The following is a 124,462-nucleotide window of genomic DNA, read 5'->3' on the forward strand; positions in this document are numbered from 1 at the left end:
CTGCTCTCATTTTCAGGCTCCTTAACGTGTTTTTCTTCGTAAATTGATAGATTTTGTGTTGATGGCTTTGTTGTTCTGATTCTGTAAAGCTCAGGAGCCAATCAGATTCCAGACTAAACAGGAAGGAGGTGGGTTCCTGCAGGGACTTGAAGCTGAAGCCAACAGAAATAACAAAAACTAAAATACAGGTCAAGCTAATGCTTTTTTTAAAAGACAAAATAGTTGTTTTTGTGTTTTAATAAATGGAATAGCATGTAGGATTGACCTACATTACAAAGTAGTGGTGTAGTCCCTGTAGATCAGAATGCAGACTAACTTATGAGAACAACTCTGGATCATGGTGGAACACAAAGCCACCTTTGTCTGTGTTTGTTCTTATTTAGAGACACATTTCACAGTTACTTCATGAAGTCTCTGCAGACTACAGGTTTGTTTTTCAAGGTAGTTAAAGCAAGTCACAGCAGGGTGTTAACGGACCAAAAAAAAAAATCTTGACCTTTCTTTTACAAACCCACTGCTGCGTTCAGTGACGCTAGCAGCTCTTGGCTGCTGAGATTTTCCAAAGTGCTTTTTCCAGCTAAAGCACAAAAACTGTTTATTTTTATTTTTTGTTTCAGTTATGCAACGTGAGATTTTTATTAGTTATTAATAAAGGTGAGGTGACGGAAGAACCATTTTTTGAATTTGGAAATACTTAGCATGCACTGACAAAATCTCTGGAAAATGTTAATCTGCGTTTATAAGAAGCAGGCAGTGGAGTCCCTTCCTGTGACGGCTTCACAGCTTGGCCAAAAGACAGCAAATCAAGTTTTTGAATGATGTTGTGTTTGCCACTTCATAAACTCTCATGAAATCCAAAAAGGTTTGACATTTGTGCTGATGGAGGTTGTGGATGCAGCTGCACAGCAAACAGGGAGAACAGACTTTTTTTGTTTGTTTTTTTGTTATTATAAGTTTTAGCTCCAGAAATAACTTTTTCTTTAAGACCCCCAACTTTATTGTACTCTCAAAACTAAACAAACTTAAATAAAACCAAATTTAAACATATAATGAAACTTTTTCTACCTGTACACACTGCTAACAAATTAAAAGTTTCACGGTAGGCTCTGACACAATCTTCCCCACGTCGATCATCCTTTGATGTATTTTCAAAAGCATTCCCGGTGGTCTTTTGATTAGGATAATGTCGTTTTTAACCCAAATCAAAGAACCAATGGTGTTTTCTAGGACATAGTTTCTGCGGAGCGGCAGTAGCTCATTAGAAGTTCACCTCTGAGTTGTGGCAGGACTGTTGGAAATCCCGCCCCCCCTTCTCCTCCCCATTGTTGAGAGCTCTCTGTTTACGCACTTACCCCACAGCCCCTCCCAACCCCAAACCTTACATTACCGCTGGAACAAAAATGGGGAGCCACGTCGGAGCTATCCAGCTGTCCAGTTTGGAGCCAGATACCAGCTCAGACAATGAAAACAAAGACGTCCATGGATCTAGTCGACTGTAAGTAGATGCATCAGGATGGAGTGGAGCAGGGGCTTGTGGCCCGCCCCACAATTGCTCCTATTCAAAACAATTCAAATAAAGAAACACTCAGAAATGTAATTTTAAGCTTAATTTTCTATCTATATGTCCTCCATCATCAGAAAAATGCCACAAGATTCTTGTTGCTGGTTTAAACCTCTGCATTTCCAGAAGGTCTCCGGTTTTCCTTTGAACCCTTCATGAAATAAATCAAATTATCACAAAGTAAAATTCAAACAGTTTGAAGCCTAATTTATGAGCTGCTGAGCTCGGACACATTTATAGATATGGACTCTATAAATGTGTGTGGAGGGGGAGGCGCAGTAGTTAATGTGGATTCTACCGTGAAATGATGCAATAAATCAAAGTGTGATCTGGAAATGTTTCTCAGGCCAGAACACATCGTAAAGTTTACTTTGTGTTACGAAACAAAGGCGGATTCTGATGGAGAAGTGACATAAAATGCAACTTTATTTAGGAATGTTGTGGGACTTTAATTTTTCCAGCATTTTGCCCCAACATAATAAAATCATTAGCATTCCGGTCATAAGCTGAATTCTTCCCCTACCCCTATGGCTTCTCCCTGCCCCTACATTTAGCCCTCCAAACAGAGAGTTATGAAACATAATGTCTTTTAATTTGGATGACACTACCCCTCGATGACGTCATGAATAGTCACCGGTGAGCTTTGTTGGCGCATATTGCTGCTAGCGCTCAGAAAAGAAATAATATCGGTTTTATAATTTTAAAAGGTTATGCTAAAACAAAAAGTCATTCCGTCCATAACATGTAAACATCTGTGCTTCAGGATCACCCTCCTGGTGGAGGAATACCCAGTCCTGAGATCCTACAACTTCCCCTTAAAAAAAAAAGCGTGGACACCACTACAGCTCCAAATGCCCCTACAATTGGGATGGTTGGGAGAAGCTGGAAGGGTGGGGGAAAAATTCGGATTCAGCCACTTTGTCACACAGGTTGTTTGCCTTGTTCAAGAATAGGAAGACTCCATGGCAGTGGTCTCCAAACTCTTACAGGCCACACACCAGTTTAACGTCAGACAATATTTTAAAGGACTGGCCTTTAAAAAGGCTGAAGTGGGCCTCAAATTTCTTTTTAATTTTGCCTCAAGTTTACCTTAACTTTTGAGGGTAAAGTTTTTCTCCATCCTCTGTAACATATCTACAACAACTTAAAACTTTATTTGTACTCTAGATTTTGTGTAAGTACCATTAAAATGGGTTGCAGCAGCCATCAGCCTCATTCGACTTTCAAGGTGCGATAGATAAATTAAAATGAGAAAAACAAAACGGGTCACTGACACTAATATTTTCTAAATATACTAATAAAGATTAATCCACTGTTTGATCAACTTCATTAGCAGCATCCTAGTAACATTAGACAGCCGATGGCTGATTATAATAAATTATTATTATGGTGATTGGGAACAAGTTTTGTAATAAACCCATATTTGGAGTAAAGACTCCTGGTTTTTGTCTGATAAATGCGGATTACTTTCACTTTGGCTCTTCTTCCGTTTACTCACCGACTCTTTTCTGTGAAAAGAAACTTTGCAAATACATTTTTTTTTGTTTACTCCTCCAGTTTGTATAGAAAGTAGTGGATGTATTTTCAACATGTGACCAAGTGACTTGACATGCGCGAAGAATGAGGTTGGTGTGGTAGAGAGAATTCTGTTTTCCAAAATAAAACTTCCTTCAGACTCCGATGTGAAAATAAAGCAGAAAAAAATGTATTTTGCGTATTTTCTTCCCTCTGCAGCCTAGTACCAACTGTCTGGGCTATATGGAAACCCCTTTATAGGTCAACAAGACATTCATTTTCTTCCTTACAAATATAGACCCATTCATTCATGAAGTTTAAGATATTTACATGTACCTAATTGAACGTAAACGCATACATCTTGGCAGGATAATCAGACCTCTACTAGTAATCAGATATTTTCAAATTGACCACGGAAATGCGATTTTTGAAGATCCTTGTTTAACCATTCTTTGATTTCTTTTAGAGAACGTACATTATGAAAAGGGTTCAACTTCAGCAGGTCTGTTCCTGGAAAATGTGGCGCCGTCAGTCATAGCATTGCTAAACTAGAAGCTAAAAGGTTTGCAAAGTGGGAAACATGTTGCTGCCGTTCTCAGTTTGTGCTCAGCAAGGAGGGAGCAGTGGTTGACTTGGATGCCATGAACTCTGGGAAATATCTGCTTTTATGGGAGAAATGTTACCTGTGGTGCATTAGCAAACTGTCCGGGGTGTACTCCGCCTTTGCCCTACAGAAGCTGGATAGGCTCCAGCAACAATGTGTCCCCAAATGGGAATAAAGTAGGTCTAGAAAATGGATGGATGGAGGCAGAAGTCTGCCTGTTTTAATCTGATTTCCCAAAGGACGATGGTTGTTAGCATGAGTGTGTTTGAAGTCTGATAACTAGAGAAATCAAACGTCTGGATTTTCGGGTTGGATGTTGGTGAAGTTCTCCTGAAAGTGAACTGAGGGATTTCCGATAGGCCGCAAAACAAGATGGATGTATAGTGGTGAGCTCTGATAGGCCTCCCAGTGACAAATTCAAAGCTAAAAGACATTTTCAAAACAAGTATTTCAGGTTGCAATGTGTTAAGGAGCAGCCAAAACGCAACAAAACTGCGAAAACAGGACTAATTACTAAAAGAAAGAAGCTAGCCCCGACCAACAGGTCCTGCTTCAAGCACCAACCTCACTCCTGAAAGAGCTGAAGGACTTCAAACAAGACAAAACCAGAGCTCGACAAATTTAAAAATGAAGTCAAGAAGATTTTGAAAGACTAGAGAAGATTTTCTTCAAAACCTGCAAAATCAAAATATGCGTAGGCACAAACATGGATGACTGCTCTGGAGATGAAAGGAACGCTGTTGACTGTGGTAAAGGAAAACATGAAAACGAGCAAGAAATTGTAGATTTGGAAAGTTGCCCCAGAAGAAACCTCATTTTTGGATAGACCAGAGTTCAGACGAGCTTTCACACTTGCCAAATTATCTAATAAAGAAAATCCAGGATGGAAAAATCCTCACAGTGAGACATCTCCTTCACATGCGTTAGTGGAAGAAGTGGATTTTATTTTTTTTTTAAATACGAGGGACAAACAGCTATCGAAAGTTCCCACAAATCCCATTCAGATAAACTTCTGTAAACGGAAATATAAGTGCACAAAGATTGATTTGCTTCCTGTTTCAAGGACAACAAGAACAATTGTGACGTCAGATTTTCTGGACTTTTCCCCCCAGCATTTTGTAGAATGACTCCAGTAAGGGGCCCACTCTTTCTTACTCACATGTGCCTGACTAACACCAGCCATGTTTGTGCTTTTATAGCTGCTGTAACTGCGTCTGTAAGTAAACCCTTTTGAGGGCTGCCTGACGCGCGTCATCAGCAGCGCTGCTGATGAAAACGGTGGCAGTGCTCTGCTTTTTCTCCCTGTTTCGTCTGAAGGGAGCCATTCGTCAGCCTTAAAGAGACACGCCGCCTTCCAGAAGCTATAAATAGACAAGACGGCTGTTTGATTCTGGAGAAAGCTGCCTACAGAGCAGTTGAATCCAGCCCAGAGGGTGAAAGAAAAAAAAAATCCCCCTCTCCCTGCTCATTTCCTCCCCACCCTCCACTCAGCAGAAAGTCATGCTCTGTGACAAACCCCATTCAAAGCGTATTTTTAGTGTCTTAATGCTACAGTCTCTTATTTATGCACAGTAGAAGTATGTAAATGTGTGGAATAAATGTCCATCCTATTTATTTTCACACAAAGTTGGTCAAAGTGACACAAAACCAAAGCGTCTGTCACATATTTGACCTCTGAGTCTGAATCACCAACTAGATTTAACACATGGCTAGAGCAGCAGTTTTGGTGATATTGTTTATCCAGGCAGATGATCGCGCCATGGAGACAACTCTTCTTTTAGGACAGAAACTTAAATGGAGGAAAAGTCACATTTTTAAGAATCGTAAAGAAGGTGAAGCCAAATCTTTACAAATTGTTGATTATTTGTGTAAAATGTAAAACGAAACTATTGCTTGGTTTGTTAATATCAATCAATAGACTTTCAAGTCTAGGTTTTTTAAGCATAACCTTAAAGACCCGCCTAGATGAAAATTGTGTTGTTGTTCTTTTGGTGTTAACATGTTGTTGAGGCATTTTCTGATAATGGAGGACAAAATGAAGATTAAAATGACATTTCTGAGTATTTCTTTGTTCCAACTGTTGTGAATCCGGAGCAGACAAGTTGTATTTGTGACGTAGAAACTACGCTGGGGGGGGCTTCAATTATGTTTTTCAATCTTTTTTGAGCCAAGTTACCATTTTTCCTTGATTAAAAAATTTTAAGGCACACAACAATTAATGTCACAAAAAAATAAAACTGTAGTCATTCTTATCAAAGCGTTTTGAATGAGAGTCAAACATAAAGGAAAAGGTCTCTTGGGATCTTTTAGTTTTTTACCAACTCAGTGTGGACACTGAGCAAATTTTCGTGTCTATATTAAATGTCTTTTAGACCAATTCGGTTAAATAGAATAATTTCTTGTGGCACATCTGATGATCTTTCACGGCACACGGGTTAAAAAGCACTGCTTTAACATCTGAAAGATATGCTGTGATTATGAATGTTTGGGTGCAAATTTAATGCAATTACAGTAAAACTGATACTTTACATATTACTGAATTCTTTTATCAGGCTTTAAAGGATCTATATCATGCTTTAAGGCTGCATGGTGGCACAGTGGTTTAGCGCTCTTGCCTCACAGCAAGAAGGCCCCAAGAAGGTTCAAGTCCCGGCTGGGGGACCTGAAACAGAACATCAATGGGGGGCCTTTCTGTGTGGAGTTTGCATGTTCTCCCCGTGCATGCGTGGGTTTTCTACAGGGACTTCCTCCGACATTCCAAAAACATGCTTCAGTGGTGACTCTAAATTTTCCAAAGGTGTGAATGTGAGTGTGAATGGGTGTGTGATTGAGGCCCTACGACAGACTGGCGACCTGTCCAGGGTGTTCCCTGCCTTCGGCCACAAGTGTCTGGGATAGGCTCCAGCAGCCCAGTGACCACGAAAGGGATAAAACAGATTAGAAAATGAATGAATATCATGCTTTTCTTAAACCAGTCAGATATGTATGATCATATAATATCTTTGGCACACTAAAGAACAAATTTTCATGAAATATTAGTTATTTTCGCATCTAATTTACATACCCGAAAGTAAGACTACTCGATTCCTGGGGCGCCGCCTTTGGCTCCTTGTGGGTGCCGCCCATTTTATGACGTCAACCTTGAGCTGACCTAGGCAGCGTGTCGCCCACAAAAACAAACAGCATCCAAGCTTTTCCATTGATGGATGTGCTTATTGTGAATGTAAAAGGAAACTAACTGCCAAACACTGCTCGCTCTGTGGAGACAGTGGGTGTGGGTGTTAACCTGGAGGCAGTGCTTGCAGCACAGACTCTTCCTGGAAAGGGGTCTTCCTCATTTTGTAATGTCACAATGGGAGAACCCACTCACTCAGAGAGCAGCTTTTAGAGGAATACTCAGAAATGCGTGAATGGATCTACATACTGCTTTTGGGTATTTTATAGTGAGGAATTAACATTACAATACACTTAAACGCTCAAAAAGTTGATTTTGGGTGATATGGACCCTTTAAAATGAACATTAAATATATCAGTGCAAATCAGATTGAAGGTTGTGAATGACATCATCTCTGAAGTGGCCCAAAGAAGGTCAGTCAGTGTGGAATTTGCCCCTTGGCTCAGCTTGAGTTCACTGTGTGCAAAGTGTCGTAGGAGAATTTCAACACTTTTTGGGTTTAGAAAACATTGAAATACACTAAAACTGCAAAAGAATTGGGTATTTGTTTGTTTGTTTTTGATAGTTGAAGGTGCACAGTTGGACAGAAGGTGTCAGGATGTGTCAGTATGTTTTATGCACTCAAGTAAAATGTGTGATTTGTGCCAATTGAGACACAAATCATGTTGTGTTTGTCTTTCATCACTGTGAGGTGCAGGTTTGGAGGTCAGAGACGTGTGTGTGTGTGGCATCAGCAGAATACAGACTACAGAATTCCCTTGTTTATTCCAGGGGTTACGTTCTAAATACAACCCAAAATATGGGTGAAGTCCACAAAATAGGATCACAGAGGTTTTAAGGCTGTAAAATATGGAGAATAATATGGAGAGAAATTAGACTCAGTCGGATTTGTGCGTGCGTAATACTTGATTTGTGCGTAATTAGGATTTGTGTATGCATAGTCTTGCTTTGTGCGTGCATAAATTAGGATTTGTGCATAGTAAAACTACTCACTAAACACTTTGTAGTTTATACACTTGTCTCCCTCCCCTTTAAACTCTCAAAGTTCAAACCTTCATAGAAAAATAAGTCCAGTATTATAGAATGAAAACAAAGATCTGTTAACCATTCAAGATTTATGTAGGTGTGTCAAACTTAATGCATTCTGTACAGGAGACGGCACATAGGGGGTTGATTGACAATAATAATAATAATAATAAATTTATTTGTATAGCGCTTTAAATGGCACACAAAGACGCTTTACAACACATGAGCAAAAACAGTTAATAAGAACAGAGCTAATATAATAAAATAATTAATAAAAACATAGAAGACAGATTTAAAGATTAAAAGCTATTTTAAATAGATGAGTTTTAAGTGATTTTTTAAAAACTGGGAGGTCAGTGCAGTCTCTGAGATGTTGGGGCAGAGTGTTCCATAGGGTTGGAGCAGCAATGGAGAAGGCCCTGTCTCCCCAATTTCGACGCTTGGTCCGACAGGGGAGAGACAGAAGGTTAGCATCGGACGAGCGCAGAGAGCGGGAAGGGGTGTGACACTGGAGGAGATCGGTGAGGTATGGTGGGGCCAGGTTATGAAGGGCTTTGAAAGTGATGAGGAGAACTTTGAATTTGATACGCTGATCGATGGGGAACCAGTGAAGGTTCTGAAGGACGGGGGTGATGTGTTCACGGGAGCGGGTGTGTGTGAGCAGACGGGCAGCAGAGTTCTGAATGTATTGCATCTTATTTATTATTCTGGAGGGTGTACCAAGGAGTATGCTATTACAATAATCTAATCGGGAGGTAATAAAAGCATGAATGAGGGTTTCAGCAGCAGCAAAGGAGAGGGATGGACGGAGGCGGGCAATATTTTTCAGGTGGAAACAGGCGGACCGAGTGATTTGATTAACATGTTGTTCAAGTGATAGATTTGTGTCAAAGAGAAACCCAAGGTTGCGGATGACTGGTGACGAAGAAAGCGTGGCGTTATTGAAATTTAACTGAAAATTTTGTATGGATTTTGTGATGGTTTTGGGGCCAATTATGATTATGTCGGTCTTATCACAGTTGAGTTTGAGGAAATTGTGCTCAAGCCATGTTTTGATGTCTGTTAGACAGCGGGTGAGTGTGAAATAAGTGGTGGAGCTGATGGATTTGGTGGAGATGTATAGTTGTATGTCATCAGCATAACAGTGAAAATTTAAGCCATGTTGTCGGATGATGTCACCAAGGGGAATGAGGTAAAGGATGAAGAGGAGTGGGCCAAGCACTGAGCCTTGGGGAACACCTTGCAACAGAGGAGCTGTGGAGGATGAGCAATTGTTTCCCTTGATAAACTGTTGACGGTTTGTGAGGTAGGACTGAAGCCAGGATAGAGCAGAGCCGGTGATGTTGAGACCGTTCTTGAGACGGGAGAGCAGGATGGAGTGACTGATGGTGTCAAATGCTGCAGTGAGGTCCAGGAGAATGAGGATGGAGAGCTGTCCAGAGTCGGAGGAGAGGAGGATGTCATTTGAGACTTTGAGCAGAGCTGTTTCAGTGCTGTGTTGTTTCCGAAAACTAGATTGAAAGGGTTCAAACAGATTATTTGAGTTTAGGTGTGATTTGAGCTGGGAGGCAACCACTCGCTCAAGTATTTTGGACAGAAATGGCAGGTTGGAGATGGGACGGAAATTTTCAATATTGTCAGGGTCAAGGCCAGGTTTTTTCAGGATGGGGGTTATAGCTGCCAGTTTGAGAGACTGGGGCACAGTACCAGAGGACAGTGAAGAGTTAATTATTGTTGTGATGAGTGGAGAGATGATAGGACAGCAACCTTTTACAAGGGTGGAGGGAATGGGGTCCAGAGTGCAGGTGGAGGCTTTGATAGCTATCAGCTGCTTGCCGATTTCCACAGAGGAGACTGGAGAAAATTCAGAGAGCTGCAGACTGGAGGAAGGGGCTAAAGTTTCTGGAGGGGGGTCTGGATTAGGAGTGAGGGAGCTGTAGATTGTGTCGATTTTGGATTGGAAGTGGGACAGGAAGGAGTTGCACTTTGCCACGGTGAAAGATGTAGAGGAGTTATCATTAGGCTTCAGGATTTTGTTTATGGTGGAAAACAAAGTTTTTGGATTATTGGAGTTGGTATGAATGATGTTGGAAAAATAGGATGACCGGGCAGTATTGAGGGCATTCTTGTACTGGTGAGTGAAATCCATGTACATCTGGAGATGTACAGTTAGTCCTGTTTTGTGATGCAGTCTCTCAAGCTGTCGTTTGCGGGATTTCATGGTGCGGAGTTCAGTGGTGTACCAGGGTGCTGTGTGGGTGAAGGAAACATTTTTCGTTTTAGTGGGAGCCAACTGGTCAAGACAGGAGGAGAGGGTGCTGTTGTAGAAGTTTACATGTTAGGTAGGATTGTTAGACTGGGGAGGAGGAGAGACGGACAATTTAGCAGCAAGGGAGGCTGACAGTACATCAGGAGAGACAGATTTGAGGTTACGAAAGGTTATTTTACGCTTGATTATAGGTGCAGGGAGAGAAAATTCAATGTCCAGGCTTATGGCTAGGTGATCGGATATATGAAGATTTTGACTGGAAAGATTGTAAACCGAGATGCCAGCTGTGCAGATGAGATCCAAAATGTGACCATGAATGTGAGTGGGGAAATCGACATGTTGAATGATGTTAAAACACTGCAGTAAATCCAAGAAATCTGAGGCAGGTTTAGATTGTGAGTCATCAATATGAAAATTGAAGTCACCAATAAGGAGGATGGATGGTGATATGGCAGAGAGTTGGGTCAGAAAATCAGTCAGATCAGAGAGGAAAGTGGCGTTTGGTTTGGGAGGTCGATAGATTACAGCGGTGACAAGGGGGGTGGGGCCAGGTAGTTTAAAGACTGTATGTTCAAAGGAGTCTGTTTTTGGCATGGAGATGGCAGTGATTTTAATGTCCTTTTTATAAATGACAGCGGTACCCCCACCACGGCCATCCGTGCGGGCATTTTCAATGTAGGTGTATCCTGAAGGAGTGGCTTGGTTGAGGCAGAAGTAATCCAGAGGTTTATGCCAGGTTTCAGTTAAACAGAGAAAATCAAGTTTTTTGTCCGTGATAAGTTCATTTAAGATGAGAGCCTTTTTGTTGAGGGAGCGGGTGTTGAGAAGACAGAGTTTAACAGAACGCTGCTTTGTGATTGGCTGAGAGTGACGAGGGAGGGGACGCAGATTGGCAAGATTCCTATGCCTTTTGTTGTGATGACGTAGAGGGGAAATCTGTGGACGGCGACATGACCAGAGAGATGGGATACTATTCGGGGATGCCAAACTGTAGGAAAATGAACGTCCAGACCCGCGGTGTTGAAGACGGCGATGTGAAACAGTTTCATGAGAAGGCGGGCGGCAGTTGTTCAAACAGAGAGCAGAGGTGGAGTATTGCTGCAGAAACATGCTCTTCTGGCAGACCGGAGCTAGCACCGGGCTAACGCTAGCGGGTGTATTTACAAGTCCGTGTAAAATCCAGATAGTCTGTGGAGAAGTTGTCCAGATGAAGAGCAGTGAGACAGCAGGTAAAATCCCCGGCATATAATGCATAGCAGCCGTAAAGTCCAAGAGGATCCGTAGAGAGATGACGAGGACGCCGCACCGGCGAAGTTAACTCACTGAAGTTAGTTAGAAGCTGGCTAACTGGCCAGGCACGGATGTATTGCCCTGGGCTGTGAAACACTGGAATGGATTAATCCCAGGAAAACACAATCACACGGGTTGAGACGTGCTGATGGTTTCAGTGAGGGAGTGTCCCGATGATGAGGGAGACAACAGCAGGAGGACGCCAGGTGAGCCGAGCTGAGATGCAGATGGATGTTCCGAGCTTAGACAAAACTATGAAACTGAAGTCTTAATTTTCCACAAGTAGGCTGCCAGAGAGCAGTAGAGAAACACAGATCCAGCAAAAGTCCAGTAAGAACAGTTAAATCCAGATCAGGAGCGGAGCGGCAGCCAGTGTGTGCCAGCATCCGCCATCTTCAGGCAAGATGGTTAACAGGGTGTAGAATGCTCTACGCTCTGAGCACCAGCCCATCCCAATCCATGAAAACCAGCAGGTTCTCACATTGTGACATACACAAGTGAGGAACAGCCCCTTCCAGGAAGAGTCTGTGCTGCCAGGACTGAGTTAGCGGTGATCGGCTAAACGCTTTCATTTTACGTCTTCTTCTTTCTCTTTGGGCTTTTCCCATCAGGGGTCGCCACAGCGAATCATCCTTTTCCACCTCACTCATGGACATCTTCTACCCTAACATTAGCCAACTTCATGTCCTCTGTTAAGACATCCATATATCTCCTCTTTGGCCGTCCTCTTGCCCTCCGGCCAGGCAGCTCCATCTCCAACATCCTTCTACCAATATATCCACTATCCCTCCTCTGAACATGTCCAAACCATCTCAGTCTGGCTTCTCTGACTTTGTCGCTAACACAGGCAACATGAGCCGTCCCTCTGATGTACTCGTTCCTTATCCTGTCTAACCTGGTCACTCCTAAGGAGAACCTCAACATCTTCATCTCTGCTACCTCCATCTCAGCCTCTTGTCTCTGTCTCACTGCTACCGTCTCTAACCCATAGAGCAGAGCTGGTCTCACCACTGTCTTGTACACCTTTCCTTTGAGTCTTGCTGGCACTCTTCTGTCACACAACACTCCTGACACTTTCCTCCAACCGCTCCAACCTGCCTGCACTCGCCTCTTCACCTCTTTTCCACACTCCCCATCACACTGAACTGTTGACCCCAAGTACTTAAACTCCTGCACCTTCTTCACCTCAGCCCCCTGTAACCTAAGGCTTCTACCTTGATCCCTCTCGTTCAGACACATGTATTCTGTCTTACTACGACTGACCTTCATGCCTCTTCTTTCCAGAGCAAACCTCCACCTCTCTAGCTGTTCCTCCACCTGCTCTCTACTCTCACTGCAAATTACAATGTCATCCGCAAACATCATTGTCCAGGGAGATTCCTGTCTTACCTCGTCTGTCAGCCTGTCCATCAGCATAGCAAACAAAAAAGGACTCAAAGCTGATCCTTGGTGTAGTCCCACCTCCACCTTGAACTCCTCTGTCTGACCTACAGCACATCTCACCACCGTCATACTTCTCTCATACATGTCCTGAACTACTCTGACATACTTCTCTGCCACTCCAGACGACCTCATACAGTACCACAGCTCCTCCCTCGGCACCCTGTCATACGCCTTCTCTAAATCTACGAACACACAATGCAGCTCCTTCTGACCTTCTCTGTACTTTTCCATCAACATTCTCAAAGCAAAAATGGCATCAGTGGTGCTCTTACGGGGCATGAAACCATACTGCTGCTCACAGATCTCCACCTTCTTCCTAAGCCTGGCTTCCACTACTCTTTCCCACAGCTTCATTGTGTGGCTCATCAACTTTATTCCTCTATAGTTTACGTATTTGCACAATTTGCACATCCATCTTTGCAAAAGTTTGGATGTTGTTTGATTTCTTGGGCGAAACACAGACATGCTGCCAAGGTCGACTCTAGGTTGACGTCATGAAGGCGAAAGGTGGAGAATCAGGAAAGGAGTTGTAGGAAAATGAACTGAAAAAAAAAATTCATATTTCGTAGAAAAATCGTTCTTTGGTGTGCCAAAGGTAATATATGTGCATAAACTGTATGTGGATATAGTTTACTCTGAAAGGCTGAAGAAGAGCATGACATAGGCACTTTAACTTTTTGTTCCGCTGAAAATACTAAAGGCTAATGATTGCTACCTCTATTCTTTTTATCACAACCCACGAGCAGATTAGAAGCCAGTATTTTGAGTTTTGAGATCTTGACTGGATATGACATCACTGAAAGTTTGCCAACTTGGCACAAACAAGCAGCCGTTGCCCCTGTAACCCCTGTCCTATCCTTTGCACTTTAATGTTGGGAGTTGGGTCATCTAGACCCACTAGACAGTGCTCTGAACCTTTTTTCTTCAATGATTTGTGAACCTCACTGGTGTCCATGGATTACATGAAATCCTCTTCCCCATTATCCACCTTTGTCATGCTAGGGATTACACGTCAATGTAAGGGTGGGGTCATCTAAGATAGCACAAGGGTTAATGCAGAAGACCCATTTGTGCTGTCCTCCTTAAAATGGCTTTTCCTTTATGGTGCAACATTTTGTTCCACTTGTAATCCTGGAGTGCATCTCTCTGCTCGCTATCATCAAGTGTTCAGTCATCAAGAGCTGACGACACACAGCAGCTTTGACCATAAGACTGAAGTCTGGAGTAGCTGTGAACAGCAACATGTAAAGGTTCTCGGTTATTCAGGTCAACTTAGTTCTGTTCTTCAGGCAGACAAACCTTTGAACTCCAGTTTCAGGCAGACAAACCTTTGAACTCCAGAAGAACAGAATCCTCGGAAACACAAGCCCGCACGCAGCTTTGTCTATTAATTACGGCTGTTTTCCACCTCACATGTGACACGCCACACATTCAGTCTCAGAAGTCCCACTTAGGTTCTCAACGGGGGGAGGGTTGCTCCTGCATGAATTGAAAAATGGGAAGTGGGGATGGATTGAAGACAGATTTTCCCTTTATGGTGCAATAACAGTTTCAGAAGAATCTACAGAGGAACTCACAGTTGGAATGTTGTAAAGGGTTAGTTCACCTCAAATTCCCCTAAACTTCACATCAATACTTTGTAATGTAACCCTGGTTGTCAATGACAGCGGTCAAAGGTTTCCTGTTGGTCCTCATCGAGTTCCCACTCAATGTAGTAGCTATTTTGGTCCATTCCTCCATGCAGATCTCCTCTAGAGCTGTGATGTTTTGGGACTATCGCTGGAAAATATAACTCTCCACAGATCCTTTATTGGATTGAGGTCCACAGACTGGTTATCGACCACTTTAGAACCTTGAATTGCTTCTTATGTAGCCACTCCTTTGTTGCCCGGGTGATGTGTTTGGAATTCTTGACCTGCAGGAAGATCCAGACACCTTTCATCCTTGATGTTCTCACTGATGGAAGAAGGTCAAAATCTCACCATTTAGTAGAATGCCCCCATTCAGCCTTTCCCTAATACGGATCAGCCCTCTTTGGAAAGCAGGCCCAAAGCATGATGCTTCCACCCCCATATTTAACAGAGGGTTTGGTGTTCTAGGAATGTATTTCAGCATTCTTCTTCCTCTAAACACGACACAACAGTGACATTTGTACCAAAGAGTTCCATTTTGGCCTCATCTGACCACATGACATTTTCCCAATCCTCCTCTTGATAATCCACATGGTTTCTGGCAAACTTTAGATGGGCCTGGTGGAGGGCCCCAGGTGGAGGGAGATTGTCAGTGATCTTGTAACAATTGCCCAAACAGTTGATGTATTCTCACCAATCTCTGTGCTTATTGTGGATTCATCCATCCCAGTCTTGTTCAAGTCTACAATCTTGCACTGGTGCCCTTCGACAGCTCTATGATCTTGGATGAGAGTTTCAATAAAGAACCTTTATTCCATCCTAACATAAATTATTCAATTAGTTTATCTTTTAAGGTAAAGACAGAGGTCAATCTGGAATTGTGGGATTTTATCCCTGAGCCTTTTCTTCTTGTGACCTGAATAGGTAAACATTGAAACTTCAAGCAAAGTTATAAAAAAACAAACAGAGCTGGAAATAGATGAGTTCTTCAGACCAGAGTCACACCATTAGAAAAACTCCACTTTAAGATGGAAAAATAAAAATTACCTTTGCCAACGGTACACCTAATAAAATAACAGTATGTGATGATGTCACATAAAGTTAATTTTAGTCCCATTATCTGTTGCACACCTTGATGTGTGAAATTTGTGCTCCACATCCCATCCCCTGGGGGAACGGTGAGCTGCAGACACAGGTACCATTTGGTGGCTTAACCCCCCAATCCAACCCCTTAATGCTGAGTGTCAAGCAGGGAGGCATTGGGTCCCATTTTTACAGTCTTTGGTATGACTCGGCCTGGATTTGAACTCATGACCTTCCAGTCACAGGGCGGACACTCTACCACATCCTGATGTCTGTTACTAACACGTGAGTTTAGTGAAGAACTGATAAAGCCTGAAGATCCCACTGACCTGCCCCCCAACACCCAATTATACCCACAAGCATTTTGTGACAAATCCTCTTTTCTAGGACTGATGATAAACAGTTGAATTGCATCATTTTACGCCAAAAATAACTCCTCCAGCAGCCTGCCCACATCTTAGGCTTTTTCTTTTTTTTCTCACTTGTTGTGGAATAAAATTGCAGCTTACAATGAAACAAGCCTGTTCTACCACAATGACCAATTGCATCACCCAAGTCAGCCAGAAACGGGCAATTTTACTGAAGAAATGCAACCCGCATGTTTGAATCCTTTGACCTCAGGGGAGGCAGGACATGACTCAACACAAGAACAAAATCTACTCAGTCCAAAAACACATGAACTCCAAAGCCTGCTTACAGTGCCCTCTAGAGGCTATGGTGGGCTTTGCATTCTTTTTTTTCCTCCTAACAAATGGAAGAGATGTATTTTCTAACTTATTTGTTAATCCAAAATAATGAATAAAAATGGAGCTTTAATATTAATGGATTTGATCTGGTGAAATCTCACATTTGCACACTTGTGTATTTGTTTAATTTTTTCTGTGTATCTAAATACACAACTTACATAAGAATGGAATATTGCCAGTTGCCTGAGTGCTTTTCCTATTTGGTCTGAATTTTAACAAAATATGTCAAAGTTCCCTTTGATATTACTAATAATTATTAGTTTGATATTTATTATCCCAAAAGCTAAGTCAATAATAAAGACATCCCCAAAACTGTTGGTATTTCCACCGTTTGCTGCAGTGACACCTAGACAGCGACTCCTCATGCACCTCACTAAACTAATGATGTTGTTCTGAGTCAGTGTGTCCCACTCTTCCACAAGTGCTACTCGCAGTTCTGCCGGGTCACGTGGCAGTTCAGGTACGATCATCCAGTCTCTGATTCAGCTGGTCCTAGACGTGCTCGCTGGTGTTCAGGTCAGGGGTCATTGCTGGCCATAACATATGAGGCACTCCCACTTCCTGACGTCCAGCTGTGATATATATATTTTTTTTTTTTAATAAACATATGTTTGTTAAAGATTTTTTGTAGCTTTTATAATTCTGACCCAATGTGGTGGAGCATTATCACCCATGAGGAGATAGTTGGGAGTGTTCTGGTGGAATTGGGGGTTGATGATGGGTGCTGTGAAGTCTGTGAGGTAAGAACATGCCGTGACTGGGTCATCTACAACAACCAAATCAGTTTTGCTCTGACTGGTGATGCCTGCCCAGACTGTTGCACCTCCTCCACCAAAGCAAACCCTGGAAACCATGTTGATTTCTCCAGCAACACTAACGACCACCATTTCTGTGCATGGCGACCCAACACCTATCAGTTAACAGGATGGTAGACCATCTCTGCATTATTCCAGTCACTTGTGTCCACTGCAAACATTCATGGCAGTGTTTTGGTGTCAGTGGAGTCGCCTGCAGCGGTTGTCTGGCGTTCAAGTCAATGCAGAAGAGTCTGTGGAGAAGGGCTTGTGTGAAAACCCTAGTACCCCTCAGATCTGTGAAATGGGCCTCCAGCTGTCTGGTGTTTGAGAAACAATGTCTGAGGTCAGAGGTCCTTAGGGACTGGTCATGGTTGCGATCCTTCACTGTCAGGGCTTCACCCCTGGGTCTGTCACAAACTCTTATGGTAGTTGTGTGTCTTGATGCAAGTCTGCTGATGACACTTTAAGACACACAAAGTTCACCTGCAACATCTGACCTACCACCAGCCTGAAGGTGCACTCGTCCGTGAAGTAGCGCCGTGTCTTCATGTATGTTTGAAAGATGTACTTGGAATAACTTACTGCCAAAATCAACTTCTCCAAACTCACAGAATGTTGAAATTGATGCCACATTGAAAAGGGTTTTTCGGCTTTGGCCCCAATGAGCAAAACACCCTGAACACAGTGAGACCATTGTGTGGAAAACACTAAATGAGGTGTGTTTATCACCTCAATATAATGACCTCCCAATCCCGGAAAATCTGTGAAGTGAAACAAACACTGTGTTCACGACATCCACTGAGTTTTTCCCAACATCCCCAACTTATCGTGAGTTGTGTAAGTTCTTTATTTGCATGGTTTCAAAAATGTGTCACAAGGGGGGTTGGGGGGCTCTGAAGCCCCCTGGAGGAAGATTCTGAACACTACAGGATTCTGAGAAGCTAAAGACCAAACTTCTCTGTGAATTATTCGCAAATGAATAAACTTCCCGGGGGGGATGTTGATCATATCATTCAAAGTTAAAGCCATGTGGGTACAGAGGGGGAGCTGCACCTCCCCACTCCCCTGTCGCCTCCTTCCTGTGGGAGGGCGCTCTCTGCTCACTTCTCGTGTGCCGCGCGGGTCTGATGATCGAAGCGTGAGCTCTCCCCCAGTTCTCCCAGTTCACCTCCCCCGCGCCGACAGCACCTCCCACCCGCGTCCCAGCAGACATGGACTTCTCCATTCGAGCAGCAAACGTGGAGGACTGCAAGGACATCGCGCGGATGATCGTGGTGAGCAGACACGTGCGCACGTGCCGGGTCGCTCGTTACGTCACGAGAGCTCAGGACGAAGATGCCAGTGATGCCGAATGATTGCAAGATTAGCGACGTTTGATTGATGCTGATAAAAGTACAGAGCTGCATGGTATGTGTTGGTGACGTCACTGTTGTGTCTCCTCTCAGGAATTAGCAGATTATGAGAAGGTGACTGATCATGTGAAGATCACCCAGAGAGGTACTGTACTGTTTGTTTATCTGGGAGATTTTCTATAAATTTAAAATAAGATAAATAAGACGAATCATCCTCCAAACGGGCTAATTATGCAGTAGACTACAATTAACAAGGTTTTTGAAATACTTCAGTTTTTCTGCCTCTTGTCAATGAACTTGGAACTATATATATATCCATAAACTTTTCGGGGGGCCACGGTTTAATTGATTTCAAGTCGTTTTATTTTATTTATTTGTGTTAATTGAAGTTCCGGCTCATAGAGTCCACAAAGACAGGATAACAGAAGGTTAGAAACTGTGGAGAAATCTGTTCAAATTCTGCAGGTATAGAATGTTTTCAACTGAGTTTCACCAATGAATCGTCTACTAAACTCAAAGCAGCTGCACAGGTTCCTCAGATGATATTAAAGTGGTTCAGTTTGGGTCAATCGTCTCAGGTCGGTTCAATATGGGGAAGACTTTAGGCTTGATAACTACCCAGAAGACCATCATTGATCCCCTGCATTGTCTGGGTAAGCCACTAAAAGTTCAGGCTGGCTGATAACAGAGCGCTGTATCCAAGCACCTAATCTGTGGTCGTTGAGCTGCCAGAGACGGTCCTGGCTACTGTCGGGCTAAAGCGGGGTACACCCTGTACAGATAGCCAGTCTGTATGGCACACCGTCACACACCCATACACACACACAGTCACACTTAAGGACAATTCAGAGAAACAATCTATGAAGCATGTGTTTGTCCTGTGGGAGGAAGCCGGAGAGCCTGGAAAAACCCACACATGCATGGAGAGAACATGCAAACTCCACACAGAAAGGTTCCAGCTGGGATTTGAACCGGGGCCTGGTCACTGTGTGGCGAAAGCACTAATGACCGTCAGCTTCAGCGGATTATCAAAAGGAAAAGATTCAAGAACCACCACATTCAGACGCTTTCGGGAGATGGGCTCCAACTGTCGGGTTCCTCGGGTCAAGTCACTTCTGGGCCTGGACCAAGGGAGGAAACGTCTCAACTGGGCCAAAGAGTAGAAGACTGGAGAGGACTGGACTGAATCATGGTCCAAAGGTTTGGAGGAAAACAGGTAAGGAGCATAACCCAAAGCTACTGGAGGTCCAGAGTGAAATCTCCACAGACAGTCATGATTTGGGGTGCGATGTCCAGCACTGGTTTTGGTAACCTCTGCTTTCTTCAATCTAAAAACACTGTTACAGTATATCAGCTGGAACCATGCATTATATAAAAGGGAAAAACAAATACATATTTGAAATCATTTAAACAGCGGCCCGTGCATCTTTGTTCTATGATAGTTTTAAAGCGGTCAGTTTGATTTTATCAAAGAAACCAGATCTACAGCTGAGGGTTCAGTGTTCTAAATGGGATGCTTACAATGATTTTTCATGAAATCCTCGACCTGCGCGTTAGTAAGACTGATCACTTTCTGCTTGAAGGACCTTCTCTTAGGGTCAACAGGGATACAACAAACTGACTTGTGACCAATGACTGTATAAGAGAACTGGACCGAGTGAGTGTGACACCACCCATAGAAAATGGTTACGGAAGTCAGTTCAGTCACTTTTTTTCTTGTGTGTGCAAAATGAACATTGCCGTGTTGGAGCCTAAAATAACCAGTAAGCAGTGAATAATCAGCATTGAGTCACCGTTTCTACACTTGAAAGCCAGCTACACAATCAAACATTTCACTCTTTTCATGTGAGACCTCCTACCTCTATTGAGGCTTCTGATTGGTCAGTTTACAATCTGAATAACTTGCACTAAAGCAAAGCTATCATGAAAAAAATAGGATTATCAAGAACACAAGGGGGAGGGGTCCCTGAGTCCAGTTCTCTGATAAAGTCAATGGTTGTGGCTCATAAGCAGTACATGTATTGTTGCCAATATAAAAAATTAGCCAGTTTGGCTGTGAAATGAGCTATAAAGTGGGCGTTCATGTTGGCTTTGATTGGCTGTTTGAGTCTTTAAAACCTAAGAAAACTAAACTGATAGAAGCTAAATCAAAATGTAGCTGTTCATCTTCCTGTTTGCCTCCTTAAACCCATCTGATAGTATCCAACAACTCTTCGTTTCATCATTCTCAGATTTGGAACAAGATGGTTTCTCCAAGAACCCCTTTTTTCACGGGATCATTGCTGAGGTGCCGGAACAACTCAGAACCAAAGACGGTGAGTCTCGGAATCCATCGCAGCCGGAAAAAAAGTTCTCCAGAAGTTAATGCAGGATGTGAGCATGACATGCAGGAAACGATCTTGGTCATCAGAAGAGCTTTACCAACAGCCTTAAATAATTGAAACATCCTTTTCGTTTGGACTGGGATGTCAGGTGGACACGCTCCTTAAATACATAAGTCCACTTAGCTTCAATTCTAGCCCGACTAAAAGTGCAGAACTCCCATCACATCCGTTATCAAAATGGCCTCAATGTAAAGTTCAAATATAGTAATGTTTTTTCTGTTAGTGGGAAACATTTATTTTTATTAGCAGCTAATTTCCTCACATTGCATGGATGCTGTGATGCATCATGCAGGCTGCTGATGTTGCCTTTCACTGCACACAGTTGCATAACAAGGTCAGCGCTCTGCCTGCCTGCATGGTAATGAGATCATTAACACACGCTCTGCTGCCCAGAACAGCATTTCTCTTCTGGTGCAATGACCCCCCCCCCCCCCCACACACACACACACACTCAAAGACAGTCACGCCCTTTTTCCATTCCCAAATTTAGAACCAACCATAACCACGTTAAGTGGTGCACTCCCTCAACTGGTTTAGCGATGGCGCAACCTCTCAAGTCAACTTTAAAAACGTATTAAACAGCCCCAGAGTTTTAGCCCCAATGTTTACATTCTTTTGAAAACCGTGACTCGTCAGTAATTTACACAATTAACAGAATTCCAGAGGATTTTGAAGTGAAGAAAAGCAGCTTTGTGCTAATATGCAACACTTTATGCCTAAGGCCCAGTTTATACTTTACCTGGATTAAATTATGCATTAGACAGTAAAGAATACATTAAACACAGTTTTTGATTTGTGAAACCTTTATATGATTTATGAAAATTACAAATAGGATGATTTTATGTAGTTGATCAATTTAAAAGCCCTCTGGTTTTTCATTAGGACCTGGTCTTAGTGGTGTTGGTGCTAAAAATGTAATAAAACCATCCTATTTCCCATTTTCACAAATCAGACACTGTGTTTAATGTATTCTTTACTATCTAAGTCATAATGAATCCAGGTTTGAGCAGTCCAGGTCTTGTGGTTCTTGAACAGCACCCGGTCCTAGGTGGTCTTAGTGTGAAAAATGCAGTGGAATGTTCCTTTAGTTCCCTCGCAAAATCGGAAGCTGTCAATAGAAAGCCAACTTCAACGTTGTGGGAAGAATTTGGATTCGGCCTCCGTGCGTGCAGTATTTACGTGCAGTCAATAGGGGCCAGTATTTGCACCTTACTGATGACTAGAGTGCGGCTTAAGGTCACCGTACGACCGCATCAGCTGTGCGTCATAAGACTTTCATTATCCTCACAAATACTTCATGATACATTCACCACACGCATGACAATGGTAACTTCCATTTTCATGATGTCTCTAAGGTATTTGTATTCATGCCCTTTTTTATTTGAGGCTAAGCTTTATTTACGATAATTATACTTGTATGCATCCCTTGCTGGGCCGGATGGAAGAAAAGAAGAGAAAGAGAGAGTGGGATGTTAGAGATGGGGGATATGGGGTTAGAATGGGGGGAGATGGGGGGGGGGGCATGATACACAGTCAAAACATAAGTGTCATAAGGAAATTGCATGACTTAGTTCACACATCATCAAAATAGCGCGCACACCACTAATTACAAGTTGGAAGTATATTCATACATTCATGATGGAAGATTGATCTCACCAGACTTATGCACAGAGACAGCTGCACACAACAGGGCTCCAGACTAACTTTTTTCACTAGGAGCACAGTGGCCCCTAACTGAAAATTTTAGGGGCACAACCAGAAAATTTAGGGGCGCATACCGTAAATCAACATTCTAACCAAATCTACTAATTTCCACTGTATTACTGATAAATACTTTAATAATAGATGCAGAGATTACAATGTGCTGTTTCAAATTCAGTGTCACATTTTATTCTGCACTTTTGAAGATGCAACAAGAAGGTAAACTGACAAAAGCATCGCTGTCATGACAGTACAAATAAGTAAAGAAAACGGATGGAAATTTATCTTTGTGACACCAAATAGGTGCAGCCAAGATGCACAATAAGCGTGTTTGAGATCACCCAGGTGAACTCAACGCTGCACAGATCACCTGGTGTGTGACATATATTTTTGTTTTTGCTCCAACATCAACTGTCAATCATCACAAAAATATCGCGAGAAAGGGGTGGGAGCAAGGGGCAAACCTACCCGGACACAGCTGGAAACTGAACTGACTGAAAGCTGCCCTACAGACTACAAAACAATGCATTATGGGACATGTGTCCTGATGGTTTTTGTAGTGGAGTGATTAATTAAAATAATTTAAAATACCAATTCATTAAAAAAGGCTACATACATCACAAAACATTAAAATAATCATAACACATATCATACTAAGGGGGAGAAGAATATTAAACTAAACTGAATGTTAAGGACAACTCCAATGTCCTGTCCTCCTTCAGTCTTGCTGTAGATTCGCCTTCATCTCACCCCCCCCCCCCCCCCTCTGGTCTCCCCAACGAACCAGGCGAGCTGTTGGTTCATCTCAAACACGTCTATCGTTGTATTTTCCCCAAGTATTTTCAGTGAGTCCAAAACTAATGTTGTTTTTGCTCGCACGTGTTTAAAGTTCAAGCCCCGTTAGCTGTCACGCTTATACGTGTGGGACATTTATTCTCCTCAGCTGACCCGACGGGACGGGAGCGGTGTGCTGCCGTAACCCGTTTGATGCGCCGCCGTAACCAAAACCTAAACCTTCCTCCGGGTCTGTGTGACCCAGAGAAAAGTTCAGCACGGACTGCATGGATTTATAAAAATTACGAGCGAATAAATACGTTATAAAGGAAAGTAAGGAACTCCTTAATGTGGTCCGGGGAGGGAGGGGGCTGTCAGGTTTCCTGCTTTCAAACCTGCTTACGGGTCGGAAGAATGAATCAATAGTTCACTTATTCATAGCTCAGACGCACATATCAGGTTGTAATGAAATTTGTCTCCGTTTCCTTCCCACAGATGTTTACGCGCACTCGATTATCTCCAGGCCCCTCCCCCTCCACGCATTTTAGCCACTCACAGTGGCTTTCCCTATTCTTCTCCCACGCTGTGGCCGCCTCACAGACGGGCATCACGCGAGAGTGTACGTGCTCGCGTTTCATGAGTATGTGCGCGAGTGTGTGCGTGTCTGCCTGCGTCCGTGTGGCTTGCGTCTCATTGATTATTTCATTGATCATTGACGTGCCCCTTCCACGTTTAATGTGTAAAAAAATACGAAGGGTGGGGAGGCAAATTTACTGGTCGCACATGTGCGACTGGATGTAAAATTTAGTCGCACACTCTCAAATTTTGGTCGCAAAATGCGACCAATTGCTCGCATTCTGGAGCCCTGCACAAGATTCACATTACCAGTATTTTTGAAGAGGGGTGTAATAACAAAACCCATACCTATATTTGTGCGAAAGTGAATAAGCAGGTGGGTTGAATGAATGTGTGTTCCTTAGAGTGTACCTTGATCACACTGAATGCTCCAGCAAAAGCAGGAGGCCTGGCATGCCACACCCCAGAAGGTAGAGAAAGGCATGGCAAGTTTATTTGTATTGCACAATTCATATAGAAAGAAATTCAGAGTGCTTCTCAAAACAGGAAAATGCAATAAAATCACAATACATAACAGTGCAAAGATTAAAAACATACATAATCATTATAAAATGTACTTTAAAAGAAAGGAAGGAGAAGAAAAAAAAGGATCTTTCAGTTATAACCACGGCTAAACAGGAATGTTTTGAGTCTAGATTTGAACCTTAGCACAGACAGAGAAATACAGCACAGCAGCCTGGTTGATGAAGGCATCCAAGAGCCTCACCGCCAGACAAAGACCCGGGAGCAACCACCCTCTCGCTCACCAGGCCCCCACCATGGAGATGGAGACGGAGGCCGGCAGCCCCCCGGCCGAGGACAGAGAACAAGCAGAGCCGGAGCCCCCACCCGGGCAGGGACCCCGCCCCACACCAAGGCGCTCTGGGCCCACACCCAATGCCCCGACCACTTGAGACCTATACCAGCGCCTAGACAAGGGGGACGCCCCTGCCCAGGAGTCCTGAGCCCCTGCCCGCCCCCATCCCCAGAGGCAGGCCGGGACAACCCATGGTCTTCCACACTGCACACCTGTGCAACCTGCCCGCCAGCCCTAATGAGGACAAAATGGTGGAAAGAGTAGAAACAGGGCCGGGGATGGTGAGCCTGAGGACCAGGTTCTAGTTGCTCCGAGCAACGATGGAAAAATTGAAGAACCTTTTTATAATACTTATTTCCACAGCTCATTTTCCTACTTAGAAGTAGGACAACACGATCTGATGCTCCGCCTTTCCCTTCTTGCGGGTGCCGCCCATTTCCTGACGTCATTCCAGAGTCGGCCTCTGAAGCGTGTCTGCTTTTCGCCCACAAATGCAGCTTTTGCAAAGATGGACATGCACATTGTGCATATAAAAGGAAAGCGTTAAGCCGATCAACGCTATCTCCACTGAGAAAGTTGGTGTGTCTGTTGGTCTGGGGGCGGAGCTGGGTGCGCAGACTCTTGCTGTAAGGGGCTGTTCTTCACTTTATGATGTCACAATGTGAGAACCAGCTTGTTTTCATTAATTGGGAGGGGCTAGTGCTCAGAGCTCTGGTTTTTAGAGGAATACTCAGAAATGTGTGAATGGATCAAAATACCCCTTTGGGGTTTTTTACAGTGAGGAATTAACATTGTAATACACTCAAAAGCTCAAAAGAGCAGTTTTTGCACAATATAGACCCTTTAAATGTTTGCTTCTCTGCTTTCAGGTCACACAAAGGTCGGCTACGCGCTGTACTTCTATTCCTACAGCTCGTGGGCTGGCAGAGCCATTTACATGGAGGACTTGTACGTGATGCCAGAGTTTCGAGGTAGACGGTGAAAAGCAGCCGCACGCATTTGGATTCAGCAGATTCTGAAAAAAATTTCGTGTTGTCTGTCTTTCAGGGAAGGGCATCGGGAAAGCGCTCATGAGCAAAGTAGCCCAGGTCAGTACCAGGGATGTCCCAATCAGGTTTATTCTTTTTTTTTAGCCCCGATTGGATTACGAGTCATTTCATTTCCCGATCCAATAATTTTGAAACACCTTTAAAAAATGAATGAATTGACAAAACTGATCCAGGTTTTCCCAAATTTTTATTTTATCATCCTTCTTTTATCGTTTAACATTTAAACAACTCACATTTGGGAAGTCGCTTCAAGTGAGTAAAAGTAGTGCAACTATCAACTAGATGAAATAGTTAACTGTCGACTTAGGTAATAATTAGTTATGTGAGAAAGTTTGGTGAGTGTAGCTTTAGTATCTTCTACATTTTTGAACATTTGTGATTCCTAACTACAAATTGATGAGTTTTCATGACTAGATCATATCCGTGGAACCATTTCTTCTTTTTGTTTTTGGAACATTCTGGATTTCTTTTTTCTTATGTTGATCACTTTTTCGCGGAGTTTGCACTTTGCAGACAGTCCCTTGTTTCATTCTTATAAAAAATAATGCATGAGATAAAAACAAAACAGTCTTTTTCCGTTGAAAAGCCTTTGTTTGCGTCAAGACAAACCAAAAGAGTCGTTTGCTGTCAGTTAAAAATGTTAGTAGTTCTTGAGCCCAGAAGTCCGAATCTGTGAATATCTGAACTGCTTTTGTGCGCCTCGTGCTCAGCCTGGCGCCGTATTCCGCTGCGCTTTAACGCCAACCAAATGTAGCAAACCGTTCAGGATACATAGACTTTTATTTGACATAGTAAGCTTGAAATATACAGCGCTGATCAAACTAATAGAGTAAAATAAATATCCGGTCAGGACGCTAAATCCGATTCTATTTGGGTCTGAAACGACCCGATTCGGCCTGATTTCCGATAACATGATCAGATCATGATCAGATCACATGATCAGATACCCTCGGGACTTTTTGAAACCTTTTAAGCAAACTTTGGGAATGTCAGTATGTGATAATGATGTTTATGTAACTATTTACTCATTTTTGCACGTTTGTTTTAAGCTGGGCCTCGCTGCCGGTTGCAACCAGCTCAACTTCACCGTCCTGGATTGGAACAAATCGTCTCGGGACTTCTACATGAGCCAAGGCTGCTGTGACGTCACCACTAGCATGGGCTATCACTGCATGCGCTGCGAGGGTGAGGCGCTGCAGCACCTGGCGCAGCCCTAATCCAACATGCCGCCTTTTTACACACAGGAGCTGGGGAAGAGGGGGGGTCTCCATAAGTTACTAACTGTAAAGCGAAATAGCCATCCTGAAACCTGTGACAGATTTTGTTCTATTTGACTAGACTGAATTCCTCTGTACTGGCACTTTTGTTCACCCCCAATCCTTTAACCTTGTTGACCTCACTGGGTGTTGAACTTTTGTCTTCCCTTGTGGACAAACGAGTGATCTGCACAAACACAAACGTCACCAATTAAAGACAGCAAGCACCATCATGGCACAACGTTTTACACTAAACTTTAACCGCTTTTTACTTTGCAGAAAAACAAACAAGAAAAAACCCATGGACTGTATGTGAGACCTGGACTGAGTGAGTGTGTCGTCACCCATAGATAAGGACTTACCTCTAGTTCTAACCAAATAAAGTCAATTCAGTGGCTATTTTGTCACAACACAGATGCCACCATGTTGGAGTGAGGTGTCGTCAGTAAGCAATGATTGATCCAAGTCAGTTTGAGTTTCTATGGCAACCACTCTCCCCATCAATCAGAAGTGAGCTAGTTGAAAGCTGGTTCAAGAGAATCTGTCAAATATTTTGAACATTTGACGTGACACCACCTACTTTCATTGAGGCTTTTGACTGGTCAGGTTTTTTTTAACTTAAATAACGTAAAATAAAGACAAAAAAAACATGGAAAAAAATTAGAATGATCAAGAACAACGTAAAGAAAGGTATCAGAGCAATTATTCTGACAAATATAATGTCTGAGTAACAGCTGGAGCCAGTGGGTACTTCCTGTTTGGAACACAACAGGGAAGGGGACACTCAGTCCAGTTCTTATATACAGTCTTACACACAATGGTGTTTTATTTTGAAAACCCTGCTTAGTAGGCAGCTTCCTGTCTTCATATTTGTGGATAGAGTCCCCAGGCTATGTCCGAATTCCCACCATAACCTCTAACTACTAAAAACTATATAATGCTGCACTATGTAGTGCCCTGGATTTTAAAAACAATTCACTGTTTTTTTTTGTTTTTTTTAAACAGCGGATATGACGTCATCCATTTCACGAAGTTAAAATCTAATTAATATGAGCATTTTTTGACGATCATTTATGAGTCCACTGTCTTCTGAAGATGAAAAACGTTGGTTTATCAAAAAATTACATTTAAATACATATTTTTGGTAAAAAATGTTCTGACACAATGCATTGTGGTCAATATTCGCCGATCTAGTAAGCACCAATGCACACTGGTTTTTCGCAGAGACTTCTGGGAAATTTCTAGGGCACTCCATTTTGGTTTGAAATTGTAGATTGGGACAGCACTACAAAATGGCGGACCAACTATATAGTGCACTATGTAGGGGTTAGGGTGGGAATTCGGACCCAACCCCCAAAAATCATTAGCGCAGCCGTGCTGCCCACCTCGGGGATGTTCGCCACGCGTCTGGAAGAACAGACAAACGGCGTCCTACCACTGTCTTTTCTTTGCTGACATCCTCACCCAATCAACTGTTGATCACCTGGATCAGGGGTGTTCAGCCAATCAAAAGCTGCAGAGGTGCTGGGATGAAGAAAACATGTCCTGTGTCCCCAAACCTTCAAGGCTGCCTGTTCACATTTACTCCCATATTACTGGAGATTGTTTTATTGTTCATGGCCATCTGATATTATGCAATAGTGCAGAAATACTGTTTCAGTATTTCTCAATGACTGTTAAGCACATATTTAAAAAAACAAAAAACAACTTTAGTTGTGCTGCAGCTCAAACTCTGTTGGGACCTCTGTTGTAGGTTTAAAACAGGAAATAATAAAGCAAGAGAAAAAAAGCCACTGTTGAAAAATTTAGTTTTTATATTTTTATATTTAGCTGTTATTTTTATTTAGTTAAATAGTTAAAATGTTAAAGACCAGATAAAAGTTGTGTTTTGGTGTTTTTATTGCAGTTTTTTAATAATGGGGGACATATTTTAAGAAAATCAAGCTCAAAATTCGCATTTCTGAGTATGTTTGGATTCAAATTGTGGTAAATCAGGATCAGACAGAAAAACAAAGATCGTATTTGTTACATAGAAAACACGCTGGGTGGGGCCGCAAGCCCCCTGCGCCGCTTCAGAAATGCATGTAGAGTATTAGAATGGGCCCTGCAGTTCAAATGTACAGGGACACATATTTAAACATTTTATTCATTTAAAAAAGGCAATAAAGTAAAATAAAGTGACAGATTACTTTCTAAATTTCAAATTAAGGCAGATGGAAGGAGGATGGGGGACAGAAGTGGCCCCCCAGGTGATTGAAAGCGTCCTTTCCCTTTAAAATGTGCTGCAGAGCCAAAGAGACACTTTCAAGGGACAATCAGGGAGTGAAAAGCTCCAGTCGCTCAGTCTTTGCACTTTTTGTCATCCCATTGAGCAACAATCTGACGCTGCAAAGCATATTCAGGATTTAGAGCTTAAATTAAAATATTTGAAGAAAACTAGAAAAGCTTCACTTGAAGGAGAACAGGGTTGTTTCTTTTCCTCAGCCAGATGAAAAAGAAAAAAACTACAGGAAAAACTTCCAAACTTCTGCTTTGTTTCTCCAGTTGGCATCCATGTTTTGATTGAGTTTACAGAAGAATTTCATTTCTGTAATTGCTTTATTGTTTCAATATCAAACTGCAAAGAAGTGCACTTTTGTTCTTCCTTGTTTTAAATGTTAAAAAAAGAAGAACAAAAATCAACACATGGAGACATTTTGATGTGTTTTGTTTTTTTCTTTTTTGCATCAGAAAGTTTTTAAATTACACAACTTTCTAAAGCTTTTCTTCTAAATCAAAGTTGGGCTCTGGTTCCTGTCAAAGAGCTGGCTGTGTGAGGTACGACTGGCGACAGCTTTGACTCAGATTAGTGTTTGTGTGCCGAGTCAGCGTGTTGTTCTTTTCTAATGTGGACGTATTAAGGTTTTATGGTGATCCAAAGACTTCAGGAGCTCTGGAATGCTGATTATCTTTTGCATACAAAAAGCTTTTCTGACTTTTGGGGGGGCAAGAGCACTCAGCATCTCAGCCAATGTTGAAAATCAAATTCCGATTTTTCTCTGGTTTTGCACATAAAAGCGTTGCTGCTGTGATTGAGTTCACTTTAATTTGTGTTGACAAAGAAGAAAAACAAGAAAACTGTTTGACATTAAGCCTCGGGGTTTACTGATGGATTTTTTGGCTCTACTGTTGTTTTAAAAGTCTGTTTATTGGATGTCTGCAAACACTAATAAAAACTGTTGCAGAGCAGCTCTCACTTCGGCAGTTTTTTTTATAGTTCCTTCAGTATAAAAGTCTGAAAATGTGAAGTTCTACATTTGTCATATTTAGTCTTTTCACAGTCATTTTCCACAAAAGCCTTTAATTCATTTTTTTCCATAAAATTTAACTCAAGACTTCAATTTGGACCATTTTTCTAAACTTTGTAACAGGAATAAAAGTCGACCCCTTTGAGGCAAATGAAGTCTTCAAAGATTCACTCTGATGAAAACTGTATTGTAGGTGTTTTTAATAGGTTCTTTTAGCATTTTTTCTTACAACAGAGGACATAGAAAACGAAAATTAACCTTAGAACTGTATTTCTGAGTATTTATTTTCTGTGTCTTCCTCGTCTGAGCTGCATCTGGTTCTAAACGGTACCACCGCATAGCTCCAATATTGCTCAACTTTCCTGTTGCACCGCTAATGTTAGGTGTGGGCTGTAAGCTAGCAGGAGAGTGTGTCAATATATGGGTGATGGGAAGGGGGAGTGGCGTTGCTCCAAGCCAAAATTCCCGACAACAACTCAGAGGAGAATTTCTAATAAACTCCCGCTGCTCTGTAGAAACTATGTCCTAGAAAGGTTTTTTGATTTTGGCAAAAAGCGGCATAATCATAATTAAAAGTCCACCGGAACAATTGGAAACTAGATCAAAGGATGATCGGAGTGGGACTTGAAGTGTGATATTTCACTTTTCTGTACCTCTTGTTGGGAGATCAAGAGTTCTTCATCAAGTTGGATCAAACAACCTTTTTTTTCTGAATCTCTCAGAGCCGTTCATCCAGATGGACATTTGGGCTCAAACTGGGTCAGTCAGGGACGTACATGCACAACGGTTCTGAGGCCTCTCCTTTTGCTGGAAGAAAAACTTTCAGCCCAGTCCAAAGTCTGTTCTGGATTAGAACATCATCAGCAGTGTCAGTGTTCATTTCTGGATTTACCCTCACAGATCTGCTAGTATCTGCTGCAAAAATAAACCACTTCCCACTTGATAATGCCACCACCATGCCTGACTGTTTAAACGAAACGATTCAGTTTCTTGTGGAATGAAAGTGTCTTACTTTAGCTTACATGACCGACTTGATTCGTCTGGAAGAAATGGCTTTTCTTCTGGAAAATTCTCTGCCCACAAAGTAACGCTGGAGTCCTGTCAGCGGAAACACTTTGCTTTGGTCACCTCTGACACAAAGACCCTGGAACCCTGATTACTTTGATCGGTAGGATGAGCTCTTGGGAATCTTCCCGTAACTTTACCCAAATGTATTCTTTGATACAGTACTGTCTCAGAACAGTGGAGGACCTTCACAGGAGGTAGCGAAACGGTCCATACCCTCCTGTATCTCCACCCCGTCTGGTAACAACTTGGTTTGTTCTGTCAATCAATAAAATGGGTCCCAGATGGACACTGTAACACATCTAAAGGTGAACTGGGGGTCATGTGATACCTGGAGCTAGGTTCACACTTCCATTCAAACCGCATGTTTAAATGGCGACTTTTCATTGAAAGTAGCGAGCTTCTGTGTTCAAAACATTCACGCGTAGCAACGCAAGTTTCTACGACTGTTTTTGGGCTTTTCGCACAAAACGCGTGGCCATTGAACCTGCATTGAAGGGTTGATTTTTGACCAATCAGAGACTTGGATTGCGCAGTGATGAGTGGATGTTGAAACGCAGAAATGTTTTTGATCATGAAGGAGAAATTAATAATTGCGGTTTGTGCCTGGCTGGAATTCTACGACACCAAGTTTTTTGTATCTCGGAAGAGAGCTTTGAAAGAAAAAAAGATTTGCATCACTTCAATATTTCGCACCCCCAAGTCCCTCCATGCTCGTCCAGCGTGAATACCATTCGCTAAATGTACGTTCAAGAACATGTTTAGCGCCTTCCTGAACACGCTTCACAATCCCGGTGTGTCCGTAGTTTTAAAAAAACAACAAAGTTTTGAGCAAATTCTGTTCACTCTATAATAATTGTTGACCAAAACAAAACAGGAAGAAACCAAAAAGGGTGATGGAGCAGCAGATAATCTGACCAGGCGTTACTGAAATGAACTTAAATGAAGGCAGGTGTGGAAATTCACCAGTGTGGGTCTCCATGACTGTGACAGAAAGAAGAAAACATCAATGGAAGCAAAGCAAACAGCAGAATCCTCTCAATAATCAGATATCAGGTCGAATTTTATGCCTACAAGATGACTACATTTAGGAATAAAGGGTCAAATATTTTCACTCTGACTTGGTATGTACTGATATGAGGCTGCAGAGGTGGCCCAGTTTGAGTTTTCCTACTCAGAACCACAGGAATGGATCTACTCGGTTCTGCACAATTGGCAATTTTTGACCGTTGACCACAGAGAGCACAAACTTTCAGAAACACGCTGAGAGAAAAACCAACCAATAAACCGTTAACACACAAGACAAAGGAAGCTTAAATAGATATATACATATAAAGTTAAAGTCCCACTATCTGTCACACACCTAGGTGTGCGACATTTGTTCTCCGCATTCGACCCATCCCCTGGGGGGCTTTACATTTGGTGGCTTAACCCCCCAATCCAACCCCTTAACGCTGAGCGTCAAGCAGGGAGGCATTGGGTTCCATTTTTAAAGTCTTTGGTGTGACTCTCTCTCTCTCTCTATATATATATACACATATACACATATATACATACACACATACATACACACACATATACATATAACCAATATTCTATGGACCAGATAGGCCGATTTCAAAGGCAACCCCTGAAAAGATTTTATATGTAGTTATTCTGTCGGTTATTGAAAATGAAAACAGGCAAAACCGCCTCAGATCCTTTTTGGGTTTGCTTCACGCAAATGTTCTTCCAATTTGAGCCTGCAGAACGTTCTGTGAAACTCTTTGATGCAGTTCTTTGGGCTGTCAGAATCGTTTTTAGATGGACATGTTTCAAATCCCTCATCATGTCTTCCAGAGATTCCCAGCAGTGCTTTAACTCTTTCCATAAGCCCTATTTTCTTCCTTCTGAGGCATCAGCAGATGGTTTTGCTTGAGGAGCGATGGTGACTTTTTAGGGAGGACATGTCAAAAGTGGAATTCTCCTTCCTCAAACATGCTTCTTTTGTAAAAGGTCTAAAGAAAACCTTAAAAAAGTAAAACAAAACAAAAGCAGAGTCTCGTTTTGGGTCAAAGACTTGGTTCTTCTGGGGGTTAAGAACATGTTTTGACTGCAGAAAGGACGGGATGTCTCTCAAACAAGTGCTAGAAAAGAGGTTTTACAGCACTTGTTCTCCCCAAGACTACTCTCTGTTTTCCAGATGGAATCCCAAAACAGGAGTGAAAAAGAAAGTGTCAACCCCAAAACTCAGCAGCCCTGAGGAACTCCAAAAGTGACAGATTTATGATCAGATTTAAGACTAAACAGTACCACAAATCCCCACCGAGTTAGAAATATAAGCCCCTGCATCAGTCGAACCACATCAGGACTGAGGTTTGGAGATGTTACTAAAGATGACAGACAGTCACAGAGAAACAATCCTAAAATGTTTTTATGGCCTGAATTTTGAGTCAGTGATGTATGTCATAACCATGTTTTTGAGTTCTTTAAGGAAGAAGTCTTGACCATTAATATTTTTTTTTTTAAGTTTTTCTTTACAACAGACAAACAAACAAACAGTCTGCAATGATAATAGAATACGTACACGTTCAGGGGCGTACTAAGCAATTTGGTAGCCCGAGGTTTAGGCCCCCTGGACATTTGTCTTAATAAACATTAACATTTTTTATTTATCAACACAAAGGGTTGATTTCTAAATATTTCACATCATCCACACTTTTAGTTTTTCAGCACATTTCTGTAGTCAACTTCCTGCTGATATTTTCAGACCAGTCACAAAGTCTGCAGTTTTTATTTTTAATAAATAAACTTTAAAAACTGTGAGCCTTCAGTCACCTTAATCAAATTACAGGCATTTTATTACTACTTTTTAGGGTGCTATTGGCTTTCTCTTATATAATAGATGCCCATTTTCTCAAAAAATAATAATAATTCATTTAAAATACCACTGAATAGTAAAGTCTGTATAACATAATTTTCACTTAATTCTGGCATGCATCTGTCCTTGATGCTCTAAATCTTACCAAAGTTTGCACACAATTAGTACCTGCTGAAAAGGAATTTGGGCATGGTGGGACACCCCTCCCCCCTCAAAAAAATAAATAAAAGGATTTGACCACATCACAGTGCAAGAAACCTTCAAAAATATATGGAGTCCCTATGGGGCTAAAAGAAAGTTTCAAACAAAACCAAAAATTTGCAGATTTTCCCACTTCCTCACTTTTGTTTGAGTGAAATTTTACACATATGTCATCAGGTTAGGTCTGTAACTACAACCAAAGTTTTGTTGATCTCTGACCTCAAATAGAGGCCGCCATCTTGAGTTTAAAAAAAATTGGAATTAAAAGTTGTATATTTGAACGACGCTTCTGTAGCGAGCTTGCAAAAGTGATGTTTACTTGTTGCTCACACCATTTTTTACTGGAATATTGTCTCAAGTATTTTGGCTCTTTCCTCCATGCAGATCTCCTCTAGAGCAGAGATGTTTTGGGGCTGTCGCTCGGTAACACAGACTTTCAACTCCCTCCATAGATTTTCTATGGGGTTGAGATCTGGAGACTGGCTAGGCCACTCCTGGTCCTTGAAATGCTTATTGTGAAGCCACTCCCTCTTTAGCCCGGCTGTGTTTTTGGGATCGCTGTCATGCTGAAAGACCCAGACACGTCTCATCTTCAATGCCGTTGCTGATGGAAGGAGGTTTTCACTCAAAATCTGATGATACGTGGCTCCATTCATTCTTTCCTTTACACGGATCAGTCGTCCTGGTCTCTTTAGCTGAAAAGCAACCCCAGAGCATGATGTTTCCACCCCCATGCTTTACAGTGAGTATGGTGTTTATATCCAGGAGACACTTCATGAGCTCAAAGAAAAGCATGGCTAATGTAAATAAAAACATAATAAAAATATCAGGTAAATGAGCTTTATGGAGAACATGTATTTCACTAACAAAACAATCTGCTTCGTTTGTGCGGTTGGGATTTTGCACACACAGTGGGTAAGGGAGGGATCAGAGTTCAGGAGCTGGATCTCAGCCGGGACGAATGTGGCTCGAAGGAGCACGATGCATTTTTCCCAGACGGCAGCCGTTCAAACACAGCATGCAGAGTGTGTGGGAATCCTGCAGATTCCTGTGAGCTAATTTTGTCCACTGTCAGGAACTGATCTGAGAGGTTTTTAACAGAAACACCACAAATACTGAGCAGCTAAGATCAACCCTGGAGGCTGAAAAAGAAAAAAAATAGCATTTTTATTGGATCAGATGGAGATTATGAAAAAATGCTCCAGATTGTTTGGAAACATGCTTCGCTTTGGTGAGTCCTCTTGCACAGTGCTTCATCCTGTCATGTAAGCTTATTTACCTGCTTCTGCAAAGGAAGTCTGGCACATATTACAGTCTTAATGTACGAATAAAAAGCTATACATTTGAATAATTTAAATGCAACATCAATTGTTTGAAATGTTGGAGCCTTTTAAAAACAACTTTATATAGATCCACTCTTCATCTATGTCAAATGGTAAAGAATTTAGCATCTAACTATTCTGTTTGGATTTATTTCATTATTTTTAACATTACAACATTTTATGTTTTATGATCTTTGCATTATGTTTTATGATCTTTTAATTTACGTATCTTTTAATTTATGTATTGAAGTCTGTTTAACTATAACATTAAATTTGTGTAATTCTATTTTAATTTAAGAAGGGTTTTTTAGTCCATCACTTTCTGCTTCTGTGACCTTTCTCCTGCTTATATATATTTTCATGGAAATAATAATAATATACTTTTTATGTAATAACATATATTTTCATTTTCATTTTTTTATGTATTTAAAGGATTTTAAAGATTTTTTTTCTTTTCCATAATACAGTTTTGTTACAGTATGAATCAATAAATAATTGTGGCCCATCGTTTGGATTTATTTATTATTGTTCCCTTTACTGCCACCTTGTGGCTACAGAGCATACTGACGATCACACACGCGCAGATCGAAGTCACTCCAGTGGATCTGAGCGATCTGACAGCTCGCGCTGCGCTCGTGCGCGGTCCTCGCGCGCACCTTGATTGTTGTCAGTGAGGGTTCGTCCCCGACATTCGGGGCTTTCTTTCTTTGCACCAGCAAACTTTTCCCTCAGCTGTGCGCGCGCGTGATGTCACTGGTCGGTGTTTCTCGGTCTCGTCTGCCTAATAGTCTGACCCCCCGGCGCGCCGCTTAAAGGGAAGACAAGAGCGCTGAGTCAACGGATCGCGGGGGCAGCCGGATGCAACAGTTGATGTGTGGTAGTAGTCGGGGACCTGCTCTCGGAGGAGGATGGTGCTTCTCACGCGCTCGGATTCCCTCCCGCTCTTCTAAGTTTTAATAAATAAACGACAAGATCTGCTTTTGTCGGGATCCAGCGCGCGCGTGCAGCCCGCGCCGCCATGGACTGAAACGCTCCGCTGGGCGATGGAGTCGAACCCTTGACTGGTGAGCAGTCGTGCGCCAACATGCATAGGATTTTGCAGCGGAGGCGAGTGCGCAAGCTGCGCGTCGTCTGGGCGTCCCTGGCTGTGGTGGCCGTGTCCCTGGCGGCGTGCAGCGCGCTGTTCACGGCGTGGACCTGGCGGCAGACGCGGGACCTGTCCCAGTCCTTCCAGATCCTGCAGGATCGCCTCGAGCAGGTCAGAGCGCATCAACAGACATATCTGCAACTTTTGACAGACGTTCAAGAGTTATGCAACCTTTTGTGTGTGTGTGCGTGTGTGTGCATGTGTGTGTGTGGTTACGGGAATCGTTGCGGGGGGTGTGTGGTCAAACACTTTTGCACCATTACTCTGCAAAGGAAATGTAATTTATTTTACAATCCACCTTTTTTAGTCAGTCACTTGGCAGGTTAAAGCGCCACGGTGCCACGGTGTTTTAATCTTAATAATCTTAGAATTTAATGGAAAGGAGGTTCAGGTATTTGCCTCCGGAGCGCTGTGCCCCCACAGGCTGCACCGAGGCGCAACAAGTGTAAATCTTTAACAGAGAGAGGGAGGATTTTACTCATTGATCCGTGCGTAAAAATCCAGTTAGATTGCAAAGAGGAATCTGCAGAACCAGGTGCATGGGTTTCAGATCATGGGGACAGGTTGGTTGTGTGGGATGTTGGCAAACCTGCACACATACCCCCCCCCCCCCCCCCCACACACACACACATCTATATCTATATCTATAGATAGATAGATAGATAGATAGATAGATAGATAGATAGATAGATAGATAGATAGATAGATAGATAGATAGATAGATAGATAGATAGATAGATAGATAGATAGATAGATGTCAGACACATGAAGTGTTGATGCTGGAGCCTTTCCCGTGGGGGCCCCATTCTGTCCATTTGACCATTTGCCAACTCTCCTGATGAGAGCCAGCGAGCGCGTCTGGAGAGTGAAGTGCACGTCTCTGTTTCTCATTTTCACAGTAGCAATCACGCTTTTTTCCTTAGGCAACCTCTCTCCATACTCCAAGATCTCCTCCAGTCCTCTGTTGGGGCCCCTTGCCAAGGACTCGAAACTTTGCTGGCTTGACAAAAAAAAAAAAAAAAAAGAAATTCTTGGAGACCCACTAGAGAGGAACGTGAAACGGCTGAAAACATGCGTTAGATGTCGCAAGCGCCCTTTGAGGAAGTGGGGAATGTGAAGCCAGGCTGGCAGCAGAAGATACTGGAGGAGGGAGAGGGTGCTTATGTGGCTGCCTGGCTGGCTGGCTGGCTGGACTGGGGCCCCCCCTGTGGCAATGTGGGTTCTACGCCAGAGAAGCCATAATAAACGAAGTGTTTTTCTTTTTTTCTCTCTTTTCCAACAGGTCAATACGCAAAGGAAGGCCATCATTCAGCTCATTCTGGAGAAAAGGGAGCTGCTGCTGGACCGAGTAAAGAGAGATGGTACGGAGGGGTCAAAACTGGGGTCTTTTTAGCTCCACAGGTCACCAAAAACACTACATACCCACTGAAGTTTTTTTTTTTTGGGCAAAGGATGTCAGATTCTGGCCAGTCTTGGCCCACATGCCACTTTGGTCACATCCAGTGAGCCACAGACGCTACCCGCTGCTAAAAGTTGACACAGGAAAAAGTAGGCAGCTGGAGGACGGGCTCAGAAATTACAGGTCTGACCAGGAGGCCCAAGAATCCAGCTGGTAGGAGGGGGGGGAGCAAAGCCTCGCTGTGCTCTTTTTTTTTTTTTTTTGGCAGGGAAATAGATCTTTTTGTCCAACCCAGAGCACACGACTGACACAACTGTGATTTGTTGTGAAAGCAGGGATATTTGATGAGCTATCACCGCAGTATTTATAGCCTCTGCTTGTGTCACCATCACGGGATCACTGTCTAAGCCTACATGTTGGATTTTAACACAAATGAGTATCTAAAGAGAAGAATCTATAGAACACCCCTCCCCCTTTAGTAACTGATATTGAATTTTGGCCACAGTGTACAGAAATTCTTGGATATTTCTTTTTTTTTTTATTGAGTTTTGGACGGTGTTTCAGCAGGACACTGCTGTAATGTTCTTAGTCGTGACAGACAGCTCTCCCGTGAGGAAAATGGAACCAGCCTGAGGGCTTAAAGCGTATTTCTTGCAAATCCAAAGTCTACACAGACACTCACCTGTGACTGATTTAGCAAGGACTTGAAATTTCTGAATGAATTGCGGTTGGCTTCTCCATCCCAAACGTTTAGGTTGTATCCCTTCTGATGGCTAAAATAAACCTTCAGAGCTCCAGCTTCTCTGCATTGTGCTTTATTTATTGTATTTTTCCTAGAAGAGGTCACAGAATTTGCTTTACTCTGCTCTAAATCGACCCTTTTTGGGGTCACAAAGCAACCAAAGGACCTTTTTTTTCCTCCCAGAATGCAATTTTTCTTATTTAGCTCTTTAGCCCCTCAGTGGCATTTGCGAAAGCCGGAGTTTGACATTTTCTTGCTGTCTTTTGTCCATCTTTGGTGTTTTATTTCCTTCTGCTGACCTCTCCACTCACACAAACTTTCATCATGGGGAAAAAATCTGATGGAGCAGCAAATACCCGCACAAGGAAACATTTTTGGAAAGAAAATCCATCTGCGGACATAGTTTAACTTGGTTGAATCTAACATCGGTAAATCAACTCAACACGTTTGATACAGATGGAAATGGTTTTGTTATCAATAAGGGGAAAAAAGACATTGTTTCCATGGGTTCTCGCTCATATTCTGTCTGTCTTTGCGTTTTAAAGGTGAAACAGCACGAGGGAGACATGGAAGTGGAAGGAAAGCAGCGTCTCAGTTTGAGAGTAAGTGGCTTGGCAGACCTCTTATAGCCATCTCATGTAGCATCTGCTGAAGTGTTTTGAATATTGTTCTCCTATATGACTCCTCGCATAAAATCCCTAATTGACTTTCCTCTTTTTCTGATTCCTCCATTGTGTCCGACGTTCCAACAGTAACCAAAGTTTCTTCTCAGCAAGGTAAGAGTCGTAAAATTAGGGGGCACATTTTTTTTTCTCTTTTTTTGTCTAGAGCTTTTCTAAGTGTGATGAATTTTCAGGGATATGCATTATTGTGTTTCACAGTGGGAGAAGGTGGAGTGATAAAGGGCTGGGAGGAGAGGACTCTGAATATGAGCAAAGCAGTGAGGTACAGCAAAGAGCAAGGCACCTTCATTGTGGAGAGAGCAGGTGTCTATTTCCTGTACTGCCAGGTGAGTTTTAGATAAATTGTAATAAAAATTCAAATTGAGATGTCTTTACTACTTTGCCATCAGCTTCTACACAGAAACTATAATATATGCACATATAGCTCAAATAATTTCTAAAACTTCTGTTTTGTTTTGTCAGTATTGTTTGGACTGATACTAGGTTTTCTTTTTTTAACCACAAAAAAGTACTATATCAAGCAGTTTTATGGTTAATCTTAACTAATAAGGTTATGCCTTTACACCAGCATTGATCTTTGGATTTGTTCAAAAAGCTCTTACCTGTAGGAAACGCATACAATTTGCATTTCTACTAGGCCTGCACAATATACCGCAAATTTATCGTTATCGCAAGATCAAGCTGTGCAATATGCATATTGCAAAACACAGCAGAAATTGCAATAAATGGTTACCTTAAATGTGCTAAAACAATCTAATGGCAGCTTAAATTATTTAACGAATCAAATAAATCCCTTTATGCATTTGACCAATCGGATAGACTCTTTAGCGTTGTTGACCAATCAGATGGAGCCCTTTTATGTTAGATGTTCCATCCTATGTCAACGAGGGTCATTTGGAGTACAATTCTTAAACTGTTGCAATAAAATGGGAATGATGTTTTTGGTTGTTTCGCTATTTGTTTATATACCGCAAATTATATCGTTATCGCAATATTAATCCCTCATATCGCATATCGTGCAGCCCTAATTTCTACCAAAAACTACTGTTCAGTGTTTGCTGATGACATCCCTCTTATTGCGGTCATGTGTCTGCTTATAAGTGCATCATAATCTCCCAATCATGCAGGCTGTTGTCTAGGTGACCTAATTTTTTCAGGTGGGGGCTAAACATGTATCCCAGCACTAAAACACAAACAAGAAAATAGACTGCATCCACTGCAGTCTGGTAAAAAAAACAAAAAAAAAATAGTATGAAATGAGAAACAACTGAGATGTCTTTCATAGTCAAAAAAGTTCTTATTTCCACCCAATCCCTTTTGAACAGGTAATAGTTAGTGGCTGATGAAGTGTGCATTATCAGAAATCAACACACCGTGGAAAGCCGGAACCGTCCGACGCAAAGCAAAGGTTATTAACCCGCTTATACCAAGGTCACTTACAAAAGAAATAAATATTCAACCAGTTTTTAGTAGTTATTTTTTTGGTTAGGATTGCTTTTTTTACAAAAAGCGGACTATTTGTCAGTGTGTGCAGAGTGCACCATGCTCCGCAGCTCCAACCTCCAATCTTGAGTGCAGCGAGAAAGGAAAGCAATATCTATGCTGATGGTTTAACCCTTGTGCTATCCTAGACACTTTAACATTGGGAGTTGGGTCATCTAGACCCACTAGACAGTGCGCTGAACCTTTTTTCTTCAATGATTTGTGATCTTCATTGGTGTCCATGGATTACATTAAATCTTTCCACCTTTATCCACCTTTGTCATGGCAGGGAGAACACGTCAATGTAAGGGTGGGGTCATCTAAGATAGCACAAGGGTTAAATAAAGCATCAGTTTAGAGAGAAAGTTCTTACCACTTGTTTTTGTCCAAATGATGAAGCAAGAGTTTGTTTTAAAGAAGCCAGGGCAGTGATATAGAAAATTTAAACTATGTGACCGGAACTTCTTTTTTAGGCGTGCGGTTATCACTTTTTAATACACACACAGCAGCCAATCAGAATCAAAGATTCACCCAGACCATGGTGTAAGCTTTTTTAACTGTTTGTGGTTGAGATTTATTTGCACTAGTCACTTATTTATTTTTATATTTTTTTGTTACTTCTCTAATTTTAAGTCCTTTTTTCTAAAGTGTTTTAAACAAAAATGAAAATGAATAAATAAACATTTCGATAAATACAAGAAGAGGTTTTGTTGCTACTCCCAAGCAGTACAGCCCTCACACTTGTGAATTTCACCAGGTTAGAGCCAAGACTACCCAAAACTAGTCCATTATCTACGTCACATGGTCTGCTTGTTTTTATCACTCTTTGACATCAGGGGTTCAGAACAATAAAACAATTAAGAATTAATAAATGATTTTATTATTCTAACAAGGACATTCTGTTGAGTCAGTCAACAAACAATATTTTTATCTTTATTTGTGTTTATTATACAAAAATTTACAGTAGCCTACACTGATACATTTTGCTAAAAAAAAAGAACAAGTCTGCCCTTTTTTGCTCATAACTCTTATGTTTTCATAAGAATTTGTATCAACGTTATGTAACTACGTAACATGTATTTAAAAAGATGAGCTGTTGCTATTTGCCTATTGTTATCGGTATTTCCGGTCTGGAAATTAGCATGCTAACTCCACAACCTAAACAAAAGGCTAAGGCTAGCTAGTTTTTTGGATTGTAACTGCTTGGTCTTCATGTGGGTTGTTAAAAATGTGCGGGTTGGTGTTAGTAAATATTTCTAAAATACTTTTTTTTCACAAATAATGGACATTTTTGTAAAATAGCAAACAGAGAAAAGTCATACTGAAAAACTGGTTATCTGTCTGATATTTTTTAAGAAAAATATAGTGAAAGCCGCTAAACTGCATTTATTTGCATGCAGGCTCATTTAACCCTTGTGCCATCTTGTGTGGTGATGAAGGGGCAGTGGGGTAACCGGTAACGCTGAACCTTTTTTCTTCAATGATTTGTGATCTTCACTGGTGTCCATGGATTACATGAAATCCTCCACCTTTATCCACCTTTGTCATGGTAGGGAGAACACGTCAATGTAAGGGGGAGGTCATCTAGACCCCATAAGATAGCACAAGTTTTATACAACTTTTAACGTGATACATATTGTTTGTCAAACAGTTTGCCATCTATATTTCATAAACATGTATCAGAGTACCTTCTTAGACATTGCGTCCTCAGTAACCGCCTAGTAGCATGCCTCCGCAGTACCAAGGTAAAAAGTGTTGTACCTGACGTTGATACAGACATTCACAGTTAGTCAGCAAAGTATAAAGCTTGGCTAACTCAACTATCCTGACAAGGATTGCAAAGCGTACAACATTCATGTTTTCTACCTGTCACTGCTTTGCCTCGTCATTCCTGGCCAATGGCTGAAGAGATCTTTAGTCACTTTTTTTGTTTAAAAGCTTTGATTCAAAACAGAAATGTCTAGTTGAAGGTAGTCTGAATAAAGACCAAACGCAAGGTTCTGGACTCAATCTGGAACCAATTAAGAGGACACAGTCCAGACTGACGGACTTTTCCTGTTTCCAGTCTGAATACACCCTAAAAAGAGACTTTGAGAGAATCAATCTTGAAATCACAAAGAAATAATTTCCTACTTGGCACCTGCTTTGATAGATCTAGAGTTTTTTATTTGTAACCCTTGTGCTATCCTAGGCACTTTAACGTTGGGAGTTGGGTCATCTAGACCCACTAGACAGTGCGCTGAACCTTTTTTCTTCAATGATTTGTGATCTTCACTGGTGTCCATGGATTACATGAAATCTTTCCACCTTTATCCACCTTTGTCATGGTAGGGAGAACACATCAATGTAAGGGTGGGGTCATAGGGATAGCACAAGGGTTAAGCGGTGGTACTTAGAATTACCAAGGATTTCAAATTGTGATTAAGAACATCTCACTGTTTTCTTCTTCAGGTTTTGTTCAACGAGCGACAGTCTCAGTACGTTAAGCTCGACGTAGTGACCAATGGCCTCAGGCCACAGAAGCTTCAGTGTATGGAGGGCTACGGGACGACCCCCTCCGCCGGTCCGCACTCCTTCCACTTTGTGAAACCCTGCCAGGTGTCTGGGCTGCTGCGACTGGACAAAGGCACGGAGCTGCGTGCTGTGACCGGCCCCTCCTTCAGTCTTCACTCTGCAGCCAATCATGTCTTCAGCATCTTCAAAGTCAACTGAACCTCAGAGCTCAAATGCTCCTTGTTGCAAACTACTCTCCAAGTACACAAACTGTTTAAAGGTGCTGGAGGAATATACATATTTTTTCTATGGACGATTGACATATCGAGGATTTTTGCTTTTTTTCTTCCTTTCTTTCATACAGAATTCATTCATTCTTCCCATATATTTGCATTTTAAAGAAAAACTTGTTCTTGTGGATTTTTGTTTGTTGGATTGTTTTGGAACAGACTTTCGGATAAAATTACGGTCTACGGTAAACAAAATGCCTTAATAAACATTCTCCAACTTCATGGATTCCTCAGAAATCAATGTCAGTCTAGAAACTATGGGCTTGTACAGACTTCCACAGCTGAAGTATCCTAAGGGCTTCCCTCTTAACTGCACCGATGCCTTTCCGTGTATGATTTCTACCAAATCAGAAAGACTTTAGTACAGTCTTGTCAATGTGATTACATACGTGTGAATATGTATTTTGTACATTTATATTTGTTAGAATGGGTTATGGCAGCAGGCTAAGAGGAAAGCATTTGTAAACAATGCGATGGGAATTCTCTGCCTGAAGGTCAGATGATTGTAAAGTTAAAAAAAAGAGGAAAACCATTATTGTATAGAAAGCAAACAGCTTTTGATGTAGCTTCTTTTTTCTATCCCGGCTGGTCCTCGTGTATCTGATGATGCAATGAACTTCACCTCCACTGTAAAGGATCTGATTGGTGCACGCGAGTCAAAGCAGTAGTGGGGTATGTTGACTTTTGGAGTGAATTTTTTTTGCTTTATATTTTTTCTAAAAACTATATTTTTTATAAGTGGCTGACAATAATAATTATAATATAAGAAAAAAGCTACACACGTTGGACGGTCCTTGTTTTTTTTGCATTTGTGTATCCCGAACAAATCCTTTTGTGTACAAATAGAAATGGTGCAGTATATTCTGTAAAAAAAAACATAACTGCATTATTAGTCATATTTCTGCTTTAATGGTGCATTTATCATAAACTTTGACATGTCTGACTGCAAAAACCAATGAAGCAAATGGGTGAATGGCAAATGTTTCACAGCAGCCTAAATAAAAAGTTCTTAGCAGAAGAGTTCGCTTGCACAAACTTAAGTCACCTCTTTACCATGCTTTTTTGTTCTTGTTGTTTTGCTACGGTTTTATTGAATTGGGCTAAAGTAGCTACACGTCATTTTGACATCGTAGCTTTAGCTCCAAAGATGACCTTTTTTCTACTACCGTAACTCTTTAACTGTTTACGTAACTAACTTAAAAACAGCCAACAATAGACAATTCAGAGAACGTCAAGGATTGGAGCTAAAACTGCGGTGTGTAACCCTTATTCTATCCTAGGCACTTTAACATTGGGAGTGGGGTCATCTGGACCCCACTAGACAGTGCGCTGAACCTTTTTTCTTCAATGATTTGTGATCTTCACTGGTGTCCATGGATTACATGAAATCTTTCCACCTTTATCCACCTTTGTCATGGTAGGGAGAACACGTCAATTGTGTGTGAATGTGTGTGTGACTGGGTGAATGTGTCTGTGACTGTAAAGCGCTTTGGGCCTTGTAGGTAGAAAAGCGCTGTATAAGTATACGCCATTTACCATTTACCAATGTAAGGGTGGGGTCATTTTGACCCCACAAGATAGCACAAGGATTAAGGGGCAAATATCTTTAAGAAGTTGTTGGAAGATGATTCAGAAAGTGAGACTACTGTGTGAGCAATGCTAACCCTCTAAACATTATTGACCAACATTTGAATGCGACGGTTCAAGAATGCTATAAAGTCTCTTGGTGACCAATATGCAGTTGTGCGATGTTCTTGTGAAACCAAAGTAAATCCCAAATCGAGCCAGGAGTTTGTCGAAGATTTGTTACATTTCAAGCGAAATATATTACTAAATATCATATTCCCTCAGAATTGTGTCTTTACTTTGATGAATACAACCCTAGCTAACAACATTAGCATGCTAACTCTCTACACAAAGCCATTAGTACTTTTTTCTCTCAATCAGTGTTCAGGTGCCCAATTTTCAGAACTTTTTTCTTTTTTCCTCCACGAAGTTCTACAAAAAGGAAATATGTCATAATTGCAGCATATAAATGCAGTTTTTCTCTTATTATGTGACTTATTGAGGTGAGAAATGTGTCCCTTTCACTTGTGGAAATGTTTTACCTCCAACAGGATGTGCTTTTTTGAAAACTTTTTTTGGTTCCAAAACTTAATAGTATTCCATTTAGTTCAAGTCAAGAGACTTTAGAAAACAATAATAAGGTGATAGATTGTTAAAAATCGTCTTTTAAAAAGGCTAAAATAGATCAAATTACTATCATTTACTTACTAACCTCTTGAACACTTAAAAAAAATAAAGTGTTTTTATGTCCCAATAATACAGTGTGTATTTTTGTCAGTGGGATTCAGTCCTCCCACTCTTGTTTATAAGTAGTTTTTGTGGCTGGACCGCATTGGTTTCTCCTCAGCACTTTGCTATGGCAATCATTGTGTTCCTAATTAGAGTCAAATGTCCATGTTTTGAATGGAAACATTTGAATGTTTTGGTAAATTTTTTGAATTCCTCTCCTTTTTGTGTTTAGTAACCTTCCACATGTCTTTTTTTGTTTTTTCTCCACTCAGTACCAGTCAAAATTTTTTCTTTATGCACACATTTCATCCCCACCTCAATTTTCAGTTCCTAAATTCTAACGTAAACAGCATAGTTAAGGAAAAACACATTGTTTCCGTCCCCGATTACAAAACGAACATGCACACAAATAATGCAACACACTTCCCTTCCTCCTAATTCCTTTTTTTTATTTAAATGTCAAAGTTTGCCACCCACTTTGGAAAATAATGTCTTAATAATTTATCATTACAGTAATCATACATCGGACCCCTAAATTCACTAAAAAACTCTTCAAACTTTTAATAAAAAGTTGATTTATTGGTGTTTTTTTTGTGATAAATCCAACAAAAACTGAAGATAATGCGAGCAGGAAATGTAAAACATTTACTAGAGAAAAGGGTATAATTTTAAATATGAAAAAAAAAAATCCAAGTCCACATTGGTAAATGATTATCAGTCTATTTTATGGCCGTTCTTTCTTTTTATTTGAAAAAAAAAAGACAAATCAAAACTACTCATGAGTAGTTTAATGACAGCAGCAGCTGAATTCAATCCCCTTCCTGCTTTTACAGTGAACCTCATGCTTTTCATAATTTCATGTCATAAAACAAAAATATTGGATGTTGAGGTTAATGTAGTCAGTAAGTAATGATGTAAACATGTGTAAAAGTCATTATAATAGCGCTCTCGGTTTAATTCTCATTGACCCTGATTTCTTTTACTACCATTTCCGTGCTGATGGTAATGTTTTTAAAACACATGGAGGATTTTCTATTTTTCCTCCCACAAGAAAAGCATATCCAGAAAGTGTGGATAAAGCTGTTCAGCACTGATCGACACGCTTAAAGAGTTTCAGAGGCCAAAGGAGGCTTGAACAGAAAAGCATTTCCATAAAACAATATTTCAAATAAGATGGAACAGGTAATAATTTAATATTTGGCTGCATTCAATCATGGAGACTTAATTACCTTTTTATATTTAATCCTATATAACCACTTGTATCATATTTGATACATATATTTTCCAGACCCCTATCTTGTTAGAATGATCAAAACATTCCCATAAAAACCCATTTAAATATAACTTATACAATGTAGTTCATCATCGTTCCTATAGGGGCAGTAGAAGAGCTATATCTGCTCATTTCAAAATGGCTGCTTCCGTAAAACTTTTGGCGGGAAACAAAGTTTGCTAATTTTACAAAACATTGTGGTGAGAAAAACGTATCTATTGTTATTCGTCTCTTTAAATGACCACTAGCTGTTTTGAAACATGCAACATTTGTTGATAATGAAGTATTTTAAAAACAGTTACACCATGTTAAAAATGCATGGACCAAATTTGAGTCAGTGGGTAATTTATGAGATTTTCTGTCCTGAACATTTATGTCAAAATGTTTGCTCCTTGAACTAACATTACTGAGAGAAAAAACGTACCAAACCACGTAAATGCATCATAACTGATATACCTCGTTAAAAAAAATGACATCACATTTTTTTGCAGATTTCATCAAAGGGTTTAAACAACATCATTAAAAAAATACTTTTCTGTCTCTTCTTTCCTGTAGTGGGCTTCACAGGGTCAAGGCCATATCACACAGCCAACACTTACATTTTGTGCATATTGCATGTATTAAATGTGGTCACGTGAATACAAGTGGACTTTAAGCGATAAAAGTTGTGGTCTTTATGTGAAACTTTCACAGTTTTATTACAAATTAACCACGTAAAACCAGGGAGGAAGTACGAATAAACCACACGAAGAACAAGTAAATCGACGTAGAACATGAACCGTGCGTGATTGTTGGGCTGGTTACATACAATTCATTAAAGAGTCATGTGTCGTATGCAAGATAAAAAGGTTATACATTGGTGGTAGATGAGTGAAAAGTCTGTTAGAAATATGTGGACATACGTGGAATGGTCGTGGAAAGCCACAAATTTGCGTGTTCATCTCACAAAATCCCGCACAATTGCACAAGATTTACGTAATAAGCTCAAAGCTGAATTCATATAAATACCCGTCAGCCCAGACCATCGACCGACAGCTGCTCCGAACATTTATAAATGACGTTGTCATGCACGTATCACGAAAGATAAATTTCATGTGTGGAAAATGCGCAAAATGTACATAGTGGCTGTGTGACACGGCCTTTAGGTTTGCATTCAAGTTTTCAGTCTGAAGCTTTCACCCCCCAAACAACACAAATTTTTGTGTTTTATGTTAAATATGTATGTAAACAAACTTTTACGTTGAAGGAGCAAGAAGGAAGTCAAAACTGCCATCTCTGAGAGTTTCAGTGTCTCTCTGACAGCTGATCAAAACGGCAGTGAAACCTCCTGACTTGTGAAACTGAAAATCGGCAGAAAAGTCAACAAAAAAGCACAGAAGCTGCAGAGGATTGTTTCCTGAAGTGACTTTCTCCTGCATTCTGTGTGTCATGGAAAAGTGCCTTTAGGGTTAACTTACCCCTGTAAACACCACTACATCAAAAAACTGACCAAAAAGGCAAATTCTTGCAATTAAGATGATTTGACACCTTTAGATAAAATCCACAAAAAAATGCTATCTCATTTTTTGTGAGCTATAAATAGTATCAATTATGATTTGTTGGGTGATTTGGAAAGTTTGTTATCTTACACTCCCCTGCTTAGATTAATACTATATTGTATTAATGTTGATATTCTAAAAATGTAGATTTTCTAATATTGTCATTATTATTCCCATCCGCTGTGAGTATCATAGTGCATGCAACTTACTATAAGCCTGTTTGTGTTAAATTTATTAACAATAGCAATTAGTTGTTAATAAGCTGCTAGAGGTTAGAAGCTGGGGAAAGTAGGGTTCACAGGGGTTCTGTCCTCTATTCTCATCTTCTTCTCTACTCTATTCCTGGTCATTTATTCATCATTTAGTTCTCTCCATACCTCTGCTTGGTGCAGTGCGATTCATGTGTTGTCCCTCTTTCCCTCCTGTCCTTGGCCGTGGACCCTGCCTTTGGCTTGCCTCCCCACCAACCGTCCCCCAACTCCATCTGAATGACCTTGTCTGCTGGACTATTTAAACATGTAGTTGTAGGGTTAGATAAGCTAATTCTTCTCTAGGAGTTCTGGTACATCGCCTGACCGTCCTGGGAAGATCCCTCGTTCGTGGAGATCCCTAAGGTTTCTTCTTTTTTTCCCTCTGGAATTGGGTTTTTTATGAGTTTTTCCTTAGAGAGAAAAAAGGTCGTAGGGCAGGGATTCACAGTTTAGCTTACCGTCGTTAGTTTAATTTAGTTAATTTTAGCAAACAGCTATTGTATTTTATGACTGATTGCATTTTTTGTACAATTAGTGAAGCCTATTGAGACGACCGTGTTGTACTATTGGGCTATATAAACCAGATTGAATTGAATGATGATGAACAACGGGGCAGAAAACATGGACCAAGTTTTGCATGATGGCTTTTTAAAGGAAAGTTTGGATCGTGTTGCTAAGATTTGGTCTCAGAAAAGTGTGTATAAAAAATGATACTAATGGTCATATAAGGCAAAACTGGGTAAACAGAAACAAGTTCAATCATATTGAAATATTTCCCACACAGCTTTTCTTATTTGTTGAAAAATGTAGAAAAGCACTAAACCTTAATTATAACATGATGGTGGGATTATGATGGTGTGGGACTGTGTTGATGATATTTTAAGTTTTGGTTATTTTTTTTTGTTTCAGTGTTTGGATTTAAATATTAATGGTATTACAATTAATTTATGTATTTTTTTTCTGACATAATTTTTTATCATGTAGAGTAGCATTTAAAGTCCTTCCTTTTTTGGGGGAATTTGTATATGAAAGATGAAGGTTGATGCTCGGAAACCATCCGTCTTTGATAAGAATCAATATTTAGCCATATAACATTCAGCTAGCATATAATTAAAAAAAATAATTTAAATAAACTGAAGGAACAACAAAGACTTTTGTCCTATTTTCTAAGAAACGTATGTTTCATTTCATTTCAGAATATTACCACAGTAGACGGTACTATTAAGTAATAATAAGTGTAAACGACTTAGGGTTGTAAGTAATATATGACTCCTTCATTTCAGTAATAGTGAATCATGAAAATTATACCAAAAAGTGTTGAATGGGAGTGGGAGACGCATTAGATCAGCAGGATTTGATCACAGCCTCATGCATTAGCAACTTCCTGTTTCTCCTCACACAGCGACCCAACCTGAAGAAACCTCAGAAAATGAAAGATTATACTTCAAAATCTGAATCATTCAATTGATTTTTTAGACCAAATAATATGTAGAGCGTACAACATTTTGCTTGATGGGTACAATGTTGAATAGAATAGAATAGAATAGAATAGAGTATAATAGAATAGAATAGAATAGAATAGAATAGAATAGAATAGAATAGAATAGAATAGAATAGAATAGAATAGAATAGAATAGAATAGAATAGAATAGAATAGAATTTATTAATCCTACAAGGGGGAATTCACCTTGTTACCATGGCTCTATTAACAACAGCAGATAGATTATAGATAACACTAAAATACACCTAGAAAAAAATAACAATTATGTTGCAAGTTCTAGTTTTCAAACAGTGTATGTTTTACATTGAGGGGTTAAAAAATAAAGAATAAACTGAGTCTCACCGTTATATTCAGTCGAGAACATTTGACATTTTTTTCGTCTCAGATAATTGGGTTATACCAAAGACTCCAACAATGGGACCCAAAATCAACATCAAGGGGTTGAAACAAATGGTTCCCAAAAGCAGCTGTGATTGAAACTCACTGCTGCCCCTCGGGGTATCTGGTGATTAATGGGGGCTTTTTCATTTTTGAAGGGTGAAAGTGAAATCTCAAACTCCGTGCTTGAACTATATTAGTGGTTTATCACTGCTCTTTGTGAAGCACACTGTTCTCAGTCCAACTTTTTAAACCGTGTGTGAACTTAACATGGAGAGCTAATAATCACATTAAATTAGCAAAAATCTAATAGGAGTCGTCTCAAACCCATCTCAAACTTGTCCCAAACATGTCTTAATTTAGTTTCATTTAGTCAATATTAGAAATTTCTGATGGCTGTGATGAGCTGAGGACGTCTGATACTAAATCGTGACTGATTGGAGACAAAAAAAAATGTTTTAGGAGCATTGACTGAACGTGGGAACTGGACTAAGTGACCCCTCCCTTTCCAAACAGGAAGTACGTGCTGGTCCCAAGGTACAGAAATCCCACAGACTTCTATAGAGAAATAAACCGCTATTACTGTGGGTGTGTCTGGATTCATTTACTACTTACTACAAAGTGCACCATGGTAGTAGTCCCCAACCTTTTTTAACGCCATGACGTCACACAAAGTTTTCACAGGCCGGTTATTGAGATTTAGCGGACGATTATTGTAGCAATGCAACGATGGAGAAGGAACAGAAATGTCACAATGTGAAGTCTGAGCTTTTATTTTGACACGTATTACATTGTCCATCGCACGGGTGTCATCCTCCTCTCCCCTTCCCACACTCATGATGCGAAAAGAAGAACTGTCTATTAAATGTAGGTTAAATGTAAGTGGGAGGCTCATCTTCTGTGTCCTGGCTTGGCCTTTTCCCCTTGGCAAAGAAACTTTCCAAAGAGGTTTTTTTTTTTTTTTTTTTTCATTTTGCTAGCTCCTGGGTTTTGTTTAAGCGGTAACCTATCACGTGACTGAGAAGAGGGCCTTGTCAAGAGTTAAATAGAGGGATGTAACAGAGAATCAGGCAATTTTTCAAAATAAAACATCTTTCAGATTCCGAAATAAATAAAACGGTCATATAAGTTATTTATTCTTTCTGTGCAGCCCGTTACCAAATGACCCACGGACCGGTACCAGTCCGTGGCCCGGGGCTTGGGGACCGCTGCACTATATAGTGCGTTTGCCAACAATTCCAAAATGGAGTGGCCCAGAAATTTCCCAGAAGTCCGTGCGAAAAACCAGTGTGCATCGATACTGATTAGTTTGGCGAATATAGACCACAATACATTGTGTTTGAACAATGTTTTTTGGGGAAAAAAAAGTAATTCAATGTGTTTTGTTAAATAAACCATCAATGTTTTCCTCATCAGAACTCGGTGGATTCATAAATAGTTGTTGTAAAACGTTGACATCGATTCGATTTTCACTTTATGAATTCAGTGACGTCATATAAAAATAAAATTGCTATTAAAATCTAGGGCAGTATACAGTCCTTCACTAAATAGTTTTTAGTAGTTAGGGGTTAGGATGGGAATTCAGACACAGCCTCAGTCATAATCCTTGTCAGAATCAGGGCCGGACTTACCATTAGGCAACGGTAGAAGATCTCCTGCAGCCCAGACCTAAACACTTAATAAAACTGTCTAAAATAAATTTTACGTCCATCATTATATTAACTCTGTCAAAAAACCCCGCCCCAAATGACTAAACTGGCATAAGATTGATCATGTAAAAGCATTTGGTCCTCCCCCGTCCTTCTGCAGCAATGGTATATTCCAGTCAGCAGTTACAGCAGGTACAGAGACTCCAAGCAGAGGCAGCATTGCCAGAATGGGCGGTTTTCTGCTCAATATGGTAGTGTTTATTCTGACTTTGCCGGTAAAAATTGCTTTAGGTGGATGGACATAATTTGGGCGGGTTTGGGATCGGTTCTGGAGTTTTTTGTTTCAAGCAGGGAAGTGCAGTCTGGGAATTGGCAGGTGACATACAGTGCTTCACCTGTCGTCTTCCTTGACCGTCGACATGGGATGTAAAGCCTACTGATAATAAAATAAATGTGTGTTCACACTAACCTGTTCCATAAATGCAATTTATAGGTTTGATTCTAATCATTTAAATCATTTTTATCCTCAAAATCTCTTGCCGCACAAGAGATTACCAAATCCAGAGTTGATTGTTCCTTTAGTTTACTCAGCATATGCTAATAATGTAAAGCTTATTATTTATTATTTTATTCATTCCATGCTCTCTCTTGAAAATCAAACTCTTTTTTTATGTTTCACAAGAACTTTTGCTTTTATTTTACCTCAACTAAATTCATGAAAACTAAAAATACAAGAACAATTTTAACTTTTGTTCATGATAAACTAAAACTCCTATAGTTTTAATGATTTGTGTTTGTTTTTAATATTTGAGCAAGATTATCAATAGGAGCCCATTATTTAATTGTTTTTCTGTGACTGACGGCAAAACTGGTGGTTGTACTTTCATTAAAATGTGTTAAACTTGGACTTTCAATCAAATCAGAAAGTAATAAATAATGGATGATTAATTCACAGCTAAATAATCACTAAATAATATTTTTGGGTGTTGTCTTGTTGGGTCTGGTGATCTTTAGATGACTTTTAGGCTGGAAAATCATGACTATCTGGCAACACTGGCGGAGATTAAATGATGAATCAAAGCATTTTTTTAAAAAGTGGTCAAGTGAAGCAGAGTGATTAGAGAGGCTATGAAAAGAGGAAAAGGCAGAGACATTTGTTGTTAAACTTCCAAAAGTGCTGGAAGACAGATAAACAGGAAAAACAAGAACAGAATAAAAAAAACTATTTCTTTTGTCCTCTTTAGTAAAACCTGCAAATTAAAGAAAACACATGAAAGTTTCTTTTTTTTCTTTGTAGGAAGAGAGGGATAAATAAATTAGTGTATTTCACAGAGTCATGTTTTTCCAAGTAAAAACAATGTATACTGTATATATATGTTATAAAGTACATTTCTTTAACATTTAAATGTAATTTCAATTTTTATAAATTCTTACAAAAAGATTTGGTGTCTTGACTTTGATGTTGTCTGAAAGTGGACCAGTAAGGAACTTATTTAACGTTTTACTCTAAAGGTAAGGATTACAAATACATAAATAAATAAAATCACTCCAGAGGGCCCCATGTTATTGCCCTCCTGGGGCCCCTAAACTTTTAAATCCACCGCTGGTCAGGAGAACTATTCTGGCTCTGCTACTGTTTTTTTAACATGCTCTTGCTAATTATGATTTTCTTTCATGATACATGACCAATCAGACGGCACAATAAAAGTAGGAGGTAGATTCTCCCGAGCCCACTTTCAAGTGGTGGGGGTGTAGACTTCCTCCTGATTGGTCAAAGTAGTTGTTATAGAAATTGACTCTAATCAATCACGTCCATATCACGGAAAAAAATGGCGACTGGATGGACTTCATTTTATTGGAGCCGGAGGGAAACCATTTTCTAGGAATGACATTACATTCAACCACAATAAGATGTATATTTTGTCCTGCACACTTCAGAAGGATTTGAACCCCAAACATCTGAAATAAAAACATAACTCCAATTTTTTCCTCATTCGATTTATTTTATTACAAACAAAAAAAAAACAACAAAAAAGTTTTGGTGTCTTCTTTCACAAGTTTTTATCGTCACTCATCTTTTGATCGGCACCACTAGATTACACAGTGACACAAGATATCCCAAAATCAACAACAACAGAAAAAAAACTCTTTGAAAGAGGACAAAGTGTATGGACAAAATAAGTGCTTTTACTTTGATAATCATTTTTTTTTATTCCTTTTTAGGCTTTTTGTTTAAAACAAAAATACCAAAGTAAAAGGATTTCAAACTATGTCGGAACAGAAGAGAAACATTTTGCGATTAGTTAGCTTATAGCTAGCGTTACTTACACGAACATCAGTTTACGGGTTTTCCTTTTGTTGTTCTGCGATCTTTCTTAAGGCGTTTGTAAATAATTGCAACTTATAAAAAGTCCCAGCAACTTTAACCGTGTTTTTTTTTAACAAACTATGACGCTTAAAGAAGCATTTTGGGTTAAATATGGCCTATTATCTGTTTATGCTTGTTACTGGAAAATCGCATAAAAGTAGGCGGGAACAACAAGCATTTCTGAAGTTATTCCAACTTCTTCGTTATCAGAAAGGATGAGGATAGCGAAAGGGGTTGCCTCACCTGCTGTGGGGTGCTTTTTATTTTCTTCTTTTTTTTACTTTTTCTTCATAGTTTCTTCTTACAAAAAGAACTTTTTTTTGTTTTTGGTAAAAGCTCTGTTCAAATAGCAACAAGTGAGAACAACAGCAACATTGACGACAACGATATTTAGAAGTAAAAGTACAAGACAAACGCAGACGAGCTGCGTAAATCTGCAAATTATATCGCACCAATTTCGTGATCAAAACCTGGGAAAAAAAACAAAAAAAGCCAAAAAAAATAAAAAAGGCAAAAGGGGGCATATGATCCAGACAAGGAGGTGTGGTCGGTAGACTTTTGATAACACTGGCTTGCTTTATGAAACATTCATAAGGAGGGTTTTTCTGAAAAATAGCGTCATCTGTAGACCTTTTCTGGAACTTAAACCCCCTCAAAATACCCCAAAGCTCTGTTCCCAGACGAGACGAGCCGTGGAGAAATACTTACGCGGTCGAAGAACTCCTGAAGATTGTTTACTGTATGCCTTACTGCATATGTTTATCCAAACTAGTACCGCTGATAAAAATGAATTACATAAGAAAAGAAAAAACACTAGCTGTGCTTGGAGCTGCTTGGACTGAGAAAACCGGTTCATCTTCTCGGTGAAAGTCTGTGTTTAAATGACTGTAGGCACAGCTTGATGGGCTATATATTTTTTTTTTCCACGAGACAGCATGGTAGTGATAGGAGCATGCTTCGGGGGGGGCGGAGCATGATGAGACGAGCGAGTTTCCATACACATGCAGCTTCCTGCTGATACTTTCAAGAGCAGGGGAGGGAAAAGGAGGCCATGTTGTGGAGTCTACTCGGGGAGCTAAAAGGGTTTTGGGGGACTGAGGAGGTGGCTGTAGTGTAATGTGAGGTTAGAAGCATCTCTAGTGGAGGAGGCCTTTGAGAGGAGGCCGTTTATGAGGAGTATAATGGTTTGAGGCAGATGAGTAAAAGGTCACACTCCGGGAGAGACAGGTTGTGGGGATGTGTGAACGTGTTTTCAGTCTCAAAAGAGGGAACTACAATCATGGTGGGCCACTTGGTTCACCCGCAGTCAGTCTATATAGGCTGCTCAGACAGATGTTGTAGTCCATCGCCGGGAATCTTTTCCACCTAAATGTCAGTTTTTGGAGAAACAAGGGGGGAGGCTTTGCAGGAAACTGGTTTGCTTTGTTGTCTAGTCGTCGATGCAGATGACTTCCCCGCTGCGCTGCTCCCGCCTGTTGATCAGCTCCGCCTCCCGTTCCTTCTTTACAGACATGGGAGGCCCGTTTAAAACTGCAAGAGAACACAGTTCAGCCGGTTCAACATGTGCAGCTCTGCGCCTCCTCTCCTTCACAGGCACAGGATAGAAGTTGGCCTAACAGGAATCGACCCCTTACCTCTGTAACACCGGAGATGTCGCCGGCGACACCCAAATAACACACGCATGTCTTTGACACACTGCAACTCTTTGACCGTTTGCAGGATCAACGCCGCTGAGAAATGTGACTTTTCTATCAACTTTGCAGCGATATTCAACCAAAGCTGCTTTTCTCTGGAACACAATTAGCTGATTTACCCTGATTACTTAAACTGTCCAAGAGTTACGGTAGGCGAAAGAATATCAACACTGGCGCTAAAACTCCGGTGTTAAAGGGTAAAACCTGTTTTCGAACCATCACAACTCTTTTGACAAAAAAAAATATAGTTTAGAAACAAAAGACCCATCTGGCTGCTTCAGCTTTGGATAAGGCGTCAAACTTCACTCAGTGTATCACTAAATCCCAATTTCCAATTTCCACACAATAAGGCACACTTAAAACCTCACATCTTTTTCAAACAACGGCAGAGCACCTTATAACCCGGAGCTTGGTCTTTGTGGGTTCATTTTGGATGCCTTTACTGATGATGAAGTGATTTGGAGAAGAACACGGTGCTCTGTCAAAATGTTTGGTTTGATGTTATTGGAAATACGCTAACAAGGCTAACGTGTAGCGGTGTCGCTTGCTAGTGACCTTTTTACTAGCAAGGTTGGGTGTTAACATTGTCACAGTATTGCTTGTTTTAGTGAGGTCAGTCTGCTTTTTTAATGTGTTGCAAACCAGGTCAGGAGTTACAAGTTTAGCAAATAAGCTAACGTGAACTGGTGTCGAACTGTGTTTTTTCATTTGTTAATAAAAAGTTTGGGGACTAGCATAGCTGGGTGTTTATTGTGAATACACTAACTATGCTAACGTGTAGCAGCATCGGACTGTGTTTTTTTTACGCATTAATGAGATTGGGAGTTAGCATAGTCACAGTGACGTTTATTTTAGCATTATCAGTCTTTCTTGACGTGTCGCAAACAACGTTAGGAGTTACTTCTCCCTTCTTCAATGGGCTTGTTTTGATTCCACAAAAATTTAACACAATACGAGAACAATAACAGACAAATATTTAGATAAAGCATAAAGAACATGCTAACAAGTCGACTAAACTCTTTATATCACTTCAAATCACTAAATTACTTTTTAAAAAATATCACATATAAGTCGCACCTGAACATACAGTACAGACCAAAAGTTTGGACACACCTTCTCATTCAAATGAATGGGAAATGAACAGCCAAACTATTCAAACAACTACAAAAAACACAGTAATCAGATTTGCATGAATGAAAAGAAAAAACAAAATAACTTGCTTTTTCTAAGGTTCGCTGAATGTAAAACCTCTGTGGTTAAAACTAGAAACCATAGAATCCTTTTACAGTCATCTTGCTTACCAGGCAAAGGAAACCTCATCCTTTTGAGGTTGGAATTTAAAAAAAACAAACAAACAAAGGAAGTACTTTAGGTATGGCTCGCATTAGCCGAGATCTTTGTTTTTGCTTTAGTAGCTTGATTTACTCATGAATGCAAGTGAATCGACAATGTGGAGATTTTGAGAGTCAGAAACAACAAAACATAAACAAACAGAGCTACTCCAGAAAGACTATTTATTAGCAAATAAACAATTTTAAATCGTTAAAATCCCGCACCGATTATCTTTCGATCTACTGTAAAAGTGTTCCCAGTGGTCTTTCCATTACAATCATGCCACCATGCATCTGTTTGCACGCCCTCCCGCTAACTTGCAGGCCCTCACAACCCGAACCTAACATTATGTTGCATTAACATGCAACAACAATGGCAATAGCACTATTGGAGCTATCCAGCCGTACAGTTTTGATCCGGATTCCAGCTCAGACGAGGAAAACAAAGACGTACACGGATCTATTTGTCAGCAAGCGGATGCATCAGAATGGAGCGGAGCATGAAGCTTGTTTATTGTGTGTCATAAATGCATTCCTTTTTAAAGTGTGTTTTATGTCTCCTCCTGATGTAAAACAATCTGATTGAAAGAAATACTCAGAAATGCAAATTTGAGCTTAATTTTTTTTGCATAGTCCTCCATCGTCACAAAAATGCAACAAGAAGATGTTAAAAACACTATTTTCACCAGAGAAGGTCTTTAAGGATGGATGATGACTGAAAGTGTGTGGAGATGCATTCGAACGCACCGTTCCCATCGCCCTTGGCAACGCGTGGTCAAGCAGCCACCTCTGCGGTCAAAACTCTCATAGCTATGCATGATTTTAGGACTTCTTTGAGCTCTATGTACAAAACGCACAACCATTGAATGTGCATTGACAGGTAAACCAGGTTGAACTTTGACCAATCAAGGACTTGGATTTGATAGTGACGTATAGATGGCGTCCCTTTTATTTAAATGAAGTGAATGAATGAAAAGTGAACATGAATGAGAAATGAATAATTGCGGTTTGTGAATTCTGTGACACCAAGTCTTTCCTTTATCGGAATGGAGCTGAGAGAGAAAAAGATTCACGAGATTTGCACCGCTTTGGCATTTAGCACCAAACCTTCTCCAACTGTAGGAGGCGGACATGCGCCAGAGGACAGTAGATAAAAGAAGAAGAAGAAGACCCTTCCTGCTTGTTCAGTGTCACTTTCAGAGTATGGCACAAAAACGGATCTTATTAAAGATCCAAACATCAGCTTTGCTGACCTTGTTTTTGTTTTTTTCCCCACAATTAATGGTTGTGCATTAAGAGGTTTTGTCTCTTTAGTAAACTTTCACTAACAGGCACATGAGGAAACACACACACACACAAATATAAACCCCTCAAACCTTCTCTCTGCACAGCTGCCCGGCACAGGAATCTGTGCTTCCCACATTGGTGTGCTATCATGAGCCGAGCGCTCATTTCAAAACAAAGCCCAGAATAGTCTGAGCGTGCAGCGCTCGCACTGGCGCTGCAAGAAGAAGACAAAATGTCATAACACTCGCAGGCAGATCAAAGACGTGATAAGGAGAGGACCGGAGAAGCTAAACCCGTGTGTGTGCGCGCCCGAGCGTCCAAAAGTAAGAGAGGGGGGCCACGTTTGGGAGAACTTCTGGATTTTTGCCAGTAGAGGCCAACAGAGGAAAGTGGAGAGAAAGACACACACACAGTTCAGTGTGTGCTCAGACTAAATCTGATAAGAGGCAAAACAAATCAAGGTAAGGACTGGGAGAGAGACACACAACGTGGGAGTGGAGGGCAGAGAAAATGCAGTCGGTCCGAAAAAAGAAAGAAAAAAAAGGATTTGGCCAAATCGAGAAAGCAGAGAAACAAGAACGAAAATGAGGAAAAAGTCTGGATTTGTTCATTTAAACAAGCTCATCTTTGTGGAGCTGTAGTCCGTGTGTGATAGCCAATCTTTGTCTTTGATCAATAAAAAGACAAGAGTTCACAAAATAAGACCACTGCAGGAGCTCTTAAACCCTCAAATGTAATCCTTTCCTAGCCCTGGAACTGTAAAGTTCACAGGAGGGACCATAGAAAGTCCAGAAATACTCTATAAAAGAGGAAAAAAAGAAAGAAATCTGGCCACCATGCTGGTCTGCTTCAACAAATTTTGCCTCCTATCTGACAGAAAACTTGGCCAGAATGTTGTTGCTCCCTGAAAAGCTTTATGGGAGCACAAATGTGCCAAAACTGCTCATAAAGAACTATGTTGTGAGTCTGACCTGTCGGTTTTTTCTATTTTTAGGGATTTAAGAAGCACAGACCTGCTGTCAGAATGAAGAATCTGCCCGACAGTTTCTTTTCTTTTTTTTTTTTTTAATAAGAGCTTGGATGAGGCTAAAAAAGAGAGTTGAAAGCTCTGACAAACATTTTCTATGCACATCTGTTTTTGCACATTTATAATTGTTCCCCAATTTATTCATATCAAATGTCACATGATTAAAATGGTCAGTACAAAATGATTGCTTTTGTGTGAAACAACTTACATAAATGGTCTTAAAGCTTTTATTTTGAAAAAACCTACACTTTTGGCGTAGTCTGGGTGACCCTGAGTCATGAGTCACATTTCTGTTTTTTTAAAATAAATATTCAATCCTTGCTCTCCGTTTAGGTCCAGTCACTGAACCTTGAGTCACATTAGATGTTTTTCTGGGTTGTAACAGATTAGCTTGAAGAAAAGTATTAAGAGTCTCTGGTTTTTGAATGAAAAACAAAATCGTACCAAATTAAGGTTTAAAGGTTAGCTTGTCTATAGTTCCTTTTACTTCTCCCTTTTTGAATGATTCCATTTGATTCCACAAGTTTGTTTCAAAGCCCATTTTACTCCAAAAGTGTCAGGAAATCTCAAATTGTGCTTGGCCGAGCTAGCCACATGGTGGCGGTACAGTAGTTTTTTTTTTCACCAGCAGCAGTGGATGCAGTTTATTCGTACTAGATAGAAATGTGATGGAGAATTTTTTCTATTGCACTAGCATCTTTACAACCACAACGCGGTGAATTTCCACAAATTAGCTTCTTAATTGGGATTTTTTTTTGACTGGCCAGGAGCCTCCTGAAAAAAAAAAGTTTATTTGTGTTGTTTTTGTAAACAATAGTGTAAATATATATATATATATATATATATATATATATATATATATATATATATATATATATATATATATATATAAGTGTGTTCTTAAACCTGAAACCACTGATGTAAACGGAAGTGTGGGAGGGGTTACTGCTAACCTGGTTCATTGGCGCACTTTGGAAGACATGGGTGATGCTAAGAGAGTAGGTTTTTAGCTTTAAGGCCCGTACACACCGGGACGAATATTCGCCAGGCGTTATTCGCCAGCGTTTTTCGCCACGTTTTTTGTGTTCACACCCAGGCGATTTTCGCTGACGATGAGTGGAGTGAACATGCAATTTCATTCCCTGACATTCGATGGCGCTTAATGTAAAACAGAAATACTCCTGTACACAAGGTGGCGCTGCGCAACTTTACGCTTCTTAAAGTCGCTTTTCACTCAGAAGAAGAGAGCAAGTATTTACACGCTTGTCAGAATCAAACAAAGAAAACATGAATATTTCAAGCACCAGTAGCTCCAACTGGTGCTTGGTTCGGGGATGTTTTAGAATGTCCGTCATTATTGCTTCGCGGCTGTGTAGATGCAACTCGGCGTCTATCTTCTTCGCTGGTATGTGTGCTCAGCAAGGCAGTTTTGTGTTTGAGCGCCCCCAAGTTGTGTTTTACTGTAACTTCAGAAGCTCCAGACACGTGAGCAAAAGCGCCATTCTCATTGGTCGAGTAGATTTCGACGCGTCGAAAAAAAAAAACGAACCCGAGGCGTTTTTTTTTTTTGACGCTTTAACGCCTGGCGTTTTTTCGCGTCGGTGTGCACACTCTCGTTGGTGCCCTTTGTTTAGTCACGAGGCGTTAAACGTCGGCGAAAATCGCCGGCGAAATTCGTCCCGGTGTGAACAGGCCTTTAGGCTTCTTTTTCTTTATTATGGAGATCTCTACAAAGGCGTTGTAAAGCACGTTGACATGTCTGGGTTCATGGGATCAATCAGAGAATCTCCCAGTACAGGAGAGGAAAGGAAAAAATAATAAGTTAGAGGAGAAACCTTTTTTTTCGTGTTTTGATATGAACATAAGAAGGTTTGAGAGAAGAACAAATAACAACAATCAGCTGAATGTTGACTTTGGACTCCAGCTGTTGTTCACAGCATAAACATGTTACTAAGAAAGCCCAGTTCCTCATTGGTTGACACCACATGAATATGCACCAAAGTTCACATATTTTAACTCTGGAAACTTCTCAACACAACCATTTTAAGGCTCTGTGTTGTCCAAAACACCGAGCTGCTATGGCGGCATGCCTCTCGCTGCATGCCGCCATGCCAGTCATGAGTTGGCGTTAAAAATCCCACTCAGCATGAACGTAGCTTAACAGGACAGGAGGCAGATTTTTGGCCCAGGCTTTTGTCCTATTCTCCCTGCCAATCTGTGATCTGAGTTTGAAAAGAGAAAGTGGGTCCCACCTTCAAACAATAAACCAATAAGAAGACCGCCGACATCAAATAAGAGTTCAGGTTTTCCTGTGATTGGATTGGTCAAGTTAACTGATCAGAAAAGTCATGGCAGCGACTATTAAACAAGATAGGATGTAAAAGAGAAAGGAGCAAGCAGGAAGAGTTTAGAATATATTTTAACTTTAGGAAGATAAAATGACGGTAACTAGATTGATTAAAATCAACGTTTTGAGCTTTTAAGTGTATTATAATATTCATTCCTCACTATAAACAACCCCAAAGTGGTATTTTGATCCATTCTGAGTATACCTCTAAAAACCTGATCTCGAGCACCAGCCCCTCCCAATCCACGAAAATGAGCGGGTTCTCACATTGTGACGTAGATGAGCGAATTGTTTTTGTGCGCGAAACATAGACAGGCTGCCGAGGCCGGCCTCTAGGTTATGAAATGGGCGGCACCCACAAAACGAAGGGCGAAAGGCGGAGCTTCAGAGATCGAGTCGTCTTACTTCTGGGTAAGAAAACTTGCTGCGCAAATAACTCATGTTTCATAAATAAAGTGTGCCAAATGTAATCTATGATCATAAATATGGATGTAATTAACTCGGAAAGGCTTAAAAAAACACGATATTAAATTAAAATAAATACAGTTTATTAGGCCTCTTTGAGCTAAAACCCTTTAACCACACAGATGTCACTGGCGACACCTAAATAGCAGAAGCTCTTTAAACTACCGTAACTCTTCGACCGCTTAAGCAATCAGCTGATTCTGACGCAGAGAAAAGCTGCTTTCCCAGCTACAGAAGCCGCTGGAATTAGGACTTACAGTAGTCAAAAGAATGTCAACACTGGAGCTTGAGTGTTACAGGGTGACATATCCCACACATCAAGAGAGAAAAATCGTTTTTTTTTCTCCTCAAATTTGTTTCTATGACAATGTAAACAATCCTCACCATGCATTTCAAAAACAAGCAAAAAGAAAGTTGTAGTTTTTTTTTAACCTGCATTGTTCTTGAAGGCTATTTTTAGTAACACTTAATGGGAAACATCCAGTCAGACAAAAGCCATGGAAAAATGTGTTTTAGTTCAGATTGATCTCCTCCTTTCACGCTCTCCCATTAAAGTGTAAACCACAACACTCCCCTTAAGAAAACATGGTGTCTGCTTTTGTTCTGAGTTATTTAGTCTGTTTCTTCAACACCATGTGGCCTCAAATAGATCATCTCTCGTGTCCTCGTAGCGTTAAAAAGAGGAGCATCACTTTGAGTCCAGCAGTCATGAGAGGAAGTTGTTTACAGTACACAGAAATGTTACACTTCTAGACATTACAATGCTAACAGAAGACTTTATTCTGAAAATCATGTTTAAAACCAGAACAGGAAACTATTGCACTTTTACATTTTTCTTTTTAAACTTATAACATCTGTCATTTTGACAAGTTAACAATTTATGTGGAAATTCTGACTGTGAGTTTAGGGCTTTATTTTTTGAAAAGGACTTTTTCTTTTAAAGTGCACCGTGCAACCGGAGCAGCCTTATGCATAATACAGTTTTGCTGACTCAGCAATATTCAAACTAAATTAATAAAGGAGCCCAGAGACTTGTTAGGATAAGCAACTTTAAAAATGGTTTGGCAGGTTTGAGAGGTTATAAGCATCACTCCTAGCAACAAAGAAAGGGTGTTCCTCAGGGATCATCCTCAGGACAACTACTGTTTACCTAATCCTATCAAAAAATTCTTTGGAAATGCGCGTTCATTGAGGAAAATTTTTTATCAAAAAATTAAAACACAACTTAATGTAGTGCATATATCTACATACTTTTTTTTAACATTTTGTTTCGACCATTTTATATTCACAAATTGCTAAACAGTCTAGAAGCAAAGGCTGCTGTTTGGCCTCTTGTCTCAAGAGATTCCTTAGTTTTTAGAGCATACATTTTCATTTTTGACATTTTTAGAAAAGCTTTCTTTTTATTCTATATTCACTTTACACATACGCATCAGCGAGGAAAACAAATCTATTCCTCCAAACAGCCGTTAGACATTTGGTTGATGGCTCGCAAACGTGGAATCAAACCAGTCGCAAACACTTTGAGGGAATGTTTCAAACTCTGAAGTGATTTGAAATTATGACCAAAAGCCAAAAGAAACAGGTTTTTATTACATTTTTATTAAACCAATGTAACAGCATGAGTCATCTGAGGAAACTTTGTAAACATTTCATCTTTTTTCTGGCTTTAATGTTGCGATTTCTTGTTCTAGTTGCTGCTTCTCCATGATGGCCACCAGTGGATTTAATTTAACGGCTAAAGTAACCGGGTTCAGTTTCAGGAAAAACTTTGTTTATACTTTTTTTTCATAGATAACTGTTGTCGTGCCAACGTTCTCTTATACAAGAACAGTTCTCACATTTTTGTTATAAAAATAATTTTGTGGTTACGAACATTCAGCGACAGCCTTACTTATTTATTTATTTTTAAAAAGCAAAAGATAAATAATTTGTTAAAAAAAAACAACAACATAAAGGGCATTCTCACATTTCCTACACATGCACACAAATACAAAAATCCCTGACTGTCGCACTTGTTGCAAGAATCTCCAAGCTGGATGGCGGCGGCGCTCGTGGATGAACCTCTGATGTATAACACAGAGGTGGAAAACCTCCGTGTTTTATTTTCTCTGGGACGTTTTCCACCGCGTGGAATCCATCACGCTGTCACAATAAAGAAGCTCCAGGAACAGAAGTGTCTCGGCGAGCTTCAAAGAGTTTCCCTTTGTGTTTAGTTTTTAGCGGCTCTGTAATACATCACAGCTTTCATGACTTGAGGAAGAGCAGCTCATAAATACTGTTTTGCAAACAGGAAACGTCGCTATTTTCAGTCAGCGGCGTCTCAAAAAAAGCAAAGACGCCGCTCATGTGAGCGGGTTAAAGCAACGTAGTGTTTATTTAGGTTCCTTCTCTTTTGTTTGGTTGGACGTAGGAATGCTGGGCGGCCCGGCGGGGATCTGGGTTTTAAACGCAGAAAACCTTTTCTTTCCGTCCATGTTTTTAGGGGGGTTTTAATCATTTTCGTGAGCTTGGATTTCATGTCATGAGTGAGGTTGGTGTAGTGTGTGAATGCGTGTGTGTGTGTTTGTGAGGCTCTGAATGAGTGCAGGTCTGTGGAGGAATGAGGGAGGACGGGGTCAGACGGAGGGGACCGGCTTGTTCAGTCAGCCTGCAGATGAAGAATTGAACTGAAGGGAAATCTTTTTGGCTCAGAAGTAACTGAAGTCTTCAAAAAAACAAAAAAAATCAGTCTGCAGAAGTATAAAAAAAATAAAAATTACAAAAAATAAAAACAATATCCTGCTGCACTTTTCTTCAGTTCAGCCCTCATTCCTGAATTTCGAGGTGATTGAATAAACATCTTCCACTTCTCTTCTCTCTTGAGGGCAGTCAGACTTTTTGGGCTTTTTTCCTCCATAGCACCTTTTAACCTCTCCTTTTATATTTTATTTTGTAGTTCTGGAGTTGATTGCTTGCTTTTCTTTTGGGGGGGGGGGGTCAAATAGCCACCGCTGCTTTTTATTTCAGGTTTCCTGTCCTCTTGCTTTTTTTTTTTTAATTGTGCCTCCCATCGTTTCTTTTTCTCCTCCTCACATTCCAGCAGTGTCAGAGTTCTCCTTGGAGCTCCTTTTGCTTGTTTTTTGGGACTTCTTCTTGCTTGCAGCACCCCCCCCCCCCCCCTCTCAAGGCTTCTTTGGTCGTCCGTTGCGCGGTAGGTTCTCCACCGTGTTGCTGAGTCGGTACTTGACGATGATGCTGTGCACCGTCGATTTTGGCATCCTCAGCTCCTGCCCTATGGCCCCCTCCGATTTGCCGTCCTTCCAGAGGTCAACCACCCGCTGCCGCTGCACCACATCGTGCTCCTTGGTCTTCTGGCAGAACCCGCTGGCCGTCGGCCCCCAGGCGGCTCCGCCGGCAGCTCCCCCGGTGGCCCCGGCAGCTGCAGCGGCTTCTGTGGGGGCAGACAAGCGGCAAGACTGTAGTGGAGGCTCGGAGAGGGGCAGCAGGATAATGTGACACGTTTACTCTTCCCCACAGGGTCAGAGGTCAGAGAGAGCGCTACTGGAGCTGTCGGGGAGGGGGCAGCGGGGCAGGTGCGTGGCGATACGAGGAGCGAATGAGCTCCCCTCCATCTCAACGACGTTTTCCCCCAAAAAACAAGAAACTCGAGATTTACTAAGACAGAGATAACAAAGCAGTCCTTCGGAGCAAAAACAGGTGAAGAACTGAGGCGTGTTTCTTCAGAGAGCAGACCAGCGTTCCCCTCATTACAGTTCTTGAAGGTTGATCCTCTCTAAACCATTATTCTGGAGTCTGACCTCCATCGACTTCATAAGTGCGGGTTCGTTCTCTGTCCCGCCGGAGTCCAGGCTGCACAGCGCCGTGCTCAAACCCACGAAGCAGCGCGGCTTATTTGGGAGCAGCTTGACGGCGGTGGGCCCAGCCCTCGTCACAACACGCCGTTTACACAAACCGAGCTGCTGCGGTCTGAGTCCCGCTCAAAATACCTCGCTACAAAGTGGGAATGTTTTCTTGGCGCGGAGAGACTCAGCCGGGCTGAGCGTAATGACATTTTCAGAGATAGGCCCTGGCTCTCTGCAGTGCAATGCCTTTGACAGATGTCTCTGGCTACAATTACCACAAAAAAATCCAGATATACAGTGGGTGAGAGATCTGAGAGGCTGTTGTGGGTAATTTTCTTTTTGTTTTGTTTTTAGAGGGCAAAGCTACTGGGGCAGTATCAGGTTTTGCCAGTTATCTCTGCTATCCAAACATCTCCCAGCACATTCAGAGCAGGAGGTGTGTGCAGAGAGTTGGGAGACAAATCTTATGAGGAAATTAAATTCACAAACAGTCCGTAGGCGAGAACAAAGGCACACACTTTTTTTACAAATCTTTTTGCTTTGCAATTTTAATCCAAAGGTCTGACGTCTCAGAAGACGTTTCCAGTCGTCCTAAGCAGCCAGGGGTTTAAAGACCCACTCCGATTAAATTAGTTTTTTTTTTTTGTGTGTATATTTTAGAGTAAAAGTCTCAGTTTTTTCAATAGTTTGTCCAGAAGTGCGACTAATGCTACATTCACACTGGGCTCGGAAACCACTTCCGATGAATAGTCTATGGAAATGCTAGAAAAAACAATTTTCAGGCATTGGCGCTCAAAACCTGCACTCACGCCTCCTTACAGGGGTTTTTTAGTCCGTTTTCATGCTATATGTACTAAAAGAACCGCCATTAAACGCACGTCAAAGGCTAAACCGGTAGAACTTTTGAGGAATAGAAGCTGTGGGGAAAAAAAAGCTTGGAGCAAGATTTGCACCTCTTTGTCATTTTTCACCAAGCCTCTTCCAACTGAGAGAACATGTGCTAGCAATCAAATCCAATCAAACATTTTCCAACTAACCAACCAAAAGTAAGACTAAGTATCGGGTGCAACAGTCCAGTGTGAACACGGTATGCTAAAAAGCGCGTTCTTAAAAAGTGCATCACATGCAAGGTGTAAACGTAGCGTTCTACTCAACTGCGACTTCTACGAGATGTTTTGAAAATAAATAGCAAAAACCACTAGAAGGCGTTTCTTTGGGTGTGTGTCGGTATTTGCTACTGACAGCAATGCAGAAGAAGAAGCGCCGAAGCTGTTCAATAGCGACACAGAGGATGAAGAATTCAATGGATTTAGGGATTTAAAGTGAAATAAAGAGTTTGGTTGACTTGTTAGCATGTTGTGCAACGGTGGTGACCGCACAGATATTCAGTCTATCGTTGTCGATTCCCTTATTAAGAATACACTTTCTAGATGAAATGTCCGTTCTCTGCGACTTATCCTCCAGTGGGACTTTTAGTCCGAAAAATAGGGTATACAAAAAATATTTGAGCTTAAAATTGCATTTCTGAGTATTTTTTTATTCAAATTATTGTGAATCAGGAGCAGACAACAAAATGCAGTTAAAAAATATCATATTTATTAAGTAGAAAACATTCTGGGCAGACCGCAGGCTCCCTGTTCTGCTCCATTCCGATGCATCCACTTGTAGACCAACAGATCAATGAACGTCTTTGTTTTCCTCCTCCAAGCTGGCATCTGGATCAAAACTGTACGGCTGGATAGCTCTGATATTGCGATATTGCAACTGTAATGTTGGTTTGGGGGGTGTGAGGGGCTGTAAGATAGCAGAGAGCTCTGAGAAGTGGTTGACGGGAAGAGGGGGCAGGTTACGTCGCACTGATGGTTCTCGCCAACAGCTTGACGGTAAGTTTTGAATGAACTACAGCAGAAACTGTTCTAGAAAATGACAGGTTTTTGATTAAGGCTAATTCGCGATTAAACAAAAGTTTAAAAGATGAGTGGAGTGGGTGTTTTATGCGATACAATATATCATAAGGGCAAATGAGTTCATAAGCAAGCATGAAGTTTTGGAGTCTGATCATGTTAGGAGATGAAAATTCCTTAGTATAGCAGAGCGGCACATTTGTGCTGGATTTTTGGTAATGTCTATTTCAGGTGTCTGTCTGGTAGCTGCGTCAGAAGCCCTTTTTTTCCCTCTCCGCTCCATATGTATTGTAGATTTACACTATTAAAGCTGCTGAATGGGAGAAGCCATCAGGTACTTCTTCTGGCCACACAGTTTAAGATAATAATGAAACTTGAGACCCCAGTGGTACTGCTCTAATGAAAGTAAGTGGATGGAGAAAAATGACCTTTCACATAGAATGTCTTTTTTGGGATGTCTGAAAAGCCGTTTTTTGTTGTTGTTTGTGTGGACTTTTGGACCAAAACTTTCCAAACGAAGACAAGATTTGCTGCATACTTTATTTAAGAATAGGAGCGGAACTGTGTTCTGTTTTTGCCAGCTACAGTTCCCGTTGCCAAGAATTCAGGCCCTAATCTCTGGCCAGTTTAGTTTATCAGTGCTTTGGGACGCTCTGCAATGAAAACATGGATGCAGAGAGCCGTACTGGATCAGATTGTGGTTGTGATTAAACAGTAAGTGCAAGAAAAAACCTCAGCTGAAACTATGACAGCTAATCCTAGATCAGTGCTGCAACCTAAAGTTGAACTTCTTTGGAGGTTTGTGTCCTTTAAACACCTTCATGCCATCTTTCTTATTATTATTATCTTTTCATTCTTATATGGAAACACTTACAGGTGAGGAACAAAACGTTAGGCACTTAATACAATGCACTGGCATGAAACGCTATATGTCTGTATGTATTTTTGCTGGATTTGTTTAACAGGTACAAAGGCCTATAGCAGCAAAACTAACTAAAGTGCCAAAAAGTGTTAAATTAGGCTGTAAAAAAATCAATGGTGCTCAACAAACTACCATAGAGGTGTTTATAGGGTATAGATGAACGGTGGGCAAACGGAGCCATATGCGGCCTGTCAAGCTCTTTAATATGGCCCGCCAAACTGGAATAAATGATATTGATCATTCTCATCCATTTTTCATTTTCCCTGTAATGGTAATTACAGGGAATTGGTAATTGGTGTCTACCCATAGATGGTGTACTGAAAAAAAATAATTGACCTTTATGTTGGTGCAGAAAGATATTCTACTTTCATTTGGTGTTGGAAGATTTGTTGTTTTTGATGTTCATGTGCGTATTTCTAGTTGGACAATCAGTTTTCCCCATCATTCCATACTACATGAACGCAGCGCTTCTCTAAGTTTGCTTTTTTTTTCTGACGGACATAGACATATCGGTGCAATGGGCAATAAAATGAGAACAAAAGCCACAGTTTTGAAATAAAAACTCCAAAATGCGTGGTTCGGCCATTGTGACAAATGTTAGAATCCTTTGTGGCCGACGAGTTGAAAAGTTTGCCCACCCCTGGTAGAGATCATTGACTGTATACACGAACTGCACTAAACATCCCCCCTCGCATCCCAAACAGGAAGTACCCGCTGGTCCCAAGAAGCCAAAGTCCCATAGACTTCTACTGTGAAATAAACAGAAATTACTCAGTCAGAATAACTATTCTTTCTCTACTACCCTTTATTAACATGTTCTTGCTAATGCTATTTTTTTCCATGATATTTTTGCTGTAGCGCAGTTATTCAAGTTATAAACTGTCCAATCAGATGTCTCGATAAAGGTTTGTAGCCTTGCGTCAAATGTTCGAAGCGTTTGCTTGACAGATTCTTTCAAGCCCACTGTCAGTGGAAGGGGTGTGGCCTTCTAACAAGCTCCCTCCTGACTGGAGAGAGTGGTTGCCATGGAAATGTAGACATGGCTTACTGAGGACGTCAAGATCCAAAACTGCGACGTCCATTTTGTGGAAAAATGGTGACTGAATTGGCTTCATTTGGTTGAAAACCGGAAGCCAGGCATTTTCTATGGGTGACGTCACACTAACTCAGTCCAGTAGTCATATACAGTCAATGGTATGGATGCAAATGGTCATAGGGTTGAAATGCTAAACAAACTAAAGTGCTCAAAACAAATAGAATTATTGCTTGATGTTCAGGCTAAACTTGTTGAATGGATGCTCTGGTTTCCTTCCAGCCCTTTACAAACTTTTACCTAAAGGTTTCAGAGCATAACAGCAAAGCAAAACCACAACAGTTAAAATCATTTCAATAGTTATAAAGACGTGCAAGAATTCTAAAATGAAATGCTTTAAAACTTAATACACTTTAAGCTGTTGTTTTAGATATACAAAAATGCTGACAAGCTTAAAGAGCAACCTGCCACTTTATCATCAATTGGTTATAAACAGAAAATTGTATTTTTCTCAACTTGACCATAAAAATGCAGATTTTCTGCCAGAGGCTGGAATTTTCGGGAAAAAAAACAAAGCTTGGGATTTGCAGGTTTTTCTGTTCGTTAAGCGTTATAATTATAGTTTTAGACATTTGTTTATACTATGTAAAAATGTTTTTTTTGTATTCTCAACATGAAAGCACTTATAACAACAAGGTAAAGACATTTTTTTAAAAACTAGGCAAGATAAATTGGATAAATAAAACACAACTGGTTAAACAACGACTTAATTGATGGTTTTACACAACTGAAAGACCCACTCCAATGAAATTGGTGTTTCTGGTGTGTTCAACCAGTATTGTGGTATTTTCCTGATGATACAGGTTCTCCCACTTAAAAAAATGAGAGAGAGCAGTAATTTACATCATCGGTGTACCTCAACTATGAGAGACAAGATGAGGAAGAAAAGTCCAGAAAATCTCATTTTCTGATTTTTAAAGAATTTTTATTTGTAATTATGGTAGAAAAGAAGTATCTGGTCAACAACAAAAGTTCAACTCATTACTTTGTTATATTTCCTTTGTTGACAATGACAGCAGTCAAACATTTTCTGTAAGTCTTCACAAGGTTTTCTCAAAGTGTTGCTGGTATTTTGGCCCATTCCTCCATGCAGATCTCCTCTAGAGCAGTGATGTTTTGGGGCTGTCGCTCTGTAACACAAACTCCCACCAAAGATTTTCTTTGGGGTTGAGATCTGGAGACTGGCTAGGCCACTCCTGGTCCTTGAAATGCTTCTTGTGAAGCCACTCCTTTAGCCCGGCTGTGTTTTATGGGATCGCTGTCACACTTAAAGACCCAGGCACGTCTCATCTTCAGTGCCGTTGCTGATGGAAGGAGGTTTTCACTCAAAATCTGATGATACTTGGCCCCATTCATTCTTTCCTTTACACGGATCAGTCGTCCTGGTCTATTTTGCTGAAAAACAGGCTCAAAGCATGATGTTTCCACCCACATGCTTTACAGTAGGTATGGTGTTCTTTGAATGCAACTCAGCATTCTTTCTCTTCCAAAAACGATAAGTAGAGTTCTTACCAAAAAGTTCTACTTTGGTTTCATCTGACCATAGGACATTCTCCCAATCCTCTTCTGGATCATCCAAATGCTCTCCATCAAACTTTAGAAGGGCCTGCACATGTACTGGCTTTAGCAGGGGGACACGTCTGGTAAAGCAGGATTTGAGTCCCTGATAGGTGTAGTAATGTGTTACTGACGGTTTGTTACTTTGGTCTCAGCTCTCTGCAGGTCATTTACTAGGCCCTCCATGTGGTTCTGGGATTTTTGCTCACTGTTCTTGTGATCATTTTGACCCCACGGGGTGAGACCAGATGGAGGGAGATTATCAGTGATCTTATACGTTTTCCATTTCCTAATATTTGCTCCCACAGTTGTTTTGTTCACACCAAGCTGCTTACTTATTGCAGATTCAGTCTTTCCAGACTGGTGCAGGTCAACAATTTAGTTTCTGGTGTCCTTAGACAGCTCTTTGGTCTTTTCCATAGTGCAGTTTGCAGTGTGACTGTTTGAGGTTGTGGACAGGTGTCTTTTAAATAGATAATAAGTTCAAACAGATGCAATTAATACAGGTAATGAGTGGATGACAGAGGACCCTCTTAAAGAAGAAGTTACAGGTCTGTGGGAGACAGAAATCTTGCAATAACAGACCACTGCAAACAAGAAAACCATGTCAGGGACTGGGAGAAGGCTAAAGTCCGCCACACTGAAGAAAACAGACACAGGAGATGGACCATGGAGAAGCCCACACTTCCATGAACCAGGATGAAGGCGGCCTTCCTGCTCTCTCATACCTGGAGCAACAACCTCCAGCAGCGAACAGACATCAAGGGGCGGAGTCACCCGTCAAACTCCGCCTTAGTCACAATCAACTGTTTTTATATACGTCAAACGCAACCATCTGATGACGACTCTGACGAAGACAGAAAACGTTTGTCGAAACATGTCAGGTGTGTGAGAAACACAACCGTGTGTGATAATAGAAGAACCAATCAGTCAGAAATATTGCTTGTTTGTAGGTGACCAAATACTTAATTTCCACCATCATTTACAAATAAATTCTTTAAAAAAAAATCACAGAATGTGATTTTCCTGGATTTTTTTTTCTCATTTCGTCTCTCATAATTGATGAAAATGATGACAATTACAGGCCTCTTTCATTTTTTTAAGTGGGAAAATTTGCACAGTTGATGGCTGACTGAAGACTTTTTGCCCCACTGTGGCTCCACGTGCATCTGTGTTTTCCTCTTTTTAGCTCAAAACTGTTCGGCTGGATAGCTCCAATATTGGTCGCCTTTTTTTGTTTTTTTTACTGGTCATGTTAGGATGGGAATGTGAGGGGCTGTAAGCTAGCGGGACAGTGTGTAAACAGAGAGCTCTCAGAAATGGGAAAGGGGGCGGCGTTGCTTCGTACCAATAGTCCCGCCAACAACTTAGAGGCCAATTTTGAATGAACTCCTGCCGCTCTGCAGAAACTAGAGGAACTCCTGATTTGGCTGAAAATGACATAATTATAACTAAACCCAAAAAAACAAACATGGGAACGCTTGTAGAATAATCAAAACATGATCGGAGTGGGTCTTTTAAGCTCTCACAAGCTAATTTCCAACAGTCTTTTTTACAGTTTTTGATAAAGCAAATGAAGAAAAAAACAAAACAAAACCTCTAAAGATCTTGGAATGAAGAGCACACAAGTTCACCTAAATAAACCAAATCTGCTGAGGCAGCGATAATCTCCCAATCACAGTGGGATACGATTAGATTCTCTGCCTTAGGCGGCGACTGAAACAGCAAAGACACATCCATTTGTTTGAAGGTATCAAACAAAGCTGGCTTTTCTTTCAGTAAATGACGGTGAGGTCAATGACCATCAGAACTCTCGTGCCTTCTGCTGTTTTTCCACGCCTGACTGAACAGTCACACTTTGTCTGGAGTGTGCCCTCCCTCCATCTTTAAACCCTCAGCCCCTTGAGGTCAACAGCAAAGAGGCACTGACCTGATATAAAGGATCCCGGCGGCATTTGACTGTAGTTGGCCCCACCCATGTGAAGCGCGCTTGGTGGTGCAGGTGTGTAGGGCGTTCCGTAGGCCTGAGGGGTTGCGTAGGGTCCTGGAGGTATGGGCTAAATATGGAAAGAGAGGTAGTTTTTGTTTTTTTGCAGGAGAAAGAATAGGATAAAAAAAATGAAAAACTACTTCTCAGTTACGCAAAGTTCACAAAAAAGAAGGAGAGAAGCTGCTGACTCAGCAGGAGTGAAGAAAAGCAAATGGGTGATCATATAAAAAGTCTCAGTGTTTTCACTGGAAGCTCTTCATCTATTATTTTGCCAGTGGCAGCTGGAGCAGGTTCCAGCATGGCGGCGTGCGTGAGGGGGCTGCCGCTTACAGGGGGCGTGTGCGTCTCGGTGCCTTTGCTGGCGAGCCGGCTGAGAATGCTCCTCTCGGACATTTGGAGGCGAGCGGCGATTGGCGGCACTCTAGATAACGTGGCTGGAAGCCGGGTCACGTCGGCCTTCATGTCACTCAACAGCTCCTCCAACTGGTTCAGCACTGCAACGACAAACAGTGCTTAGATGAATAAAAGTCATTAAAACTGATGATATTTTCTTATCTAAAGTTAATTTAAGTGTAGCAAATCATCTAAAAATAATCTGTAATGCCCCACTTTTACCGTGTTAGTAGATTGGACAGAGATTGCAGTTCCTGCTTTTCTTTCAGCTAACCTATTTTCCACTGACGTAAAATAAATCTCTAACCAGAGGCGGTCGCTTGCAGCTAGATAAAATATCATGAACAGAAGTGTGAGCCAAGAACATGAACAGCGGGGTGGTGTTATTCTTTCAGTACTGCGGTGTAAACATGGAAAGAGCTGTCAGGAAGCCAGTGAGGAACTGTGTGGAGCTGTCGTCGAACACTGAAAGCTCATCTGGTGGAGCCACAGCAGAGCGATGGGATCAGGAAGAAACAAAGACTTCACAACATGTGACTTGATATTTGTTTCTTTGTTTTCGACTAATATCTGTTTTGTTTTTCCACAACTGTGTGTCAAAATGCACTATATTTTATGCACTATAGGGCGCACGAGCTATAAAAAATCATCAACGAATGGTCAATTTTCAAATATGTCATATTTAAGACGAACCGAACTATCAGGTGCATCCGTCAGTCAGTCAAACTTTATAACTGGGTTCACTGTAACTCCAGAACTTGTTTGTAACACGCTACACGTTAGCCGCGTTAGCCACATTAGCGTATTTCCAATTCCTGTAACACTCATCCTTGTTTACAACCGTTTAAAAAAACAGACTGAAATAAAATGTTTGTAAAACAAAAGTTACTCTGACCATGCTAACTCACGAGCTTGTTAGTAACATGTAAGAAAAACAGTTCGACCCCGCTACACATTAGCTGCATTCGCGCATTCACAATTCCACTAAACCTTGTTTGCCACACATAAAAAAACACAAACATAAAAAAACACAGACTGATGGCAACAAAACAAACGTTACTGGGACTACGCTAGCTCCCAACGTTGTTAGTAACAAAAAAAAAACAGTCGGACACGCTATATGTTAGCTGCTTTAGCCTATTCACAGTAACGTAAAAATATATGTATTTGTATATCTTCCAAAGGGGGGTGCACAGGTGTGTCTTGCAGTTTCCCTGAGGCTCCTTGAAAATGGAATGTACCATTGTGGTCCGTGCGTGATCGTGCGTATTGTAAAGTATCTGTAAGGGTAATAGAAGTGACTCGCACATATTGGTGATGCTGTCGTACGGTTCCATTTCGTCACACTAAATGTTAGTAAAGTGCAAGTACTTTACTAGTACTTACAAAGTACTTACTGACCACACCGTAATGCTGCACGCACAGGGTGTGCAACTAATACGCAAGTGCTGGCAGGGCGGCCGTAGGATGTCCACACAAACTACGCTCTGGTTGTCTAGTTTCCCTCATTTCCCCATCGCTCTACGGAGACTACGGAGAAATCCACGACTTGAATATTTCCTGCTGGGCCACCTGTGTGCCCCCTACAGGTCTGACCAACTTTTTTCCCCAGACAGCCCGTATCCACCTGTGAGGGCAGCGGTGACTAAGGCTTCATGTTCCAACCGATGTTCACCTTTATGCAGAACGGCGTTGGCGGGCTTGTTGCCGGCCAGCGACTCCTTGCTGAGGTGCTGGTGCGACTCCGCCAGGCACTCCACCTCAGCGAAGCGTGCGTTGAGCGCCATGGCCGGGTGGCTGGGGTCCTGCGTCATGTTCAGGTACGCCGCCCGCCGCAGCTGCTCTTCTATCACCAGAGCCTGCTCCAAAAGCTGGAGGACAAGGTCAAACGGAGGTGAGGCAGGAACTCTTTAAAGAAAGCATCTTTACGACATTCAAACAAAAAAACACTGCATTGAATTGTTAAGGAGACGGCTATGGTGCAGAGGTCGACCTCGGATTGGAAGCTCGCACCTTTGGTTCCCACTTAGCCCTCCCATGTAACAAAGTGCCGTTTAGCAAGACGCTGAACCCATTATTGCTCCTGCTGGTTATAATCTGCCACCATCAGTGTGGGAACATGCGAGAAAAGAAAACTTTTCCCCTCTTTTCATTTTTTTTGCTTCATAAAAGTTATATCTTAGTTTTGTTATATTTTAATTTATTCATTCATTCATGAAAAAATGAATATATTTTAATATGCCTAATAAAAAATAATAATGTTTTTGTACTTACATTTGTTGCCCTATTTAAAGAAATAATAAATCTAACACTGTTGTCAGATTTATTTATCTTTTTTACCTAAAGTGGTTTATATTTTTAAAAGTTAAAGCTAGACCTTTTTTTGTGTATAAACTATCCCAAAAACTACCAAACGAAACAAATACATTTGTGAAGTTTCTTTTTGACATATTCTGTAAAAAAAGCAAATAAAAAACAAAAAAAATCCTCATATTTCTATGAATCAGCTTTTCCAAAGCATTTCTTAAACTATGATTTCTGCTGTGAGTCAGGCAGGAGTCTGGGAAAAACTCATTGATGTGTCGTTTCAAAACGTTAGATTCTGTAACGCCACCAGTGACAAACCAGTGAGAAGAATCATCGCGTCTTGTGGGTCGCTGATGTCATGCTTCTAAAAACCTTTAGTCATTTGACTGAGGGGATGAAAAAAAATAAAAAAGAGGGAAAGATGCAGCGAATGAGGATGTTGTGGGGAGGATCTGCAACATGTGAGCTGCTTAAAAACAGGATTAGAGCCTTTTCAGAAACGCTGCTGTCAGCAAAACCTTTCAGCTAAAATGTGGGTCCAGGGGGATCCAAGAGGTCAGGTGACTGAAACGCTAAAGCTGAACAAATGAAACCACTCGAACCTTTGAATTAAGTATTGAAGTTCATCCATCATTGAACACGTTAAAAAATGTCAATAAAATATCTGGAATTCAGGGGTTCTTTTAAAAATTAAAAGTATATTTTTTTAAAGTGTGTGGGGGGAAAAAAAGGTTCTCTTCCGTTAAACGTGGAAGTGAAAGTGTGTCGCCGTCTCCTGTCCTACCTTGAAGCGACGGGCCAGGAACTTGTTCTTCATCTCCAGGAAGTTGCCTTTGTTCGCCTGTGATTTGAACGGCTCGTTGACGATGGCGAACTGAGGATCGTTCTGGATGTCCTGCCACCGGGCGTAGCCGTGACTGACACAAGGGTCAAGGGTCATCTAATGCTTTGAATCTGAATAATGGAGGAGTACCAGAGACTGTATAGTGCGAGACTATCCATTTATCTGGATGCTGATGCAGTTTAGACACCATTCTCACTATTTTTTTTTCTTTTTTAAATGGCAATTATGACATCACTCTCTAAAAAACATTCAAACACAATGCATTGTGGTCTATATTGACCAATCTAGTGAGCAACAATGCACCCACATTTTTCATAGACACCTTTGGGAGAAGTTTCCAGGGTACTGGACTTTGGGATTGTAGATTGAGACACCAGGGGAAAATGGCAAATGCCCCAACCGTGCTCTAACCGGAAGGTAGTGATCCCACCCACCATCATTCCATTCCAGAGAACTTCCAAATTGGAAATTTTGGAAGTTCTCCTCATTTTTTATCAAATCAGAACGCATTAAACAAAAGTCATAACTTCAGTTTTGTTTAAACATTTAGCTAGTTCTAATAGTTAATACATACAAAGTTAGCTTCAATCTCTTTCAGGTTAACAAAATTGACCAACTATGTCCACTAACACTAAATAATGAGCAGTTAAAATATAAATCCCTAAACATAAAGAGACCATTATGCTGTTTTTAAACCTCGTTATCAACTTTAAAAGGGAGAGTTGATATTTTTCCAAAGTGCTAATCAAACGAGGAGGACCTGGCTGCAGACAAGATGGCTTCAAGACATTGTTAGCCAGACGTTTTCAGAATTGTAGCACCTTAATAATACTTTTTAATGAGAATAAATATTTGAATGTGCAAAATGAGCTTAGAATTGGGCAAAAAACAGTCATCGTTTTTTTCCTTTCAGAAATTAACGGAAGCGTTCAGATTTGTAAACTGTTTTCATGCCGAGCTTTAGTGTTTACATTCCTTCCACTATTGAATCTTTGGAACCCCTTAACGCGATCAACTGGAATCAGCTTATTCTTATTCTTAGTAGTGTGTTGCATATCGGTGAAAAGCCGCTTTTCTCAGCAAATCCGTAGACTACCGTCGATCATGTAAGAAGTCAAAGAGCATAAAAGGTTTGAAGTTTAAAACAGGAAAAAATAACCATAACTGTCAGGATCCCCAGATAAATGTGTCTTTCTTTTGACAAAAAAATGAGTATTTTTCAACCAAAATGGGGGGAGAGGGGTGAACTTTTGGTTCTGGTCGTGGACTTCCGGTTCTGGCTAATGTCTGGGCGCCATCTTGATGTTGCAGCCAGGTCCTCGGAAGGGGAAAAGCAGTTTGTTGGTAAAACACAGATTTGTTCTTTTTCATCTATAAAACTGTTTGCTTTTTGTTTTTTCTTTGTTTTCACTCGAGTCTCAATTAGTTTCTGCAGGAGCCTGCAAAGAGGGAACAACATGAACCAAATGACCCCAATCCTTCAGTCTCCACCGCTGCAGTTTGCTGTTTACAGACCTCCGGTTGGCGTGCTGACTTCTTACTCTGCCGCGCTTCTGCTGGCCTGATAGAAAAATAAACAAGAGCAGGGTCATCGCCCGGGCAACGGCGGTTAAGGATACATTACGATTCCCGCCAGCAGCCAGTAGTCGTGTCGGCGGTGCCAGATCTCGTTCATCTTCCCCGAGGAGATGGCAGCCCGCTCCTCGTTCTGCCAGAGAGTGTGCAGCTCTGCGGGTTGAAGCCAGCACACAGTAACGCTGAGGTGTGTCTCCAAAGGAACTTTCTGGCTAAGAAAACATGGCTGCAGGTGTTTTCCACAAGACACCCCCAGCTTTTCTGGGTTTGTGATTAAGCTGCAGATAAATTTGGCTCACTGCTGCTTTTGTGCAAGAGCTCAGAAAGCAAAACGCAGAGTTGATTTAGGAAGTGTTGTGCAGTTCAGACTGCTTAGCGACCTTTAAGGTCAGCACATAGGGTTATTTTCATGGAACCTTTCTCTGACGACCGACCAAGTTTTATTTTAGTAATAAAATATGTTAGAAATTTTTATGTCTTTACATAGAAACAAAAAAGCAGATAATGGTTTTGCATGCCATATTTTCTGCACTAAAGGAGCAAGTAGAAGCCTTAATTTTTTTTCCGTGAACGACAGACGGAGCACTTTAAATACAAATGAATTCTGGTTGTGTTGAAGCGATTTTGAGAGATACATCTGTCATAATCTTTGATTGGGTGTTTTATTTTGGATAAAATACCAATCAGATATCTAGGCTGGAGCTGCTATGCCAGCTTGTTGGGTACACAGAGTTGGACGCCATATTGCATATTGAGGTGCCAGCTCACTGCTGTGCTCCAATTGTACAAACAGAGCTGGAAAAACAAGGATGTGACTTTCCACGAGTAAATTATTACCATCAGCTCAAAAGGAGAATTTTTAGACAACATTTTTAGGCAGAATTTACTCTCAAGATTTTGTAGTCTCTTCAAAGTCAATGGTAACTACTGAGGTGGTGTCGGCTCCCCACCGCCCGGTTTTTTACCACAGATCACGGAGTCCAACAGTTTGTGTAGATCTTAGTATGTGTGCAGATTTGAATAAAAATCACCACCATTTATCAGACATGTATTACAATTATTATATAATGACTTATTTATTTTTTAGAAAAGTTTAAAATGTCCTTCATCTGTTGCAGCTTGTCTGAATACATTAATACCAATACCTGGGTCTTCTTTTTGTGATAAACAGAGGTTTTTTTCTTTTTAAAATCAGACCAAAATTAAGCATTTTATGGTCATTTGACTGTCTCTGCTAAGCCATGTCTCCTTGTTTACAAACCTTTCCAAAATGGCGTCACTCTTCATGTATCTTGGACAATGGTAGCAGGCTAACATAGCGTCTCTAGCAATACAACTCTTTGATGCTAACACACATCTGCTCATGAAAACGATGAGAACAGATGAGTTCTTATCGTTTTTCATAGAAACCAATGAACTTATTGGGCTTTTAATTGGAAATTCACATCATAGACGCGATCCGTTCTGTTTATGTGTTGGTTGGGATATCACCAGTCTGTTTTCTTCTTCCTACTAACTTTCAGCTCAAACATTCCAGAGCAAAGATTGGGGAAATGTTAAATACTGACGAGTATGAAATGTTTATTTTTTTTTGTGAGTTAATCCCGATGACAAAGCAGCGAAGTCCGTAGGTTACCAGGATGCTCTAGTTGTGGGTGTGGTCAACTTTGTGGCATGCAGTCTGTTTTTTGAGATTTTATTTTTTTAACGATTTAAACATTTTTTCTGCTTTTCTGAGATATGAATTTTTCAAACTTTAAAATACAATTTTTTTTCCATTTTTTGGGACATTTTTTCATTTTTAAATATAATGTTTTTGGAGAACCACGCCAACAAGTCAACTCTTTATATCACTTAAAGTCACTAAAACCCTTCAATTCTTCAGTGAGGCTTTGGAACAATTCGAGGCAGAGGCGGCGCTTCTTCTTTTGCATTGATATCAGTGGCAAATACCGATACCCACACCTACAGTGCCCTCTAGTGGTTGTGAGCGGGGAAATAACAAACACATGAGCCTATTTGTTTAAAAAAAGAACCACATATAAGTCCTTTAAGTCCCGGCTACTTATACTCTGAAAAATACACTGATTATTCTTTGTTTTTTACATAGGAGATACAGTTAAAAACATAGGTAGGCATTTAGGGAAGCCGTATTTTGGGGTTAAAAGGTGTATTTATAGTTACATATCACTCTCAAGCTCACCTCCAGGTTCTTCTAACTCACCTGTGAAGCCACCGTCCGCGATGTTGAACATGAAGCGCGGCCGCTCGCTTGCAGGCTTTCCATTACCCCTTGGCGCCTCCTCTTTGGGTGCTTTGAGCTCCTTCCCAGCCTCCCTTTCCCCTTTCACGTCTTCTGTTATCAGTACAAATGAGGCTCTGATAAGCAAAGACTTCTAAACTTTGTGGTTTTTTTTGGTCCAGTGATAAGCAGCCATACTTACTTCACTGCGACGATACACACCTTTCTTGACTTCAGCCGCCTCGGCCTTGTCTTTGCCCTCTGCTGTCTCCATTTTGGAACGGGACTCCTTCTCCTCCCGAACCTCGTCTCCTACAGATGTCAAGGTCATGAACTCACCTCCAAACTCCGCTTTGATCAATCCGTTTGACGGCGTTTTACCTGGTTTCTCTTTTGTTTCGTGCTTTGACTCCAGTTTAGTCTCCTCTTTACTCTCCTCTAGCTCTTTTTTCTCCGCCGCCGTGGCGGCTGGAGCGTCCGCCGATTCGTCCTTCGCCTCACCGTCTTCTGTCTTCTCGTTTTTTTGACCCGCAGAAGCGTTTCGATGCGTTTCTTTTGTGGCAGAGGACATCTGAGGGAAGTACAAAACAAAACTGTCGAGTTTAATTTAACAGTTTGAGCTTTTAAATAACCAGGCGATATGAAAACCTCAACTGACAGTTTGCTCACTTTTAGTGGAAGAAATTGGGTTTTTTGTATATTCTGGAAATATGAATTCATATTTCTGGGATTTAGTTGACAGTCTGTGTTGTGGCAGCAGGTTTGAGCTCTTCCGTCTGCCAAGCAGCAGATTTATTTTTATACAGCATGACAATAGCAGTGTAATTACACTCAAAGCCTGCCACGCAATTATAGTGTCATGTTTGATTTTTGCAGAATGCCTGAAGAAGCCAAACTGTTGCCCAACAAGATTAGAATTTAAAAAAGAAGATTTCTAAAACAAAAAGAGGACCAAAACCATCTAGGGAAGGATCAGGGTGTCTATAGCTTTACAGAAGTTACATTTAAGGATTTTTATACCTTTTTAAGAATACTTCATATCTAATTTAAGATTATACGTCCAAAGAATAGACAACAAACAGACGGATTCTGCTGTTTCTAGCTCTAAGCTTGCGATTGGACCGCTATATTTCTCATTGTCCCAGGTTTAGATGTGTTTTGTTTCAAAAGGATTTCCACCAACCGGTTTTAACCACAGCGAGTGATCCCTATTTTCACTTTCCCATTTACCCGCACCGACAAGCTAATGAGCTAGCTGAGGTTAAAGGATTTACAACCTGATCACGACCTTCTGACACAGCACATCCTGCAAATGTTTTTAAGTAACACAAAATCACATTGTGTTGACGGGAAGAAAATGTAACGCCCATTTACCAGTAAGACAATTTAATGCTTTCAAAGGACTTATTTTAGTTCAACATAATGAAGGACTTTTTAAGAATCTGTGGCCACCCTGAAGTTAAGACACAAAAAACATAAAAGATCCACTCTAAAAACTCAACTTGGTGTATTTAACATATTTTTCTGATGATGATTTTTCTGATATATGAAGAAAATTAAGCTCAGAAATGCCTTTCTAAATATTTCTTTATCCAAATTGTTGGGAATCAGTCGAAAAAATACTGTTTGAAAAAGATCGTATTTGTTAGGTAGACAGTACGCTGGGCGGGGCACAAGCTTCCTGCTCCGCTCCATTCTGATGCGTCCACTTGTAGAGGACTAGATCCATGAACGTCTTTATTTTCTTCGCCTGAGCTGGAATCTGGATTTAAACTATATAACTGGATGGCTTTAATGTTGCTCTAAGGGGCTGTAAGCTAGAGGGAGTGCATGTAAACAGATGGGTGATGGGGATTGGGGCGGTGTTGCTCTGCGCCCACATCTCACAGGTGACTTTCTACTGAACTCCTGCCGCTCTGCAGAAACTACGTTGTAGAAAACGCCACAGATTTTTACATTTTGGCATCATCATTAAGAGATGATCAAAGTGGATCTCCTAGATCTACAGTTAATCTTGAGGACCATGTCTGACCTCCTGAGATTCTCCAATCTTGTTGCTGTCTGCCTCTTTCCGTTCATCCTTCACTTTCTCTTTCTCCTCCGCTTCCGCCTTTTCCTCCTCTTTGCCATTTTTTTCTGTCTTCTCTGAAGGAGCGGGGGTTGCTGCAAAAATTCGCACAAAAAAAAAAGACACAAATTAGTTCACTTTTGATTGTAGGATCTGAGGAGCGCCCCCTGCAGACTGTGTAGGGTGTAGCACAGGTCACCTGGTTTGGAGGGGCACGGCGTGCTGTTGTAGCTGGCGTCAGTTGTGGGTGTGGCTGTCTTGACAGTGGGGGAGGAAGCCCTGGAGGAGGCTTTGTCTATGCTGATCTCCGGCTTGAGTTCTGGTAGACTCCAGCGGCCGTTGATGTGCTCAAACTCATGAACCTGGACACCAAACATCCAGAAAAACAGAAAAATCTAGTCGACTTACACTTTACGTTTTCTCTGCCAAAGAACTGGAAGATGTCACTTTTCAAAATTATATCAAACAAATTTGCATCAATGAACTGCAGCCAAAAAAGTGAATATAAAAACTTGAAAATAAAAAAAATATTAAAAAAATTAAATTAAAAAAAGAGGGCCAAATTGGACCCTGTGGGTTCTGCGGGGTTAAAACCAAAGAAAACATTTTAAAAACCTTAAAATGAGAAAAACATATAGGAGACATCAGCATTTGTAAAGCCTATACAGAACAGTGACGTGCGGTCAGATGAGGCAAGTGAGGCTCTGCCTCACCTGTCATTGTGATCAAATGTTATTTTCCACTGATCCGTGTTAAAGATACACTTTCAGTTGACTCGACAAGTTTTCCACAGTTTCTGAGGTTAAAATCGCAGAATTTGAGTGTTGCAAGTGGAAACTGCGGTGGCAGGCTCCCAAGCATTCTTCATTGAGAGGGAGAAACTAAAGGAAAATCAGGAAGGCTTTTACTACAGATCGAAGAGTTTTTTGTGGACTCAAAAAGTAATGTCAAACATGGTTTTTAATTTTTTAAAATAATATGGAAGTAAGTACAAAAACGTAAGTATTTGAAAACTAAATTTTAGGCTTAAAATAATAACTGTTACGATCATTTTCACAGGCAAAATTTGAAAACACTGATTAAAGCACCAGAATTTGAAGTTGGAAAAATACCAGAAATTGTTACTGAGAGTCAAAATGAAGCGTGTGCTGAACACATCTGTATACTTTCATTTGTTTACAGAACATATGGATAATTTATACACAAAAAGAGTGTTCTATCCATGTCTATGAAAGAAATATTCTCTGTAGGACAAATATGTTCTTGTGTGTATCTTCTATGCTGTTACCTGCTGTTGGATGAACAGGGAAATATTTAGTTCTTGTGATTGTAAATCCGACTCCAGAGGAGTCGGTGCCTCACCAGCCATCAACCTCACCGCACGTCACTGGTACAGGACATTTATGACGTGAATTTTTGCTAAATGTCTAACTAACGCCTTATAAATGTTATTATTCTGGTTATGAGCACATTTATTAGCATTTTAAATGTCTTACAAATGCCTTACACGTGTTATTAAAATTGCTCATAAGCCATTAAATAATGTAACAACTGTATCTTCTTTAGTAGTTTATTGATCGTTTTGCAGCCCCCTAATCTAAAGCGTGACTAATGGGTTTAATTACACACCGAATGCCTGGATAAACACATTTGGCAAAAGGATCTTTTTTTTTTAATTTAACCTTTATTTCCCCAGGAAATGTTCCATTGAGATTAATAATTTCCTTTTCAAGGGAGTCCTGGCTAGAGTGTTTTCCTACGTGGATCATTCTTACCACAAAGTAAGATAACCGTGAACTGTTGACTTTGATTTGTAAATTGACTCAAATTGCCACCTCAAAATATTTGTTCCCCGTGTCCTTGAATGCAGCGCCTCACTCTCAGACTCAAGATCCAAACAGGTTCAAGGTTTTTCCAAAAGAAAAAAAAAATCTTCCAAATGTTGCAAATCATTAAAGTAAACGATTGCTAAAAGTGTTTTCACTTTGAGATAAACAAGCGGGAAAGGATCCAAAAATAACTGTCTTTGCCTTCCCTCTGAAAACGCTCTACCCAAAAGTTTCCATAAAGGGGGGGGGGGGGGATTTAATCAGTGATATATTTTATTATCTGGGCCAAGTTTTTGTCAAATTAACCCATCAAGTATGACAAGTTTGTTTGAAAGCTGAGATTCCCGCTTAAGAGTCTCCAAATATTTTCCACTCACTTTCAGCTTATTCTCTTCCTCGTTCCCTGTTTTTTCTTCTTTTATCAGTTTTTTCGCAGCAGCTAAATCGGTACATGTTGAGCCTTTTCGCACTAAAATAAGAAACAACAGAAAATTTGGCACAAACGGCAGCTAGAATAAACACAACGCCCACACGTCCCTGTTTGCCTGGCAGCAGATGACCCTGGAAGACGGCAGATGAAGATCTTCTGCAGGTTTGAACAAGTCAGAGTGAAAACTCGGTTTGGATGAAGCAAAACGATTTCACTCGGATTGTTCCACAGATTCAAACAGGAAGGGGAGCTAACGTTGGATTTGATTTTCTCTATAATCTGTATTGAGAATGAAAACTATAAAGTCTGCATCCTGTTTGCATGGTTCCTTATTGCTGGACTTCTGCTCATAACAGTTACAGGGACGACAGCGGAGCAGCTGATCACGATGTGCATTCAATGCCTTTTTGAGAGTCTACTCAGAAATTGTCTGCTCTGTGTGGATTCCTGCTGATTTGCATCAGGAAATTATTCACGTTTGAACATCTTTGTTTTTGCATTTAGTTTAAACCATTCTCAGATTCTGCAGCCCTGAGTTTACATAAAAAAGTCAAACCTGTGAACCTTTTCAGAAGAACTAGGCAGCGCTTGAAGACCCAAACCTTGGTAGGAATTTGGATGCCTTGGACACGAAACTTAAAGTCTAGATATTTTGGTTTAAATGTAATTATTGCCTTTTGTTTTGCAGATTTTTTTTGCACAAATCAGCAGATTTTAACACTTAAAAAAAAGAGCCCTACAACTCTGACTCAGCATTTTCAATTCTTTGCATTTGGTATTTTTCCTTTAATGTTTGACATTTAACCCACCAGTGAACTCTGTGTTTATAGCCTCAAAAACCCAAAGCGGCATAAAGCAACAGCACCGTGTTCTGATGCTGTACATACTGCTGCTAATTTCAGTTTCCATTCAATGTTTTTCTCTCCTAAATGTAAGCAAAGTAGATAGGTAGTAGTAGATTTAATGCATCAAGGCCATTTAAAGACCTCCTTTTTTGAAGATACATGGAACATCTTCTCGTGCTTTTTAGTAGCCAACAGAAACAATGATGAAAATACATTACAGTAGTGGTCAAGCATGGTGGAGGTAAGGCGATGATTTGGGCTTGTTTTGCAGCCACAGAAGTGAAAGGAGTCTGCATTAACCTCTGTGACCTCAGTTAAGGGAACTTAATAAACTCAGTGTGCACTCACACCAGGTAGCCTGTGTGGCCTCACATGGAGAGGAGGGGACTAATGTGTGCTAATTAGAACCCATCTGTAGCATAGATCAGTATGGATCAGTATAGTTTAGTATGGGTTAGTTCGGATTAAAATCGATCAGTTAAGGTCAGTATGAATGGATCAGCTAGGATCAGTATGGATCTGTACTGATCAGTAATAGTTTGGATTAGTTAGAAACAGTATTGATCAGTTAGGAACAGTATGGATCAGCTAGGATCAGTATGGATCTGTACGGAAAAGTTAGGAATAGTATGGATTAGTTAAGATCAGTATGGATTAGTTAGGATCAGTATGGATTAGTTTGGATCAGTATGGGTCAGGTAGGATAAGCATGGATCAGATAGGAACAGTGTGGTTTAGTATGGGTTAGTTGGGATTAGAATGGATCAGCTATAATCAGTATGGATCAGTTAGGATAAGCATAGAACAAGCAGGAGCAGTATAGTTTATTATAGTTTAGTTTGGATTACAATGGATCAGTCACGTTAAGTACAGAACAGTATGGATAAGCATAGATCAGTATGGGTCAATTAGGAAAAGTATGGATATGTACTGATCATCAGGAAAAGTATAGACCAGTATGGATTAGTTAGGGTCAAAATGGGTCTGTTAGGATAAACATGGATCATTATGGATCAGGTAGGAGCAGTATAGTTTAGTATGGGTTAGTTCAGATTAGAATGGATCAGTTAAGGCCAGTAAGTATGGATCAGCTATGATCAGTATGGTTCAGGTAGGAACTGTATGGTTTAGTTTGGGTTAGTTTAGATTACGGTAGTATTGATCAGTTAAGGTAAGTATCGATCAGCTCGGATCAGCCTGGATCTTTATGGATCAGTTAGGAATAGTATGGATCAGTATGGATGAGGTATGAACTGTATGGTTTTGCATGGGTGAGAAAGGATTAGAATGGATCAGTTAGGAACAGTATTGATCAGCTAGGATCAGTACTGATCATTAGGAATAGTATGGATCAGCCTGGATCTTTATGGATCAGTTAGGAATAATATGGATCAAGCGGGAGCAGCATAGTTTAGTATTGGTTAGTTTGGATTACAATGGATCAGTTAGGGTAAGTATGGATCAGTATGGATCAGAATGGATCTGTACAGATTAGTTAGGATTGCTAAATACGCTGGAGGGGTGTACCTCAGAGCTTTGAAACCAGACACCTTCAGCTCATCGTAAACAAAGAAAAAGTGTGTTTTCGGAGCTCTGTGACCTAAACTGCTTGTATTTTACTTTTATGACATAAAGTCATTCATGCGGCATTTGTGATTCTATGATGGACAAGATGGTTTCTTCTGACAAAAATCTCTTCAGATGAACTAAATCCTCCAAAAATAAAAGCTAATCAAACTGGAAATGTAAAGTGTCTGTCAACACTGCAGCGCCCCCCCCCCCCCCCTCCCCCGCCACCACCCAGATGACAGTGAGGACACGCTGGCTTTGTTCTGACCTTTTTCTTGACGAGTGACATGACGCCGATGCGAGTGAGCACCGGCTGGCGGCACAGTCCCTCCCTCGGGACGCCGTCGGCGAAGGTTTCCGCCCCGTCAGCGACCGGCTCGCACAAGTGCCGCATAAACAGAGAAACGTACGCTCTGACGGAGGACAGAGAAAAGGCATCAGGGAAGACGCCGCCGGACAGCCGGCGTCCGGTTTTCCCGTTGGAAGCTCACTTGAATTCCTTCTCGGATTTGCCCTTGAGGTCTCGGACGAGCCACTGCGAGGAGAAGGCATCCTGGGAGGGCATTCCCCAGCGCATCACGGCGTTCAGGAAGGCCTTGCGCTGGCGTGTGTTAAAGCCCAGAACCTGTCAGCAGAAATAAAGCAGACTATACATCATCCTGTAACAGAAAAACCTGGCCCCAAGCTTTAAAAACAGCTCCAGCCGTTGATGTATAGCAGCAGATTCTTCTTCTTATTCCTATCTTCCAGCTACATCTTAAAGAAAACAGAGCTTTTTGAAGCTTGTGTGTATGTTTCAAACCTGCCAAGGTCATTTCTGAATTTATGTGAAATGTTGGGTAATGCTAACATAAACAAACTGGATCCTAGAGAGAACAGTGCAGTTATTACCTCCACATTATCAGCGTGATTAATGAGCTTGGAGGGTTTCTAGGTTTTTCAGGCTGTTTCTTTTTTTTTTTTTTTAAGAAATAAAAACAGATACATGAAAGGGAAAAGGATTCCAGGAATGGACCGACCTCAAGGTTGCCACCAACTCTTGCCAGGAGAGGAGGCAGAGGCTTGTCCTTGTCGTTCCTCAGCTGGCGGCGAGACTGCCGTCGACCTGAGCGTGGAAAGAGAACCCAGAGAGGAGTCAGTCTCACATCAAGACAAGATGAAAAATGTCTGGAAAGCTTTAACTTGATGGCGGGAGGGGGGTTTGCATTCTTTTTATTGGCAGGAGATCTGCCTGGAGACACTAACAGCTAAGTTTATCTTCATCTCCTTTTACCTTCTGGCCGATCGTCAAAGTCTTCATCCTCCTCCTCGGAGCCGACTGAATACTCGGACTGGTTGTCTGAAATGTCAGCGTGCCACTCTGAAAGGAAAAGACTTGCAGTCCTGTATTTTTATTCCCAAACACAGGAGAAAGACGCCGTTTTTGGGATAAATCCTCCTCTACCTTGATCTTCTTGCGCTGCGTCGTTGTAGTTGACGGGCTTGCGGTTCCTCTTGCCTTTCCCCAGCTTGCTGGCCAGGTCCTCCTGCTGCTGCTCGTAGTGATGCCGCAGCAGCTTCTCCCAGTAGTCCGGGTCCACGTTCTCCTCCTGTTTGATGATCTCCCGCTCGATCTCCTCGATCTGGAGGTGGAAACAACGGGGTTGTTTTTGTGACAGGAGCAGAAAGGTTCCGGCATCGGGTTAAAGACAGAGATGAATAAATGTCAGCGTGAAGAAGACAGACAGACAGGAAAACATGTAAAAACATATATAGATAAAATTGAGTTTAGAATTGCATTTCTGAGTCTTTCTTCATTCAAATCGTTGTGAATCAGGGGCAGACGGAAAAATGCTGTTTAACTTAATTCATCATATAATTAAAATAAACATTTAACTTAAATCCTCTATGGTAATGCTTTTTTTTTCTTTTATCCCAAATCAAATATCAGGACTTTGTCCTGCTGTCTCATTTTTCACCACTAGATGTCACTGAAACGAACTTTTAATAAACAGTTCCAACCATGATGGAACTGAAGAAGAAGAGGATTTATTGGCGCTTCTTTGCTTCATTTGCAGATTTTTGTTCATTTCTCAGAGCTGGATCTCTACAGTCCAGACAATCGAGGTAAATTTTACTTTCTCATCCATCATTTTGAGGCCTGAATGTCACTAAAAATAATCAATTTTTTTGGAATCAATTTAAAATCTATATTTTTTAATATTTTTCATAGTAAACCAAATGTTTAAGTTGTGCAAAACAGTTTTAACATTATCTATTTTAGTTAAAGTGAAGTAAAGTGGAAATTTCTTTAAATAAAAAGAAAATCCTACCAAGTGTGTGTGTGTGTGTGTATATATATATATATATATATATATATATATATATATATATATATATATATATATATATATATATATATAAAGTCAATTGATTGTCTAAGAGAAATTAGAGAAGCTTTAGTCTTTGATTTCACAATAGCTCGACATTTTACAGATAGAAATCCAAACCTAAAAAATAAAATAAACAGAATAGGGGAATAAATACAATGGAGGAAATACATATTTGATCCCTTTCTGAGTTTGTAACTTTGCCCACCTAAAAAGCTCTGACCTCTGCTTAATAACAAGGCTTTTACCACAAAATACTAAGTCTTTCCAGCAAGAGGGATACAATATTTATTTTCCTCAATGACATAAATGCAAATAAATCTATATAAACTGTTTAAAGTTGAATTCTTGGTTTTCTATCTCTCACTGTTCAAATCAAACTACCATTCCTTTTTAAGTGGGCAGACCTACAAAATCAGCAGCATTATTTCCTCCACTGGAGAAGCTAAATCCGTTTTTATAAACACAGCAAAAGCTTTAGCAGACCTTTTTGCCTCCCACTTAGTTTGAAATGTTTTTGAACCCCAAACCACATGAATAAAAGTGTCTGTGTGTGTGATCTGTAAGGAGCACCCAAAGGCGCCTGACCTTGTCCTCCTCCCGGACCATGTACTGAGCCACTTTGAAGGAGCTCAGGTACTCGTTCATGTTCTGCACGTCCGTGTCGTCTGTGGCGTCCTGACTTCGGTCCAGCAGCCTCTCGATGGCGGTGCTGTCGTAGTGGATGACGTTCCCCTCGTCCTCAACTTTATCCCCTGCGTTGTTCTTCATCCCTGCCAACGATGGACTCAACATCAGTCTGTGTTTGCTGTAAATTAAGTCAAGACCTCCTCACCTTCTCCCTCGTCCTTAAAGAGCTCCTCTGTCCCAAACTTGAGGATGTCATCCAGCTCCTGCTTGGTCATGGAGCCTGCTTTCGAACCCAAACCCGGCCTCACCACCAGATGGGTCAGCATCATCTTCCTCTTGGCTACCTGGGTGATGCGCTCCTCCACGCTGGCTCGCGTCACAAACCTGTAGATCATCACCTTGTTGGCCTGTCCGATGCGGTGAGCCCGGCTGAAAGCCTGCGCGCAGAGGAAGCCTTTCACCTCTGGTGGAACTCGATTCTTTTGACAGAAACAAACGGGACGGCACCTGAATGTCGTTGTGCGGGTTCCAGTCGGAGTCAAAGATGATGACGGTGTCTGCTGTGGCCAAGTTGATGCCGAGACCTCCCGCTCTGGTGGAGAGCAGGAAACAAAACTGACAAGCGCCAGGAGCTGAAAGCGGAAAAAAGGATCTGATCAGGAAGGTGCTGAACTCCGGATTTGAATCTTCTGTTAGATAAAGTTTACAGAACCCAAAGTTTAAAGGTCAACCTCTAGATCCCTCGTTTTTCTGAGAACATCTGTCAACCAGTTTCTGCTTTTGATTTGAGACATTTCTTTAATAAAATGTGATCCTAATGTGATAACCTGGACTCCCCTACCCCCAAAAAAGTTGGTTCAGTCCTCGGTTCCATTTGATTTTAAAGTCATAAAGACTTTCAGTCCTTTTAGATTAATCAAGATGCCCAAAAGGTTTGCTTCTGGCTGTGAAGGCCGGTTCAGACCAAACAGCAGTGGATGCAGTTTGTCTTTTTATCCCGGTTAGAGCCGCTAGCTTTGGGCGTTTTGTTCGCTAGCGAGCGCATGCTCCTCGATGGAGGTCTGCCTCCCCGAAAGAAAAGAGCGCAGTTGGTGCTGAGGGCTCACCGTTGAAGCGGTCGATGGCTTCTTGTCTCAGAGCTCCAGTGATCCCGCCGTCAATTCTCTCGTACTTGTAACCCTCATGGTCCAAAAAGTCCTCGAGAAGATCCAGCATTTTGGTCATCTGAATGCAGACGCAACAGAGGAACATTTTTTTAACCCCTTAACCGTGGAGATTTAGCTGCAGTGTTGACAATCTTTCATCTACCGTTTACGCCATTAACGTAATTCCAGCAGATTCTGAAGCGGAGAAAAGCAGCTTCGCAATGATTTGCAACACTTTACAGTAGGGAAGGGTTTATGCAATCAACGTAAATACTCTGATTCTGTCAAAGAGTTCAGATATGTCAAACAGCTCGTGAATTTTAGGTCTCACTTCTGTTGTTAAAGGCGTTAAATCTGTCTGGGTTTACCTGTGGGAGCTTTTTGACGCGAGTACTTACTTGTGAGAAGACCAGCACTCGGTGCCCCTGCTCCTTCAGTTTCCTCAGCATTTTCTGCAGCAGCATCAGTTTTCCAGACGCCTTGGTGAGGGCCGACCCCTCGTAAGCACCGCTGGGGGTTTTCTGAGCTTCCTGCAAAGAATAGATGGACACTGGGGGATGAATCTGTGGTCAGCGACAATGGAGACATGACTGGATTACGTTGAGATCTATGAGACGCAAAAAAGTCAGCAAGATCAAAACTGCAAAAAAAAGAAACTGGAAACAAAAAGGATGCATCACTAACTACATTTACAAGGACAAAAGTAATTGCGTCATGTAAACACGGCATATTCTGCCCCGATTACACTCAATCAGATCATAATTTCTTTTTCCGATCGACATAGGTGGGTTATGCCGATTGTTGATCCAATCCTGGTGCATGTAAACAGTTCAATCCGATTCGTGGGTCACTACTGCGGAGGCTTTGTGTCATGCTTGGACTGTGTGGCGCTCCAGAGAAGGTTCTGGAGCGCAAACAGGACCAGCCGGCTGCTCCAAGCGAGTCTCTAAGCAGAGCAGCCGGACTCGTAGCTTCATGTTTGCCATCCGGAGGAGCATTGTGTGAGCGAGCTGCCGTGTCTCCGTTGTAAGGGGCGACTTTGGGGCGGTGTGGGAGCTAACGGAGGCGGCTTTTCAAAGCAGAAATGCCGCTTGGCGCAGTCCTGAGAAACCATGTCAACAATCCTTTGAATTCATGTTCCCAGTCGTGTCCAGACAAACTAAATGCTGAAGTTATTGCAACATATTTACATTCAGCCAAGATGCACATTGCGGCATAGCCTGCACGGATTTTAGGTGCATCCATGGCTAAATGTTGTTGTTGACATGTATTAGCCTAACCCTAACCCTTCTTCCAGCTCTGTTCCGTCAAGAAAAAAAGGCCCTGGCTGCACGGACTAAGAAAAATTATGAGGTAACAAGCACCAAATAATCATAATAAAAACATGTTTAGAAGTTCATGTCAGTCTATGCCGCAGCTTTTACAATTGAACTCACCATTTCTTCTTCTACAGTCGTTTCCGGTAGTTTAGATGGTTCTGCGCACGTTAAAATTATTTAAAGTGTGGCGTTTGTAAACGTTTGTTATAATCGAATAAAGTTTTTCTGGGCCGGTGTAAACAGTTCAATTCTAATCTGATCTTTGATCCGATCAAAGACATTTTGCACACGTCACCGCAGCTCCTGACGGATCACAAGCAAAATATCTGCATACATGCAGAGCTTTTAAAGAACTGCTCTGATGAAAATGTTGCTATTTGTGTTTTTAACCTGTTCTTATGATATTTTGCTCATATATAAAAAAAAATTCACCTTAAAATTGCATTTCTGAGAATTTCTTCAGTCAAATTGTTGGGAATCAGGAGCAGATGAAAAAACGCTGTTTGACAAAGTGTATTTTTGAAAATATGTGGGCGGGCCACAAGCTCCCTGCTATGAGTTCTCAACAACAAGGAGGGGAAGGGGAGGCGAGGTCGCTCCAACGGTCCCGCCCACAACTCAGAGGTGAACGAAATACTGCCGCTCTGCAAACACTAGAAACGATAAAGGTGTTTGGATTTTGGCCAAAAACCGCATAATCACTATTAAAAGACCACTAGGAACACTTTGAAAATAGATCAAAAGATGAATGGAACGGGTCTTTAAAGAGGGGGAACGACTACAAAATATTATAAGTTTTAAGATCCCAGAGAAAAATGATTAAAAAACAATCACGGGTTTGACATTAAATGAAAATGTCATCTTAAGTTTCTTTCATCTCATATTGCAAAAAACAACAACTGTATTCCGCCATAAGGAACCATTTACAGTTTAAAATCTAAATCTGTGGTTCTACCAATTCTGACCACAAGATGGGACTGTTGAGCCAAAATGATGACTAACTCAAAGCAGCTCAAACTTGATCCTCTGATATTTCCTCTGAAAGCACTCCCCTATGATATGATCTGTATGAATCCCTCTGCTGGATACTGGATGCTGTCTGCTCACCATGGAGGCGACGGGGAAGAGGTAGGGGTGGTTGCAGCACTTCTTCAGATCCATCATGATGTTGAGGAGGGACACTTGGTTTCCTCCACCTTTGGAGTTCAGAGCCTCAAAGTTCTTGGTTAGAATCAGCTTGTAGTACTTTCTGGATTTAAAGAAGAAAAAAAAAATCATATATGTGCTTCAACAACTCACATGAACGTCACAGTCGACAAAAATGTCTGACTTAAGTTGTGTGTCCCTTGTGCTATCTTGTGGGGTCCCGATGACCCCACAAGATAGCACAAGGGGTGTTGGTCTGCATCTTACTTCTGCATGGGGCTCAGCTCCACTCGGACGATCAGCTCCGTCTTGGCGGGCATGTTCTTGAAGACGTCGGCCTTCAGCCTCCGCAGCATGTGAGGCCCCAGCAGATCGTGGAGCTTTTTGATCTGGTCCTCTTTGGAGATGTCAGCAAACTCTTCCAGGAAGCCTTCAAGGTTACTGCGGAGGAGAGGCGTTTGAGGGTCACGACCTGTTCTTGCAAAATACATCCCAACAATAGAAAAAAAAGGTTCAATATGTGTGCACTTTTCTGGAAGGCATACTTAAAGCGGTTGGGCGTGAGGAAGTTCAGCAGGTGGAAGAGCTCCTCCAGGTTGTTCTGCAGCGGCGTCCCGGTCAGCAGCAGCTTGTAGTCAATCTTGTAGTCATTTAAACGCCTGAAAAACTGCACAAAAAAACCCAAAAACAAACATAAAATAAAAACAAGCTTAAATCTCAACAACTCCCAAAGCTCTTTTTCAAAAGTATTTCTTCACAAACAAACTTTTTTCTAAAAATATCCAGAAGTAGTGAGAAAAAAAAACCAAAAATAAACATAAAAACATACGTATCTTCACAGCAGAACAACAGATGACAGACAAAAAGAGGGAAACAGAATCATTCGGTGGACTATCTGAATAAAATAACATGATTTAATGCAGTTTCGTATCATTTTAGTGCCGTTTTACTTTATGAAATATAGTACAAAAACACGATTTTACATTAGCTTTTTAGAAATGTAAAATATTTGTAAAAGTTTTAGAAGCAAAATCAAGGAATTAAGTGTTAATGAGTTGTTCTTGCTCACACATGGAGCCTCTATGCGTATCTTGCCTGAAGACGATGGCATTTAACTGTACCAGATAGGATTTCACCCCCAACCTCAGAGGGGCTTGTTTTTGGAAGGATGCAGCTGAAAATAAACTATTAAAGTGAATGGATAAGAAAAACACAAAGTTGAATGAAGAAAAATGGGGTTTTAATTTTAAGCTGTTCTAAACTACGGTGATTCTTAGCTTAAGTGTGTCAAACCTGGTTTTTGTTCCTGGGTTAAAGACCGATCCAACCGCTGCGCTGTGCTCTAGAAATGTGACCCATAGTTAACAAAAGAAGAGCTGAGTTCAGTAAGAACTTAGCCACTGATTGAATATTTATGTTGGAAAAACATACCGCTCATTTCAACAGCAGTCATTCATTTAAGACTCCTTTAACCCCACACATTCAGCTCGTGACAGTGAAGCCAGCCTGGAGGTACCAAATGCTGCTGTCCCTCAAATGGCCACTAGAGGCTGGTGTCAGAGAGGACAAGGCTTTTTGTTGACTCCCTTGTTAAAAAGGCCACATTTACACCTATACACGTGTGTCACCTGGTAGCTATACGCATGTGCATGGCCTGGTACTGTATGTATAGCCAGCTATGAACGTATAGCTAGGTAGCTGGTATGTGTAGCAAGTTTTTTATTTGTATCTAGGGCGGTCAACCTCTGATTGATTGGAGGATTGCCTTCTTGTGTGTCGGAGTGCCCCTGGGCAAGACACTGCACCCCACCTTGCCTCTGGTGGAAGGTAGGCGCCAGTGTTCGGCAGCGGAGCCACCATCTGTGAATGGGTCTGTGACTTAAAGCGCTTTGGGCCTTTGAGTAACGTAGAAAAAGGCTATAAAAGTGTACACCATTTATGCATAGCTACCATTGACTGTATATGAAGAACTGGACTGAGTGACCCCTCCCCCCTCGCATTCCAAACAGGAAGTACTCGCTGGCTCCAAGCAGCTAAAATCCCATAGACTTCAATAGAAAGTCAAGTAACACTTTAACACCAGTGTTTGATATAAAACACCATCAGTACCTTTGATTGGTTATTTTTCAGGCGGTGGGCCTCATCCACAACAAGGCAGGCCCATTCTATGGACTTGAGCGCCGTCTGGTCGATGGTCACCAGCTCGTAGGAGGTTAGCAGCACGTGGAATTTGATCGGAGCCTCTCGCTACAGAAAGAGAGATCAAATATGAAGCAGACGTTGGTCTATTTCTTCTGCATGGAGCAAAGCTGCGTCCCTACCCTCAGTTTGAAGGCCTTCTTTCCTCCTTTCACCGCCGTGTCGTCAAAGGAGAACTCGTTCTCTCGGATGATGGCTCGGCTGTCCTTGTCTCCCGTGTACGTCACCACATAGAAGTCGGGCGCCCACATCTCAAACTCCCTCTCCCAGTTGATGATGGTGGAGAGTGGAGCGCTGACCAGAAAGGGACCCTTAGTGTGACCCTGGTGAGACCAGATGATGTCACTGTGTGTCCCTCAAAGTCTCCTTGATGTGACAAAGCAGGGAGGGGGGAGTACCTCTTTGAACAGAGAATAGAGGAAGACTATAGTCTGTATGGTTTTGCCCAGGCCCATCTCATCTGCCAGGATGGTGTCGGTGCCCTGCGCCCAGGAGAACCGGAGCCAGTTCAGCCCCTCCAGCTGGTACATGTGCAGCGTGCCGCCCGTCGCCGTCACAAAGTCCGGCTGCTCCTCGTACTTTATGGTGGGCTGGAGCACCAAAGGACATGAAAATCACTGCCCCGCCGACGGTATTTGACAGCTTCACAATCAACAACAAAAACACTTTTGGAAAAATTAACTTCCTGCTCTTGATTTGGAGCTCAACTTCAAACAGTTTGCAGAGTTCATGCACATTTTTAGCAATGGTTTTCCATAACTTCTCACTGAATTCACACCTTTCAATGAAAAAGGAAAAAAAAAACACATTTCAGTCATACCACTATAGGCTGCGCCCCTAATTTAAACCAAGGCAAATATTGACAATAGTGCCGTCATGCAAATAATCTTTTTGTGCAATTAATTAATCATGACCTAATCAACCCTGAAATTTGCTGTAAAAAGCCTCATTTTAAAGTATTTTCATTTAACTTTGTGATGTTGTGGCACTACTAAAGATCAAAATACAACAAAAAACTTTTATTACGAACGTTAGAAAAAATTATAGCAAATACTAATAATAATAATAATAAAATTAAAAAGATAACAAATTATAGCACAAGTCAGAAAAACCTTTAGAGAAAATCAGAAAAAAATTAAAGCCAAAAATAGAAAACATAGCAAAAAACAAAGTGGAAAATGTAAAAAATTATAGTGAAAATAAGAAATCTTTATAGTGAAAGTCGGATCAAATTTTAGCTGAAATCAGAAAAATCAAAAGCGAAAATTAAAAAAATTATAGCAAAAATCAGAACAAAACTTTAGCGAAATTTCAAAAAATTATAGTGAAAATTAGAAAAAAAAGTAGCGAAAATCAGAATAAAATGAGCGCAAAAGTAAGAAAACTTTACAGCAAAAATCAGAAAACATTATAGAGAAAAAGTAAAAAAATTGTACGAAAAATCAGAAAAAACGAACAAAACAAATATTTATAGCGAAAATCCGATAAAATTATAGCAGAAATCAGAAAAAACAATAGCAGAAATTAAAAAAGAATTAAAGTGAAAATTGGAATAAATTATAGCACAAATCAGAAGAAATTATAACAAAAATCAACAAAAAATATGGCGAAAATTTGAAAAACAATTATTGTAAATATCAGGAAAAAAAATCAGAATTATTATAAAAGAAGTCAGAAAAAACAATAGCAAAAATTAGAAAAAAATTATAGGACAAAAATCAGAAAATGTAATAGCTAAGTTGACAAAATTGACCACACCCACAACATGGGCATCCAGAAGTTACCTTCAGACTTTGCTGCTTTGTGCCCGATATTGTTGTCAGGGTCGACTCACAAACAAATAAAAATAAATAAACAGTCCATAATGGTCAAAATGTAATACTTTCCCAATATTTCACTCTGTAATGTTTGCGGACAAAGTAAGTCGGAAGAACAAAATAAACTGTTAATATTTTTGACCTGCTTTACAGAAACATACGTTCCCATCACTGATAACGTGAGGTTGAAATTCTGCCACAACTTAAATTGGTATGACACATTAAACTGTTTTAATTTTTTTATGCTTATTATTTCATGACTTTTCCAAAACGTTACAGAAGAGGTTCTTTTTGACAAACTTTTCACAGACCAAGAAATTGAATTTTTTAATTTCCAAAACGTTTCCAGGTTTTTCATGACCAAACAAACCCTGAGTGAGTTTAGCAACACAAATGTTGGGATTTTCCTGAGGTAGTAAACTCACATCTGTAAGTGGAGACGGGGGAGACTCCTCCTCCCCCTCGGCGCTCTTGGTCCGCATCTTTCTGGGTTTGTCTGGATCCTCCTTCATGATTGCGTCCCTTTAAAACACCAACAGACGTCAGCACTGGTGAGACTCCACCGATTCACATCGGGCAAGAAATCAAAATCAAACTTTATTTAAAAAGCACAGTGCTCCATCACAAAGTGACACCATCTAAAATGAAAACAGACAGAAATAACCATAAACTGGAGTTACTGGGGTACTGGATACTGGAGTTTAAAACAAGTCAAAGTAAAAAAGAAGTTGTCATGATAATATTATCGATACTAAATAATAATGACATTGAAAAAAGGCAAGTTTGAGACAGTAAAATTGATAACCCAACCAAAGTTAAGTTGTGGAATGGACCGACAGTACGGACCAACCCCGCCCCCCTTTCCCATCACCCGTAACTGAGAGCTCTCTATTTGAATGCTCTCCAGCAACAAAAATGGCGAGCAATATCGGAGCTTTCCAGCCGTACAGTTTTGGGCCAGATTCCAGCTTGGATGAGGAAAACAAAGACGTACCATTTGTCTGCAACTGGATGCATCAGAATGGAGCCTGTGGCCCGCCCAGAACATTTTTGACGTCACAAATTAGATCTTTTTAAGCTTTTTGCTCCTAATTCAAAAATTTTTCAATAAAAACATTTCTAAAACTCATAAATGCAATTAGGTTAATATTCTTTATGTCCTCCATAATCAGTAAAAATGCCACAAGAACATGGTAAAAACACCTTAAGGGGATCTTAAGAAAATTTGAAAACAGGCTTTAAAAGTTGATCCTAAAGCAGAGTGGGAGCCAGCGCAGAGATCTCAAAACTGCTGTTTATGTCCTCCTTCTGTCTGGTTCTGGTCAAGATTAGCAGAAAGAAAAGAGAAATCTCGATTATCTTGTTACCATCTTTACAAAATCCTACAGGTGGGGTGTGTAGAAACAACCACACAATTACACCTGTGAGGAATTCTTTGAAACAGTACTAGAAAAAAAGACAAAACACCTCAATGTTTTAGCTAAAGCTTACGGTTTGCTAGTTAGAAGCTTCCCCCTTTTCCAGAACACTGCAGTCCTACCTGTGTCTCCAGTAGCTTGCCTTGTAGATCGCAAAGTCAGGGATAGTCATGTCATCTCTCTCCCAGGTGCACTGATCGTACGTCAGGTCTCTCCACTTGACCAGGTAGTGATAAACTCCCTTCTTGTCCAAACTGTCAGCAGGACAAAAGCAGCAGAGTCTGAGCAGTAGAGAAGAACCCCAAGGAACACAACACAGGGCAGAAGATCACCTGTGGTTGATGATCCGGTGAATCATCATCCATTCAGGCTTGATCCCATATTTGTAGTATTTGTCCTCCAGGATGGCAAACTGGGGGTCTTTGGCCCTCCTTTTCTCGCTCTTTCCCACGCTGTTTTCTTCCTCCCCACCCGAGCCGTAATCCAGGCTGGGAGGCTCGTCCATGTCAGTTTTCCTCTGGTAGTTCCGATACATCACCGAGTGGAAGATCTCCAGCTGAAGAAAGACAAAAACGGAATTTGACAAGGGGCGGGGTTCTGCCACCAGAATTCTTTGGCACAGAGGGGAGTTTGTGCACAACTTTGAGACTGTAAAGAGTGTAGATGCTTTTGTGGCTAAACTAAAATCTCAAATTATGACTCTTCCACCACCTTGGCAGTCAGAGTTGCTGTTATGGCCAAATACCTATTTTTTTTATGATGACTCACGTCTCTAAATGAAGTCATGGCATCTGGACTCAACTTCAAGGCAATAAATGAGAATATGCACTGACACGATGACTCGTGATTAGCCTTAGCCACATACACCCATACAGGGGGTTGACCTGTACAGATGCTGCTGGTTTCTGAGTCGTCTGGGTCCCCAGAGGGTCATAAAGAGGAGCGGCTGCATCCTTAGAAGACCACAGGTGTGTCTCTTTAGTTCCCTTAAGGCTCCTACTGCCACCTTAAGGGACATCATGAAAACAGAAGGTATTATTATTGTGCATGTGCTACGGTGTCCTTATACCACTCTAGTCTTTAGTAAGGTGCGCAAACTTGCTCCTTATTGACTGTGCGCGAATGCTGCACACACGGGGTGTGCAGGGGATACGCAAGTGCCTGTAGGACCCCCACAAAAACTACGCTCTGGTTGTCTAACTTCCTAATTTTGTAGGAAATGAGACATTCTAGGAAATTAGACTCTTCTTCCACCCTTACTTACCCTTAGTTTTTGTGCAAATGTTTGCTACGATGCGTCCCCTGCAGCATACTACGACCTTGATATTTTGTGCGGGTCGGGTCACCTGCGTGTCCTGTACAAGTTTGCCCATGTTTTGCTCGCAAGCATTCCGTATCCACGTGTAAGGGCGGTTGTGACTAAGGCTTTGCGGATATTGAAAGGTTTTCTTTAATTAAGCCTGCAAAGCACAATCAACCTCTAAAGGACACTATAAGGGATACTAGAAAGCCTTGATTTTTTTTTCTTCAAAAAGTAACAGTGCTGGTGTTTTTGTAAGTACACTAATGTGGCTAACATGTAGAGTTTTCGTCCTTTTTTTTAACGTGTTACTAAGTAGGTTGGGAGTTGGCGTAGTCACTGTAACGTTTGTTTTAGCGGTATCAGTCTGTTTTTTTACACGTCGCAAACAAGGTTGGGAGTTACAGGTATTACTACTCCAATGTGGCTAATGCTTCTTTTGTGGCTAACGTGTAGCATATTACTGTGAAGTCTGACTGACTGACAGACCAATCTCTGACCCTTTGGTCTCGCTTCATGTGCCTTATAGTTGTGCCGGTGTACCTCATCTATGACATAAGCTCCAAAATAGACCATTCAGTGACGATGCGCCTAATAATCCGGTGCACCCTATAGTGCAGAAAATACAGTAGAAGAGGTTACAGACAGTTTCTCTTTAACTTTTTAACGTCTGCTAAAGGGTTATGTTCCTGCAAAGGTGGTTTAAAGGAAAAATGTTGATTTGACCTGAACCTTCATATGCTCAGAACACATCTAAGTTCTGTTTTGAGTCTGTAACTTGAGGAATTTCAAAATAATTTACCAAAATAAAAGAATAAAGTGACACTGAAAACTCCCAAACATATACAAAAGTCAGGTATGTCCTAAATCAGACATAAAAACTGTGTCAGTTCATTATCATATAGATAATGATGTCTTAGTTGCTCTGTGGTGATATGTTTGGAGATGAAGATGATCTCGGCGCCCCCTGCTGGCTCTCACCTGCAGCTCTGTGATCCACGTGCAGTGCCAGTACGACTGTCCGACCAGCTTGACAAAGAACTCCCTTTCGGGCCGTCCCTTCATGGGTGGAGGCGGAGGGACATCGGGTGGAGCGTCGGGAGGAGGTGGAACGGGAATGGGAGACGGCGGCTCCCCCCACCGCCAGTGCAGGATCTTCTGGACGCGCCCTTTGATCGGCTGAGACTGAAGCCCAACAGAATCGCCACGTCAGACCAAACCGGAGCTTCTTGGGTTTGTACGAGCCCCAGCAAAGACGGAGACTGACCAGGCATCGCGGACACAGCCATTCCCCGTTGGGAATCTCCGGCAGCGGCGGGTTCAGGCAGTGGATGTGGTACGAGGAGGTGCACGTGTCGCAGCACAGCAGCTCGCCGCCGTCTTTGCACACCCGACAGAACTCCATGTGGTCGTCATCCTCATCGTCCCCGCCGGCCGGCACCCCGCTGCTGACCTCCGATATCACCCTGTCCTCACTGTCCTCCTCGAAGTCCTCGAAGTCTTCATCTTTTGCCTCCCACTGGATCCCCTCTTTCTCCTGGGGGAAACATACATGTTACATGGCGGGAAATCCCTGAGACGTGAAACACAGAGACCGCAGGAACTGAAAGGACACCAGCAGAGTGTCTGAGCCGTCTGGCTAAAACCAACCGCAGAGGTGAAGTCGTGTGACTGAGAGATGAGTGGAGGTTTTCAGAGCAGCTGCTGGGCATAAAGACCAGAAAAGAGGCTTCAACAGATCTTTTCCTTTGGTTGATTTTATGTATTATCTATTTTTATCACACTATAATCAAAGCCCAGCCTCCTGGAGCTGCTGTTGTACCAGAAAGCGTCTGGAATGTGTTGTCTTTGAATGAGTTTAGCCAACATTTGGTTTCCTAATTCTTGAACTTTCGCCACATGTTTTATGTTCCTTTTGCGTTTGATGAAGCCAAAAAAACCTGTGAAGAAGTCTGACGCAAAAATATTAGAACTCGAGAGGAACAATCACATTCAAAGTTGCGTGAAAAATAGAGGGCCACCTCTCCAACAAACAACCCTCGGCAGGTGTGGCAGGGACTACAACAGCTGACCAACTTCAGGGGACAGACCAGCACCGAGGCACACTCCAGCGCTGCACTAGCGGAAGAGCTGAACGTCCTCACTCTGCTTCCAGCTCTGAACCCCTGACTGTGCAGACACAGGACGTGGCACGGATGTTCAGCAGGGTAAACCCCAGGAAAGCGGCTGGACCTGATGGAGTTCCTGGGAAGGTTCTGCGGGCCTGCGCCGACCAGCTCTCCCAGGTCTTCACAAAAATCTTTAACCTGTCACTAGCACAGGCTATCATCCCTGCTTGCCTGAAGTCATCCATCATCATTCCAATACCCAAAAATTCCTCCACAGCCTGCCTCACAGACCACCATCCAGTTGCACTCACACCTGTCATCACCAAGTGTCTGGACCAGCTGCTCCTAGGACACATAAAAGACTACCTTCCTCCAACCTTCAACCCCCACCAGTTTGCTTACAAAGCAAACAGATCAACGGAGGATGCCATATTCATCACCACCTGGAACACAGAGACACCCACGCCAGGGCGCTCTTTGTGGACTATAGCTCTGCCTTTAATACGATCATTCCTGACATTCTGATCAGCAAACTGTCTGACCTAGGACTCCACCCACTCACCTGTACCTGGATCAAGGACTTCCATACAAACAGACCACAGACAGTTAAACTTGGTCCCTACTTCTCCTCCACCCGGATGCTGAGCACAGGCTCCCCACAGGGATGTGTGCTGAGTCCTCTGCTGTACACAGCAGACTGCAGACCAGCCCACACCAGCAACACCATGGTGACGTTTGCAGACGACACTACTGTGGTGGGGCTGATCTCTGGGGGTGATGAGACGGCCTACAGAGACGAAGTCCTGAAACTGTCCAGGTGGTGTCAGGCTAATAACCTCATCCTGAACACCACCAAGACCAAGGAGATCATCCACCCCGACTCTACATCAACGAGAACTATGTGGAGAGGGTCCACAGCTTCCCCCTCCTGGGCACCACCATCTCGGCTGACCTCACATGGTCTAACAACACCATGGCTGTCATCAGGAAGGCACAGCAGCGCCTGCACTTCCTGAGAAGGCTCAGGAAGAACAATGTGAGCCAGGAAATGCTGGTAACCTTCTACCGCTCAACCATCCAGAGCATCCTGTCCTACGGCATCACAGTGTGGTTCTCTAACTGCACTGAAGCAGAGCCTCCAGAGAGTGGTAAAGACAGCGCAGAGGATTATCGGTTGCCCTCTCCCCTCACTGAAGGACATCTACCATTTACGCTGCCTCAGCAGAGTGACTAGCATAACCACTGACTCCACCCATCCTGCTTTCCCTCTGTTTGACCTGCTGCCCTCTGGCAGAAGGTACAGGTCCATCAGAACCAGGACGAACAGACTAAGGAACAGCTTTTTTCCACAGCCAATCACTATACGGAATACTCACACTTCCACCAACTACACCCCACTCTGACTTTTTACAAATGCTATTTTACTGAATCCTACACATGTGTGCAATATCTTGACTTCTGTGCAATAACCGGGTCCCTGTGCAATGACACACAATATTTATATGCTGCGCTCATAGCAACTCAACTCATTCCATTCTATTTTGGCCATACATATTTAATATTTAACTGTTTCTGTATATATTGTACATTTTTTGTTAGAGATGTGAGTACAGTACTTCTATTTTATTTTATTTTATTTTATTTTATTTTATTTTATGCACCACTTCAAGGCTGCTGCAATTTCATTGTATTACCATGTAAAATGACAATAAAAGGAATCGGATTCTGATTCTGAAAAAGTATGTGAATGTGTCATTTTCTAGGACATAATTTCTGCGGAGCAGCAGGAGTTCAGTCAAAATTACCCTCAGAATTGTGGGTAGAGCTGTAAGTACCCCCCCCCCCCCCCTCCCATCACCCATCAGCTTACAAACTTCCGACCTTACATTGCTGGGGATACAAAAATGGCGAGCAATATTAAAGCTATTGAGTCGTGCGGTTTTGAGTCCAGCTCAGACGAGGAAAACGAAGACGTACATGGATGTATTCGTCTACAAGTGGATGCATCGGAATGGAGCGGAGCAGGAATCTTACTTTCTACGTAACAAATACGATCTTTTTCAAACAGCGTTTTTTTTGTCTTCTCCTTAATCACAACAATTTGGATAAAGAAATACTTTGAAATGCAGTTTTAAACTTTCTTCTCTTAATATGCTCTCGATCATCAGAAAATGACATAAAAAAGACAAAATAAGTGATTTTACTCGGAGTGGGTCTTTACGCAGACTGGTATTCTATCCCTGTGACTAAGATAAACATCAGCACACAATTTCTGTTCAATTCCGGCTGAAATCCAAGTCATTCCAAAGAGTTTCTGCAGTCATTTTTGGCTTCTTCTGTTCTTCGTTTACCATTCACTAATCCAAACTCATTTATTTATGCTTCTCACCACAAAACAAGCTTCGTGTTGAAAGTAAAGCTTCATGCTTCAATGCTTTAGGTTTCAGCTGGATTCCTTTACAGTCTGTTTGAAACCACTGTTGTTTTCAAAATGTGCTTCACGTTAGATAAGGCCGAGCAGATGCCGCAGAAGGAAACTTGCCCCGTTCGCGGCAACTGAACAGGAAATCGGTTGTCATGTAGCTCGGCGGGCTACACTGGGCAGAGGTTTCATGTTTAGCAACAGACCCCGTTCTCGGGTTAGCCCATAAATCAGTTCTTCTAAAGCGAAAACTGTGACTTGGTTCTTGTTTGTGAAAGAAACGTCTGCTGGTTTAAATGAAAAATTGACTTTTTGTTTTTAAGCTCATTAATGTTTAGTATCAATTCTAGACCTAAGAGACCTTTTTTGAACAATATTGAAATTTTCATATCTTTTGCCTTTTTTTTTTATTCATATTCTTATTATTATAATATTCACCTCAATCAAGCAGATATGGCCTATTAAAATAAATGTAATTTTGTATTTTTATTTCAATACTTTTAAACAATAAAACTAAATATTACCAGGATTTTAATAATCACTAAAAAAAAATTACTAAAAAGTTGCGATTACAAAATAAATTCAAAAGAATTCATGATTTGACACCAGTTTTTGGCAAAGTCATTACAGTCAGTGTTAAGTAAAGGATTTTAAAAAGAATTATAGTATATTTTTAGTCAAAAGATTTTGTATAATGCTAATATTTTCTTAACTGTTGTTTATTGGACCTGGTTTTCATAAATATCGTATAAATATTTGTATAAATAAACATTAAATCAATACTTTTGAAATAACAAATGGAGTCCCACAGGGTTCTGCGTTGGGACCATTACCAAATATAAATCATCTCTGTCAAATAATTTATGTTGTATTTAAGGAAAAAGCAGTTTTTAGTCAACTTTGTAGTCAAGAACTAAAGAACTAAAATGTAGAAAAACTTTTGTACCAGGAAAAAAAGAAGATCTGGAATGGTCCAGATGAGGATTAGAAATAAATAATCCTTAAATAAAATGTAAAAAAAAAAAGAAAGAAAGAAAAAAAGAAATGATTTTTTATCACAGAAATCATGGAAAACACTGAGGACTGAAACAAAAGCTTCTTGTCCTGAGCTCCTTTTGCCAGCTTTTTAAAACATTACACTCCATAGTTTTTGAGATAACCATGTTTATTTAAGATTTTAAATGCATGTAAATTACTTTAAAAAAAGAAAGTTAAAAAGTGGTTAAATAAATATTAAAAATCTTCCACCTGATTCTTTTCCTGCTACTTTTTTTTGTAAAAGTTTCTTATTTTTGCTCTATGGTTTAAAATAATAATATCTTTTTATTTATTATTTAATCCTTAATTTATTGAACAATCATTTTATTTAATGCATTCAATGTGTCATGCACTGTATGTATAAGTGCATATGTCTATGATAAAAAGTAATTATAGGGTTAAAGAGATACGATCATTTCATTTTATTGTATTTTATTTATTTTCTATTATTTATTAGTTAAAATATTTAGTTGATTTGATATATCTATGTATTTTTATTGTCTTCTTTTATTGCTTGAAATAAACCTGAATAAAAAATAAAAGACTATAAGAGATCATATCTAAGCTCCCCTAAAGCTCTAAAGCAGACAATGCACACCTTATTCTTTGACAGGTCCAACCCATAAACGCCATTTTTTTCTTTTCCATAACCAGAATTTATGGTTTCTGAATCATCTGAAAGCAAATTTTCTCATTTAAGGGTCCATAATGGTGGTTTGTTCTGCTGTTTTGTTGGGCATCAGTTTCCCTGTTCACCTTAGGCGACCTGCCTGTATCTTCGGCACAAGAGAGCTCTGTTGTGTAACAGAAACTGGAAATGAATATTTATGGTTGAGATCATTATGCTGCTGAATATAATGACCCTTGGGCTCTGCTTCAGGTATCTGTCTGCAGCCAAATCCCCAACTACAAAGCTTCTATTCATCTGGATGAGGTTGTTCTCTCCTTTTTTGGGAAGGAAACGTAGGGCTAAAGAGGCGACGCGGGGCTCGTGCGAGGATTGGAGGAAGTGACGGCTGCTACTCACACAGTGGGGGCAGCTCCACTTGCCCTCGGGGGCCTTGTCCAGCTCAGGTTCCAAGCAGACGAGGTGGTACGCTCGAGGACAAGTGTCGCACAGGATGATCTCTCCGCCCTGCTGACAGACCTCGCAGTAGTCCTGGTGATCCGTCTCGTAGCCATCGCCTTCTTCCTCCCCCATAACTACGCACAGAGGGGCAGAAGATGAGCCTGGATGAGAAAATTTGGACATTTTTGTAACAATCCTCTTTTCACAACTTAAGAACTAAATCTTTAGAGATTTGTAAACAATGTAACATTTCCGAATGAACCCATTGTAAATGCTTTGAGCCTTTGGAAAAGCACAGATAATTCCAATCCAATACTATTATTATTAAAATGAGTTTCATATTGTCCCAAATTTCAATTAAAAATTAGTGTGGATGTGTTACAATATGAATGGATGTGTGAATTAAAGGATGATGAATGGATGGATGGATGAATGGTTGAGTGAATAGATGAATGGAGGGATGATAAGTGGATGGATGGATGGATGGATGGATGGATGGATGGATGGATGGATGGAAGGATGGATGGATGGATGGATGGATGGATGGATGGATGGATGGATGGTTGAATAAATAGATGGGTGAATGGATGATAAGCAGATGGATGGATGAACGGATTGGTGGATGGATAGACAGTCGATTGAATGTATGGGTGGATGGATGGATGGATGGATGGATGGATGGAAGGATGGACGGATGAATGGTTGAGTGAATAGATGAATGGAGGGATGATAAGTGGATGGATGGATGGATGGATGGATGGATGGATGGATGGATGGATGGATGGATGGATGGTTGAATAAATAGATGGGTGAATGGATGATAAGCAGATGGATGGATGAACGGATTGGTGGATGGATAAACAGTCGATTGAATGTATGGGTGGATGGATGGATGGATGGATGGATGGATGGATGGAAGGATGGACGGATGAATGGTTGAGTGAATAGATGAGTGGATGGATGATAAGTGAATAGATGCAGCCCCGTGACCCAAAAGGGAACAAACGGTTTACAAAATGAATAAATAAATGCTGAATGAATGTGAATGGATGGATGGATGGATGGATGGATGGATGGATGGATGGATGGATGGATGGATGGATGGATGGATGGATGGATGGATGGATGGATGGATGGATGGATTATATAACAAAGTTCAAACTGCTCTGGCTTGTTCACTGATCTGAGTCCTCTGGGATGTTTTGGATCTGCTCAGAACTGCAGTTTAAAGAAGTGGGTGAGCAGGTGAGGGGTTGAAGCATCTTTTTTATCCAAGTCTTGAGGAAACTTCCACAGATGAGGAGAACCAGGTGGAACCCACTGGAACCAACCCGTGATTCAGACTGTGACTGTGGATCCCTCCCACATAAAAATGAAAGACGCCTGTCCAGACATATGTTCCTGCTGCAAGGCCTAGAAATAATGGATTTGCTCGCCATCTTAATCTGATGAACTTCAAAGGGATCCCGCCCCGCCACCGAAAGAGAACCAGAGGTGGACGTTTGTGTGTGACGAATGACCGTCACGGTGGAAAAGAGCAAAATTCAAACATGCCTTATGTGCGTGTGCGCGGTTAAGGTGAACGTCCCCATAGCCTCGATTTTAGGTTTTATTTCTCTCCTTTATGAAAAGCCTGAGGCCCGTTACCATGGTAACCACTCAACTATGTATCTACAAGCACTGACCTGAGTAAACACTAATCCAAGACATAAACTGCAGGCACGTTTGTCTTCCCCAAAGGGGGGAATAGATATGTTGCTGTTTTTTTTAACCCTTTAACATCATAGCTTTAGCTTAGTGGTGACATTCTTTTAAATACCAAAACTCTTTAACCGTTATGCAATAATCTAATTCCAGCATAGTCTGTACTCTGCACATGTCTGAAGCCACTTACTGTATATCTGCCACATACACTTGAAAAAGGCTTGGTGCAAAATGTCAATGTGGTGCAAATCTCCTGATTATGAAACAAAAAACAGTTCAGCTCATTGCTAGCGTCCTTGCGATGGCGGATATGAGATGATATGGTTCATCTTTGAAAAAGAAAAGCAGACGTCTTTGGGCTCGGCGCCGCCGTCTGGGTTCATCGAATAAACCAAATCCATAGGTCACTACCAAATCGGAGTCCCTGCTTGGCTAAAGTTTGACCGGGTTTAACTGACAACGCACAGTCAAAAATGGGCTTGAAAACTTGCATAGCTACCCCTGAACACGAGAGTTTTACGCGCAAGCCTTATAAAGCGTGTTTAAATAGATTTTTCATTAGAAGTGGCCACTAGAAAGTGTGCAGACGAGGGTGGGCGGTGTGAACGTAGTGTGAAAAGCAACCTTGCGCTGATACATAATCAGTGTGAATCAGCTGTTTCTGTCACAGTGTAAAGTGGATTTGCGCCATTATGCAACACTTTGACGGCCGTGGTGATGTGGTAGGGCAGTCGACCTCTGATTGGAAGATTGCAGGTTCGATTCGAGCCTTGCCTGCCCACGTGTTGAAGTGTCCTTGAGCAAGACACTGAACCCCACCTTGCCTCTGGTGGAAGGTTGGCGCCAGTGTTCGGAAGCGGAGCCACCATCTGTGTGTGAATGTGTGAATGGGACTGTGACTGTAAAGCGCTTGGGCCTTTGAGAAAGGTAGAAAAGCGCTATTTAAGTATACACCATTTACCATAACCTTATAAAGTCTTGCATATTAGTGAAAAGGCTAATATGAAAAGGCGTGTTTTTCCACGTCAGAATCAGTGGATTCTTCTTGACTGCATAAACGGCCAAAGCATTATTTTGGTGCTGCTGACAACATCTCCGGTGTTAAGGGTTCAATACCCCTAACCTCCACCACTGTAGAGTTCAGTGACTCACTCCTCTCTCTCAAAATATGCTGGTTTTCAGTTTAAACCACATCAGGAGCAGCGAGGAAGCCTCATTCTCAAAAACATCCCATCATCCTTCACTCCACACCTCGTAACACTTTCATGTGAAACAGCAGGACTCAGAAAATGTGAGAAATGTCTTGGACACCCCGTAGAGAGGCTTCTTGTCCGCCTCACGGTGTCAAAATCTCTTCACTTAGAAGAATGGAGCTGGTTTCCCTCCCTAGGGTCCCAGTTGTGTGTCGTGCATGCGGGTTTAGAGCCATCTTCTATGATGACAGGAGCTCTCAAAGGACTTGACGCCCAAACTTGTTGAATACTGAGTGCTTACTTTTCTTCTTTTTCTTGGCGGGTCGTCCCCGCTTGTTCTTTTTCACCCGGCCGGAACTGTCAGAGCGAACCGAGGAGCTGTGAACGCTGGAGTCCTCCTGCTCCGACTCATCATCATCCACGTCGTCACTCTAACCCAAAACACAGTGGTGGTGAGTCCAAGGGAGGGAAAAAAAAAAGAGGAGAATCCACCAACAGTTTTCAGGAAAGAGGATATCTGATACTCACAGAGCAGCTCTTCTTCCTTTTTGCACCTATAGGTGACAGTTTAATACGAATGGGGGCCATCTTTTTGGCCTTAGCTGCAGCCAACGCCTTTTTCTTATCTGGTACTCGAGGACTTTTGCTGCGCTTCTTATAACCTGGACCTGGAAAAAAAAATCCACCACATGAGATTAAAATCACTGCATTCTTAAGACATACTCATTCACATGCATATTTCTAAGATTAAGCTCTAAAATCCTAAATTTTTTCCTATTTTGCTTGCCGTACTTTCTGCTGATTCTGTGGATCAGGTGTGTTCAGTCACTCAGAATCACCTGATCTAACCAATCAGCAGTAAGTACAGCAGAGATAGCATGGTGGCAAGGATACACTATACATCAGGGTCCCTTTGTTAACATTAATTACACCATGGGGAATTCCCGCACGCCTAAAAAAGAAGTCACTAGGTTCTATATCAGTGGTCCCCAACCTTTTTAACGCCGCAGACCAGTATGACGTCACACAAAGTTTTCACGGACCGGTCTTTAACCCTTGTGCCATCTTAGATGACCCCACCCTTACATTGACGTGTTATTCCTACCATGACAAAGGTGGATAAAGGTGGAAAGATTTCATGGAATCCATGGACACCAGTGAAGATCACAAATCATTGAAGAAAAAAGGTTCAGTGCACTTGTCAAGTGGGTCTAGATGACCCAACTCCCAATGCTAAAGTGCCAAGGATAGCACAAGGGTTAAGATGTGGGTGGAGGATTTTTGTAGTAACGCCACGATAAAAGAGGAACAGTGATGTGACAAGACGAATCATGAGCTTTTATTTTGACACGCATTACATTGTACATCACACAGGTGTCATCATCTTCTCCCCTTTCCACACTCATGGTGCAAAAAGAAGTACTGTCTATTAAATGTAGCTTTCTCTTTTTTTTGTAAGTTGAAGGCTCATCTTCTGTGTCCTGACTGGTCCTTTTCCCCTTGGCAAAGAAACTTTCCAAAGACATTTGTTTTTACCCATTTGCTAGTTTCTGGGTTTTATTTTAGCTGTAACCTATCACGTAACCGAGAAGAGCGCCTTGGTCTGCGTCAAGAGTGACATAGATAGATTTAACAGAGAATCTGGCAATTTTTCAAAATAAAACATCTCTCAGATTCCGAAATACAGAAAACGGAAGTACTGTAAGTTATTCATACTTTCTGTGCGGCCCGGTACCAAATGACCCACGGACCAGCACGCGGCCTGGGGGTTGGGGACCGTTGATCAATTTCACTGCGCTGGCTTCTTTAAAAAACAAACTTTTGCTTCATCATCTGGACAAAACTAAGCGGTAAGAGGATCTGATGCTTTATTTAACCCATCGTGATGATCAGTGTATATATCACTGTCCTTTGCCGCTGCAGTCGAGATTGGGGCCGTCTCTTCAGGATAAGCGCCGCAACACGTAACAAATAGTCTGCTTTTGTGAATAAAGCGATCAAAACAAAAAAAATACCAAGAATAAAGTACTAAAAACTGGTTGAATATTTTTTTCTTTGGTAAGTGACCATGGTATGAGCAAGTTAATAGCCTTTGAAGTGTGCATTATCACTTTTTAACGCACTTCGCGGAAGCAACCATCCTCTGCTTCATGTTGGACGGACGGTTAAGGCTTCCACAGCCTTCGTCAATTTATAATAATGCCCACTTTGTCAGCCATTAACCCTTATTTAATGCATAACGAAGCATTAAATAACTCTTAAATAAAATGTTAATAGACACGTTTATAATTGGTTTTCGTCATAAAGTGCATTACCTAATGAATTAGTTAACAGGTAACTATTTTTTATTATTCTACCTGAATGCGTTACGACTAATAAAAGTTGCCTTATGGAATTGCTCAGCATTATGTATTTAAATGTTAATTAATATATTTGTAAACCCGTAATGATAAATAAACATTTACAATGGTTGTTTTCGAGAAGTTAGGATCCAATAAGTAAGTAAGTAAGGTTTTACTTAACTGCATTTATCCCGTAATAAATCATACAAAAAGCCTCATAAGCCTTACTTTAGCATTACTCCACCTTGATTAATAACTATGAAGAATTCTTGGAACCCTATTGTCAAGTCTTCAACAATTATTTCACCTGCAAAGTATGACATAAAACTGACTGTTAACACTTTATTTAATAGGTAATTATTGCTTAATTATGCATTAACTAACAATAACAAAAGGATCCTTATTGTGAAGTCTTACTGACTTGGAGTTTATTTAGAACTCTGCCTTACTGGGGACAAAAGAAGCAAAAGAGGTGATCTCCATTAGGCGGCTAACCTTTTCCTTCTTTCGTCTTCGCCTTTCTGATTGGTGGCGGTTGAGGCGGCGGCTCCGGCGAGGCAGTGGCTGCAGAGACCTGCTCGGCAACAGCGATAGCAGCGGCGGCAGCTGCCGCCGCCACAGCAGCAGCATTGCCTTTGAAAGGGTTATTTGAACTGAATTCCCTCCATTTGACCCCCAGGATGGTCATCATTTTTGACATGGGGATCTTGGGGTTCTTCTTGGCGATCATTGGCCTGGGGAAACCAGAGAGAAAGAATCTTTTTCGGATATTATTAGACTCCATAAAGCTTGGCTGCTGATATGTGATTGTTTAAAGCCAAGAACGTACATTTTGCCACAAAAAACAACAACACCTTCTGACAAAAATTAAAAGGCATCACTGATTAATTCATGTTTTCAGTCAGTGCAGTTATGAGTCAGCCACACTGAGCGTCTGACATCACGTCAGTGCTGCTGCCTGACTGATGCAACAAGTCAGGTTGATAAAAAAAAGAAGAAAAGAAGAAGACGGGAGAAAAGCAACAGAACTCAGCTGCATCTCTATGAAAATGCAAATTGATGTTTTACCACAGATAGCTCAGATAAGTGGGGTTTTCGCTGCAATCTCCACTCTATAAGAGACATGCAGTTATTTGAAATAAGTTGAACGGTTTAAAGAATTAATGCAGTGACTTGTTTAGTTAAAAAAGATGCTCAAGAATTGTGTTTATTGGCTGTGAAGGACTAGGGAATTTTCTCCAGTGCTGAACCAGTACTTTTAAAAACGGTTCCAGTGACCAAGCGGTCCTCAAACCGGTGCTTCAAAAATGAAAAAACATGCCGATTAGAGCTGCACGATATGAGGAAAACTCGCGATATTAGTGATCAATATTGCGATGACGATACATGAACAAATAGCAAAACAACCAAAATTATCATTTCCATTTCGCTGCAGTTTCTTTTTTTAAGAGTCAACACAACTTAAATTATACTCCAAATGAATCTAGTCTACATAGGAGGCGAGCATCTAACATAACATATCTAACGTTTCATCCGAATGGTCAAATACATCAATGGATTTATTTGATCTGCTAAAGACTTTAAGCTGCCATAAAATTGTTTTAGCACATAAAAGTAACCATTTATTGCGATTCTCCCTGTCTTTTGCTATATGCATATTGGACAGCTTGATATCGCGATAACGATAAGTTTAAGATTTATTGTGAAGGCCTAATGCCGATTTTTTTCCAAAAAAATCATTTAAAGGTCACAAAACAGGGTCACATGGTGAAGGAGAGCGCTGGAATGTGCCTAAGATTTCTTTTTCTAATTCTTTCTGACAGTCGGCACTGCAGTGCTGCACACACTGATGTAAACGCGTATTTCACCTCTCACTGCCATGACATCTATCTTTTCTCGCAGCATTGAACACGTCACTATTATCTTATTTTTGCTGTAAAATAGAGCCAAACCTTTGCTCGCTTCGCCTTCGGAATTTTTTTACTTTCTTATATGAGCAATCGCTGGAAAGTGATTGGCTAGAGAAGTTCGGCAAAACTGAGAATCACTGTCATGGTTTGGCAGATCCCTGTCTCTCTGTCACCCTCTACTGGTAGTCTCTCCCTTTATTTTCTCCACAATTGTGCAAGAATACGCACCTGCAATCCATCTCCATCCCGATTGACTGTTTTTATGTGTGGTTTTGCTAGCCCAGTCCATCAGGTAATGACTAGCGGTATCAAGCTTACGTCTGTTACTCTGGCTGTAACTAAATTACATCAGTTTTCTCCTTCATCTTCTGCCTTGACCTCACACTGGGACAGCAGTGACTTCGACATCACCAGTTCCAGATTCCACCGCCTTCCTTTTGGATCCATGAACTGTTTTCTATCCACCAGGCTCCTTTGTTCATGGTGACAGTTACCTCATGAACTGGCTGAAGGCTTTATAGTTGGTGAGCTCCCTGTAGTCCTCCTCTGTGAAGGTATGATCAACATCCTCCAGTCCCCACTCTTTGGCCAGCTGGGCAGAGGTCTTCTGCTCTAAAGGTTGCTGGGAAGAAACTGTCAGTTAGAGATGTGTCTGAGATGTGTAACAGGATCTTAGAGAATCTTTACCTTTGTGGTTTCCTCTTGGCCGCTGTCTCTGTCGCCATCGTCTTTTTTCTTCTTCTTGGTTTTCCGCTCCTTCTTCTCTTTGTGTTTCTTCTTCTTTTTCTTCTCACCGGAGCCATAGTCACTGGCCGCGCTGTCCGAGTTCTCGCCATAGTCTCTTTCCCTATCCGAGTTTCGCTCTACATCGCTGTCCTGTAGAGAAGCCAGAAAGAGACACGTGACCAAAGCAAGTACACTCCCAGAAAACAAGAACCCACAGACACAACGTACTATCTTTTTGCGTTTTTTTGTTTTTGGTGGCTTCCCGTCTTTGTCTTTCTTCTTTGCGTCCTTCTTTTTCTTGGGCCGGCCTTTCTTCCTTATGGGTACCTCTCTGTCTGATCTATCATCATCTGGGGGCAAAGAGAGCACAAAGGAAGACAGACAGCTGTCAGATCGGCTGAACGATAATGGCATTGAAAGAAAGCTTAATCCCATTTGCGCATAATGAAACACAGCAGGGGACCTCATCAGATGGGCGACACGTGTCGGAGGGCGGTAAAGAGATTTGACAATTGATAGCATAGACAATAATTGGCTTATGAGCGGCCCTGCTACAGACTGGCGACCAGTTCAGGGTAAACTCCAAATTTGCCTAATGCTACGTACACACCGGACATATACACGCAGGTTCTTAAACGCACTTTTTTTTATTGGGTGGACTGTCGCTACCCAATACAAACGCATGTACTCTCATTTGGAAGAGGTTTGGTGCAAAATGTCAAAGCATTGCAAATTTCCCAAATCTTGCTCCGGGCTTTTTCTTTCACAGCTCTATTCCGATATATTAAAAACATTGCATCATAGAATTCCAGCCGGGCACAAACCAAAAACTGAATTTCTCTTTCACCCTTTACTTGCAAACGGTTGGCACTTCCAAGTATTAAAAAGGACACCACTCATACTACCAAGTCAGAGTCAATGATTGGTCAAAGTTCAACTGGTTTAACTTTCGACGCACGTTCATTGATTCAATGGCGTTTTGTACGTAGAGCCCAAAAATTAACGTAACCCTTGTGCTACCCTAGGCACTTTAACATTGGGAGTTGGGTCATCTAGACCCACTAGACAGTGCTCTGAACCTTTTTTCTTCAATGATTTGTGATCTTCACTGGTGTCCATGGATTACATGAAATCTTTCCACCTTTATCCACCTTTGTCATGGTAGGGAGAACACATCAATGTAAGGGTGGGGTCATAGGATAGCACAAGGGTTAAATACATGCATAGCTATGTGTGAATACGGGAATTTTAAACGCGGAAGTCCGAAATGCACAACTATGCACAATTACATTTAAAGTGGTCCTTTGAATGCGAGTTTCCGAGCCTGGTGTGAACGTAGCATAATAGTAGTTGGTTCTGAGGATGGATGGATGGATGGATGGATGGATGGATGGGTGGGTGGATGGGTGGATGTGTGGATGGGTTGATGATTGATCTTAATGCGAGAATTGGAAAAATGTGACACAATATGTTAATTTGTACAGACTAACTCTGGGTGATGAGGAGCCGCTCTGGGAAAGCCGTTTAACCTGCAGTCTGACCTTGCTTGAAGCTGAGGGACAGGAAACAGGGATGGATGCAGCTCCCTCAGCTGCACGCGGAAGGCAGCAAAGCGTTAAGCGGAGCCAAAATATGGGCTGCGGTCTCCGGGGGGGTTGATAGGCTGCGTTTCTGTCGGATTTTATTGTCTGCTTGTCTTTGTTGGTGCGCGCTCCAACCCGCAGCAGACCCCCCCCCCCCCACACACACACACACACACACCTCCTCCTTTTTTTTCCTCCCACCCCGTCCGACAACAGCCACCCCCACTTCCTTTCCAACCCCCCCGCGCCTCCGTGCAGCGTGCGGCCGCCGTCGGAACGCCGGGGGGCGGTAGCAGCACGCACGCGGGGCTCGGTGATTCAGAGGCCGCCGGGTGCGGTGAACTCGAACGACTCCTGCAATTCCCACACGGGGGACCAAGACCACCGCCGCGAGAGGTCGCGAGGGGGGGGGGGGGGGGGACCCCTCCACTAATACAAGTCTGACACGGCGCGGCGGCACGCTATTGAAGTCGACACAAAAGCAACAGAAGACTAATATCCTCCGACTATTACCTTTCAACCTCCTCCTGCTGCCGACATCTTTTTTTTAGACGACTTAACAAAAACATCCCAGTTATCACATGTCTTCTTCCAACAAACCTCCTCAGGGCATCATTTTTTTTTACAGTTGTAGTGTTACAGTGCGGTGAACCGAGCTCCACTTTCTGCAGCGTTCACTTTCACCCCGCGTGCGAGCTCACAGCCAGAAACTTCCAGAATGTCAATCATCAAACTCCCCTAAAGCACCTCAGAAGCAGAGAAATCTGTCTGATAAGCGGTTTATAAAGCTGTTGATAAGAGAAGCAGGGGTTATCATGAGGGGGGGGGGGGGGGGTCACACCTTTCTGCCCCGCTAAGAGGGGCAGTTTTGACCTGTCAACGCGATAATGGGGGCAGTGACAGTCAGTGTGGCGGACGGTGTTTCTGCCTCATTCCAATCTCATCGAGCCGGCTTTCATGTGTGCTCCGCTAAAACCACGCCGTCGCATTTCCAGCCGGTTTCTCAAATCCATAGCCCGGGGCAGGCGGGAGTCCATCTTTTTTCTTTCTTTCTTTTTTAGCCTTGAGGGCGACCTTTTTCCCCCCCCAACAGCTGGTCAACGCGTGTGTGGGAGATGTCAAAAAAAAATACAAAAAAAAAAAGCTGCAACTTTTCAGATCATCACCAGGCAAGAAGTTAGCTTAAACTTTGCCGGGATGAGCGCGACAGGGAGTTGGGGACGAACAACACATTTTATTTTCTTTACAATGTTTTCTTTTTTTGTTTGATGCTGCAAAGTGGAGTTTTAAAAGCGCGCTCCCGTCGCTTTTCCAGCTTTTGTCGTGCAGTGAAAATATGGCACCAATTTTTTGGGGTACAAAACGTGCTATAACATGCACATTTTTAAAAAAAAATCTAAACTATTTCAAAGTCTCCTCCTCGCTGGGCGCCACTGCTCGGTTCTGGAAATGGACTGGTTCGGAGATGGGGCGACTTCTTCTTCTAAACAGTTTTTTTTCCCTTCTGCGTCCATAAAGTATTTTGTTTCCTTTCTTTTTTTTTTATTTCGTGTGCGCGCTCCCGACTTGTCCGCCAGTTTTCCTTTACCGTACCTGGCGCGGCTACCGTTGCAGTTTCCCTTGGCGCCGCCGGCGAGTTTATGTCGCTTGCGTTCTCGTTTAGGTCTCCGTCGTCGTCTTCTTCATCAAAATCTCCTCCCTCGGAATTAACCACCAGGCCCTCGTCTTCCTCACAGGACCGGAGAGGAGAGGACATTATATCCCGGTCATTGGATCCGTCCTTGTATTCAAAAAGAGCCTATTCTTGCCCGATAATGGGATATTTATTTAATATTCAAATAGGCACAGAAAAAAGTGGGGGGCGTTTTGGAATATTTTACACTAGGCAGAGCAACAAAGATGGCCGCCCTCTTATATTTATTTTTTAACAACCCCCCCAATAAGAAAAAAAAATCCCCTTACATAAAAAATGGCTGACTATATTATTTCAGAACGCACCCCCTCCTCCTTTCTCTATCGCTCTCCCTTTCTCCCTCCGCGCGCCCCCCTCCCTCCTTAAAAACGTACACATTGTTACAAGAAAAAGGGGGTGTGAGTGCGTCTAAGTTACATCGTTACTTGTTTGTTTCTTGTGTGTGTCCCCCCCTTCTCGCCCCACGCAGGAATAAGTCACGACAGATCCCTGTCACGGAGATCACACAGCAACAACCCCGGCTGTCTGCAATGCAGAGCCCGACACAAATCTATCAAACATGGCCACCTTTATTTTTTTTTTCACTCCGGAGCCCCCACCGCTCCATTAAAAAAAAAAAAAAAAAGATATTTTGGAGCAGTGGCGCTGTGAGCGCGCGCGCGCTCGGGGGCACGCGCCTGTGAGTCCTGGGGAGGGATTCAGAGAGAGGGGGGTTGGGAAAATCTGCCGCAGCCATGCCCAGACTTACATCAGATTGTATTGCTTAAAAATTAACTACTTGTGGTGGGGATGAGAACAATCCCAAAATATGCCCCCCCCACACACACACACACCACTTTAAGAACACGCGCAGAGAGCACGCGTGCTTTAAATGCTCTAAAACAAAAGCACCGATTTTTTTTTTTTTTTTTTGCTTTGGTTTTTTGTTCTTTCCAGACACTTTAGTCGTGGAAGCAGCTGCTTCACTTCAGCTGTGACAACATGAGTAAACAAACAGAATCGAGAGAAACGCTTTGATATAAAGGTAATACTTTGAATTTAGGTGCATTTATTTTGTAGAAATATTCCATTTCTGCATTCTTGTGACTTCGTTATGATCAATAAACCCTCAAATATAAAATAAAAACAAAAATGTAACCTCGTTTCCTTCAGTGGGAGTTCATTCCATTGCATGTGGGCTGAATTTGATCAAGTTGGAGTTTTATATAAAACAAACACACATTATAGCTTTGGTTTGCACAGCATCAGTACCTTAAAACAGGAAGTCTTGACCCTACATGGTGTGGTCACATCCTCTGTAGTCCGTATCTGTGAAACTAAGAAAGGATTACTTAAAACTTGAGAGCTTAGTTTAAAAACGTGAAAAAGCAAAATAAAAGCGGAGAGACTTTCTGTTGTGTTTTTTTTTTTTTTTTTTTTAAAGAGTTTTAAATGTATTGTTTAGTTCCTTGAACCGCTTCATAGATGGAGCACAGACCTGCAGGAGCGTGGTTCTCTGTTCTCTGTCCCGCTCTGGTCCTCCTTCCTCCATCTGCAGATCCTCCTCTGACTGCTGCAACAGGTGCCTGAGCTGCAAACGGACACATCTGCCAGGAGAGAGATAGTGACGACTTACACACAGAGGAGGAAGTGTGTGGATATGACTGGAATCCCCCCGTCCAAACACAGCCTCTGGCCACTGAAGCATCAGCCCGTGCCAGACTGAGAGGCAGGACGGCCTGGCGCTCACACCCACAGCCCGTGTTGTCACGGCTCTCAGACAGTCCACGTGGCTGCACTGCAACCGACAGGTCTGTGAACGCCAGGAGGGCCCCGCCACATCCTCCAGCAACCCCCCTCTCCTCCTCCCTCGCCCCGCCGGCTTTGGCAGGGAGACATGTCGAGGATGAGAGAGTGCCTCCCCTGGGTGCCGCGCTCCAGCTAACCCAGATTTTATGCAGTGTGACACGCAGAGGAGGACTCCCGCGCTTTCCCACTCAGCTGTGCCGTCTGAAGCCAGGAGACCCGGGGAGCAGATGCAGTAATAACTGTCAGGGAGTGGGGAGTGAGCCAGAGTGGGATCAGATTAGGAGGAGAGGGTGAGCAAATACGCTTTTAATGAGTCTGGGAACATCCCTAGCCTGTGTTTCAGGCAACACTACAGTCCTGTCTGTGCCACACAAGTTCTAACATAGCACACAAACGCTGGGAGCCATTGTTGGCGAAGCACAAATGTAGACCAACGACAGAGATGGTAATATCCTAAACAAAAAAGGAGTCACCTGCAGCACTCAGGTGTGTGGTCACAGAAGGCCATGAAGGGGAAACATTTCCAGATAATGGAAATAGAAAAAGCATCTCATGCTACATTCTCACCAGGCTCAGAAACACGCGTGCGTCCAAGCGACCACTTCCACTGAAAGGCCAATGTAAAAGCACGCTTACATGCGTTTCAGGCAACGTTTCAGGCAACGTCAAAAGTTAAATCAGGTTGAACTGTGACCAATCGGTGACTCTGTTTTGGTAGTGGCGTATGGATGGCATCCCCTTTCAATCATGTAAGTGCTAACCCTTATGAAAATTGATCATGAAGGACAAATTAATAACTGCAATTTGTGTCCGGATGGAGTTATATGACAAGAATTTCATGTATTTCTGAACTGTGCTAGTATGGGGTAGTAACAGTCAGCGTGTACACGCGTTCAACGTGTTCTCTTGAACGCACATCACACGCTCGATGTGAATGTAGCATTTGGCAAAGGTAGAGTAGACCCTGAGGAGGTCGCCAGTCTGCAGCAAGGTCACCCATAAGCCAATTATCCTATTTTGTCTGTGGTATCAACTGTCAAATCTCCTTACAGCCCTCTGACTAATCGCTCATCAGATGTGGTCAGAGGTCACCAACGCCACCCCCTGCTGTGTGTCAGATCGCACTAAACAAGCATTCTTAAATTATTTTTCATATAATTCCTTCTGGGCACAAACTGCAATTATTCATCAGCTGATACTTCCACGAATGAAAAGACATGCCATCCATACCATCCAAAGTCAAGACTGGTCAAAGTTCAACCTGGTTTGTTCTTGAACCCCAAAAACAAAATTTATGTAGTGATGCGGGAACACAAACTTTTGAACACAGAAGTGCGTAGCATTTGTTTATATAGACGTTTTGTTCAACGTCTGGTCACTGGAATGTGCATTAGCAATGGTGGTGTGAACGTAGCATAGGATGAGGGTGGCTCCTCCAGTAGATCTAAGCACCGTTTTACCCTGATCAGAGAAAGACAATAAGAGTAGAACATTATTAATAAATTCTAGTTACACTTCAAACCTTTTAGGCCTGTTTGTGTATATCAAATGTTTCAGTTCAGAGAGTTTGCGTTTATATCACGCAGGATCTGAAATGGTTCTGTCACGTTAACACCCTGATGAAGAAGGCCGAGCAACGTCTTCAGCATTTTAGACGCCTGGAGGACTTTAACTGGGTCTGTAATCGGATGTAAAATGGACACGTTTGAAGCTTTGATGGAGAGGAGGACTTTAAATAAGATCGTATCCATCATGGATAATCTGGAGCATCTTCTCCATCCTGTTCTTGAAGGTCAGCGGAGCACTTTCTCCAAGAGGCTTAGGCAGCTTCGCTGTCACACCAATCCGCTACAGGAGATCATTCCTGCCTCACTCCATTGGACTTAATTACTCATCAACTATTTGCAATAGATAAACTCATTTGAGGTCTGTCTATTTTTCTCCAGAGCTGTCATGAAAACCAAATGTTTTTCTCTGATTGTTCCATTTTTCTTTTATCACCCATTGTTTGTGTGTTTCTATCTTTGAGCCTAATGCGGACGCTGCTACAACCCAATTTCCTAAGCTGGGATCAATAAAGTATCTTTTTCTTATCTTATCTTATCTTAACAACAGAGATGTCGACACCTAAATAACACACGCTCTTTGATGTACCGTAACTTTTCAACGGTTCCCTTGATCAGCTGATTCGGAATCGGAGAAATGCTGTTTTCATATGGGCTTTGTAGAACGTTAGTAATGTAAAGTGTTAGATAATGGTGCAAAGCCGCTTTTTTAATAATGGAGCTAAAGCTACCATGTTATAGGGTTAAATTGTCCTTAAAGGTGCCAAAGACCTACCTTCTCCCGTCAAGACCTGAAATAGGCTCCAGCAACCCCATGATCATAACAGGGATTAAACAGGTTTGGAAAACAGATGCATAGATGGATGGATGGATGGATGGATGGATGGATGGATGGATGGATGGATGGATGGTTGGACGGATGCATGGTTGGATGGATGGATGGATGGATGGATGGATGGATGGATGGATGGATGGATGGTTGGTTGGATGGATGGATGGTTGGTTGGATGGATGGATGGATGGTTGGTTGGATGGATGGTTGGTTGGTTGGTTGGTTGATAGATGGATGGATGGTTGGTTGGATGGATAGATGGATGGATGG

The 124,462-nt window shown here is 41.5% G+C and overlaps 3 protein-coding genes across 8 annotated transcripts; 2 read left to right on the top strand and 1 right to left on the bottom strand.

Moving 5' to 3' along the window:
* The first annotated feature begins 18,196 nt into the window (after nucleotides 1-18,196).
* On the top strand, nucleotides 18,197-27,736 carry LOC101167325 (diamine acetyltransferase 2). Its single transcript, XM_004079821.4, has 6 exons — nucleotides 18,197-18,414; nucleotides 18,586-18,637; nucleotides 20,724-20,807; nucleotides 25,653-25,754; nucleotides 25,831-25,871; nucleotides 26,882-27,736. The coding sequence occupies exons 1-6, from the start codon at nucleotides 18,352-18,354 to the stop codon at nucleotides 27,047-27,049; spliced, it is 510 nt and encodes a 169-aa protein (XP_004079869.1). The 5' UTR covers nucleotides 18,197-18,351; the 3' UTR covers nucleotides 27,050-27,736.
* Nucleotides 27,737-36,368: 8,632 nt separating this feature from the next.
* Nucleotides 36,369-45,099, top strand: tnfsf12 (TNF superfamily member 12). Its single transcript, XM_011487550.3, has 6 exons — nucleotides 36,369-37,081; nucleotides 38,253-38,331; nucleotides 39,657-39,713; nucleotides 39,864-39,887; nucleotides 39,993-40,120; nucleotides 43,728-45,099. The coding sequence occupies exons 1-6, from the start codon at nucleotides 36,908-36,910 to the stop codon at nucleotides 43,986-43,988; spliced, it is 723 nt and encodes a 240-aa protein (XP_011485852.1). The 5' UTR covers nucleotides 36,369-36,907; the 3' UTR covers nucleotides 43,989-45,099.
* A 9,827-nt stretch (nucleotides 45,100-54,926) lies between these two features.
* Nucleotides 54,927-120,546, bottom strand: LOC101167742 (chromodomain-helicase-DNA-binding protein 3). 6 transcript variants are annotated; one of them, XM_023949026.1, is made up of 40 exons: nucleotides 119,908-120,544; nucleotides 116,960-117,081; nucleotides 116,693-116,881; nucleotides 116,500-116,627; nucleotides 114,591-114,829; nucleotides 112,282-112,421; nucleotides 112,055-112,184; nucleotides 108,815-109,017; nucleotides 103,487-103,756; nucleotides 103,201-103,404; nucleotides 101,252-101,475; nucleotides 101,042-101,173; nucleotides 99,927-100,023; nucleotides 98,083-98,274; nucleotides 97,807-98,007; nucleotides 97,595-97,732; nucleotides 96,031-96,152; nucleotides 95,753-95,926; nucleotides 95,447-95,588; nucleotides 93,419-93,550; nucleotides 92,982-93,099; nucleotides 92,383-92,507; nucleotides 92,081-92,312; nucleotides 91,834-92,018; nucleotides 90,321-90,498; nucleotides 90,150-90,236; nucleotides 89,896-89,981; nucleotides 89,368-89,501; nucleotides 89,145-89,289; nucleotides 84,403-84,565; nucleotides 84,168-84,298; nucleotides 82,517-82,706; nucleotides 82,358-82,447; nucleotides 82,118-82,249; nucleotides 79,938-80,046; nucleotides 78,259-78,391; nucleotides 76,843-77,038; nucleotides 75,105-75,268; nucleotides 74,715-74,841; nucleotides 54,927-56,842 (listed from the first exon to the last, which is right to left on the bottom strand). In XM_023949026.1, the coding sequence occupies exons 1-40, from the start codon at nucleotides 120,068-120,070 to the stop codon at nucleotides 56,742-56,744; spliced, it is 6,168 nt and encodes a 2,055-aa protein (XP_023804794.1). In that variant the 5' UTR covers nucleotides 120,071-120,544; the 3' UTR covers nucleotides 54,927-56,741. The 6 variants fall into 6 exon arrangements, with proteins under 6 accessions (XP_023804794.1, XP_023804792.1, XP_023804793.1 ...); XM_023949024.1 differs by lacking the exon at nucleotides 54,927-56,842 and adding an exon at nucleotides 65,046-66,896 and having other exon boundaries at nucleotides 82,118-82,246; nucleotides 119,908-120,546; XM_023949025.1 differs by lacking the exon at nucleotides 54,927-56,842 and adding an exon at nucleotides 65,046-66,896 and having other exon boundaries at nucleotides 108,815-108,990; nucleotides 119,908-120,545.
* Nucleotides 120,547-124,462: the final 3,916 nt, after the last annotated feature.

This window comes from Oryzias latipes, chromosome 18, assembly GCF_002234675.1.
Source record: "Oryzias latipes chromosome 18, ASM223467v1".
In the NCBI taxonomy this organism is placed as follows: Eukaryota; Metazoa; Chordata; class Actinopteri; order Beloniformes; family Adrianichthyidae; genus Oryzias; species Oryzias latipes.

Coding starts and splice junctions, on each gene's coding strand:
- LOC101167325 (XM_004079821.4), top strand. CDS start 18,352: ATGGACTTCTCCATTCGAGCAGCAAACGTGGAGGACTGCAAGGACATC. Junction 25,755..25,830: donor CGTGATGCCAGAGTTTCGAG/GTAGACGGTGAA, acceptor TCTGTCTTTCAG/GGAAGGGCATCGGGAAAGCG. Junction 25,872..26,881: donor TCATGAGCAAAGTAGCCCAG/GTCAGTACCAGG, acceptor GTTTGTTTTAAG/CTGGGCCTCGCTGCCGGTTG.
- tnfsf12 (XM_011487550.3), top strand. CDS start 36,908: ATGCATAGGATTTTGCAGCGGAGGCGAGTGCGCAAGCTGCGCGTCGTC. Junction 37,082..38,252: donor TGCAGGATCGCCTCGAGCAG/GTCAGAGCGCAT, acceptor CTTTTCCAACAG/GTCAATACGCAAAGGAAGGC. Junction 39,888..39,992: donor CAAAGTTTCTTCTCAGCAAG/GTAAGAGTCGTA, acceptor TGTGTTTCACAG/TGGGAGAAGGTGGAGTGATA.
- LOC101167742 (XM_023949023.1), bottom strand. CDS start 120,070: ATGTCCTCTCCTCTCCGGTCCTGTGAGGAAGACGAGGGCCTGGTGGTT. Junction 89,290..89,367: donor AAATCCGAGAAGGAATTCAA/GTGAGCTTCCAA, acceptor GTCCTCCGTCAG/AGCGTACGTTTCTCTGTTTA. Junction 84,299..84,402: donor GCCGTGCCCCTCCAAACCAG/GTGACCTGTGCT, acceptor GAATTTTTGCAG/CAACCCCCGCTCCTTCAGAG.